General features: G+C 38.5%; 3 protein-coding genes across 3 annotated transcripts in view; 2 read left to right on the top strand and 1 right to left on the bottom strand.

The window, feature by feature from the left end:
• The first annotated feature begins 7,807 nt into the window (after positions 1 to 7,807).
• On the top strand, positions 7,808 to 71,586 carry LOC135706692 (zinc finger protein 62-like). Its single transcript, XM_065228342.1, has 3 exons — positions 7,808 to 8,440; positions 61,821 to 62,139; positions 70,091 to 71,586. Exons 1-3 carry the CDS (start codon positions 8,433 to 8,435, stop codon positions 71,309 to 71,311), a joined length of 1,548 nt encoding a protein of 515 aa, XP_065084414.1. The 5' UTR covers positions 7,808 to 8,432; the 3' UTR covers positions 71,312 to 71,586.
• Positions 71,587 to 124,488: 52,902 nt separating this feature from the next.
• Positions 124,489 to 124,863, bottom strand: LOC135706687 (histone H2A-like). Its single transcript, XM_065228333.1, has one exon. The coding sequence runs from the start codon at positions 124,861 to 124,863 to the stop codon at positions 124,489 to 124,491; it is 375 nt and encodes a 124-aa protein (XP_065084405.1).
• Positions 124,864 to 143,756: 18,893 nt separating this feature from the next.
• LOC135706695 (histone H2A-like) overlaps positions 143,757 to 144,179 on the top strand; it is a 435-nt gene continuing 12 nt past the window's right edge. Inside the window, exon 1 of the mRNA XM_065228347.1 lies at positions 143,757 to 144,179. This exon is cut by the window's right edge and continues 12 nt beyond it. Within this exon, the coding sequence (XP_065084419.1) occupies positions 143,757 to 144,131 (375 nt within the window). The 3' untranslated portion in view covers positions 144,132 to 144,179.

Raw genomic sequence — 144,179 nt, forward strand, 5'->3', positions numbered from 1 at the left:
AGATTGAATATTCAATTGCTGAGTGAAACACTTCATTTTTCCATAAAGGTGATAATGATGCATACACACATAAATCTTCACTACAATTTGTAAATAAAAGGTTTAAATATGCATTTTGCTGATTTTTAACGTAGTTAATTTGATGTAGACCTAAACATGAGATTTTGTCAAAGAAAAATTGTAATGTTTCGTCTTCACCTACGATTGGAAGTAGAAATGATTCATTTTCAATGTCTGATATAAAGTCTGCATTGCGTTAGTTGAAGTCGCAATAAATATGCAGTTTTACTTCTGGTTCCGTATTTGACATACCTAACAGTTTCGACAATTTGGAAAAAATAATTCAAAAGAATGTTTGTTCGCATGTTCAGGTGGGAAATACACAGAAGTAAACATGTGTGTTTCACCAGCAATAAGTGCTTTGGCCCATACATGTTCAAATGTTGTGTGGTTATTAGTTTGTTTTCTTCGGAAGTAAAGTCTACATTGATGGCTATGAGAACACCACCTCTAGACTTTTTCTTACAAAGGTAGATTTCGGTCGTGCCGGAATACATTAAAATTGTTTCCAAAAATTTCTTCGCGATGTTGTTTTTATTATTGCTGCTAATACTGCTGTTCCCACTGATTTGGATGCCACTTCCACAGCTGTGGAAGTGGTCGAAGGTGTGTCCAAATGTGATGAAATGCGGCGACGTTAGATATGCTGTACTTAATGTCATTTCACATTTTTCTATATGCTCAAGCACATCGTCGTGGGTCGCGCTAAGACTTTTGAAATTTTGTTGCAGTTTGTGGTTTGCTTCTAGTGAATTTCCAATGTTTTCCGCGATGTTATTTAGTGATTTAGTCAGTGCCTTCAGGTTAAATTCAGTTATGAACTGATCCTGACAGTCCTGACAGAGGGGTAACATGAAGGTCCGCAAATTTTTTTCATGATTCCTCTGTGCGCCTACGCAAGCTGCGTTGAATGTCCGGTTGCAGGTTCCATGGCAGCGCCATAGAAAGCGATTGTCGCTCTGCATACAGTTCATAATTCCGCACTTCATTACACTTGCGTCGAAAAAGATACTTAAAAGTGCTTACGCGGGGTTCACGCGCGGGTCAGTTAAGGATAATTGAAAAAAAAAATTAAAAAATATATAAGAGCGCTGCGACCACAAAGGTGGTTCGTAGTAGAATGTCACTATTAACTCATTTTTTCATCAACATGGCTCACCAGAAGAGGAATGTTCAAAACATTTTAACTATAATACTAACTTTTAAACTTCATGTTAGCAGATGCATTAATTTTACTAACAAGTTTGAATAATTGACAACATTCCTAATGCAGTATCATGGTTGGACCTAGTTGTTTCCTGCTGTTACCATTTTCCTTAGAGCGCAGTAGATTTGAATCGATGTTATCTCGTCGCGTTAGCAACAAACATAAACATAAACATGATTTTCTGTTTACTTTCCTAATCACAACTTTCATTAACATAGGGCATAGATGAAAAAACTACAAGGGACAGCCCTATGGGCAGGCATACCAAAAGTACCGCCTCATGACAGTATTCCAACGGCTGTCGCTTTCTTTTTCCTACGACAGCCTTGAGATTGAGCTATAAGCGACAGCCCACAGTGAGGCTGTTATACGACATGCAACGTTGCCGTCTTGTGCAGTACACGACAACTCGTTCTTAGTCATGTATTTTGTTCGTTCGTCTATGACCGCCTCAGATGGTCATTCGTAATGTTCCTCGTAAGGGAGAACAGCCCATAATGCACCCCTGGGGTAAAATGCCCACTTATAGAAAAACAGCGATAACTTTTCCTCAGATGCATTTTCCGGATAACGGTTTGTGATTGTTTTCAACTGGAGGTTTAACAAATAATTCTTGATCATAAAATCATGTATTGACCTACTGATTCCTTAAAAAAATTGCATTTTGTGCAAAACAGGACACAGTTGTTAAAATCATCGACTGTAAATTAAGCTTTTATCATCATGTATCACAAAAAAAAATTAAAAAATTTACGTTTCGTATATTTTTTAGATATTTTACTTGATGAATCACAGTTTAACATTCTATTGAGATTTTGAGACCTTATTTCTGATGTAACATAAAGAAATAATCATTTGAAATACCGCATCCCTCTGCATTATCTACTTGCAGGGGTTATGGTTTGTTTACCATGGGGTGCATTTTACCCCAATGTTGTGGTGCGTTTTAGCCATTGTTGTCGTGCGTCTTGTCCCAATGTTGTGGTGCATATTGCATCATGAATCAGGCGTTTTGCCCCGCTATCATTTTGGAAGCAATTTAAAAAATACCTTGAAAGTCATAGAAAATCATCCTTTTGTAGTTCTAAATCACTCGATCTTTGTAGAAAACATGGTAATGAACCAAACGCCATTACTTTCTTCTTGATTTTAGCTTCCATTCGCCAGCCATTGACGATTTTGCTTAAACGGTGCGTTTTGCACCATCCTACCCTAACATAAAGAAATAATCATTTGAAATACCGCATCCCTCTGCATTATCTACTTGCAGGGGTTATGGTTTGTTTATCATGGGGTGCATTTTACCCCAATGTTGTGGTGCGTTTTAGCCATTGTTGTCGTGCGTCTTGTCCCAATGTTGTGGTGCATATTGCATCATGAATCAGGCGTTTTGCCCCGCTATCATTTTGGAAGCAATTTAAAAAATACCTTGAAAGTCATAGAAAATCATCCTTTTGTAGTTCTAAATCACTCGATCTTTGTAGAAAACATGGTAATGAACCAAACGCCATTACTTTCTTCTTGATTTTAGCTTCCATTCGCCAGCCATTGACGATTTTGCTTAAACGGTGCGTTTTGCACCATCCTACCCTAACATAAAGAAATAATCATTTGAAATACCGCATCCCTCTGCATTATCTACTTGCAGGGGTTATGGTTTGTTTATCATGGGGTGCATTTTACCCCAATGTTGTGGTGCGTTTTAGCCATTGTTGTCGTGCGTCTTGTCCCAATGTTGTGGTGCATATTGCATCATGAATCAGGCGTTTTGCCCCGCTATCATTTTGGAAGCAATTTAAAAAATACCTTGAAAGTCATAGAAAATCATCCTTTTGTAGTTCTAAATCACTCGATCTTTGTAGAAAACATGGTAATGAACCAAACGCCATTACTTTCTTCTTGATTTTAGCTTCCATTCGCCAGCCATTGACGATTTTGCTTAAACGGTGCGTTTTGCACCATCCTACCCTAACATAAAGAAATAATCATTTGAAATACCGCATCCCTCTGCATTATCTACTTGCAGGGGTTATGGTTTGTTTATCATGGGGTGCATTTTACCCCAATGTTGTGGTGCGTTTTAGCCATTGTTGTCGTGCGTCTTGTCCCAATGTTGTGGTGCATATTGCATCATGAATCAGGCGTTTTGCCCCGCTATCATTTTGGAAGCAATTTAAAAAATACCTTGAAAGTCATAGAAAATCATCCTTTTGTAGTTCTAAATCACTCGATCTTTGTAGAAAACATGGTAATGAACCAAACGCCATTACTTTCTTCTTGATTTTAGCTTCCATTCGCCAGCCATTGACGATTTTGCTTAAACGGTGCGTTTTGCACCATCCTACCCTACATACAACAAGCAGTCCGTCAAACTGCCGATTCATTGCTGCTGGCTTTGAAATTTTGTTTGTATGTTGTAAGACTGCTACTACACTACCAGTGTGGCGCCGGAGCTCGTTCGGTTGATATCACGTTCGTGCTGCCCATTGCAAAATTTTCATCGAATAAATCTTATTTGTCAACTGCAGCAGGAGCTTGTGTTTTGTGTAGAAATAGGAATTTGAGTGGGGTTCTCTCTGCTTATACTACTTAAGTATGATGCGCATGGTCCACAGTGACTCACGAAGAGCTACTTATTCCGATCAATAGCTGTGCGACTTTTTCCTCCTTCTATACATGGCCATGTGGGCTGCAGCTCGCTGCTTACAGGCAGCCCTTTCGTTGTGTACTGGAGAACAGGGTTCAATGCCACGCGCTGAAAGCACTGCTGCTGCTGATTCCGACGACCTGACACCACCACACATGGTGATTGAAACTGAATCCGATCAGCGGTTGAGGGCAGCCTTGATAGATAGCTGCTTCCGGGAAGCCTTCCGTTGTGTTGTGTACATCACTCATCAAGCGGTGATTGAATAAACACCGTTTGGTTAGACCGGATGGAATCGGTGATGATTTTAATTATCATAGCAACAGTTGCACATTCGTGTAATTTTCAATAGTGACATTTGAAAGTATTCAATTTTACAGATGCGTAGAAATATTTCTGATCGATTGGTGATAAAATTATTGAAATGGGTTCATGGGCAGCCGAGTTATTAACGTTTAAAATCTTTCATAATTTGTTACATGTTCAATTTTTGGTTTTCACAAAGTGTACCCCCATATAGAAATCACAGGCGTAGTCCTACGTCAAAAAATGAATTCTCATGTGATTTAAGGCATCGTATGATGGGTTTTGATCCAAGTCTGAAAGTGGATACTTTGCTGGGAAAATTACTGGATGTGGCCAGCGAGCGTGATCCTGGCTATTACTAATAACTGCAATTGAAATGGTTGTCGAATTTTAATATGATTTAAGATATCACATTACTGCTTTTGACCATAGTCAGAAAGTGGCCACTTCTCCGGAGGATATCGAAACATGGTCAGGTGTGGCCAATGTGGCCTTGGTCCTCCAAATGACAAACATTGAGCTTGGTTTTGAACAATAATGTGATTTGAGATGTCATATGATGAGTTTTATTGTTTGAGGTCAGAATTAGCTTCATGCTTCATATAAACCGGAGAGTGGCTGATTCCAAAAAATTGTGCTCTATGGGATCATAGTTTTCATTTGGCGGCTGTTGCAACCAATTCGGATTAGTGTGGTTGCCGAGAAACATGTCTTAATAAATATTTCGTTACACACACACATACATACACATACAGACGGATACCCAGACATTTTCCAATGTCGTTAAACTGAGTCGATTGGTTTATAGCACTCGACCCTGTGGGCTTCCCAAGCGTACAAATGGTACTTTATATAATTGGTCCAACCATGATTCAAATTCATAAATACGCATCCTATTTTGAAAAAAATATTCTCTCTTGAGTAGGGGTTTCGATCTAATTTCCGTCGTACTAAGCACAACCCGCGCTTTACCTCCCTTTTCTGAACGAGTTTAAACAAAAAAAAAATGGAATAGTTCTGTCAAAGATAACTTCTAAATTTATTCATCCTTCCATACAAGTCATAAATTGTTGAGATATTGTTTAAAATTTAATACTGCTTCTTGATTCTAAATTCGTTCTACGAGTTTCAATTCCGTCCTAACGCATTGAAACGCCATTAGATTTTCTTCGTCTTACGGATAAACGTAGAAAAAGGGGATTCGCTAGGAGCGCTTCTTTTGTTTTGAGAACAATGAGCGTGTTCGACACTGGGGTGGACTGTATCACCGGACGGACAGTTTCTTCGGATTTCGGTACCTTGCACACGCGACGTTTGGTAAAACACAGAAAACACCTTTATTGCGGTCAAGAGGTATATCGGACACTGTTTATTCCCAATTTGTTTTTGGATTTTGAGTGTATCTTCTGCGCGCGCGGATGATTTATTACTATTGAATACTGATCGGTAATCTTCTCCTATATGTTGCTTGCGATCGTGTACATGGGATGCGAGAAATAGAGAGTGAGTGCCTATTGCTGTGGGAAGTGTGTGATAAGAGTGGTGATAACAGAGATAGTGTGTAGCTGTATAACAATTTAGTGTAGGGTGACCAACATCTTATTTTGTGCCAACAGAGCGTACATATTCATACAATGCGCTCTAACAGGATTTATGTTGTAGCTAATGAACTAACGCATCAGAACAAACCTATAATTGATTTGTGCACGGTGAAATCATTGATATTATTGATCTTTTCTGATCGATAGAACGGAAATAGGCGATTACGACGAAGTAGCGCTCTACCCTATGTCGGCAATTCTTTACTTTAAATTTTCTATGATTTCGATGTACACATTTAAAAATCTTTATTGATCGATACTTACATTTAAGATTATTTCTTGATCGGTCATATGATAGTAATCTATAAAGGTGCCATACTAAATTTCTTTAAATTTCGATGTGTCACATGGACTTTAGTATTCTTTACAAATATTCATCAATAAATATTTAAATACTGATATCATCGTAACTTTAAACTTTGACAAAGAACAACAAAGATTGCCATCGATGCACATTTATAATCTCTTTGTTATCGATTTGCATCGCTGGTCAAAGAGAGTTCGAAACACACCAGGTGACAGATGGCAATGTTTATATTATTTATCGACATATTCGGCATTTCATCGGAAGAAGCAATCTGCCGGTAAATGAACGAGAAGACCGATGGCCGCGACGCAGCAAATATTTACCATTGTGGTTCTTCAAGTTTATGTCTATATATTTAATAACCCGTGATAGCATGCGTGGTGGGATTCTCGGCATTTACACCTACATGGCTGACTGATTGATGGTTATGACAAATAAATTTATATAAATATTGAATTCTTGTATGAAAAGATTTACAGAAATTTCAATACACCACATACTAGACTGTGTTTGCCTGTCGTTGATAAGCTCATCAACAGAAGCCGTGGACCCGAGGATTAGCAACCAACAACGAAATCAGTACACCCCAGATGGCATGGGATCGAAACTAGAAATTATGCAGAAAAAAATCAGCAGTTGTGTATCAATATTTTGATTTTACAACAGAAATCGATATTTTGATCTGGCAACACAATCGATATTTTAACATTGGTAACGATTGGTAACAATATTTTGAGAATGATCTTTATAAACGATTCACGATTAGACTTTTAGCATCTTTACAATTATTCATGAAATGGTGACGATCGCTATCGATTTTTCTTATGAATGGCTTCGAAGATCGATGCATAGAAAATTAAAGAAAATTAACGAAATGATGAAAATAAGTCTTTCTTCAATAAAATATATCGACAAACAAATATGCATAAAGAAAGATAAAAAAAAACACAGTAATTATCAGCAATGAAAGATAGAATCTCGCCATAAAGTCTATTGATGCCGGAATTCAGTCTGAAAATAAGATTCCCAAACAGCATAAGATTTTTTCAACCTCACGTTTTGCCAAACGATCGATTTAAATTAACATCTCCACAATAGCGAGTGACCCAGCGCCAGCGTTTTGCTAACGTGTACACAAATGTGAAAGAATGCTTTCTTCCCCTCATTCATAGCACGTTTCTGATTGGTCACAGAGCAATGAAGGAATCTTGCCGAAAAAATAAACGACGATTGGCTGCAGATTCTCTATACGTCACTGCAACACACAAACACACCCTAGCACTGTTGCACAACATACTGCTGTTCGGATGAATTCGTTAAATGAACTAAAAGTTTCATTATTCTACAGTCTCATCAACATTTATTATTATTCTTATCACTTGCAACATAATTTGTGATCATGTTAGATACAAAATGCATGGAGCGATCATTTAAAGACTCCTTAGATACGCACGTGGTAAAATACCGGCACCATGTGAGAAAAAAAGTAAACAAATACCATACACATGCGCAACATCTCCCCACCCCAAAAAGGAGGCATTGCCTGGTTGAATGTAAACACTCGCGCACACACACATACAGGATCACGTCCAGTAGAATCGGATATGGCACGGACTCGCGTGTGCTGCATGGCCAATGAGGATTGTCGTTGCTTCTTCATTCTTCTGTCGGCTGTCGCAGCAGAAGCACGCATTTTTGGAGTACGTGTTTTTCGTTGTTCGTGATCCTATTCAAATTTGCAATATCTGGGATTGAGTTGCAAAACGAACCGCAAGATTTTGTGTGCATAAAGTGGCTTTAGTGATTCGGTAAATCTATTATCTGTAAGAATAAGTGCAACGGTGAATAGTTTCATGATTAGAATTCCGGCAAGTGTGGGTGTAGTCTGGTGAAGAAAGAAAATAATACTCATTCATATTCAGCTCGCTTATCCCGGTGACGTGACGGCACTACAAATCGGAAGAAATTTTCATTATATAGGTGTGCAATATCAGAAATATAAGCGAACAAGTGTATATACACGGTTTGTCCGGATTCATGATGGAAGCTCGTGCAGGGGCGTGATTTAATTCTGGCGACCATTACCGTACCAAACCGACATTGCCACCATCCAAGTTGCTACAGTTGAATGTGGAGAGACCCTACGGTCGAAGGTCGAAGGGAACCCAGACACGGATTTACGTTAAAGAAAGAGCGGTTCGAGTAACCTGTGATCAACGATTTTCAATTCAATTCGTGCGTATCAGGCGCGAAATTATACAGCTCACAGCCGTGCGGATCGTTGGATCTTTTCAAGAAATAGCCATGAACACGTAAGTTTAAAGTGGATGATTTTAGGTGTTCTGTTGAACACATCATTTGTATTTACTTTGAACCCACGAAGAAGAAAAAAATGATTAGGTCTCCGTACAATAACCCAGTCCTGTCTTTTATGAGCATTTTGGTTGAATAAATACAAATTGATGACTTCATGCATGTAAGTTTTACGAATATCCATTTTTGATATTGTTGTTCTGACTAATTAATTATTGATTGATTGTCACACATATTCTTCATCTACGATATTTTTGCTCCGCTTTGCTCGAGAGCGGTCATAATTAAAAAAAAACCCACCCAAAGCAAAGTAATGAAAATTTTGGTTTGCATTTTTTAAGGTTACATTACAAAAAAAAAACAATAATATACTTACAAAATTGGTTACGATCCTGTTCGTTTGTTCGTTAAAAAGTTCGTATATGCATTTAGTGGTGATCTTTATGAACAGTTTACAGTTTTAAGTTCATGGATTTATTTCAATAATATTTTGCCCCATATTACGGTGGGGCAAAAGTTCGTTTTGATGTTTTCGAAGCCAGTGCAAAATGAACCACAATGTTTTAAAACTTGTTTGAAAGGTATTTTAGAGTCAGGCTTTCACCAACAAATCACAAAAATTCTTAATGTTTTCGTAGAGGGCAAAGTTTGCTCCGAGATGAAAATTTATATGATTTGTACCGACTTTGTGCACATAAACCATGGAAAATCCAATAGTGAAAGGATGGGAAAATTTTATTTCAGGACATGATTGAGTTTCTCTTGAAGCTGATTTTAGGAGCATCAGACTTCTGATATGTCAATCAAGTTGGAAGTTGGAATTGCATATAGTGGGGCAAAAAGTCCGTTTTCTCCACTGTGATTTGGCTGAAAGTCTCGTTAATAAAGATAACTTATCAACCAGCCCACTTTACTCTTCAGGTACCTGGACCCTAACTATCGACCCATCAGCTCATGAACTGGGGACCAACGGCTTTAGTTCGTGATCAGAGATGCTATGCCTACAAAAAGCTTGTTTGTCGCATGTTGTTTTTGACAGTTTTATTGAACATTTTGTACAAAAGTAAACTCGTTCTCTAAAAATAATTCCTCGAAAGTTGATTCGCTCAGAACAGAAAAATAATTAATATTTTTCAAAGTTCTATCACCGCTAGTATGTCGATAAGATTTTAAATAGTAAAAATTGTTTGAGTTTGACGAGTTTGATCAGAAGTCAACTTTGATGCAATCCAAAAACTATTGGGGTGGGGGTGTGGCTAAAAGTATATCGCCCACTAAGTTGGCCCCTATAGGAACAACTGTACTACACATTTAAATGTCATATTCAGAGTACAGCCTTATAATATGATAAAATACTAATCTACATGCAGGCTTGCTTCTACTTACTTGCTATAAAACCATTAATTTCTTAATTTTAAAATCATTAGATGTTATAATCATATTTTATACTTGTTAGATACTGAGTGAACGCTCACGAATCATAAGATCGCTGATTGTAACACTCTGGTAGCGAAATTGGCAGATTTTATGTGTCAAACACTTGCCTTTCAACCTCTTCTTGTATCATTATAACATCTAATGATTTCAAAATGCAGGAAATCATTTTTTTTTATAGCAAGTGAGTAGAAGCAACCCTGTCTACATGAAAAATGTAATGAAGATAGCATTGGCTTAGCTAGAAAATTTTACTGGAGAAGGCCTAATGGAGGGGGAGGTGCTGTTAATTTTGTTTTGTTTTGTTAAACTATGCTTAAATAAAAACTCATGCTATTCAATCAAATTACGTCAAGGTGACTTGTTATTTCAAATTCCTGTTGGGTACATTTCTACTATAACCAAAATTATGAGCCTCCCAAATTACTGTTATTTAAATGGGGAAAAAATCAATTTGATTATATTTATTTTATAAAAACGCTTGGGATCTCGAATTTAAGGCTTAATGATTTTGAACAAGCAATGATCGTTTGTTCAAGCTTTTCGTAATGAAATCACATAGCGTCCGGAACTCATAATTTTATGGATTTCATACAAAATTCTCATGTTCAATAATTCCCCGAGTGAGATAATTCCATCAATTTTGTAATTCGTTTTTTTTTTTAGATCTTGAATATTTATTTATTTATTTAAAAAATGTTCCGCAATCATGAGCTATGACAAGTTTTGAATCCCGGATTGCGAATCGTAATTTGAGGTTTTGCAAATTTCAAGAAATCATGAAAAATCTGGAAATAATTAAATTTTGTCAGATTTTAAAGATAGCGGATTTTGAATTTCATGTTTGAATTCTTTTAAGAAATATTTGAAGAAAAAAGCATGTATCTAGTTAGGAAATACCTTGGGCTAACTTACTTTCAGGAACACGGAGTTAGATATAATATCAAATCGAAAATAATAACTCAAAAGTTTAAAAATAATTTACCAAGAGTTTATGATTTCTTTGATTCTAACTATCCTGAAATGCTAATTCTTGGCACTATATCTAAATCACCAGTATGTGCAAACATGTCCATAAAATCTACATTCGAGATTCCATCAGATTCGATTAGCTGGAGAACTTTTGATTACTTCCTGATCAACCTGCAGTCTTAAGAGCTGCCATTTGTGTTTTCTAACAGTTGGAGATTTTTAGAACTTGATCAACCTGAAGCCTTGAAAAAATATCCAGGAACTTTACTAATATCTTCGTCTAACTAGAGATCTTTTGAATATTCTTATGCAACTTTTCGTGAAGTTCTACCAAACTCCCTAAAGTTTTAAAAATTACTATATATTTTTATATCTCCTAATTCTTCGAAGATCTCTGAACATCTTTGAACTTCTGGAAAGACCCCTATCATCTACAAATATTCTAGAACATATGGAAAGTTCCTTGAAATTTAACGAAGTTACCAAAACTTCCAAGAAGTTCATTGAGATTTTTTGAAGTAAGATCTCTGACAAAGTGAAACGAAGCTCCCAAAACTGAAAAGAAGATCTTAAAAGATTGCTGAACTATTTTTAGAGCTCCTACAAAAATCCCTGCACATAAACGAAGTTTTACGCAGCTACTAAAAATGCTACGAAATTCTCAGAACTTCTACAAAGTTTGCTCCACACTGCAATCTTTAAGGCATACTTCGGCCTTCTGTGGCAACAAACCACGTTGTGATCTATGTGGGGAGAAACATACGGAGGGTTCTTTAGCACAAGACTCACATCGTTGGAATAAATTATGAAAATTAGTGGCCCGAGGTGACTTCCTTGAAGAATACCTGAAGTTGCGAGAAAAGTGATCGAATTGCAATCCTCACTACCCGAGCAGGAACGAATACCTCGATACCTTACATTGGTATTTATGAGCCTGACATAAGACAAGGTGGCAAGTGAATTTCCATTTTGAAATTCCTGGTTTTTTCCTGGTTTTCCTGGTCAATGATTCAAAAATTTCCTGGTTTTAAAAACCATGTATTTAAAAAACAATTTTTAATTAAAAAAAAATAAAGTGAATCCTTGTACCATCATTCTTTGCGCAATGCGGAATTTCACAAACCAAAATAGGTATTAAGGTTCTTGTGAATGTCCGTGAAATCTTTATCTGATTGTTTGCTGTAAAGAAGCTAGTAGGGAGCCGCGCTACTTCGTCGTATCATGGCGCCTAGTTCCGTTCTATGTGCTAAAACTATAGTAGCAAAGCGTTTTCACTCATGTTTTTGCAAAAACATCTTTGCTCACAAGATTGATTACGATTGACACTGAAACATTTGCGATAACCCGTAAAATGAGTGATTTTAGGGGTGTATGACAAAGAAAAGCTGAGATACGACGGACTAGCGCGGAGCCCTATCTAATATCTGAAATTTAGAGATCCATAAGCCCCTAAATCTTGAGATTTCTATTTTTGAAACTATGATTTTTTTAACTTTATTATTGAGATTTTTAGCCAACGGGCTAGTTTATCTCAAGGTGAAATTGCAAAGTGTGATATGAATGAGGACTCTTTAAATAAACCTTTGCTTCTAACAATTTTACGGATTTCCAGTCTGTTTAAATTTTCCGCAAATTGTCAACGATCTTATTTAGAGGAATTTTGATTACAACTTGATTTTAAAATCATATGATTTAAAGATTTCATAAACAACGCTTATTATTGAAAAGACTGACTGCTGAAGTTCATAGAAACTCCCTAAAGTTCGTAGAACTTCCCTGAAGCGTTAAAGTTTTTCCGGAAGGGTTCATTGAAGTTTGTATTGACTGAATTTCATGGGACTTCCCCGAAGTTCGAAGGACTTTTTTTAAGGTCTTAGGACTTCCCTGAAGTTCGGAGTTTTTTTTAAATTTATAGGAATTTCTTAAATATCGTAAAAGTACCACGAAGTTCGTAGAAATTCTCAGAAGTTCGTAAGACTTACTTCAAGTTCGAAGAACTTTCTCGAAGGTCCTCTGAGTTTCCCTGTAGTTTGAAGGAATATATGAGGACCCTAAATTTAGAAGAGCTTCCCTGAAGTTCATAAGGCTTTAAATATCGAAGGGTTTTCCAAAAGTTTGTGGGTCTTTCCTTGGAAATTCCCTGAAGTTTGGAGAGCTCCCATGAATTTCGTAGGACTACCTGTAAGTCAATCGACTTCTCGGAAGTTCTTGGAGCTTTTTTGAGCTTGGAGAACTATTTAAGTTCAGAGGACTTCCCAAGAGTATTGAAGACTTCTCTGAAGCTCGGAAAAAATCCATAAGTGTCATAGGATTATCCTTAAGTTTTAAGCAATAAAGTTACATTAAATCTGTAGAAAATTCTGTAAAACTCGTAGTTATTCCCCAAAGATTGAAGGACTTCCCTGAAGTTCGTAAGACTTCTCTGAAATTTGTAGAACTTCTCTGAAGGTTTGGAGAGATTTCCTGACCGTCGTAGGTCATCACAGTAGTTCACAGGATTTTCCTGAAACTTGTAAGACTTTCCCGAATTTTGTAGAACTTGCATGAATTTCGAAGGCCTTATCTGAAGTTTTTAGAAATAGAATTTTTTTTATTGAACATGTTGAACAGATACTTCAAAGTAGTTACGCGTCGGCCCTGCTTAAGTCTGCTATCAATTAAGCACAAATCATACATGCAATATATATACAAAATATATTTACTAAATTCTCGGGGTAAATTTTGTTCATTAATGTTTAGTAGTGTGAAAGATTAAGCTTGAACAAAATGGGTAGTTTTGACCTGATTATAAAAAGAAACTTTGACATACATAAAATTTAAAACGTATTTAAATTATCCAAACAAGATTATTTTCTTGGTGGACTTATGAAATTCCTGGTTTTTTCTGTTGAAAATGAATTCCCGACTTTTTCCCGGTTTTCCTGTTTCACTTGCCCTGGATGGGTAAAATACCATAAAAATAATACGAAAAAAATGTTCTTACAATACAATTCCAATACCAAATTATGATAATACGATACCAAAACAATACCACACAGTTATTATTTTGGTATCCAAATATCAATTTTGGTTATTGACAAAGTATTTTGCACGTATTTTTTTGGTATTATTCTTTAGTATTTTATCTCTTATGTTATGCTGGTCAATACCAAATTTTGGTATCAGGTCAGAATTAGGTATTCATTAGTTATTTTCTCCTGCTCGGGGACACACTGAGTTTTTGAGGCCTCCCTTAGCTTAGTCGGTAATAGAGTATGATTGTACTTCAGTATGCAAAAATGGTGGAGGCTTCGAAAGCCAGATGAAGAAGAAGATACACACTGAGTTGGCGCTCGATAAGATACGACTGCAGGCATGATAGTAGACAACCATTAATCCCTAGCCGTTCCAATTTAGCAATGGTGATAGCGTGATTGATCTTGTCAAATGCTGCTGATAGGTCGGTGTAGATTACATCGGTCTTATAAATATTATGCGAATAATTCAAGGATGAAAACGGATATTAAAAAAATTGATCACTGTTGACCAAAAATCAATTGGGAATCTCCTGAAAACTTAATATAAAAAATATTCAAAATATTTTGAAATTTTCGATTACTCTGAATCTGAAATTCAATGAAGTTGAACAAAGTTGAAATTAACACGTTCATGAAAATTTATTTCGTTGCTCGTTAAAAATAAAATCAATTTGAAATGCTTTAATGCTTTATTGCTGTATGTTTCAACCTAGGCCACACAAAAAACATCAATGTCACATGTAAATTTACAAAAAATTTGCTGTGTAAGTTATGCAAATTTACCATTGCACACATAGGATTTAATATGGGGATTTCAAGGAACCAGTGGAAATGTCGCTATAGAAAGATTTGTCGCTATAAAGATAGTCGCTATAGAGAGCTTCGACTGTTATTTTCTCATACAAGGTCACCCACAATTACTGATCATATTGATTTTTATTTTGATTATGGGGAACGTACCGGCGAATCCTAGTGACGCAAGCTAACAGATGCATTCACACAAATCGAAATATGCAGTCAGCAGTCCGTAATAATATGAACCTGTTTCGTTCTTGCCTTATTTCTCCATTTTCGTTTCCGTTTTGGGCGTCGCAGCTCGAAAACAGGGAACGTATCTTTTGCAATGTGAATTACAGTGTTCGATCGAATAATAGTGACATAATGATTTCCGATGATCGTCCCTTAGTAATCACATACCTTTGTGTTCAGCTGTGTGTAGCTTTATAGAATTTGGTTAAGTTCACTTTCAGAATTATAGAACTGGTTGATCTTAGTCCATTCAATCATCTAAAATGTGATTGGTCTGCTCATAAATGACCACTGGCGTACTAATGCTTAATAATCCTTTACTTGTGATTCAGAATCCACCACCCATGAGAAATCACAAATCTTTTTTTATTCGAACCGCAGAAACAAGGGGTTGATTTTGAGCCAACCGAAATACATACCCTTTCTCGGTCGTTTGCCTTTTTTTGTATGGAATCATGTGCACCAGATTACAAGCCTCTTGAAGCATATGTCCTTCCCAGGGGGAGGCATTTTAAGTTATTAAATTGCGGATTAAACTCATAAATAATTTTAAGTATGTGTTTGCTCAGAAGAAGAAAGAGAACAACGGGAAGGAAGGGGTGATGTATGAGCTTATTGTGGTCGAAAGCATCAAACGTTCATACACAGAGGATTGCCAATCTTCAATGGCATGTGTATTTTATGGTTAGTAATGGTGGCGTTATTGTTTCATTTTCACTAAGTCCAATTTATTTAAGTTGCTCGTATGTAACACTTTAACATTCGTACGAAAAATTCAACTGTAATCAGACATCCCGAAGCTTCGCTTCCGAAATGACTTCGACATGTGGTAATTTCAATTATCGTCCGTTTAATTTCAATTGCAAATACATTCAGTATACTTCCAGACGGGGCATCCCGCTCCCTTTGCCACTCACCATCGAAACCAGCGGCGTCGGCGGCGGCAAAAATACAATCATCAAATAAATCACCGCGGACCAGTTTTTGTGCCGTGAAACCGCTGTCGTTTGCTGTTATCATGTTCCACCTTTTCGATCTGAATCTGTTTCTTTTGCTAAGGAGCTTCTTTGACTCATGTTCCAACATCGCGTTGCTACTTCTGCAGTAGACTGCTGCCTGTTGATGGCTCCGTTTTTCATATCAATCACAAATGCCGGCTCTCGCGGTTCCGCCTGTAGGTTGGTGTATACAGTACAAATCTGGTGGCACAGTTGGTTCAGTTCACGGATCCTCCAACTGTATTCCATACAGTCATGCAAAGAGTTTCTTGCGGTCACATTACTTGTTCCTCGTAATTTCATAATTATTTTGCACAAAAACTTGCCTACGATCGCGAATGTTGGAATATTTATTTTCGCGCGTGAGCACAGTGCTGAAATTGAGGCTTCTTGAGAAAATTTGTTTTAGAATGGTGCACCCAAGAAACACATAGAGTAGAGCGCTACTTCAGCGTAATCGCATATTTCCGTTTTATCGAATAGAAAACATCAATAATAGCAATGAACAAATCAATAATACGTTTGATCCGATAAGCTAGTTCAGAAGCTATAACAAAAAGCCTATTAGAGCATAAATTAAAAACTGAATCGAAAATAAATGAATAAACAAAATGATGTTTCCAAATCCGTAAAAAGAACAACGCATCAATAAAAAAAATCGTTTATGTGTGTAATGTCCTTTTTTAAAACTTAACAAAGAAAAATAAACAAAATAAAATCTTTAAGGGACTGCTATTTATCATGTTAGATTTTGTTCCACCTATGAGGTTTCGGACAGTGCATCTTCTTGTTACAATATATGTTTGTCTATTTCAAGGTTTCAGGTCTCTTAATATCCTTTAGAAGATGCTCTTTACAATTGCCATTCAGCATAAGCAATCGGCATTCAATAGGTTGTAGTTGCGAACAAGTAAAATTGGGTCGCTTTAACCAAAAATCTAAATTTATAAAAAAAAATACAATTTTTCAGCCACAATGACGTACAACATTGATATCAAATTAGGCCTGGTCTGGACTGGTGTTTGCTTCACAGTCTTTTCTATTGACGAAAAAGATACTATGATCATTAAAGAACTTCAAAAAATATTGCACGATGTGTACAAAAAGTGCAAAAAATCTGTGTTATCCAATATTAATAAGAAGATTGTGAAGCTAACTTCTTAAAAAATACATGACATAAATAATTGAAGGACCTTTTTTTCATTTTAAGATATGTTTGGGAAAATAAAAACATTGTGATCAACTTATTTTCGATACAGCCGTTAAGAATATTGTTTGCACACTGTACAAAAAGGGCTATTTTTCGACACACTTTAGAATAACATAACGGCCTACAGAATATCATTGCCGAAAATTGCTACTTTTCGACACTCTTTCGAATGTGCAAATAGCTATTTATGCAACAAGAAGAAGATTTTTTCAGCACGAGTTGAAGTTTATACAACGAGGTTTGCCGAGTTGGATAATTACAACAAAAGCAGAACATATTGAATTTCGCAACGAGTTGCATACAAAAATTTTTGCACTCAAAAGAGTGTCAAAAAATAGAAGTTTTCGGCTTTGAATGCTGACAAGTAATACTTTTTGATACTGTTATTTTAGCTAGGAAAAGTATTAGTTACTATTTTCAGCACTGAGAGCCAACAACATGTGGTATGTAACTTGTTCGATTTTTGTCAGCACTCTTAATTATAAATGTTTTAATTACTAAAAATATACAACTCTTGCTGAAAAAAAAATATATTTTGGCAATTTGTTCCATTAAAAGTTTTTAACAAAATAATCAATTTTTGATTCTTTTACAACTCCATCGTATTGAAGGGGAAATGAATTTAGGAGTCACTTTTAATAGAAACATTCAATTTGTTTTGTTCAAATCCATTCAAAAAAGAAAGGAAAAGCGCACGCTTTGCTTAGAAGAACGTAAATTAGAGAATAAAACCCTTATTTAAATGAAAGCATCTATTTCATGCTTACTTTTATTACGGCTAATACAATTTTTCGTAGCAATGAGCAATCATAACTTACATAATAAATATTGTCCTACAAAACCTTTAAAGGATGATTTTCAAGTTTCAATTACCTGTGCTGGTAGAGAGCTGCTAAGTTCATAAAATGTGCTAACATATTTTTTTTATGAAAATCTTTAAAAACATGCATGACTACCTCATATGGAAACATTAACAAAAACTCTTTGCACATTTTGTTCAACACTGTTGAATTCAGAAATTATTTACTTGGTAAATACAAATTTTGAAAATCTGCTCAACTGAAAAGAAATGACAATTATAGACACTAATAACTACAGTTATCAGATGATTGAAATATGACCAATTTAAATTAAAGTTGTAAAAACTTCTCTACCTTATTAAAAAATACGAACTTACTCACATTTCTACACAGTGTCAATGCCTTCTCCCGGGAAAGTCAAGCCAAAAGAAACTGCATTCATTTCACTAATTTATTTTTAAGAGATTGTTTTTTCGGTCATTTAATTTCCAATTCTGCACATTTCTTGGCATCTTATTCTGGTGATCGCTTGGTTCGTATGTTCGAACGAGGAATGCAGTGTTACAGAAGCGGGAGGAAAAGAATTCCCGCTTTTCAGATCGATACTTTGTGCCGATTGATCAATGTGTGTATGATTTTTTGGTTGTATTCAGCCAAACCTGCTGTTGAAAGAGCGATCGACCGATCGATCACTTGGTCCTGGTTGATTGATTTTGTGAAATCAATTATATTCCACCAAATACATACCACGGTTGACCAGCAAAGCGACGACAATGCTCGGTTCTTGAAAGAATGTTACTGTGTGTATCGTGGTGTGATGAGAAGATGACCAGATATTTGTGCACATTTGTGGTTTTTACGGCGTATCTGGAAAGTCATTGGAATCTTCTCCAATCTGGTTTAGCTTGTCCGGGAGTAACCTTTATTTATAACTCATTCCATTCGATTTACGTGTGAATTACCTAACTAACCCAAGCATCGTTGATTAGACATCAACATTAGTAAACGTTTCCATGTAATTCAGTGGACGTGAAGTGAAAGTATTGATTTACCATAAAAATTATGTCTGAACTACTTGTGCACTTACACTTTTTTTTTTTCCTTTGGTTTGTTTTTTTCCGTCGATCTTGTTTTCCGTGCTGAGCACCAATGCTACCGACGTGCCAGGAAGGCAGCTCCCACACCTGGACCCTACCTATCGACCCATCAACTCATGAACCGGGGACCAACGGCTTTACTTCCCATCCGAAGGAAGGCGTGATCAGAGATGTTATGCCTCAGAACATCCCGGCGGCGCCGACTGGGATTGAACCCAGGCCTGTTGGGGTGAGAGGTAATCACGCTTACCACTACACCACCGGCGCCGTTATGCACTTACACTTGTGAAGAAAAGTAGTGAAACAAAAGTTTGGACAATGGACTGTAAAGGAGTGTGGATTATATTTTTATCATAGTCTTAATAGTCAAACACAATCCATCTGATTATATGCCTCTGTCGTACTTGGAATTTTGGCGAGCATCGTAAAGCGGGGTGAAGTTGATCACTACACCATTCAATTTTCGGTTCTCAACAATCCTTTTTCATGTTACCAGATAATTCTTTTAGTATTTCATTAGGTAGTTTTAAATAGTACTTTTGAAACATTTTCCTAAACAAACAATGTTTTCTAACGCTCTAAATATAACGTTTTGTGGGAGGGATACAATATGCAATTTTGTATTGTTTGTAAAAATCTTATCGGAATTAGCATTTATAATGGTGCAGTTTTCGACGAAATTATTTATTTTACTTAATGTTGGGTCGCTGAATCCGAAACGGAAATCAGAATACTTTAAAACGAACGATTTAATTATCATAAAAATGTTGTTAAATGATATATTGATGACAACTGCCTACATTTAGGCGAATTTTTAACTTGTTTTTTATTGTTGCAAAAATATGCAGTTTTTTTTTCGACAAACCACAACTTTCGTTGAAATTTTAACACCATATTCTTCTTCAAGAATATATGCTAACTTCTGCATATTGCATTGCATAACAACTTGCATGATCAACTATACCCAAAAATTGAAAATTTGCAATTTTTATCTAATTTAAATTCAAAAAATAAACCAAACCTGCAATTTACAAGCAAAAACTAAATTAGCACAACAGAAAAGCATTAGCTAGTACAGGTTTGAGAGGTATTTGTATACATACCAGAAATAGGCGAAATGGATGTAATGTCAGCCTAAAAGCCCCTAATTTGGACCCATACATAAATTCTGAAATCGACTATTTCCAATAGCGACCAAAAATATCCATTAGTACCGTCCCAATGACTAGATAAAATTGATAAATAGCAGATTTTTAGCGATGGGCCCAACATTAGAGCCATTTCCCCTATGCTTTGCAAAATATTCAGGGTTGTCGGTAACGAGTGACAAACTTGACCCCGTTTTACGGTATTTGTAGAGGCCCAAATTCTATTATAAAATGGGACAGGAAATCTGAAGTGTAGTACAATAGCTATTTATGCAACAAGTTGCAAAAAGGAGATTTTTTCAGCACGAGTCGTAGTTTATCCAGCGAGGCTTGCTCAGCAAAGTAGTTTCTAATAAATAGTTCTACAACTTTGTCAAAGATTGTGTTTTTTGTCTTGAAAATAGGGTGGGCCCCATGAAATTTTCTATCTTTTTCGATACACTGTTTATGATGATTTAAGTAACGTAGGATGACCCCCGAAAAAAAAACAGAGGAACAATGATTTCTCGCATATTATTAACAGAAACAGCCTTCTCTGAAAATCGCTAACTTCACGTATGAAGTAACATAAAAACACTTTGAATGTAACATCTCAAGGCGGGAGTAGCCGTCAACAATGCTGATGATGGTACAGCACGCAACAACCACCCTACTGCTTTCTCTCTGAGATGATCACGTTGGTCATTACGAGAGGAGCAACACAATAGTTGGGTAAAGAAGAATTGCATTATAACACACCATCGACTGGAAATGCTCTCGCAACGTGGGGCTTTAGGTAGTGATGAAAATGTCGCTAGAACTATTCCATAGCCGCAGTCAGTTTATGAGCAAAAGAGGGATGCACATTTTTGCCTGTGGACTTGGAGACATACTTCAAGTCCCCGCGTACATCGTACGGGTTAGGCAAAAGATGTGCGTCTATCTTTCAAAACTGTCGCATTAATGGCCCTTCGCTCATTTTCAACTTCTATTCAATTTTCATACTGCCGTACTCTAACGGAACTATCCATCTATCCTCTTCTTAATATCATTCTCTAGCTAATATTTATTTATTTTTTATTTATTTGTCGTCAATCAGTGTAGACCGTTTTACAATTGTTGTCTTAAGTGCTATTTTTACAATTTTGTCTTTGTTTATATTTATCACACTAAAGCTTCATGTTAGCATTTCCAACCAACTCTCAAAAAAAAATGCCATCAAAAACTTTCTAGAACAAACCAGCTGCGCGAAATCAATTCATCAAAAGTGATACAATGGAGTTAACTTTTTAGAAGTCACCCTAAGTTACCTTTTTTAAACCAGTATTAAACGAGAACCATTCGAGATAGGAAATAGCTATTTATGGATCAATTTGAAAATAAGAAGTTTTTTTTCAATACAAGTTGTAGTTTATCAAACGAGTTGGAGTTGCCGAGTTGGATAATTACGAGTGTTGAAAAAATCTTCTTTATGCCATTGCATACAATATTTTTGGCACTTAAAGAGTGTCAAAAAGCAGAACTTGGCACTGGATGCTGAAAAGTATTACTTTTAGACACTGTTATTTTAGAAGGCCATTATGTTATTGAAAACAGTGTCGAAAAGTTATACTTTTCAGTAAAAAAAAAGTTAAAATATATATTTCAGCAAAGTTGCTTCAAATAAACTGTTTTACGACTTTGAAAAACATTGCGATGAAATAACTACAAGTTAGTCAGCCCGCATCGTGCTCTCTTGCCGTGCGGATATATTTGCATTTTGCTGAAGGATGTGTTACTACTACCTAAAGCTACAACAAATTTAAACAGCACTTTTCAGTGCTCAACCTGTAAAATTTCTACCTTGTTCAACTCTTATTCCTCTTCGATCCTTGTTTGGACCCTATCCGTGGTAATCCTTCTTGGATATTGATTTGAAAAATTCCTCTTCGATCCTTCAGATTCTTACAGTAATCAGCTTGGAAGTCGATTTGGATAAAAATTTACTACCGCCTTGGCACCTAAACGCAAAAGAAGGGGCAAACTCTTGATCCCCCTTCTGATGAAATTAATTTGAGTAATCAATTTGATTTGCTCACGGATGATGAGAATGAGCCATCATCCAAGAAAAATTCTAGTAAACTTTCCCGGCTTACTGCCAAGAATGAAAAGATTTCCCCTATTGTGATAACCACTTCCGATTTCCATGCTTTTGAACTTTTGAACTTCGTGAAAGTTAAGTTTTCACTACAAATTGGACGTCGGATTTAAATGTCTTCTCAAGTATCTTACTGAGAAGCAGCACAATTTTTTTACTTACGACACCAAAACTGAACGTGTGTTCAAGGTTGTCATGAAAGGACTGCCCAGTGCTGAATCCCTGGATCAGATCAAAGATGAACTGGCAAAATTACTTGGAGTTGTGCCACTCCAAGTAATCAAAATGAAAATGAAATCCCGTCCTGGCGATTCGCGCAACGGGATTTCTAATGATTTTTACTTAGTTCACTTCAAGTCTAGTGAACTAAACAACCTTAAGGCCTTAGAAAAAAAAAGCTAGCCTTATGCTCCATGTCCGAGTGAAGTGGGAACACTTCAGGAAGACTGGAGGAAATTTCCAAAATCTCCAAACCTCAGTGCCGTAAGTGCCAGGGATGGGGTCACGGAACTAAAAATTGCTACATGCTAGCTAAATGCATGAATTGTGGTGATTCCTCTCACGCAAAGGACGACTGTCCTGTGAAGGAAGATCCTAAGAAATTTAAATGTTCAAATTGTGGTGAAAACCACAAATCCATTTTTTGGGAATGTAAGACTCGCAAAGCGATCCTACATTCTCGTTCTAACCGTCAGGTAGGAAACGCTCCACGTTTCCGACCAGGTACAAATTTCTCTGCTGTTAACAACGGTCAGCGAGGAACAAATTCTACATTCGTACCCGTAGGTACAAATATCACCACTGCTTCAAATGTTTCATCTATACCTCGCTGCTAACAATGTTCAGCGAGTTAATGCTATTGCAGCGGGTAGAAATCAAAATACTAACCAACGTAATTCTAACGGAAATTTTGACTTAGGAAGCATTACTGCCCCTAAAATGGAATTTTTACAGAAATTATTAATTGATATTTCTGATATGCTTAAATCTAACTTCATGTTTGATGCTATTCAAACTGTGTGTGTGTGTATTCAATCTAACCCCCACTGGCCGGCAGTGTTATTATGGAAGAACTCTTTCTACAATGTCGCATTTACGGCCATTTTAGACAGCTTTAGTCCGGGAGTTAGAAGGTGATAGCTCTATTGCAGATCCAGTAACCCATTTCAGAATGTCTGGAGAGTCACACCCATGCCGAGGTTACTTTCACTTACAATGTTTGCATCAAATGGATATTGGTACACGCTTTCAGGTTCGAAAATATATTTTTTTCAAACCTGGCATATATTTAGTTTAATTTTGATATATTTATTTATTTTAATAATTGGAAAGCTCTTACCATATTCTGCTTTTCCGCTATTCAAACTGGAGTAAAAATTGCAAACAATATTGTCATGACTTTAAAATTCAGTAATGGATTTAAAAGCATTAAATATTTTGAATCGGAATGCTCGGTCTCTTAAAGATAATGAAGACGAGCTATTTAACTTTTTGAGAGTTCATAACGTGCATATTGCCGTTATAACTGAAACGTTCCTTAAACCTGACCTGAAGAAGGACGCAAATTATTTCATTTATAGAAATGATCGTCTTGATGGACCCTGTGGTGGCGTTGCCATCATTATTCATAGACGAATCAAACATAAAATTCTTAAACCTTTAAATTTGTCAACCTCTTAACGGAATCCCTTTATGAAGAGCTTTGAATGGGCTGGTTTATTTCCTTTAATTTCCGTTATAATTGCTTATCTTTTGACAGATACGCGTATTTCGTCTACTACTTGCAGACTTCATCAGTGCCAAGTACTCAACACCACTGTAGAATCTATCTTTTATCTACGAGTTATATACTAATCAATAGGTACTAAAAATCAGCAGGTATCCACTGCCATGTCAAAATTTACCTAACCAGGTATTGAATTTAGGTACCTGGTTAGGTAAATTTTGACATGGCAGTGGATACCTGCTGATTTTTAGTACCTATTGATTAGTATATAACTCATAGATAATATTCTGTTTGATGATTGTTCCGCACGTTATTACACTATTCAATATCCAAACAGCCCAACATGCTTTTCTTCTGCAAGAAATCCCTCAACTATTGATTTGGTCTTAACTGATTCATGTCAACTTTGTAGATAATTGCTAACTTCGGTTCTGATCACCTTCCAGTAACTTTTGAAATATCCCAAGAAATAAGTTCTAATCCCAACAGCTCTACTTTCAATTACCATAGAGCGGGTTGGGAGCAATATCGAACATTTATGGAATATAACTTCGATCCAAACATCCGAACCAACGACGAAATTAATTATGCTCTTGAATCTCTGACTACTTCTATAGTTGAAGCAAGAGCTGCCTCAAACCAAAATGCGAGGTTAAATTCGATTCAATTATAATAGACGACGATCTTCAGCTCTTGATCCGTCTTAAAAATGTCCGTAGGAGACAATATCAAAGAACACGCGATCCTGCTATGAAAGTTATCTGGCGGAATTTGCAAAAACAAATTAAAAAGCGATTCTCTGTCCTGAGGAACAAAACTTTTGAAAATCATGTTTCTAAATTAGACCCGAGTTCCAAACCCTTTTGGAAACTCACAAAAATTTTGAAAAAACCTCGAAAGCCTATTCCAGCGCTTAAAGAAGGTGGTCAAATTTTGATCACAAATTTGGAAAAGCTCAGAAACTTGCTAAGCAATTCGAGAGTTCCCATAATTTCAGTTTGGGTCTTACTAGTCCTATTGAGAATCAGGTTGCTCGGGATTATCTGAATATTTTCTTTCGGGGGACTGATTTGGACGAAGCAAGGTCTATAACTAAAAAGTTTCATAATATGAAAGCTCCAGGTGATGATGGAATTTTCTATATCCTCATCAAAAAACTCCCAGAGAGTACCTTGTCTTTCTTGGTAAAATAATTTAACAGATGTTTCCATTTGGCATACTTTCCTGATAAATGGAAAAATGCAAAAGTTGTTCCAATTTTGAAGCCGGATAAAAATCCAGCTGAAGCTTCTAGCTACCGTCAAATAAGTTTGCTTTCTTCAATAAGTAAACTTCTTGAAAAGATAATTTTAAATAGAATGATGCTTCACATCAATACGAACTCAATTTTGGCAGATGAGCAGTTTAGATTTTGCCATGGGCATTCAACTACTCATCAACTCTTAAGAATTACTAATTTAATTCGTTCAAACAAATCTGAAGGCCACTCAACTGGAGTTGCTCTTCTAGACATAGAAAAAGCATTCGACAGTGTTTGGCATGAAGGTTTGATTGCTAAATTGAAAAAGTTTAATTTTCCACTTTATATTATGAAATTAGTTCAAAATTATTTAACTGACAGAACTCTGCAGGTAAATTATCAAAATTCCAAATCTAATCGACTACCTGTTAGAACAGCTTATAATATTTCCACATAAGCCTAGAGCTTCCTTTTTGAAACCTAGTAGTAGTCACATAGTCACTATGAACGGAGTTCCAATTTCCTGGTCAAACCAAGTGAAATATCTTGGATTAATACTTGATTTTTAAAGATCACATTGAGGGCATTCAAGCCAAATGTAACAAATGTAGAAAATGTTTGTATCCTATTATAAACAGGAAATCCAAACTTTGCCTGACGAATAAACTTCTAATATTTAAACAAGTTTTTAGACAGGCCATGCGTTACGCTATGCCAATATGGTCTAGTTGTTGCACTACCAGGAAAAAAAAACACTTCAAAGGATTCAGAACAAAGTTCTGAAGATGATTTTAAAGTTACCTCTCTGGTACAGTACTACCGAAGTACATAGAATTTCGAATGTTGAGACTTTAGAACAAATCTAAATAGAAAATAAATCTGGAATTAGGGCGTAACAGCTTTTGTAAACAATGACTTCTCTCGATAATTTCTAGAAAGCTCTGGTTGCTCTGGTTGCTCGAAATTTCAAGTGCACAAATATGAGCTCCCACTGAATATACCTACAACAATGAAACTGGGACTCCTAGTTAAACATTGCAGCAAACTAGGAGTTACAATTTCATTGGCGATGTCGCAACAGAGGCCGAAATTTATGTTCCAGAAAACATGAAACGATAGGAAATATCAATTATCTTGTCGGCCATCACTTCAATAGCGTTTTTGAATATTTAAGCCCATTTGGGTGTTTTAACGATCATTCAAGCTTAATTTTACATTATAAAGGTGATATTGGCAAAATTGAATCATTGTTGTTAATATGAAGGCCAATTCAGTTTTATTTTGACGATTGTAAGGCCATTTTGACGCTCTAAAGATGAGTCTTCTTCTTCTTCCTCGAATTTCAAGCTTATTGCGTATGGCATATTAGCTTATTGCGTGCTCTCAACTTAGTGTTCTAGATGCACTTTCACAGTTATTAATTGAGAGCTTTCGATGCCTGCACGATTTTTGCATTGGTATAATTGTTTGGAAAGTCCAATCATACTTATATGCCCAGGGAAACGGAGAAATTTTCCAACCCGAAAAATTCCTAGCCCGGACCGGAAATTGAACCCAGCTACCTCCAGCATGGTCTTGCTTTGTAGCTTTAATTTCAAAACGAAACAGAAGACTCAAACGGTACGATGGATCGAGATTCTCCACACATAGAGGTCGCTTCAATCGCGACGAGAGAATAGTTGATGCTACCGGTCGTTCTACCTAATCACGAAAAACAACACTCACCGGAGGAACTCACTGATTCAAAAATCCATGCCGATCGAGACACGTGAGTGGAGAGACTGATTTCCCAGGCAGTCTAACCTGGCGTACAAGAACACAAACACAAAAAGTAGAACGACGCGAAATGTGAGAATTCTCGAAACCAAAAATAAGCTACATGGAAAACTTTAACATTTAGCGGAGAACATTTATTGGGGTAAACTACTATAAAACATTTAAGTATAAGTTTATTTGATTTCATTACCTAGGTTTTCATTATTCGTGTTCCTTCCTCTCTACTGCACGGTAAGAAAAAAGTACCCAACGGCCAGTTCACTTTTACCTACTTTTGACTAGTTTATCTCCTTTTCTCCTACTAATGTTGTCAAAAACGAAGGAGCAAAACCACCCAACAGGGGTAGTAAAGTGTGGGAACCCAACGTTGAGTATAATCATATATACCTACTGTTGGGTACAACTAACTTGCTTTTGGTTAAAAAGCCAGTGGAAAATTCCATACGAACTACACACAAGTAAATAAAAATTACTTTGACCCGCTTTACCTACTTTTGGGTTCCTGCACTATAGTGCCGAGATGAGTGAAAAGAACTTAATTTTGGGTACTTTTTTCTAACTGTGTGTGTTTCCCTACTGTGTGCGGATTAATTCTAGTGTTTGCTAGCTAGTTTTACTCCTCAAGCTCTTCTTTCGTGCAGTGTATGTGTGGTGTCGTTAACGCATGCGCATGGTTAGGTTAATTGTTTGATCTACTCACGGTACCGAAATAGCTGCCTGATAAATTGGTCGGCAAAGCAGATACCGGCTGGTTTGCGGCGGTATTGTTGCTATCACCCGAAATGCGGCGATTGGCGATGCTGCCGCGGAAATTCCCAGTCGATGGATGGTCTCGAAGCTGGTACTGAACTCGCGCCAAAATGGATTGGCGCTGTAGACGACGTTGGGGACGTCGGTGTTTTTTTTAACGTGTTTACCACGTGTGGCGGAAATGGCGAAATAGCCGCTCTGTCGAAACGGTTTGTTTCCTTCCGGCTTTCCCCTCAAACCGGGACTTTTGACGCAGAAGCGTGGTTCGAGAGTCACGCTTTTGCTCGAGATGCGGTGTGCCGAGCTTTGGCCGTGTATCGCTAGAAGCGAATCCTATATAAAAAGCCGTCGAACGGCTGTTCGACGCGTTAACAAAAAATCTCCACACAAAACAATTATCCATGAATTACCTTTTTCTCTACACGAGCGCACACACACAAAATTGACCGCACGTCAACTTTGACCTAACTGCTGAACTTTAGGCTACACGAAGGAAACAAAAAGTAACATTAAATTCGATCACTAGACTTCTCACATTTTTACTAATTAAAAAACACACCGCGACACAAGAAAACTATTTCACGCACTCTCGCCTCTTCCACGGTCCAGGTCAAAATGGACGAGTGGACGTTCCGAAAACCCTCAGATCAAATCGTGATCATAGTCTTCGTGGCCAAAAGTACGTCAATTACCGAAATAATTAACGACCTTTTCAAACGGCAAATCTCATCAACTACGATCTTGAGCCGATTGAACACTCTATCTCTTTCTCGCTCATACCGTTTGATTAAACTGTCTCGCTTCAATCTATTTCTGGTTCGTTTGATTTTTTTTACGAGAGAGAATATTCGGATTCGAACCTTGGACTTTACGACGAGTCTCACAACCAGTGAACGTTTCCAGTGGTGGATAAAATGAATTTTGGAAGGCAGCTTGTATGCAAGCGTTTCGTTTTTATGCGGATTTACAATACGTTTCATTTGTAATGGGGACTTCAATTTAATTTAAATGATCGTATAATTATTCCACAAAATGAATAAATATAAATAATAAATAAATAACGTGAACGATTATTATTAATGGAATTCATAAATAGATGGCAAAACAAAATATGAATTCAAATAAATACGTGGCAATCCTTAAGTTATATTTACAAAAAAAGTGACCTTTTGTTACGCGGGTACATTTTTCCAATTTCCTTTTTCTGTAATTAGAAAAAAATCTACAGGTACCATATTTTTCTTTGTTTTTTTTTCTGATTATTTGCATCATGCTTGGTTTTAGTTGAACATCGGAAAAAAGGAAAACAAGACCGCTTACAAAAAGGGTTGGGTGTAGTTCAAGTTTATACCCACTCAGTGATGGAAAAGTTCGCAAAAAATCACTATGACTCGCGAACTTTTCCCTTGGAGAACTTCGTGAAATATCGCGAACTTTTCCAACACTGTACCCACTCAGGGTATGCTACTGTCACAGACAAACAGACATAACACTCGCAAGTTGTTTATCTAACAAGCTTTTAACGGTCAATTTAAAAGTATCGTAGTTGGTAGTACCGCCACATGTGGCGCGCATAGTCAATTCCCTTGCGTTTGATGTTTACACACTACCGCCATCTTTTCAGCGTACTACCCACCACAGTGTATTCAACAGATGGCGGTAATGTTTTAGCGACGATGTTTTACAGTGAGAAATATGCAATGTGTTATGTCTGTTTGTCTGTGCTACTGTGTTACCTTCAATATAGTCGGGTTACGCGTTGAGGATTTATTTAAATTTTCTCATATCTCTATATCAAAACTGTAAGAGACCCTTGCATTTTCCGGTAAGCTGCATGTAATATGTTGCTATATATCTCGGCAGTATATTTCCGAAACATCATCATATCAACCAATGAAAGAATTATGATATCATTACTATAACTACAGTCGTAATGTTGCTTATTCAAGTAAAATTCCATATTCATTATTTTCAATGACCTAAAAGAAACAAAACTGTTTTTGTTCCAAACGCTCAACACCTCTTCAATGACATCTACATTTGAACGTACGTTCTCTGACGGTTCTTCGAAACATTTACGTAATCAATTTTTAACGGACGTCGTCGAATACACCTGACTTTGATTTGAATCATTTTCAACTCCACCATATTCTGACACACATGGTGTAGAAAACAGACAAAAAAGACGGCAAAGTCACGCTATGTGCTACACAAAGCCCGACCGAGTGTTGCGTCGTTGAGCGGCCACGATCGATCGTTTTCTACTTCGGTATTCACAACACGCCCGCACGGACTCATCTTCTCCGTCGCGGTCGAAAACGGGGTGGGTATGGGCGTAAATACTGCAGCCAGCCATCCGATGACGGGTGGAGCATAATAATCATAAAAACGAATACGCATGCTTTCTCTCCTTCAGCTTTTTGTGCTGTGAGTGTTTGGGGGGCCTCTCACGGTACATACGAATGCATGTTTCTACATCACCACCCATGCCATACTCCCCAGTAGATACACATGGCATGAACTGACTGTTCTGAAAACGTGCCACAGTTGAAACGTGCTGTCACGTATCGGATCGGTCCTGCTCAAACTGACGGACCAGAGAGAACAGTGAGAGAGCCCGTTTTTATCAAAGCATAAAGTTCCCCGAATCGAACAGCTTGCTGAATAGATAGGACATCCGACGTCGACCAGAAGCTCTCCAGTGTTCGTAATGCAGCACGCACTTGACTTCTTTTACAGCCACTTACCCGCCAAGAGTCTCAACAATAAAAAAAAAGAGAATCGTTTGCATAGGAATTTTTCCTTTTCCATAGTAGTTGAGCGCATTTATTGCTTTATGTAAATTTCTATTTAAATTTATTGGCAGTGAATGGAGGAATGTTTTCTTCGTTTTCTAATGTGCTCCCTTTTTACGCCCTGCGAGGCCCGGAGTCAAGTGTTCGAAAATTCCAACTTATTGCTGCGAAATGACGCTAATGCAGATTTATTGGAAATACATTTAGAGAATGCTGTAGTCACCTTCGAATTTTCCACCGGCTGAAAATGCGAGGAGGGGATTTTTTCTGGTTTCGTTTTTCTTTTACTTCGATGCAGCATCTGGAGAATAACCGACGGCGAGCAATTTGGTCATGCAAATTTAAATTTTATTATTATGAACAGTGCTAATAGCCGAAGAGGGTACAGAACGGTTAGTTCATTGTGTTTCGCTATTTGACAATGCTATCCAAGGACATAATCGGTATTTTGAACGGATCGCTGACATACTTTCATTCGTGGAAGGTTTTCAGGCAAAAAAAAACATAATATTTTGTGAGTGAATTTTGAAAGTGAAAAGTCAACATCTGTCTGTCTGTTTTAATTCCCAAGTTTTGATCATTTAATTACATAAATTACCCAAGTATCAATGCGTTCTCAACAGTAAGATAATTTCAAGAATTGAAGGTTGATTTGAGGTGTAGACAAAAAGCTGAATATAAACACAGCAAAAAAATAATTTTGATATCACATCAAAGTGGATGTACTACAATCATGTCGAAAATTTCATGTAATTTTTATGACCACATAAATAAACAAATGCAGTAAAAGCAGCGTAATGTCAGTTCATGCATTGTATTAATGATAATTTTGTCCTTTTTAGCATGTAATATTACACCATATTTTCGACATGATTGTAGTGCATCCACTTTGACGTGATATCAAAATTATTTTTTTGCTGTGAAGCTTTGAAAAGTAGTCTGAGCCAACCTCCTCGCCATTGAAGCACGGCTCAGTTAGAATCTGGACTCAAGAAATCAGCTCAATCACGGGATTTGCTAGACGTATGAAAAGTGATAAGCCGTCAAATTATTGCTTTTTTTACTGTACTTTCATTAAAAATATCACAGTATTATTCCAATGAATTAACGAAAAATTCCCGAACTTTTCTTGAAATTCCCCTCATTTGTTTTTGCATACTCTGCGGTCAGTTTGTACCGGTTGTCTTCTTCAACTTCCTCTGGAATGTTTCGATTGGGCGGAATTGGACTTCAAAGGTCTCTTGTGTGCTTATTACCACACAGTTCGAAAAAGTAGTGTAAATTTCTGTTCAATATAATGCACATAAATGGAGCGTCACATATCATATACGTTTACATTATGTATCATGTAAAGTTCTGACACATTTCATGCAATGTAGCAAATATTGTATACAAAAGCCCATCTTTGTAAACAACATTGTTTACAAGCTGCTCGGTTGCGTGAAATGAAATACAAGTTTACGTGAATGAATGTTTACATCACAATTAAAATTCAGAATTTTTATCTGTGCAGTGACATCCGGGGAATCCATTTCGGTTAATTTCATCAATAATCACGATTCCCAATTCTGAGGATGTTCATTCAATATTCTGGGAAACAACAAGATAGATAGCCCACGCCTAACAAGAAACCATTCCCGGGAAATTTACACTGCACACCAAAAAAATATGAATTTTAATGTTGATGTAAATATCCATGCATGCTAAAATTGAAGCATGTAAACTTCCTTTTTACGTAAACTAGCAACTTGCAAGAAATATTGCTTACAAAGATGGATGGTTGCATACAATATTTAGAATATTTCATTAAATGACTCATAAATTTACACGATCTGTAATATGAATTTGTATGATATGTGACGCTCCATTTATGTGCATCATAGTGACACAAATTTACACTACTTTTTCGAACTGTATATATAGAACTATCAATAAATTAAGGGAAATTTCCAATGGAAACTTTTTAGGGAAATTTAAATTTCCAAACACTTAAAACACTTTCAGGGAAAATCTGTCTTAGATGCACCTTATACAAACAATTTTATATCGATGTTTTTCATACAAACGGATTGAGCGAAAACCACATAGCAAAAATTACTCAATTTGATTCACATTCTTGACACAGTTGACTGACATTTTGTATAAAATCCTGAATTTATATACTCCATACTCCATTTCTACCAGGATCTTGTTCTCGAATTCTTATGTAATTTTATGTGTTGAACGATGTTTTTTTCCTTCCTATTCAGGAGCCGGCCACTGCCTCGGGAGTACCCGAAACATAACCGGCTGCAGCCAATGTAGTCTAAGGCACTCGGCTTGACTGGCATTAATCTTGTTTTTGACCACCAAAATTGTTGTTGAATTCTCATGTGATTTTAGGTATCGCATGAAGCGTTTGGTAACTTTCACTCTCATATCCCATACTCGCCAGTTCCGGCTATATCTCCGATTACTAATTTTACACGTGACGGAATCCATCTTTGACATAAAGTATGAGAGGTAAACACACATATCATGTAAAATTAAGGGCTCCGAGAGTGAAAAGTTCGATACTCGACGAAAATTATGTTTGATTGAATTGTCAGTCTCAGAGCATCTAAATTTACATGATTTTTTCTAAGTGTGTAGGCTAGAGAACTACTTTGACCAAATCGCCCATTTTCGGCCTATCGAGCAGAAAACATCGCATATATCTATGGTTTCAGAATTAACGGGTCAATTATATCTTTAGTAAGAAACTTTAGTTCAAAAGCTACACAGCAAAAAAATAATTTTGATATCACATCAAAGTGGATGCACTACAATCATGTCGAAAATTTCATGTAATTTTTATGACCACATAAATAAACAAATGCAGTAAAAGCAGCGTAATGTCAGTTCATGCATTGTATTAATGATAATTTTGTCCTTTTTAGCAAGTAATATTACACCATATTTTCGACATGATTGTAGTGCATCCACTTTGACGTGATATCAAAATTATTTTTTTGCTGTGTAGCTACAACACAAAGTCTTTCAAATCACAAAGTATGAATATTTACACCCTTTTTTTCTCGAAAACGCGAAAGGATGCTTTTCGACCGAATCCAATTTAACTTCATCCGTAAGCTGAAGTGAATCAAATGGTGTTTCAATACGTTAGGACTGATTAAGAATCCGTAGGCCAAATTTGGAATCAAGAAGCAATGTAAGATGTTTACCAATGTGTGACTCTTTATTGAATTTTAAGGTACGTATGGAAAGGTAAATAAATTGAGAAGTCATCTATAGTAAAAACATTCCCATTTGTGTTAACATCCGCTCGAGATAAAGGTTGTGCTAAGTATGTATAGTATAACACAGACAAACAGACACAACACATAGAACATTTTTCGTTTTTTATTTACTCGTCGTCAATTAAATGTAGATCAAAAAACACTTAACATATATTTTAATTTTTAATGTCTGACTAAACTCGACAAGTAACGTTTATAAGAGCATTTTTGTTCATGTTCAAATCAATTGTTTCATAATGTTCATTATAACGAGACATCATTCTATTTAAAAGCGCGTTCCTGACATAGTTTGAATTTAGATTTTCTAAAATCTCTGTAGCATTCACTCTTTGTGCTACAACATCGTTTATAAAAGCTATCATTGCGAACTGCCTTCGCCTTTCAAGTGCATCCAAATTGATCAACATGCATCGAGACGCATAAGATGGTAAGGGTAAACTCGTCCAGCCTAACTTTCTTAGAGCAAATAATAGAAACTGTGTTTGCGGTCTATATAAGTATCTTGATATGGAGCCCAGACTACTACAGTACTCAAGGAGGGACCTAACATATGCTACGTATAATGTTTTGATTGTGTATGGATCATTGAAATGCAAACTAAATCTTTTAATAAACCCTAACATGTTGCTTGCATTATAGATAATATTATTAATTTAGAATCTTCACGAATTTCCAGGAAAAGTTTCATGTTGTCTGCATATATTGAAACATTCAGGATAAAGGGTGATACGGTCAAAATTTGGTCAAGGGAAAACGCGTGAACTTTTTCAAGTTCAATTAGTATAAAATTCTGGAAAAATATTCAGTTAGGCTTCCGCTTTTCCAAATCCGAATTGCCGGGCCTTACGCTTGACCCCTGCCATCAGATTTTGTACAGCCACCTTGTCCACCTTCTTCGCCGCAGAAAGCCAGTTTGCCTTGAACTGCTGCTCGCCCTTAGCAGTTTTTTTGGTCTTCTTTAGGTTCCGCTTGACAATAGCCCAGTATTTCTCAATTGGGCGGAGCTCTGGCGTGTTGGGAGGGTTCTTGTCCTTGGGAACCACCTGCACGTTGTTGGCGGCGTACCACTCCATGGCCTTTTTACCGTAATGGCAAGATGCCAAATCCGGCCAAAACAGTACGGAACAACCGTGTTTCTTCAGGAAAGGCAGCAGACGTTTATTCAAACACTCTTTCACGTAAATTTCTTGGTTGACAGTCCCGAAAGCTATGAAAATGCTGCTTTTCAAGCCACAGGTACAGATGGCTTGCCAAACCAGATATTTCTTTGCGAACTTTGACAGTTTAATGTGCTTGAAAACATCTGCTACCTTTCCCCTTCCTTTTGCCGTATAAAACTCCTGTCCCGGAAGCTGCTTGTAGTCGGCTTTGACGTAGGTTTCGTCTTCCATTACCACGCAGTCAAACTTCGTCAGCATCGTCGTGTACAGCCTCCGGGATCGCGCTTTGGCCGTCGTATTTTGTTTATCATCGCGATTTGGAGTCACTACCTTCTTGTAAGTCGATAGTCCGGCTCGTTTTTTGGCTCGATGCACGGTTGTAGACGATACACCCAGCTTATTTGCGGCATCTTGGAGAGAGAGGTTAGGGTTTCGCTTGAAACTACCGGCAACTCTCTTTGTCGTCTCAGCGGCTTCCGGTTTTCGATTTCCCCCCGATCCAGACTTCCTGGCTGTCGACAAACGTTCCCCAAACACTTTAATTACATTTGTAACGGTTGATTTGGCAACTTTTAGCGATTTTGCCAACTTTGCGTGCGAGTAGCTCGGATTTTCGCGATGCGCGAGCAAAATTTTGATACGCTGCTCTTCTTGCTTGGACGGCATTTTGACAACTGAAGAGTGAATTCCAAAATCAAAATAGGAGCAACATTCTACGCACACACACCTTCAAAATGAGGGGTGTTCAGGTTTTTTAAATGCAAAATTGAAAGAAATACGTCAAGTTGATATTGACCAAATTTTGACCGTATCACCCTTTATTCAATATGTGCTAGCAGATGTTACATTAACTACTGACTATAAATCTCCTTTAAATCTAACTCTTTGTGTCCTACCAGTCAAGTATGACTGAATCCATTTTAATAACTGTTGACTAAAACCTAACTTAGATAATTTGAATAGCAAAAGAGGGATATCAACTCTATCAAACGCTTTTGTAAACACTACCGCCATCTGTCGTAGAGATGACTGTAGTGTGTAAACGTCAAACACAAGGGAATTACTACCAACTAAGAAACATTTAAATTTACCGTTAAAACCAATTTCGATGAACACACAAATGTCATACACAGATAAAAATTCTGAATTTTAATTGTGATGTAAACATTCATTCACGTAAACTTGTATTTCATTTCACGCAACCGAGCAGCTTGTAAACAATGTTGTTTACAAAGATGGGCTTTTGTATACAATATTTGCTACATTGCATGAAATGTGTCAGAACTTTACATGATATATAATGTAAACGCATATGATATGTGATGCTCCATTTATGTGCATGATATTGAACAGAAATTTACACTACTTTTTCGAACGGTTTGGGACTGTAATATGGTTATCTTTCAGTTCAATATATTCTACGATTTCTTCTTTTCGATGCTGTTTGATCACCTGAAGCAAATATTGCTGTTGACCTTTGTCCCGGGTGTATTTCTTGTTGAAGTTGAGAATAAGCTTCACCTCTCGTTCAGCCACATCAGCAAGGAAGCAACTCTTTGTTTCGCATTGAAATAACTTGTATCACTCGTTTGCCAATTTTCGTATGAAATCGGTCGAAATTCAGATGCTACCAGCTCTAGTTGCTGTCGTATCAACTATCTTTGGCTTTATATTCCTAATTTGTTTGTTAGCAACAATTTTAGAAAGATAAGCTTATTTCATTGCATATTTATTTTCAGCTGTTACGGTATCATCAAAGAACGCCAAAGATTTGAAACTTTACTTTCATTGATATGAGTGAGGGGAACAATTCAGACCTGTATAAAGAAAGAGAGAAGTATAAGTGATTTCCATTTAATGGATCAACGAACAGAATGGATAGAACTATGCTGTGGCTACGTCCATATAGAGTAGCGCCAAAAGCATTATGTGATGGGTTTAAAACTTGACCATCTAAATTGATAAATTCCACTACCTTATTTGCTTATCCTTAACGCGTACTTCGTGTACAATGTACTCTACAACTAATACTCGACTGAAAAAACCATCGCAGCTTACCAAATATATAATAACATAGGTACATTTTCACTTAGGAGCTAGATAAACTTAAATCTAATCTCCTGTAGAAGCAGGTACTCCATTGCTTAATCGTTGATGTGTCCTAGGTATTAACTTGAAAAGCGATGTGTGTCCATTTCCTTGGTCCCAGTGGAGTACAGTTGAATCCCGTTGTTTGTTGATCTCGACGCTCTCTGCAACATCCAATTTCCATGGTTCGTAAAGTCGTGATGTCCTCCGTCGAAAGTTGGTGGTCCTCGGTGAAGATGTGTTCGGCAACCTTTGATTTGAAATCATATGTTAGGCCTTCCTCCTCTTGCTTTTTGTCCTAATTAAGCTCCGCTATATGTCCTTTAAATTTAAATGCTAAAGTTTTCTTGGTTTGTCCTAGATATACTTTGTTTTACAGCTTATACTACACAGCTAAAAAAAAGTAGTGTAAATTTCCGTTACTATGATGCACATAAATGGAGCGTCATATATCATACAAGTTTAGATTATAGATCGTGTAAATTTATGAGACATGTCATGTAATATCCCATATATTGTATGCAACTGTCCACTTTTGTTTGCAACATTTCTTGCAAGTTGCTAGTTTACGTGAAAAGGAAGTTTACATGTATCAATGTTTGCATGCATGGATGTTTACATCGCCAGTAAAATTCAGAATTTTTTGGTGTGTATATACACCTGCTTTACCTTAACCATTAACTGGGTCTTTAGTGAATCCTAACAATGATTTTAACTGGTTATTTCTACTAGTGAAAACTAAATTGTGTTATTTTTTTAACTGTTGTCTTAGCTCACAAGTAGTATATTGATCAAATGGAACGAAAATTCGTTTCAAGGGTTCAAATGCTGCGGTGAGGGTTATAAATAATCTTCTTTGTAGAATTTTCGCTTTTTATTGATGATTGCCTGGATTGTGATCTCCTTGTATCAGTTGGGTATCACTATTTCGAAGATGTATTGCAATTCCTTAACCTTTTTCTGTTTCGCTGAGTGGAAGAGTCTGCATCCGATGAATCATGTGATGGAAGGTGGCCATTTTTTGCTGAAACGAAAGGTTGGAAATACAGGGGTAACTCTTTTGGTGCTTGTTGGTTCGCTGTAAACTTCACACCAAAAAATTCTGAATTTTACTGGCGATGTAAACATCCATGCATGCAAACATTCATACATGTAAACTTCCTTTTCACGTAAACTAGCAACTTGCAAGAAATGTTGCAAACAAAAGTGGACAGTTGCATACAATATATGGGATATTACATGACATGTCTCATAAATTTACACGATCTATAATCTAAACTTGTATGATATATGACGCTCCATTTATGTGCATCATAGTAACGGAAATTTACACTACTTTTTTTTAGCTGTGTTCATATTCAAAAGAATAAGATGATGACGACTGCCCGATGACAAGAAGTTTTCCACCTTTTGACGTAGGACTATGTCTGTGATTTCTATATGGGGGTACACTTTGTGAAAACCAAAAATGGAACATGTAACAAAATTATGAAAGATTTTGAACGTTAATAACTCAGCTGCCCCTGGACCAATTTCAATAATTTTATCACCAATCGATCAGAAATATTTCTACGCATTAAAGACTTTATTATTACAATATCATTTTTCAAAATGTCATTTTCTAAAATTGCACGAATGTGCAACTGTTGCTATGATAGTTAAAATTATCACCGATTGCCTGCGAAAAGCAATTTCCCTAACACAGATTTCAAAAGTTGAAGTTGGCTCCCCGCAAGCAGCGAGGTGCAGCCCACATGAGCATCCATAGAAAGAGGAAGATGCCGCACCGCTATTGATCGGAATATATTATATTAGTAGCTCTTCGTGAGTCGCTATGGTCCATATATGTCAAGCGCGTCATACAAAGTATAGGTATAAAGAGTATAAACAGAGAGAACCCCGCTCAAATTTCTATTCATACACAAAAAAGGTTGCAGTTAACAAATAAATAACACAAACCAGCTGCAGTTAACAAATAAGATTTATTTTATAAGAACACGTAGTTCTACGTCCCCATTGCGAACAACCCCATAGAGCTATCCCTTGTAGTTTTTTTTACCTCAAGAGTAAACTCTATAACCTTGTGAATTATGTTGATCTCATCTAAAATTTGTGGAAGCGCTTCCCCGAAAAACCTCCACCAACGGCTTGGTAGCTGTCCTTTCTCCTTCAAAATTGTCTCCAAGTTAGTCATGAAAAGTTCACACAGGAAGGGGGATAGGGGATTTCCCTTTGGGCCTCCTTTCGTCTGCTTGTAGTCATATGAACAAACCAAATCGACAACTCCATTGGTAAACCGGCAGTGCTGACAGGAAACGTGATTTATGGCATTTAATTCAAAACATCTATCTTTGGACAGCTTTAAATTTTTTAGAGACATTCTAGCCTCGTACTTATTTGGGTTTTTCCAACCAATCGTCCCCAAGTTTTGCACAGTTTTTTGGGACTACAGATGGAACCAAAATATTGTTCAGAAAAAATGATCATGGTGACCCATTCTAAATAGACATATAAACACGCCACGTAGGAGGAAAAATTCATAAAAAGTTATAAAACACAAATATCTCAACAAGTCTATTTTTAATTTTGATAGTTTTTTAAGCTAATGAAAAACGAAAACTTTTGGAATACTTTAAACAATGGACACTTGAAAATTGACAAAAATCGTAAAACTACTATTTTTGCTCATATTTTTTAACCTTCTTGCTAGCAACAAACGAGTTAGAATGTCACAAATAGCGGCGCTGGTGGTGTAGTGGTAAGCATGATTACCTTTCACTCCAGCAGGCTTGGGTTCAATCCCAGTCGGCACCGCCGGGATGTTCTGAGGCATAACATCTCTGATCACGCCTTCCTTCGGAAAGGAAGTAAAGCCGTTGGTCCCCGGTTCATGAGTTGATGGGTCGATAGGTCCAAGTATGGGAGCTCTCTCCCCGGCGTCGGTAGCAAGATCAAGGAAAAAAAAGAATGTCATAAATATTACTTCCTGTACAAATACGTACTAGCAGAAAGTTCTAAAATTATACCAAAAGTTCTTGTTCTACAATTTTTGTAAATTTTTAAGTGTCCATGGATTTTAATATTCCAAAAGAAACCTTGAAGATATACTTTTTGATTTTGTTCTCAAAATTACAAAAAAAAATACCGGCTGTAATTTTTGTAAGAATACTTTACTTTTCTCTATAACGTCATTTCGATCAGAAGTTACGTTTATGTGCTACAATTTATTGAAAAATGTCAAAGACGCCATTTAAAAAAAAATGCAAGGTCCAAAATGGCACAATTTTTGCAAAAATGAGAATAATTGCTCACAACACACCATTATGAATATTGTTATGCAAATCGGAAAAGGACATTTTCCAATGCCTCGTTAGGTGTTGAACTGCTCATATACTAATACATGACCTGTAGAATAATGCAGAAAAAGTAAGAAAACCCACCTGCTTGTATTCTATAAAATAATAAAATAATAATAAATAATAAAATAATCTGTGCTTCCGGATTCTAACTGAAGCAGACATTATTGTAATCATTCTCGAATTTATACTACTGCGCATTTTGCCCCTGGTTAGACTCACAGCAGCATAATGTTATCACAATCACAAAATGTTCACTCCGTTTTCAACATTCATTGGTGCTACGGATTGCTATAGATGCTACAATTTAGGGTTGCGGGCAGTGATGCAAAATATCATGACACTCACTTGACACTCGTCTTCGCATCAACCGACTATCGCTGACAGAACGTTTTGTCACGCAGTAAGAGGTAGAGCCATGGCAAACAACAATCACCAGTTATGGTCGCTGCTCACAAGCAAAACGTTACGCTCGCTGCTGATGATGAAAAGCACAACGAAAACAGTGAAGACTTCTGCAGTACGATCATGAGAAAAAACGAAACGACAGAAGAAAATGAAAACAATGCCTACGCATTCCAAGTTCGTCTCGGCAGGCGCGACTGTGTGAGTTACAAACAAAGCAGGCAACATTAAACGGAAGCTGTTTGGCTCACTATCCAACACACTCAAATATGCAAGAAAAGCAGCAACTGCTTCAAAACGAGCACAGATGAGTGTCGTGATTGTCGGGAATGACCAGATCGGTGATGAATCACAACCGAAGACGACATTCACCGGTTGCTTTTTATTTCTTTCGTCAACTTGATGGATGGTCATGGAGAGAGCTTCGACCAGCACATTGATAGGAATGTACAAAGCGCAACTACCATCGTGATTGTGATAGGTCGCAACTCTGGTTGCGGGGATACAATTTAGGGTGGCGTATCGAATAATCAGTTTGTTTCCATAGTGTTCCCTTTGGCTCTAATGTCAAACATATGTTTTCCCTCACTGCATATTTTCATGTAAATCTATTTAATATTAATAAAACTTATTTTCAAACGTAAGTTTTAAAATCATGAGGAAACATGAGTACATCTTAAATATAACTTATTAATAAATTATATTTCAGTTCTACTTGTGCTTCCATAAATTACATTTAAAACATGTATTTTTTTTAAGCTAGGTATATTTCACTCATCAGAAGAACATTAGTTTACCCAGATTTTGACATATCCTTACTGTATACAAGAAAGGGTGCCTTCTATCCAGTCACTGGGTAGCTTCAGAATAGCGTGTACATTATTGTTGACGCACATTAGAAAATTAACAGCATATTCAGCCGACTTGCACACTTAGAAATAGCGATGCGAATCCAAACACATAAAGCAACCAACTATAAAGCCAAAACGCTTGCTACTACTACCACAATAAAAACTCTCTGTAATATAGCTTGCCCGGAGTTGTAGAAGGATAATAATACACTGGAGTCGCTTTTTACGCGGGGTATACGTGCCGCGTAAAAAAAAACCGCGTAAAAAAAACTACAGAGATTTTGATTTTTCACATGCTTAAATATTTTTTATTAATCGGATTTTGATGCCATTCGTTATTATAGCATGCTTTGGTCCATATAGACATATTTTAAAAATTGCTGTATTTACACCAAAAATTGTGGTTTTTTTTTTAAAGTATGCCATTCGATTACCTATAGCTTGAAACGGATAATGTGATTGGAATCAAGTCGATAGGTTGTATCGTTGTTGAGAAATCGTTAAAAACGTACCGCGTAAATTGCAACTCAGTGGCACTAACCGCGTAAAAAAACCGTGTAAAAAAAAACCGCGTAAAAAAAACCGCGTAAAAAGCGACTCCAGTGTATATTGCTTGCCTGGTTTGTTACAATATACATGGTTGAGGACATAGCTTGATCGGAATCGAGAAAAGACATAACAAAAAAATTCCCACTAAGACACGTGTATCATCTTCGGCTTTACTTACGGCTTATCAACAATTTGGTCGTTTCCAACTTCTGACCCGAGTGAGCTATACATATATTCCAGAGGCCGTTTGTCATGAAAAAAAGTATATCATTATTGCTTTCTATTACTGACATAGCGATATCAATCGGCTCGTTGATCGCTTTTTATTTTGTCTTTTTGATATGTTTTTGATTACTTGGAAATAACTAATTTTAAACGTTACGGAATCCATCTTTGATATACAGAATGAGACGTAAACAAATGTCTTGTAAAATTAAGTGCTCAGAGACTGGAAAAATCGCTGCTCGACGAGAATTATGTTTGATTGAGCTCAATTTAGCATCTGTTATGGCTCAATTTTACGTCAAAATTGACGCTCGTATATACCAGTCTCAGAGCACCTTCATTTACATAAATTTTTCTAAGTGTGTGGTTTTACACACAAATTGCTCATTTGTTGTTAACTTTTAACTCAATTGATGAAACAAGGTTTCTCTTGAAGCAATTGATAAAATATTCATTCAGGCAGAAAGCTACACACTTATAAATAACTAATTTTACACGTGGTGGAATCCGTCTTTGACATAAAATATGAGACGTAAACAAACATGTCATGTAATATTAAGTGCTCCGAGACTGAGTTCGTTGCTCGATGAAAAGTAAGTTTGATTGAGCTATATTTCGCATTTGCCATGACTTAAATTTAACTCAAAATTGACGCTCGTATATGTCACTCTCAGAACACCTAAATATACATGATTTTTTCTTAGTGTGTATTCTCTATTGTGTGCCGAAAAAACGAAAAAGTGAGAAAGGCTCGCTGTTCATCCCACAGTTCCAAAAAGTAGCGTAAATTTCTGTTCAATATGATGCACATAAATGGAGCGTCACATATCATATAGGTTTACAGTATATATCATGTAAAGTTCTGACACATTTCATACAATGTAGCAAATATTGTATACAAAAGCCCATCTTTGTGAACAACATTGTTTGCAAGTTGCTCGGTTGCGTGAAAAGAAATACAAGTCTACGTGATTGAATGTTTACATCACAATTAAAATTCCGAGTTTTTATCTGTGCCATTTCATTTTTACTGTAATCCTGGTCTATCATTGTTGTTGAGGCAATCCATGCGAAGTATCAAACGTTCCGTCAAACCGACAAATATTTTGGCGATTCAGTAAAACAATACTTAAAAAATGTTCAAATGTTTAAATGTTTTCAAAAGCATTCAATTTAATGGGGTAGCATTGTTTGACGTTCTTCTATAGTTTTATGATTTCAAATTCAAAATACACCTAAATTCCACATGTTTACATATAACTCAAATGTCCCCTCATAGGAAACCACTAACAGTCCCATTCTCGTCACCACCAATGCCAATTACATCTGCACCCTAAAATTTCATCACAAGTGAATTGAGTGACACAATAAAATTGTAAGCCAAAAACTTTTTAATTTTTCCATACTCGTAAAACGCTTCGTGCGAATTTCACATAATATGTATTTTCATCGGTTTTGTTTCACCCTCGATTTTTCCTGCGCACATCGTTGAATACGTAGGCACCTACCGACATCCGCATACAATTTGATGGCTGTCAATTTTCCTTGTCTCCTGCATCGCCATAATTTGATGCCTCCCTTCATCCTCTTTTCTCTTGGCAGCGTGCGAAAAACTTATTTTCATAAATACCCAATTTGTGTAATACTACGGTTTAATTACGTAATTATAGCCAACATGACTTTTCGCTGTCGTAACTTAAATTGAGCGCGTACAGAGTGAACGTTTCGTGGGGTGTGGAGTCATTAGGAAGTTCACGCTGAGGGGAGTTTGCTGGAGGATTTGCTAGATTCTATTTCTTTTATTAAATGAAGTAATATCCACCGTACTATAGGGAAACCGATCAATTGTTCAAGAATTAGTTGAAGATTTAGCCAAAGATAAATTTATATATTAGAACATGAATAACATTTACAAATTCAACCACATGCTTAAACTGCAAACAAACGAGTAAAGTTTGATTTCTTTCGCAAGTATCACCACAGCAGATTTCGTTCAACAACTGTGCCAAACAAGTTTTTCCCGACGGCAGTCTTTCGGCAAGAGACAATATCGAGAGGAATCAGACAGGAAATTTGTTTTCCTTCGCCGTGGCATGTGTGCCAACCTTTATTACCCTGCTGTTTCATCCGATGGAAACATCTCTCGAAGCCATCGACCCGTACAGAAATAATTGATGAGTTTTCCTACGGGCCACGGCAAAAGTCAACCATATATTGCCGACAATATGTATCTGTTACGTGATTTGAATGAATTTTGCACGCCCGAATCGAGATAACCCGTCGTGATAAATGAAGTTACCCATGCTATCGGTCAACTTCAACTTCGTTTGCAGAGTTTTCTTTTCTTATTGCCAGTGAAAGCCTTTTCATTTCAGTAAAAAATATTTGCAACTTAAGCGTTGACTATTTTTCTTCCCTCAAGTCTATTTACATCTAATTTCACGCTGTGACTAAGCAATTTAGATCTCTCGGGGAACCTGTTGAGGACTGATGATTATTGATGAATGTCCACACGATGGATGTGTACTAGAACACAATTCATGGACATAAAGTTGGAAGTAAGTGGCTCTATATAAATGTGATGATATTTTTCAGACCAGAGCCCAAAGGTATCGCTGCCAAACATAAAAAAAAATCGCTGGATACATTTCAAACCTTATTTAAATTTACATTTTATCACCACATTTTCCTCTACCATGGGCTCGATGATAATTTGATAATTTTTTTTCCCAGAAACTGTTTTATTTCCTGTAAAAAATTAGGTACTTTTTTTCCTTGCTTTCCTTGAGTGTTGAACCGGGGACCAACGGCTTCACTGCCCTTCCTACTTCCGGAAAGCGTTATCAGAGATGTTATGTGCCTCAGAATATCCCGGCGGCGCCGACTGGGATTGAATCCAGGCCTGCTGGGGTGAGAGGTAATCACGCTGACTCGTGGCACTTTTTTCAGAATGTTTAGAGGTAATAGTTATTCAGGTGTATGAAATATGATTTTGAATTGCACAATTTTCTGCATTCAGTATTGAAAACTGAGCTATGGATGAATCCATAATAAATGACAATATATTCTCACAGGTTAAGACTGTGAATTACTATTAAACAACATGGTATTGTTGAAGAACATTCAACAGCTACTAATTTGATACATTGTGCTCCATTTTCTTTAAATGTAATAGATAAAAAAAAATACGGAAGCGTTATAAACTGATTTGAAACTGTTGCTTTTTTAAGTTATCCAAGTTAGGTTTCAATCCTAGGTTACTTAAATGCATCGAACGAAACCGCAAAGAGTAAGATGTGAAGGAAATTGGTCTACAATAGATAATGTCGCATCCGGTGTGCCGCAAGGTTCACATCTTGGTTTTATTTGCCAAAGATATTGGACACAATATATAAACAGCCATTACCTCAGCACATGAAGAATAAAACCGTAAAATCGACCGCAACCGCAACTGCTTTGCATTCATCGCTGAATTTTTAAATGACATACCTGTCAACCAACTATCTCAACAAGAAATCCTCAAAGCACTGACAAACTTGAACGCATCTAAAGGACCAGGACCTGGTGGGATAGCACCTATATTCCTAAAGAATCTTTCAAAAGAACTCTACCTTTCTTTAGAACGCTTTTTAAACATGTCTTTGAAAAAATCAATATTTCCTGGATTTTGGAAAGCCTCTTTTTTGGTGCCTATTTTCAAATCTGACATTTAAAATTACCGTGGAATTTCCAGTATTTCTTGCAATCCAAAACTTTTTAAATCTATGATAAAGGACAAAATTTATCAACAAGTACAAAACCAACTAACAAGTCAACAGTCACTCTACTGCTTCTGATCTTCTGGAGTTTGTCTCTTTTACACTGAATGCCATGGATAATGGTAACCACGTAGAAGCTCTTTACACTGACTTCAGTAAAGCATTTGACAGAATCGACATATCATTATTAGTCTTCAAGCTGCAGAAAGTAGGAATGGAAGCCGGACTTTTGAACTGACTCCAGTGCTACTTAAAAAATCATAAGCAAATTGTACGTTTTCAAAATAAACTTTCAGAACCAATTCTAGTCACCTCTGGGGTCCTCCAGGGATCTCATTTGGGTCCTCTTCTTTTTATTTTGTATGTAAACGACACTTCCGACTAAATTGGACTGCATTTCCTCTGCCATCCTATGAAGCACGCTGCATGCTCATCAATTCAAAACACCAAAGGAATGCCGTGAATTTGCAATGCTTTTCTTTATCAATGACATTATTTCTCATCGGATAGAATCTGCAGCAATACTCTTACAACCAAATTTGTATGCGCCCTTTAGACCTCTTAGAACTCGAAAATTATTTTATGAAAACACACGCAGAACAAATTACGCACAAAATGGTCCCATCAATCGAATGATGTGCCTGTAAAAAAAATGCAATGTGTCCAATAACCAAATAAGTTGTATTCTGTTGATTACTATATTAACATTATACCTATATAAAGAAATCAACATGCTCGGGTTTATCAAAAGACTTATTTTGCACTTCAATCATCCTTACACAATCAAAATGTAAATGTAAATCGTATTTAATCAGTTCAAAAACACTTTTGTTTGCTGTACGAAAGTTAGGTTGAGTAGTATTTATGAGTCGCGATGTATGTTGATTAATTAAGCGAAGAGAATTCGCTAAAGCTAGACGGATTGGACTTGCCATCAACGTATCAAAGACAAAATACATGAAAGGAAGAGTTTCTAGGGAAGACAATGTTAGCCTCCCACTCCGAGTTCAGATTGACGGCGACGAAATCGAGGTGGTCGACGAGTTCGTGTATTTGGGCTCACTGGTGACCGCCGAAAATGATACCACCAGAGAAATTCAAAGACGCATTATGGCAGGGAATCGTGCCTACTTTGGACTCCGGAGGACGCTCCGGTGGAATAAAATTCGCCGCCGCACGAAGTTGACTGTCTAAAAGACGCTGGTGGTCCTCTACGGGCACGAGACCTGGACTATGCTCGTGGAGGACCAACGCGCCCTTGGTGTTTTTGAACGGAAGGTATTGCGTACCATCTACGGTGGAGTGCAGATGGATGACGGAACGTGGAGGAGGTGAATGAACCACGAATTGCACCAGCTGCTGGGAGAACCATCCATCGTCTACATTGCAAAAATTGGGCGATTACGGAGGGCTGGGAACGTCGTAAGAATGCCGCACGACGACCCAGTGAAAATGGTTCTAGAAAGCGACCCAACAGGAACAAGAAGAAGAGGCGCGCAGCGGGCAAGGTGGATCGACCAAGTAGAAGGTGAGCTGCGGACCCTTCGCAGACTACGAGGCTGGCGAACTGTGGCCATGGATCGAGTAGAGTGGAGACGACTTCTTCGGACAGCAGAGGACAACAAGGCCTTAGCCTGATTGGTAAGGTAAGTATGATGGTTCAGCAACAAAAAAAATCAGAAACGTATCTCTTTAAATTAGGCTTTTACAGCTATTTTTCTAAAATTTAAGGACATCTGTACGTTCAATTTTGAGTTACACTGTATGTTATGCAATTATTGTAACGAAATGGTCCACGATTGACTGACGACAGATAAATAGATATTTAAACTACCTGTGCGGCCATACTATGCTATGTTATGTTTTGTGAATTTTTAAGTTATTTATGAGTTTAAAATTGAACACGTTTTCCTAAAATGTATCGGTGCTCCGTAAAGATTTTAACTACATGTCTACTAAAGCTGAAATGATGTCTTGAACACAAAGATACTCTTTACCTAAATGTTTACTATAGCTCGTGTAAATTTACTCACAATATAGCATAAATTGACAATATTGTATGCAAACTTGTTTAAAAGTACGTTTTTAACGCTAAATTTAGCTCAATTAAGTTAGATTTTACGCGACGGATAAAATTCTTCTTTTTCTGATTACTGGACGGAATTACCGACGGAAAATAATCAAGAAAAAATAAAGTCACTGTGAATAACCATCTAGGAAAATTTCCCGAAGCCCTTGACGTGAAGATGTCATAAAAACTTACAGCAGCCTGAACTACCATTGTAAAAGTAGCTCTTAAAAGCACTCATCTCATACCGCTCGACGGTGGCTATTAATGCAAAATCCACTCAGAATGCCGGACTCATATTACACTTCCACCGACAACGCCACGCTCTGTTACTGGTCATTCAAGGATTCGAATTTACGCACATGGCACACTGCACGCGGTCATTCTTGGAAGCACACAATCGGAGGATTATCATCTAATGAATAATTTATTTCACTTATTTTGACATAACGAACAAAAGGTCCCGATCAATTCGGAACAATTTTCGTCAAATCAATAGGCCTTTGGATAAACATTTGTATTCAGCACAATTTCCTCACAATCAGTTTTGTCCCGGTTGCTGAATTAATTCCGTTTCTACTAGCAAGTCACCCCTCCGGGACATGTGAGTTTCCAAAGTCCAGCTCTTAGACCTGCTAGGGATTGAATTGTCTTCAGCCTGGGGCGACAAGCAGTCTACAAGTCACCTTCGACGAGTGTGTGAAGGGGTTGCTTGCTTGGGGATGCATTTTTTCAGCCTTCCAATCATCTTTCGAGGAAAAAGTATAGCAGAACAAGAGCAAGGTTAAACCCCTCTTGAACAGTTGTTAAAGCGACTCTCGAGTGCGGCTCATGTTTATTAGCACAACAGTTCATGATTTCCCCAACAGGGAAAAACTCACAGTTTCCTCTCTGATCAACGAAAAAGTTTCACACAAAATATCACAAAGAAGGGGTGATTGCGGAGGAAGATATCTTCTACGAAAGAACCGTAGGAAGAAAGGAAGAAATACCGATAGTCCCAATCCCGACAATTTTTCATATGCGATAAACATCTATATGTAAAATACGAGAGGCATATGTCACACGTGTCTCCGGTTTGGTAAAGCCACAAGAGCACAAGTGTTCCAGTCGGTGTTTTACATGTGAGGATATCGGCAATCGAAATCCCTTCAGCATTAGTAGCAGGCAGTAATAATAATAACCATAATAGTAGGTGGGTGATGCTTGTTGAATATCCCCCGAGTCGAATAATATTTCCAATTCCGTAGCATTTTTCTTGGATCGTTTTTTGCATGTTGGATTGAATCAATGACACCGACGGTCCGATATGGTTGGGAAGAGCAATAATCGCTTGGGTCCATTCATGGTCAGCCAACGGAAACGGCAATCTATTTTTATCGCATCCAATCATCTTAATCGATGCCGGACGATTAACTATCTAATGAGGGTCAATTGCGGACCATTCCATCGATTATGTGAAGGAATGCGTGCAAACTGAGATGTTCCGGTGAGCGCAATGGTGTGATCTTTAGAAAGGGTTTCCCCTTACTGAACCTACTGCACTTAGATGCAATAAAGGTTGATACTATTTAAAGCTATAGAAAAATCGCACGGTTTAAAGTAAAAATAGCGGCGCCGGTGGTAAGCGTGATTACCTCTCACCCCAGCAGGCCTGGGTTCAATCCCAATCGGCGCCGCCGGGTTGTTCTGAGGCATAACATCTCTGATCACGCCTTCCTTCGGGAAGGGAAGTAAAGCCGTTGGTCCCCGGCTCATGAGTTGATGGATCGATAGGTAGGGTCCAGGTGTGGGAGCTGCCTTCCTGGCGTCGGTAGCATCGGTGCTCAGCACGGAAAACAAGATCGACGGAAAACAAATCAAGGAAAAACAAGTAAAAACGTTCGGGCTAGACCAGTGGTGACCAAAGTGGAATGCCTATATAAAAAAGAGAGAAAGATTAGTAATTATTTCCACACACTTAGAAATTATTATTTTTACACGAGACGTATAATTCAGCTTTGACGTAAATCATGGAACGTAAACAAAAATGGCATGTAAAATTAAGTGTTCTGAAAGTGAAACAAAGACAAATTGACGAAAAGTGCGTTTGATTGAATTGATTTTCCCGTCCTTTTTAACTGATTCTTATGTCAAAAGGGCCGCTTGCATGTGTCGGTCTCAGGGCTCTTTTTCGTAGCGTGCACTACCTTATATGATTATCTTTGACAGATACACGCGATTAAGTCTACAATGTGCAGACTTCTACTTTGACTTTATTACGTCCCTACAGGGACTTAAGGCCGGCCCTAGACTTAGTGTTCTACGCAGTTCAAACAAAACCTGTTAATTTCCAATTAATTAAAAGTAACAAATTCACTGCATTATTAATAACGAAGTTTTACATGTGGTTTGAAATTTACACGATTTCGTTTCATCATAATGCAATTTTAAATGTGCTGTAAAATATAAACCTTATGTAATTTTCATAGAGCTCTACGCCCATAGTTGAGGTTCTGTATCAAAATCTAATTTTGTTTGTTTGTTTGTTTTTCAGAAGGCAATAAATAAAATAAACGCTCCTCTAATTCAATTTAAATTTTAGAACATACTTCGATTGACTCAGATTTGTTAATGATATAAATTGAACATCTTTTATGTTTCATTATTTTTGGAGCTTTGTCTCTTGAAAAGTGCATGTCGGAGTTTTAAGTTAATAGTAATAAGATTTTTATTTACGTTCAATTAAATGCAAAATTATATTAGATTAAGCATGATGTTAATATTTATTACGATACATTCAAATTACGTTGTCTTTACTTTTCAAATATTTTTACTGTATAGATGTACTTCTACAGTTTTGTTATAGCTTTCAGAACTTATACGATTTTTGCATTGGTATAATTGTGTGGCAAGTACAATCATATTCTATTCCCAGGGAAGTCGAGAAATGTTTCAGCCCGAAAAATTCCTAGACTGGACTGGGAACGGTGATGCCATAGCTTTAAATGTAATCATTCAGATTTTTCTCAATATTTTGATACAGATTACATATTTTCAGCGGTTGGTTTCTTCCAATTGAGCAGCTGCGAACCCAAACCACCATTTGCCACTAAATAAAATATTATTTAATTAATTTTGAACGGACTTTTGATGTTCAAATGATTTGATTTCTGATTTCTGATTGCTCGTTAAAAGGTATGTTAGTTTTTCTTTATCATTGTTTGATTATCCATATCACTTGGTGACATGGTTTATTCAATTTTTTTGATTTGTCGAACTGATAAACAAGCTGTTTCAACAACCCACAAACTGATTGATTACTGTTTGTGACTCGATGAGTCAACTGGATATTTAGACATTTGAATATCAGAGTATGCAATCCGACTAAACATCAGAATAAAAAAATTTGTTTTGACAAAATGCAAGAAAATTGATAAAACAGATGAACACGATTGCACATAGAAAAAATTACATGGAAAGTTTTTTTTTATTAGAATAATTTGAGAAAATTAAACATCGAACATTTCGAATTCCACGCCGAAGAAACGATTGTCTGGCGCTTGAACCCACCGAAAGCGCCTCATTTTGGTGGGCTCTGGGAGGCCGCCGCCAAGGTAGAAAACAAGCACCTTTATCGACAATTGGGCTGCTCTAGACTATCCTACGAAGAGCTGTCAACCTTCCTTGCTGAAATAAAAGCCGCAATGAACTCCCGGCCACTCGTCCTGATGACTGAGGACCCAGATGATATTGCTGTGCTCACTCCGGCACATTTCCTTATCGGTTCGACGATGCATTCAGTGCCAAGTCCCAACGTTGCCAACGTCCATCTTTCTCGTCTCAACCCCCACCAGAAACTACAACAACTTTCTCAGCGATTCTGGCGTCCAAGAGCATCTTCAAATGGCCAATATCGAAGATCTGCCTTTTGCAAACGGATTCATCGGAAACAATAAACACAATGAACCCATAGGAAACAACAATATCCACAAACCCAACGGACATACAACACCAACCAATAGACGATCACGAACTACATAACGAAGACGATCACGATCAGCCAAACAGTAGCCGAGCATACAGCTATAAGAGGCTCAACAACAGCTTTCCTACCGAACCAAGAAAAAATTTAAATTAATTGAATTGTTTTCTATTGTTGAGTTGCACTTTGTATTGATTTTGAAATTCGTAGATTTCAAAGGTGGCGCGATGTTGCAGTTCGATGTTTTCCCTTCTATAGAATATGGGACCGATACCGGCAACGTGTGGAGATTATTCTCATTCTCTCGTGCTCTCAGTAGATCGGCTGATCGGATGCTGGGCATCGCCCGATATAGTTTAGATTCACTCGTTAGTTGTACCGTCAGCCACCGACGAGGAAAGACTTGCATGGAAATAAAGGAGATCGCATGTAGCCAGGGTGCAATAGTAAATTTAAATAAAGTGAATCAGACTTAAATTATTTTTCCAATATTTAACATGTTTTAATAACAATTTTATGTGCACCGTAATCCAGGAGCAAATTGATCACAACTGCAACGTTGATGGTTTCATACAACTTTCAACACCGAAAAGAAGGACCTGAAGCTGGAAAGGCTAGATTAATCTTAAGAGACGAACCAGCTAAGGGCTGAAAGTCTCTATAATAAAGCAAAATAATATGAAGAAGAAGTTTGATCTTACAAGCCAAGAAATGAGCTTAAAAAAAATATCTGGTACAGCATTATTGTTAAGAAAGTAAGTGAGATTGGAGAAAAAATAGTGCTGATAACTTAATAGTAAAAAAAAAACAATTTAAGAACTTGTGTTTCGATTCCATATATAAGACAATTTTTAAATAACTGATTATAGAAAATATACGCAATCTATAACTAGCCAAATATGGAACTTAGAAAAGCAGAGATTTATTTTTATTAAAATTGCAATTTGTTACATTCAGGTGAATGTTACATAATCATCTAAAAAAATCATTTTTTGAATCCAAAATGTTGATTTCCAGTTCGCAATAAATTTTCAGATTTATCGAATGGCCTTAATTCGCGCAGTAGAGAGTTGCGTAACTGATTAAACCTTTAATTCTATTCTGAACTGACTCGAAATAACTCGAAATGAACTTTTGCCAAAAAGTCGATAACGTTTCTTTTAAAAACTCAGCTCAAATTGTTCGATGCCAACAACGATAGCAACTGAACATGCGAAAATGCTTTTTATTGAAATGATACGCTTCGAGAATGCGATAATAGAACACATTACAACACTTCAGCTGTCACTCCCAGTCCATAACGCAACACTTCGATGCCCTATTGCCATCGACATAGTAACTTTTGATGTTCATACAAGATTTAAAAGCCTTGATGCGACAGACCAACAACGACGACGGTACACACAATAAAACGGCATTACTTGGTAATCTTTTTATGGGACGATTATGAGGGAAGTAAAACGTGCCCTCTACGACACCTCTTAGACTGGCAGCAAAAAGAAAAAAAAGAAAAAGGCAAACGGCATCACCACCACCGGATTAGGTTTCCAAAAGTCAGTTGCCATTGGTTTGAACTTCTTGAGGAGGATATCGTTTGCACTTTTTATCCCGCAGTGCCAAGGTGAGATTCCGCTGGAGGTGATGGTGGCTGGTTTTCCTCCCAGGAGTATTGTCTGCGAACGAATCGCAGAAGATTGTTGAAAACGTTGCTTTGGGGAAAATTTGCGCCGTGGAAAAAAGAAGAAGAATGGTTCTCTAGAGGATAAGCCGGAAGAAAAATTGCAAATTTATGAAAAATCCAAACAATCACGGCGTCAATCGGTGTGCCGCTTGATGGATTTATTACTTCCTCGGGCTGCCATGTAGGGGGTATCAATTGGTATGCGATAAATATCTGATAACTGTGCTAAGGAATGCAAGATACATTAAAAAGGATAATATCTTAATTGATGTTCTCGAAGGATTCTTGATAGCCTATATGTCATTTCAATATCAAAGAAAATTACACATAGGTATGTGTCAATTAGACAAACGACGGAAATTACAACAATTCCTTCTCACTACCGACCACTGCTGTCAAACCAGAACAAATCCTCAACGCTTCGAAACCATAAATTCCGATAAGGGCTTCAAGCAGTGAAAATTTGTCTAGATTTATGCTGAAATATTGTCCTCATCTTGCGTGCATGCAGCACATGTACACCATTTGCACCCTCGGTCGCACCCCGCGCAATATGTTGAACATGCCATCCGCATTGAGCCCACCCTGTTCCAAAGTGCTATTAAATATTTAAAATAAATTCAATAGGGTTCCCGATTGCTGCCGGGCAAAGGACGTACGCACCTTCCGATTCCCGGAGGTTTGGCGTGTGAGCTGAATAAATCCAATTTAATGTGACTTGTTGCACCGTGCCCATCAAAGGAATACAACTTACTGCAGGCGCCGGACTGGGGTTTACAGATTTTCCATGTCCTCCGCTCAGGAAAGGTGACGGCTTTCACGATTCAAGAAGAATGCCCATCTCAAGGAGGGAAGAAAAAAATGAAGCATAACAGAATATGAACATTTGTCGATTGCAAAGTACCACAAGAGGCGCGAGATTTTTTTCCTGCAGTATCAGGACAACTGTAGGAGGAAAGAAAAAAAGTCTTTTATTTTTATCACCTTCACGGTTCTGCTGTTCAACATTATTAAAAGTCATTTAAACTGCGGAGAAAACGTTTCCTTAAGTGGGGTTGCAAATGGCAATGGGGAGGGATGTTTTGCGACATGAACATAATTTTCAAAAACTGTGCTTTTCATGTTTGGAACTGATGGTATGATGATTGATCGTACTGAAAAATAAATGTTACGTTATTAATTTATTGCTTTTAGCTGTGTGAATGAGTTTATGATTTTATTAATTCCTTTAGCATATTATGCATTTTGAAAATAGGATAGACTTTATTGATTATTGCTTTCTCATTTCTCTTACCTCAATGTTTCATATGAAGTCATGCAAGGTGCTTAATCTCAGATAATTCATCGATTTACCCGTGGTGCCAACATTAACACTTAATTTCTCCTTGGAATAATCTCCACCGTCTGGCGAATAATTTTGAGCTTCGATATTCTCACCACTGTCGTCGTTTCGTTTCTTACTTCCTCAAGTCCGGTTACCACATAGTCATCACGTTCAAAATTTGTCCTGTCTTCTATCTGGGAGTGTTGATTATGGCTAGCCACACCCAACTGGCAAATGCAAAATTCTAATAGAGACAAATTCTGATAATCGTTTACCGCATGAAGCCACTAATATTGTAATTTTTATGTTAGCGGATTTTTCTAATGACGTTTGTTCCTCCCAATACACTGGGACAAGGAATTCTTCTTATGAATGATGTATACACAAATATTCAGTTTGTAAAAAAAAAATGCTTGTACGCTACAGTCCATTACATTTGTTGTAAGATGTTTATGCATATTATGTAAGAAATCCACTCTTGCATTTGATGTTCATACCATTAGTTATGCGTGCAGTGTTGCTTGATAGGAATCATTTTTAAGAACACTATCCCTCATTGAAATTACTCCCGATCACACGCTAGTTTGTATAGCACTCGAGGCCACAAACGAAGTGACAGACGACTAACTGGCGAAGAAATCAATTAAAATAATGTGCTTCGCTGTAATAGAATTTTCTTAGAAGCTTGTGCTATCATCCACCAGATGGGATAGTATTTTTGTTTTGGTTTTGCACAAAGTTGATTTTGTGTACAATGATCCTTTGACAGTGTGCAAAGAGTGTATCATTTTGTCATTTTTTTATGCATTTCAGTTTTGAGTAGAGTGAAAGAGATAGAACCAAAACATTCTAGTACATTTGGTGATAATGCTAATTCAATCCAGTAGTAGTGTTGTCATGTGGTACAATCCAGTAGTAGTGGTGTGGCCATGTGGTACACTGAAAAATTGCAATAGCAGGTTAGTGACCAAAGTTTTCGAGCCGCTCCGTCTGTCACTTCGTTTGTGCTCGAGGCTGTATTATTCTTTAAAGAAGGTCCAATCAAAGTGGTGGAACTGGAACTTGTGTAATTGTCGATTTCTGTATAATTTAAATCTGGAAGAACGAGATTCCAGTTAGATTTCACTGGTTTGCTTTAATTGCATGGTACTGGGAACTTACCAAGCAACGACCCAAACTGCCCCAAACAGCTATCCCTAATTTCTAAAATGCTTTTAGATTACAATATAACTGTCATCGCAGTTAGTAATGTAGTATTGTATAATATGTAGTCTCTATAAGCAATGTTGGTTAATCTGCTACTTATTCCATCTAGAGCCTTACAAGGTGTGTAACGATCCCATAAAATTTCCGAGTTTTAGTTGCATCGATTTTTTTTATTCTTGAAGTCCCAGATGATTTGGGCATAAAAAAGTTTCGAAAATGATGAGACTTTTTAAGATATGATTTAAAGAAAATGCTAAACGTCAGCTCCAAGACAAATAGAATCAATAAACAAACTGAAATAAATAAGGACTAGCAATTCGAGTGAAAATAGCGTTTAAAAACTCCCTGATTAGTGGCAAAATGCCCTGATAATTCAAGGATTGTATCGTATGCGTGATAATGTTTGCACCATTGAGCGATGTCAAAATTAAAAAAAATTCTCAAAAATTTCGTTTTCGAGTTTTTTTTTTATTTATTCAAATTATAAACTATGTTAATCATCGATCGAGTTTCCACTTGCTGCAATTACGGCCTCCACACGCTTCCGGAATGCACGGCAGGTTCTAATAATGCAGTCTAGATCCATTTCTCTCCAGGTACGGGTCATTGTTTGTCTGAGGCTTGCTGTACTCGGGTGGCGTTTAGAGCAGGCCTTGACCTTCATGACGCGCCATATTGAGTAATCCAGCGGATTAAGATCGGTGGCCACATATCTTTCGCCCAGAACGGAAGATGTTCCTGCAACCACTTCTGAGTTCGGTTCGGGGTGTGGCACGGAGTCCCACCTAGTTGAAATACAACATTTGGCTTCGGACCGTACTGTTCTTTGGTCCACGGAAGAACATACTTATTTAAAATCCCGATGTAGACCTCCGTGTTGACCTTGTCGCCTTCTGGAATGAACACCGGATCCATTTTTTGCCATCGGAAGCCACCAATCCAAACACCATATTGCTAGCAGGATGCTTAGTCATATACACGTTTTTGTGCTCGTCGGCCACGTCTTTTACCAGAAGAGAACTAATATACCGGTCGGTTCTGGAATTTGATACGGGATCGACGGTAAACATGCTCTCGTCGGTGAACAGGATTACCGGATTTTTTCGCTTAAGGAAGTTCAAGATTTTCTTGCATCGTTTGACTCGTAGCTCCCGGATGCGGTTGGTAATCATGTTAGTTTTTTTTTTCGTGCCCTCGACTTCGCCCCGCAATCTTCCTTTACGATCTTCCGTACCGTAAAGTCACTGATCCCGTGTTCCTTTGTCATTTTCCTTATTGAACGCATTGGATTCACCCGAATCTTCCTTTTGATAGCAGCGATAACCCTCTGAACCCGATCTGACCTCGGATGACCTGTGGCCACCTTCGCGGATAGTTGTCCTTTCTTTTCTCGGTCTAAAACCCTTTTGACGGTCCACCGGGACAGTCCCACGGCGATTGAAATGTCTTTTTGTGACATTTGCGCGTGGGACAAATCACGAATACGCTGCCACTTCGTCATGGTGCAACTGTCAAACTAAGTAAATCATTTTCTTTTATACACAGCCTACTACGGTATGAGCTTTAGGTTACGTGCATGCAAAGAAAACCAAGGCATTGTATGCACAGGTGAAACGGGAACCTTATTTGTACGATGGTGCAAACATTATCACGCATAGGGTACAGGTATTTTGAAATTTCAGATAATTCCAGGTTTTACAGGTATGTCCAGCTAGTATCTGTCGTGACCGGACCGAGGTTTCCAGCTACACGAATCTCGGCTGCTAAGCTTCCACTGGTACTGCTGCTGTTCCTGTTGCTGCTGCTCGTCCGTCGCCTTCAACGTTCGTCACAAGAATGCCTTCTGCGAGTTAGTTTAAATGATCTTTATTTCAGTTCAACTTGGATGATTACCATATACATTTTTCTAAGTGATTTAATTGCTTTCTTCATCTTTAGGTATGGGCAAAATTCAAAATTTGTTTTACAGAATTAGTCCCTTGCGGAACACCTGCTGGGATCGGAAATTGTCCCGAATGGGAACTATTCAACGACACCCTGAACGACCTTTGCTAGAGGTAGTTACGGGTGATTTTCACAAGGTATGGTGGAAAGTTGGAGTTACAAAGCTTGTATATAAGTCCGTCGTGCCAGACATTGTCAAACGCCTTTTCGACGTCTAACAAGGCCATGGCTGTGGACTTGGATACAGCTTTGTTACTTCGGATGTTATTCATCACCCGCACTAGCTGATGATTGGTGGAATGCCCCTTTCGGAACCCGAACTGTTCCGGAAGAAGAATGTCATGTTCCTCCATAAACTTGTTCAGTCGGCTGAGGATCAATTTTTCGAACAGCTTGCTCAGCGCTGAGAGCAGGCTAATCGGTCTGTAGCTTGACAGTAGTGAAGTGTCTTTCCCAGGTTTGCGGATCGGGATGATTTTTGCCACCTTCCAGATGCTTGGAAAGTAGTGCAGCTCCAAGCATCTGTTGAGGATGGCAGCCAGCAGCGAGTGCACCCTCGGGCCGTGATTTTTCAACTCTAGGTTGAAAATTCCGTCAAACCCGGGAGCCTTCATGTTCTCACTGTATTTCAGCGCAGAGCAAATTTGTTCCTCTGTAATCCGTTCTTCTGTGCCTTCTGCGAGCTTAGTTTTTTTTTTTTTGTTCATTAATTTATTTGATAAGGCTCAACCGAATTAACTTAACAGAGCCGAGGATTCTTGGTCACTATACAATACATCTTAAAACTATAGTCAAAAGGTACAACACAATAAACACTTTATCTTCCGCTATCCAAAAAGCCTCCTCCATCAGAACTGGAGCCGCTTCCAGTGGTTTCATTGTATGGCAAATTGTTGTACGCCAACGAGGGTCAGAGCGCGTCCATTGCAGCAATGGACGCAAAACGTGGTCAGCACTCACACACTCATCACGAAACGGTTGCTTTCCAAAGTCGACGACGCATCGACCGAAAGAACTGCTGATGAAGAACAATGAGGAGGACCACACAATGGTTGCTGCCGAGTATACAGACGATCGCGTGGCACACATCGAGAGTGGTCTGCTTTTGTCGACAGCCGAGTGAACACTCTGCGAGCTTAGTTAGCCCATATTTATACCAAAAGAATGTTCCCTCTTTTACACAGCACTGCTAGCTGTCTCGGGATTTGCCCTCACAAAGCAATGATAGTTAGATTTTATTCACCTTCACGCTAATTTGGGTTTACTCAAATTACGCGTTTCATTACATGATTTAATTTTCATTTTTTTTAAATCATTATTATTTCACACCAACTCTATACACTACAGTATCCACCCCATAAAGCATCAAAACATTCAAATTTTCAAACATTCTAAATTAGTAACCTCCGCCATGCTAAATAGGGAGCTTACTTTTAAAGTTTTGAATTGTACCAAGGCAAATTTAGTGCACGAAAAAAAACGATTCTATCCCGTGCTGTATCAACATCCGCATCAAAAATTGATTTAGCATGATTTGCATGTGAAAAATGGTCCCATCGCTGGTGTGCTTTATTGACGTAGCAGTAGTAGACATTCCTCTTCCCGCTCGTTTGCTTCCACTTTTTCCCGGATAAAAGGGGAAAGGAAAAAAACCAACCGGGACCTGTTCTGCATCCCAAATTGCACCTCCGCGCGCCAGATGGAAAATTTATGGGTACATCTTTTTCAAATAAAACAAGTGAAATTTATTTCCCTCCTTTCTTCCGGCAAATAAGTAAAGTGCGCAGTACAAGATGATTACAGTGTTTATTATAATTGCTTGAGTTGTGTATTTTGCAGTTTATCCTACTACGACCGATGATGCCTGCCGTTTTGTCGCGAGGGAGCAATTTTTTCACGTAGCTTCACTCAGTTATTTATGAAGACTGTGCTTGTTTCTTGGGTTGACAGTTTTAGAAAATTAGCATCTCTTTGAGCATTGTGCAGAAGAATTTAAAGGGAATGCTTTTGATCTAGCTAGAACAGCTTTACCTTACATTGAAAATATCCACAGTAAAGGTTTGCAGTATTTTCTGAGGCCTCCTTTAGCCTAGCGAGTAAGCGTGCGCTGGTATAAAGCAATACCTTTCTGAAGCCAGCAAGTTCAATACACAGTCCGATCATGGAACTTTTCCTTTTTTACATTTTCTTGACTTCCCATAGCACAGAGTATCAGTTAAATTACCACCCAAATGGTACAGACTTAGCAAACTTTCAATTAACAACTATGCGAAAGTTCTCAAAATGCACTTGTCGAGAGCAGTCATGAAGTTCCATTTGGGACGAAAAGCCGGGAGAAAAAAGGTCAGTATTTTTATTGCCTTTGCTTAATCGAATTTACATTTTTACAACATTTATTTCAAGAAAAAAAATACAAATTCCTCACACTGGTACTTCGCATTTCATTAATTAACGAAAGGCTGGACTCTTAGCACCATCCCAAGGAGAGCGTCTTTAATTTAAAAAGCAAATGGCAAAAGGTTAAGGAAAAAAACCGTACGCTCCGTTGCAGTACGAATAAGAAGGCAGATCCTGCTTACTAAAACGACAAATTATTGGATTTGAACCCTCCTATGTGTCTAGAATAGTGAAAAAAATAGCACCCTTTTTGTAGCACGAAAGAAGAAAAAGAAAAAAAAATGAGATGAAAAATTCCTCCATAATTCAGGAGGCCAGCTAGTGTTGTAACGCACCGCCAGGAATGTAATATCGACAGCAGTAAATTATGTATCATTCTTGTCCCATTCACCCACTGGCACCAACCGCCTTCGATACAGGACTATAAATCATCGCTCAAGAAGGAAGAGGAATGCTGCTTTTGTGGAGGGAAAATGGGTCTATTTGCCGAATTGGGGGAATCGAATTTGCGATGTTAATTATGATGGGTGACAGAAGGTTAATTTGTACCAACAAATCTATTCGCCACTGAACTACAAAAAACAACAGCTCGAAGAGCCTCATATTGAGTATGACACTCAATGCCTCTCAAACATACTATCAGATTTTCCAGTTTAGAGAAAGGCGTTCGATTAATACTGACTTAATTTAGATTTGAACGAGCAGCATGTCTAGCGATTCATGAAATCAATTTATAATAAAATATTGCAGTGTGTCAAATGGGTTTATGTTTCCCCATGAAAGCAATAACACAATTTAGCAAACCCAACCGAAAATAGATGGCGAAATTATACGATTATTCCCAGAGCACAGGCAATTTCACCCACCTCGTGCTGGACTTTGGTCCATAATACGAAGCCAAGTCTAAAGTCACCGAAATGATATTAAACTTTTCCTTAAATGGTTTCTGATGGCCATTTATATGTATCATATTTCATATTTTTCCTCTTTTCTTCTTTTTTCTCCATCGAAACACAGGCTGTACCTCGTATACGTGCCCCATACGGTCGAATATACACCTGCTGTCCAGCTCTCTACGCTCGAGTATGCCACCGTAGAAATTGTCAACAACATCCGAGTTCCTTATGCTGGCGATGATGCTCCTGTTGCTCCCGATCGGCAGCAACCCTTGGAAGGGAATGTGGTCCAGCAGCAGCTGAAATTTTGCAGAAAAACCGAACGCATTCTCTCACAAACGGACTCGGTAGGCGTCGATCCAAATAAGGAATATCATCTAAAGGAGAGGCTGCTAAGGGAAAATTGGCTCATCAAAGATAGTTTTATCGCGGCAAGTGAGGTGAGTCATAAAACTAATGTTGATTCAATATTTCTTAATTACCGCAAACTGGGGGAAAGTTGGTAATTGATAACTTTTCTAAAATGGATACAATGGATTCTTCATAATTGACCAAAATCGTAGAACATAAACTTTGAGTAAAATGTTTGATCTTTTTTTCACGCAATGTTTATGTGACTTGTGCATACGAAACATTGTTCTACGCTAAGAAATATATTTCTGCATCAAGCACAATAAAAAATTATAAGTCGAAAGAAGTTCAAAATGTGTACTAATAGTTGATGTTCAACGATTTGACTCAATTTTGAAGTGTCAATTGTGGCCATTTTAGAAATTTTAGCATATTTGATAAACTTTCAGATTCATTGAAAGTCTAAAAATCTTTATTGTTTTTTTTTTTGTTATTGATGTTTTCAACAGTTTTTTTTTTGTTTTGTTTTCAAATGCAATCTAGTTTTCTACAACCCGAGCGAAAAATAAAATCGATTTATCAGCAGGCGTAGAACTGCTCTATATCGACAATCTAAATTCTACAAAATTGTTTATTTTACCAATCTGAACAACTTTCTAGACGCGTCATTGGGACGGTACTAATGGATATTTTTGGTGGCTATTGAAAATTTAGTCGATTGCTGAATTTATGTATGGGTCAAACAAGGGGCATTTAGGCCGACATACATCCATTTACCCTATCAAACTTTTTTGGAAACCACACAAAATCAAAAATATGTCCATGAAAATTTTGTGTTACTTACTTTAAAGTGCATATTAGGATAGGTTAACTTAATAACCCAATACTCCCCACAACGCTTTCGATTCATATTAAAGTCCATATTGGAACGAATTTGGTTCCCTTCCAAAGAAAGGTGTGATAAAAGATTTTATGCCTCAGAAAATCACGACGGCGCCGAGTGAGATTGAACACAGGTTGTAGTGAGAGTCAGTCACGTTTACCTTTACACCACCGGTCCCACTAAATAGCTCAATTTGTAACAAACCAAAAAAAAAAAATATTATACATTATTTATGGCCATGTACACCGAACATACCTACTGGGGTGCACGTAACCTTGTAGGTATGCGCGGAGCACCAGGGCGTCAGTGAAAAATAATAACTTTTTGCACAGAAGTCGAATCGATTTGTGGTCTTCAACGAAGTTGTGCTATATAATTTTCTCAAACTATGAAAATGGGGCAATTTTTGAAATTTTATTAAGCAAATACATAGATTTGATCCTTTCCCGTACATTTTCCCATACAAATTTTAAATCCCTTCCGCTAATCCAGATCGTAACCGAATTCATTCAAATTTGGCACAGTTGCTGGAGTTCAAAATACGAATCGACAGCGCAGTGGGAAGCCGGGGGTTGTGATCCGCCATATAAAGATGACCCACCCTAGTGCATATGCAAAGTTAGTGTCTTTGGTAAAACATGTTTTCCACATTTCTGAAGACACCGATATTATTGACTATTGACAAAAAATATTTTTTCATCTCACTTCTAGGGGGATTAATAAAAAAACGGAAACTTTAAAAGACAACTTTTTGACTTCCTAGAATCTTATGTTTACTAATAGTAGTTATTTTCAACATTGCTATTTATTAATCTATGTGGGGTAGTGTGAAAAGCATAAGGGAAACGAGGTTAAAAACTACCATGGCGGACGAAATTTACTTCCCTTATATCTCAGCTGCTAGTTGATCTGATGGCGAAAAATTGCTGCCATACGATGAACTTTAAGTGTACCATTTGAAGCAAAACGCTGTTTAATGAAAGTAATTTGAAATTTATAAAATCGAATAAAAAATATGACGTTGTTGATATAATATTTCTTGAAACAGCTGGTCTATGTAGATTACCAAAATTAACGAAATTATTGATGCAAGTTGTTAGGTACAGTACCGTAAAAAAACTATATAATATCGTAATTTGTTTTTTTTTTCTCTTAGGAAAAATTCAATAAGCTTAAACTTGTCACGATGTGCATCATATTTTGGCTGCTGGTTCATGAACTATTCCAGGTGGGCCTTCCTGTCTTAAGCGGGTCTCATCCGAACATACTAAATCGTGTACAATGGAACTTCCATTTGCGAACAAAACCGGAATTCGTAAATCGAATCAGTGCGAAAAAATATCTCGTTATTTGGGATTTACCTCGTAAATTAGTTTTTTGAAAATACTGTCAAATACCCCAAAATATGGTTATTTTTGGAATCGGGGTGACCGTAAGTCCATATCTCACGATATTTTTAAATCCAATATGGCGTCAGACATAGATTTTCCGTTCCTACACGTCATTTCGATTTCAAAAATACCCATGTTGTGGGGTATTTTACAGTATTTCCCAGTTTTATGTAACCGGAAGCAGCCATCTTGGATTTAAAAATGATGTCAGATAAGGATTTCCGGTAACTACACGTCACCCCCATGGGGTATTTTTCAGTATTTTTCAGTATTTATCAGTATTTTCTGTAATCGGAAGCCGCCATATTTGATTTGAAAATGGCGGAAGATATGTATTTTCGGTCCCTACACGTCAGTTCTACTCCAAAAATACCCATATTGCATCACAATATTTCCCAGTTTCCCATAATCTAAAAATAAAACTTGTGAATTTGTGACGGAAACTGAACACTGCGTAAAAAAGACTCCGCAAATGGACATTTCAGTGTAGGTTATAGTAGTTGCTCAGCTGTATATAGCCAAAAAGACGAAATGTAGTGCCAATGGCTACTTGAGTAGTTTTGGGTTTGATTAGATGAGTCTACATGAAGTTTAAGCAATTCTAGTAAAACGCTTCTCATTTGACTGCCCTTTCTCAAACTGTTATTTTTTAAGTCCCGTAAAACGGGGTAACATTGATAGTTTTTTAAAGTATATTCTAAATATTTTTTACAGCAATGACTGTTTTTCAAATTTTATATTTTTAAAACAAGTACTCAGGATCCAAGAGTTAATTCGTTAGTAATATGTTGAACGAAAATTAAAGCATTTGCAATATTTTTTTAGTTTTGTGACCGAACTTCAGTATTTTGATTTGGGGTTACTTTGATAATCGAGCATTATGTAGGAATGTAGAAAAAAATGACTGAAACTCAAACAATTTAGTTCTTTAAATATGAAACTTTGAATGAGTATATAATCAGAAAACTTCATAAGCAATAAGAATACAACATTGAATTTGTGATAGCTGTATCGGAAATACATTTCACAAGTGATGGTTTGAGTGCTTTTTCAAAAAGGCGAAAAACATGAAAATGGTTTATTAATATTTTTGTAAAATATGCAACACATACTATATAAAAACTATATACCATATCAATATGGAACCAATGTTTCTTATTTGGAAACAACACAGCGAGTAAATTTATTCTTTATATTATACTATCAAAGTTACCAGCATTATCAAAGATATAAGAGATGAACTAGCCTCAGGCTAAAAATCTCTAAAATAAAGAAAAAAAAAAAAAAAAAATTATCAAAGATACCCCGTTTTACGGTACAATGAATCGAATCGAACTCTGCATAACATTTGTAGTCAAAATCAGTGTTGGAAAGTTCATTTTCAAAAAAAGTTCTTTCGGTCTTCTTCAGAGGATCATTTCGCTGAAGAACTAGCTATGTGAAAATCGCGAACGAACTGAGAATAAAAGTTCCCGAACGAGATGTGCGAAACAGTACAGCAAATGATTCCGAAAGAGAATTCCGATTTCGCTCTCTACGTGGTCTTATATAATAAATGTTATTTGTTAACTGCAGCAGGAGCTTGTGTTTTGTGTAGGAATAGGAATTTGAGCGGGGTTCTCTCTGTTTATACTCTTTAGTTTGACGCGCTTGATATAGATGGCCCACAGCAATTCACGAAGAGCTACTGATTCTGGAGAACTCAACCACTCACCACGCGGTGATTGAATAGACACCGTTTGGGGATGATGATGATGATGGTCCCACCTCTTACCCCTACAAAGGTTTGAGCTGGACGATTTATCTTTAAGATAATTAAATATGACATTTAAACCAGGTTAGCAAACAGAACCGCACTGGTTTCAGTTACAGATATTAATTCCCTCTGGAGTTTACAGTTGCTTCACAGCGATATAAATGTGGAAAAGCTCAGGCGTCCACCTCTTAGCTCGCCTTTTTGTCCACCTAAAATATTCATAAGTATTAAGCAAACAAGAGTTAATGAACAATCAACAAAGCATCCTATTACACTAGCAACCCCGCAATCTGATGCTATCATAATTTTCGGAAATGTCACGAACCCCCAACATTTGCCAGAAAACATACTACTAACTCAAGGTATCTTCCAGATAAGCTTCAAATTGCATTTTTTTTATCAAATGTTAAATTCAGTCCTCTATATCCATAATAAGCGCGCGAGGCTCAAACCCTTGTAGACTACTATTTTTTTTTTTACTACTATTAATATATCAAATATCAAAAATCCATCATCACCATCGTGGCGAACAGAAATAGTTTTTGCAGTGATACAATAATTATTAAAAAATGTCATTATGACATTGACCCGTCCATCCGGGAAGACCGGATGGAATTCAACTTTGAACTCTGTGTTAGGGGAATCGCTTTTCGCAGGCAATCAGTGACAATTTTAATTATCATAGCAACAGTTGCACATTCGTGCAATTTTCAATAGTAATTTTTTCAAAAATGATAAAGTCTAAAATTTTGCAGATGCGTAGAAATATTTCTGATCGATTGGTGATAAAATTATTGAAATGGGTCCAGGGCAGCTGAGTTATTAACGTGCAAAATCTTTCATAATTTCGTTACATGTTCCATTTTCGGTTTTCACAAAGTGTACCCCCATATAGAAATCACAGACGTTGTCCTACGTCAAAAAACAGCAAAACTCTAGGAACAGTATCATGAATTAATCACTTTTACGGTTGTTCTGGGTCTGCCGGAGGATTACTGGAAGCTTGATTTTACCTAAAGGTAGTCATCCTACCTGCTCAACAACTTTCCCAAAGACACCACGATGATATATCGTTAAATTAGTGTTAGGGTTAGTGTTGGGCCCAATCAGCTCAAATCTGATACGGTACGTGTAGGGGAAATGCGCGGAAATACCCATAGCAGGCAAAATGCACCCCCTTCTATCTTTGCTGCCAGTTAGTATGACGGCGAAATGTTGCCAAAGTTTAATAAACGTACTATGGAAGCAAAAACTTTTAGAAGAATGTCATTTTAAATTAATAAAATTGAAAAACAATTTGACACTAACCACGCAAAAATAGTAATTTCTTGAAACAGTTGGTATCTCTGAATATTTACAAAAATAAAGATTTGATTGATGCAAGTTGTTATATACATCCCTTATCTTTCGGCTCAATAGGTCATATGGCATGTTTATTCGAAAAATAGTACACGGCCAACCATACCAACTCAGTGACTGAGAATAATTGACTTAGATAATTTTCTTTCCATACGAAATTTACTCAGATTTGGAAAAAAAACTGCAGTTACTCATAAGCTATGAGTAACTGCAGTTTTTTTTTCAAATCTTAGTAAATTTCGTATGGAAAGAAAATTCTCTGAGTCATTTATTCTCAGTCACTGAGTTGATATGGTTGACAGTGTAGTTATTTTCAACAAATTGTAGTGTGGAAAGCATAAGACGTCAACCATTGATATTCAATAGAAAAAGAGCAAAGATACAGCCTAAATATATGCTTGCGGAAATAAATCAGTATGTAAAATGTACCCCTCAGTGTCTAGAAAACAGGTGTGAACATCAATTTCATCAAGAATTTATCAACTTTCGTTAAGCATATCAATTCAAGAACAACATGTGAAAAGGGTATACAAGCTTTTTGTTAACAAACCTTCTTATACCCTTTTCTCACCACCCATATGACCAACGCAAACCGTCAACATTAGCGGTTAGGAGAAGCATTCCCCTTCCCGATGATATTGTTGGTTTGCGTGGGCGACCCTCGGTTGGCGAGAAAAGGGCCTACAAATGATTGTTTACAAAAAGCTTGAATGCCCTTTTAACATGTGGCTCTTGAATTGTAATATCTAGTCAATAGCCTTATCCATCAAATAGATGGTATATTGTACATACTTAAATATCGATTCACTTTTTGGATTATACGGGGATCTTCCATGCAATGGGCATTATACCCCATCTCCCCTATTAGTTAATGTCGATTTATATTGCGCGGTTCCATTTCCCATGTAAAATCGTGCACTGAATCCAAAAATGTAGGTCAAAAAAATCTCAGTAGGATAGTTTTCAAGATATAGCTAAAAAATTAAATTTCACTTTCGTAATGAAGTTAAAAAATGTTGTAATGAAGTTAAATTGAATATCTTAACGCCAAATTAAAGACGAAAAAATTGGCTTTCAATCGTTTGAAAATCATTTTTTAGTGAGATTAGTGGTACAACCACTACAAACATTTTTATTTACACTACTTAAAAACTTATCAGAAATTCAACATTTCTTAAACTATTAAATAACAACAATACCACTGATCTCACTGACAGTTGATGTTAAGCAGATCGGAACAAAATTTTCTTACCTTTAATTTGGCGTTAACACAATTGATATAGTCTCATTGCACCCGTAGATATTTGTAGATATTTTTTAACACTGTATCTCGAAAACTATCCTACTGAGATTTATTTATTTTTTTTTTTTGGTTCAGCGGACGATTTTACATAAGAATCATTGACCAAAGATGCAAGTTCATTTTTTTTTTTACTTTATTTGTAAACTAGTGTTATCACGCATACGGTAGAATTAATAAGCAAATGTGTAAGTCCGTCCCCAAATGAGTAAAAACATTGTTTAGTAGGGAATGGACCTAAATTATTGTGTGGGTCGGCTTCAGACTCTGAATTTGTTATGGTGGATACAAAACGTAATATCTAGTATGTTTTCTTCTAGATAAAAATCAATTTTATGAGGCAAAAATGGAGATACACGCCAATATATGAACCGTCCCGAAAAGGATATGAAAATGGCTTTTTCGCGGTTATTTTTCTTTTTTTTACATCTATGCGATTGGAATAAACACTAAATAGAAACCTTTAAAAGTTGGTCCTATGTTTACCGAGCAATTTTGTCGAAGACCCTAAATCTGTAGGAAGCATACCCACGGCGCTAGAGATTTTGGCCACCAAAATTTTAAGACACAACAATTACGCTTACAATACCAATTATTCAAATGGTTATTTCTCATAAACTTTAAACCAAACAAAATTCTGATTGCTGCTCCCAAAAGAACATTTCATTGTAAATAATTGGGTGAATCTGGCGATGAACTGATTTTATATGTATGAAACGAGTGAACAAAAATTACATTTCAATCAAAATTTCGCAGTTTTCAACATGCGCCCCTGAGTCACTTCAAACTCAAACAAAGTGGTCTAATTCGTGCTGGATAATATAGCGTTATCAAAATCAAAAATAGTGAAAATCGTTACATATTATGTTTAAAGCTAATCGGGAAATACAAACTCAACCTTTCCTTTGTCCTTGTATCACGTCTAATTCTCACACAACACATGATAATTATCCACATGAAAAATATTTTTTTTCACTTTAAATGATCTTTATTTCTTGTGTTTGTGTGGTTTACATGTATGCATTTTTCAAGTGACACAGATGCGTCTTTTCAACTTTAGTACATTTGAGATTTTAATTATTATTTACAGTTCCTAGTCCTATCAGGCCTATTTTAAAGTATGACCACCTTGGTGGGATTGGTTTGTTTGAAAAATATTATGAATATAGTATGAAACATGTAACAACCGTTACAACTACCTACTCTACACATTATATAAATGTCACAATGTTTTATAAATGATACTTAATGACTTATGACTTCGCCTATCGGTCTTTTTGAAAGTTCAATGCATGTTTATAATGTATTCAAACCGACTAACTGTATTGGAAATTTTCATTTTCTATTGCAGGATAATACGGACCTGGAGGAACACTTTTATCCACCGTTGGATTATTTCAGTTCAGATCGAGTGCCAAAAGTTAGGCAAGATACGATTATCGAAGACTCTACTTCTAGCATCGATGAAGGAATTGGCCTCAGTGCAACAGATGATTCCGGTGATGATCAAAGCCTTCCGGATGACAACAACAACAACAACAACGACAGCATAAATCTCAATCCTGATAGTAAAAACGACGAAGACGACGAAGACGATGACGATGGGAGGGACATTAATTCTGCGCTTATCAAAAGCAAGAAAAAGCGGAAGGCTAGCAGTAATAAATCATACAAATGCGAAATCTGTGAAGAACTGTTTCCGAAGAAAAAACTGCTCCGTGACCATCTCATCCTGCAACATCCGGGCCAGAATCTCAACCGATGTCACATCTGCGGCAAAACGTTCAAGTTACGGTCAAATTTACGCCAGCACTCGAGAATACACACCGGAGAGCGCCCCTTCCGATGTGACATTTGCGGAAAAACTTTCGTACAGGGAAGTGCGTTAACTGTCCACAAAGAGCTTCACAAGGACAAAAAAGAACACAAATGTGATGTGTGTAAAAAGGACTTCAAGTCAAAGTTCGCATTCAAGAAACACGAGAAAGTACACAAAGGGCTAAGACCTTTCATCTGTGATGTTTGTGGGAAATCTTTCACGCAATCCTGCAACTTAAAAGCTCACTTACAGCTGCACAATGGGAATCATGCATTCAAGTGCTCAACCTGTTTTAAAACGTTTCGATTTAAATCTCACTACGAAGACCATCTGATGACTCACACCAAGGACAAAAAATATTCATGCACCAAATGTGGTCGAAATTTTGCCTATAAAAATTCCTACCAAAGGCACATGCAGCATATCCACCGGGACGAAACGCTACACCGATGTGGTGTTTGTAGTAAAACTTTTGTAAAACTAAGCCACTTGACGTTCCACAAAAAGTCCCACCGAAAGAGTAGCTCGTTAATATGTGAAATTTGCGGTTTGGTGTTTGAGAAAGAAACTACCTTTGCGAAGCACAACGAATCCGTTCACCGAGATGAAGAGCGGCGGCTGTTCAAATGTGTCATATGTAGCAAATCCTTCGAGGAGGAATCCGAACTGACGACACACTTTATGCTGCACGAAGCAGATGACTGTCCCTTCCAGTGTGGGATGTGTGGGATTTTGAACCTGAGTCAGGCGTAATTAGCAACAGGGAAGGAACCTTTTGAACGCGCCCCGTCGTACTTTATGCATTCCTAGATAAGCGAAAGGAAAAGTGTTGTGATATGTGGAAATATATAGGACTCTCGTGTTGTACAACATTTAGATTAGGATAAGATTATTTTTAATTATGCACTCTCTTCCAGTTAGTGTGATCCCCAAGCAGGGCAAGATTAAGCCCATGGAAGCGAAAGGGTAAGAGAGTAGACTCTTTTGGGGCAATAATTTCATAAATTTAAATTACAATAAAGATCATATTAGTCATATCCTGGAACCGTACCTTTGCTCTGGTTTTATTTTAATTTAATAAAAGCGTACTTCTTCCGAAATTGTGAGATTAGAAATAGGTCCCCATCCCATTTGCTGTTTATTACCTTGGTGGCCGTCGGAGAAGGGACCACCGAAGAAACTACAGCGTTCTGTCCCTTAGGAATGCCTCCACTGACTCTTCGTCGTCTTAGAAATGTCTTTGGAGTTTCATATGCCAGTCGAGCACACGCGTCATAGGTCATAAAACGATAATGGCGTTTCATCCGGGTAAGTAAGACATACAGGGGCGAACACCAGGCCAACTAATGACCTATGCCTGTCTTATGATGAAGCCTAATAGAATAATCGCCGTATATGAGCGTCAGGGGGATGCCGCTGAGGCCGTTCGGGGAAGAAAAGTCATTCGAATTTGTGTCTGCATGGCAAAGAGGGTTAGAGAAGCTGCAAGCGAAATAAGAAACAGTGTCACCGTTAATTATTTCTGTCACGGAAAATTGAGGTGAAAATATGACAAACGTTTCCCATGATATTTGGGACATAGAGCTGCTAACTACATTACATTAGACTTTCATTGCATGGACTGTACGATTAGTAAAATAAGTTATCATATTCTCCTCCTCTCCTCGGAATTCAAGCACCATACAGCATCTTGCATCGCGGCGGACAGCACAATATAGACATTCGGCCTCTATGATGTAACTTTGATGTAACATGCACTATCAAACACATTCCGTGTGGTAAAATTTAGTTAAATTTACATTATCACCGATCTCGTTAACGTATCACGGCCCAAAATGCACTAGCTTACATTTTAAATCCTATTTATTCCTACCAGACCGACCTACCAAGTTCTATTAAGCTGCAGAACTCCAAAATCCTGTATTCTGTCCAATGTTATCTCTCATATTATTAACGAGAACATCTATTGATCTGTAATCGTTTGAAACCTCCTTTCAGTGCACAATACACCAGAAATGCAATCTAGCTGGACAAAATTAATAACGTCAAAAATATAAACAATACCAGAAACAAAATCACATCTTGCACTCAAAATGATCATAATTACCAATAAACCAGCTTGGTCAGGAGCAATAAACTACTTGAAATGAGAAATAGAAAATATGCTGTTCACCGGTAAAACTGCTCAAATAAGCAATAATATATTGAAAAGTTGCAACAGAAAATTCAAAAATTGCAATAGAAACTATCTGTTTGACCAATAAAAAACAAAATTGATGATTTTCCAATTAAAAATCTAGAAGAAGCAATAAAAACTGAACATGAGCATTAAACACTTAAGAAGTGAGCAATAAAACAATTAAAATGTACCGATAAAACCGTACTAAATTTCCAACAAAAAACTTATTTTTTTATGAGGTTTTCCTGGTTTCTTTTTAAATTTATTATTGCTCGCTTTTCATTTTATAATGTCATTTTGATTTTCTTTTTTTTTTGCACTTTTATTCAGATAATCCCGATCAATCTGATTCTCAATAGGACTAGTAAGACCCAAACTGAAATTATGGGAACTCTCGAATTGCTTAGCAAGTTTCTGAGCTTTTTCCGAATTTGTGATCAAAATAATACCACCTTCTTTAAGCGCTGGAATAGGCTTTTGAGGTTTTTTCAAAAAATTTGTGAGTTTCCAAAAGGGTTTGGAACTCGGGTCTAATTTAGAAACATTTATTTCAAAAGTTTTGTTCCTCAGGGCAGATAATCACTTTTTAATTTGTTTTGCAAATCCCGCCAGATAACTTTCATGGCAGGATCGCGCATTCTTTGATATTGCCTCCTACGGACATTTTTCAGACGCATCAAGAGCTGAAGATCGTCGTCTATTATAATTGAATCGAATTTAACCTCGCATTTTGGTACTGAGGCAGCTCTTGCTTCAACTATAGAAGTAGTCAGAGATTCAAGAGCATAATTAATTTCATCTTTGGTTTACAAAGGAATATTTGAATCAACGCTATATTCCATAACTGTTCGATATTGCTCCCAATCAGCTCTATGGTAATTGAAAGTAGAGCTGTTGGGATTAGAAATTATTTCTTGGGATATTTCAAAAGTTACTGGAAGGTGATCAGAACCGAAGTTAGCATGGATAACCAATTGTCTACAAAGTTGACATGAATATCACCAATTATGAAGAATTTAGGCCTATGACTGGTATGTTTGCATTAAACTATGGATGTTTTCCCTTCTCTTAGTGATCGTAGTGCTTTCAGCAAAGTTTATTATTATAATGAAGACCATCTATGGACATATTGTGGTCTTCAGCAAAGATGTTTATCTTAACAAAATTAACAAGGCGTCAAAAATTGCTGATATCTCTGTAAAATGTCTGGTTCATAGCTGAGTTCTCAGTATAATTATTATTTTTTAGCAGAGTCCTAAACTATTTCCAATTAGTGCAGTATCACTCAGGAGTGCTTTTGTGATTACGAACCCGCGTTCTACAAATAAACAACTATTGAGAAACTGTGCAACAGTGAAAATCAGTGTTATGTCTCAAGGAAGGATCGTGAAGGATCGTTAGGCAGGCGATTTTCCGAAACGAGAGAGCTTGGACTTATCGGGCCATCATGAAAGCTGTCAGAGGTAAAGCGGTACTGGTAAAGGTACTGGTAAAGGTACTGGAGAAGGTCCTTCACCTCGAGGTAGAAAATTCAAATGAATTTGCCTTTGGAGCTGCATACGTTCGATACGTAACTATGATGCTTATTATCAAAACATACAACAGGTGGATAACCTGTATACGAGCTTTGCTCTGATTTGGAAATCCAGTAACTGAATTCCCCTTATTTTCAATTAATGTTGAGAAAATTCAGCAGGAACAGAATCAGCACCCTTTTCCATTTCCATTGACCTGCACTCGCGAACACATCGCCCTTTAATGCTACAACTAGGTAACTCAAAATTTGAAGTTTCGAGAAAAACAAGTTTGAAAATACCACTTGTTTTCAAGGCGAAGGCATAAGGTTGAAAATAGCTTTTCACGCTGCATTGATATGATATAACTATCCTATTTATCCTATCCTATTTATTATGGTTTACAAATGTATCTCCAAAATGAACAATTCATTAATATATACATATTTTTAAATTAGGTGGTTGTTCAAATAAATCATAAAATTACGATTCAATTTTGACATAGGACTACGTCTTTGATTTCTATATGGGGGTACACTTTGTGAAAACCAAAAATGGAACATGTAACAAAATTATGAAAGATTTTGAACGCTAATAACTCAACTGCCCCTGGATCAATTTCAATAAATTTATCACCAATCGATGAGATATATTTCTACGCATCTGTTTAAATTTAAGACTTCATCATTTTTCATAGTTTCACCATTGAAAATTGCACGAATGTGCAACTGTTGCTCTGATAATTAAAATTATCACCCATTACCTGCGAAAAGCGATTTCCCTAACACAGAGTTCAAAGTTGAATCTCACCAAACCGTGTTTTGTTTATTCCATCACCGCGTGGTGAGTGCTTGTGTTCTCCAGTATACAACGAAAGGCTGCCTGCAAGCAACGAGCTGAAGCCCACATGAGTATCCATAGAAGGAGGAAGAAGCCGCACCGCTATTGATCGGAATCAGTAGCTCTTCTTGAGTTGCTGTGGGCCATCTATGTCAAGCGCGTCATACTAAAGAGTATAAACAGAGAGAAATTAATGTTCCTACACAAAGCAGAAGCTCCTGCAGCAGTTAACAAATAATATTTATTGTATAAGACCACGTAGTCCTGCGTCACCATTGCGTACAACCCCATAGGGCTGTCCCTTGTAGTTTTTTTTTAATTTGCATCCAGGTACGGTAGTGGTACGTAAAAAAATCGCGAAGTGATATACTTTTGTCCGGTACTATATCCGACGTTAGGTATCATCTACCATTAGTATATGTATGCTTTTATTTATTTCCATTTAGGATAAGCAGATAAATCAGGACTACACTTGTAAAATTAGCTGTGATGAAATTACATGGAACGGGAAAATAAATTATAAATGTAATGGCAAAAATAATGCTTACCGCACCATCGATCAAAGGATTAAGTTTTCCCCAAAATAATTAAAAGATCATTGTGAAGCGAGTGAATATGTCACGTTGCAATTAGTCAATGGCTACGGCAGTCTAATCACCAGTAAAATGAGAGTTAGTGGCTGTGATGTGGCAGTTAATCAGAATAAATATTTGGTTACAACCGATTGCTTCCGTGTATCTGCCGATTGCCTTCGTGTAATTTGTTTCTTATAGATTATTATCGTTTCGATAAGGCAGCAAACAAAATAGATGGATCGAGAGAGTTCGCTATACGCACCACATGTAAAAAAGTCAGACACTTCCCAACGAAGAACAGAGTTCCTCACGTAATAGGGCACATGAGGAATAACATGAAAGAAGATCTTAAGCCCCCTATGCCCAGTACTCAAATGAACTACTCGTCAATAGGAATGGGCGATGTCGATGCGATTTTTACAGAATCGGTTTTTTTGCCTCGAAAAATCGATTTTTTTCATCCGATCTTTTTCTGTTCGATGTTTGACGGAATCGATTTTTCAAAGTTGATATCGATTTTTTACTCATTTAAATTTTTTTTTATAAAGCATTTAAAAAAACAAAACGCCTAAATTACCAAAGAGAAAATAAAATCGCCGAACTCTTTTTATGTTGTTGTTGATTATGTTGAATCAAATGTTATCATTGAATTCTTGAAAAAAATGATAAGCAAAATGGTATTTCACTATCCCAAAAATATTTTTTTATTTAAAATCAAGCGATTTTAATTTCATCGTCCTCAAATTTTGCAAAACACCCTTTCAATCTTGGGCTTTATTTATTTGTTACTTTTTATGTTGTGTGTACTTTGGACCCATTCTTTCTAATTCATCCAGCTGATTTTGTTTGCAAAAAAAAACACGCACTCCTTGATGCAAAAAAACATTGGAAAGGTGAGTTTTAATACCTACACGCTAAGCTTATTTAACAGATTTCTGTAAAATTTTACCAAAATCTCAACAGCTGAACGTTGGGTAAACAATTTTACAGTTTTCCTGTAATTATTTACAGATATCTGTGAAAAATTCACAGATAATTGTGAAACATTACAGGAAATCTGCGAAACTGTTTACCGAACGTTCAGCTGTTGAGATTTCGGTAAAATTTTACAGATTTCTTTAAAAATTTCTAGGTGTGTACAGAAGATTTTGAAAGCTCAGATATAGAGTTGAAGTTAAATAACACACTTAGAAAAAATCATGTAAATTTAGGTGCTCTGAGCCTGACATATACGAGCGTCAATTTTGACATAAAATTGTGTCATAGTAGACGTGAAATTCAACTCAATAAAACGTATTTTTTGTCGAGTAACGAACTTTTCTGTCTCGGAGCATTTAATTTTACATTACATGTTTGTTTACGTCTCATCTTTTATGTCAAAGTTGGATTCCGTCACATGTAAAATTAGGTATTTCTAACTGTGAAGCTAAATATTCGCAATATTTCTTAATAATTCGGTTTCAATATTTAAATAGAGTGCAATTGCTTTTGTGAATTGGTTTTATACAAATAAATGCTCACACACATACACTAAAACAACTGGCTGGTGAAATGGACGCAACAGGAGGATTTTTGGACGACAAAGGCAATATGTGTATGCAATTGTAGTTCCGGAAGAACGGTCTGTAAATTTTTTTTTTTTTTTCCTTTGGTTTGTTTTTTCCGTCGATCTTGTTTTCCGTGCTGAGCACCAATGCTACCGACGTGCCAGGAAGGCAGCTCCCACACCTGGACCCTACGTATCAACCCATCAACTCTTGAACCGGGGACCAACGGCTTTACTTCCCATCCGAAGGAAGGCGTGATCAGAGATGTTATACCTCAGAACATCCCGGCGGCGCCGACTGGGATTGAACCCAGGCCTGCTGGGGTGAGAGGTAATCACGCTTACCACTACACCACCGGCGCCGTTGGTCTGTAAAAATGATTTTTGCTATATTAGTAATAATAGCAAATGTTCACAGTGCGAAAAAGTAAGAGGTTGTATTCAATACACGACCGTTGAATTGACATTGGATTACGTGCTCCGTATCAATATTTGGCGACTGTGTTCGGGAAACCACTTTTTTTTACAGGCAATCGGTGATACTTTTGATCACCACTGCAAAAGTTGGACACTTGTGTAATTTTCAATAGTGACTTTTTGAAAATTGATAAGGTGTTTATTTTAGCAGATTCGTAGATAAATTTCCAATCGATTGGTTTGCTTAGAAGTAAAATCCATCCGTTAATGACAGAAATATGAGTGGTCAGACCTGATCACTTTTCGTAACGCGGTCGATTTTGGTTTTTTTTTTAATTGCACCCCCAATATGTGCCGAAAGGCGAAATCCTACGTCAAAAAATTTCTTTATTTCTGCAACATTGGAATTAGGAGTTCACTGGCCCCCTATTCAAGTTATAGTAAATATAACGAATAATTATTATACACATGTTCTTTATATACACAGTTCGAAAAAGTAGTGTAAATTTCTGTTCAATATGATGCACATAAATGGAGCGTCAGATATCATATACGTTTACATTATACAGGGTGTTCGGTTCCTTAGTGCAAATAATTTTAGGGAATCATATTTGAAGTAAAAAATTGTTCCACGTGTATGTTTTGGTCTATGCTTGCCATAAATTGGCTCTAACTCGAAAACTATGTTATTAAGCACAAAACTCTTGCCTCCATTGGATAGTTTGGTAAATTTCCTTCTTAAATTGAACAACTTATAAACAGGGAATCCAAACTTTGTCTGACGAATAAACTTCTAATATTTAAACAAGTTTTTATACAGGCCATGCTTTACGCTGTACCAATATGGTTTAGTTGTTGCACTACCAGGAAAAAAGCACTTCAAAGGATTCAGAACAAAGTTCTGAAGATGATTTTGAAGTTGCCTCCCTGTACATAGAACTTCGATAGGTGAACATTTTGGTGAAGGTCGATGGTATAGTAGTCCTCAATTGATGTTTTTTTTACGAATTAGTACGTTACAAACAATGTACATCGATTTGGTTGTTCTACTGGTTGTATGGAGATTTCGTTTTTGTGACTTTCTCAGTCTAGGGTAATTCAAACAGTTAGTTGTACATTGCCCGACGTTTCGGCCGTTTATTGTGGCCTTTTTCAAGGGTAAAGCAGTCTACTGTTTGACCCTTGAAAAAGACCACAATAAACGGCCGAAACGTCGGGCAATGCACAACTAACTGTTTGAATTACCCTAGACTGTGAAAGCCATAAAAACAATGTACATCTTTATTTCAAAGGGATATGGTCAAATTTTCTACCTTGTCTTGAAAACCCTTCTCCAGCATCCCAACCAGTAAATTAAGCAATGCTGTCTTGTAGCCTGTCTCGGTAACATCGATTTCTTTCAGCATCAGTTTTCGGCTGCTTCTTCGTCGGAGGTTTATCCGCTTGCAGTTCCTTTACGCGCTTACATGATCCACGCTTGTATTGTGTAGCCAAATGCTGCGAAATAGCTATATCGATAAACTCGCAAACATTTTCTCGAATATCAGTTAGTTTGCACTACAATTGTAGAAATTTGAAGAGACTGAACTGCCCATTAATTTTGGAATTTGTAAATTAAATCTGTGTTAGGGAAAACACATCAATTACAGAATCTGAGCATACCGGACGGTACCTACGTTTATGCTTTTTGATGCAAATTTTAAGCCCACTTATTAAGATAATCCGGGAAGAATTGTATTGCACCAAAAAGGCAATCGATGATAATTTTAATTATCCTAGTAACAGTTGCACATCCGTGCAAATTGATAGTCTTAATTTTATCAGATTCGTAGGAAAATTTCCTATCTATTGGCGCATTAAGAATTAAAATCTATCACCTCTGGATCAAAATCAGACCACTTTCATGCCCCGACCGACTTTGTTTTTTTTTTAATTGCACCCCCAAAGTTAGATTTATACTTATGGGAATTGACATCCGATTGATTGATTAGTAGATTGGTCTATTTGAAAGATAACGCGAGATGTGTCCAGAAAAAAACTATTTAACAAAATTATGGTTTTCCTGAAAAGGACCGTTTTGTCGTGATGCTGAGTTATTAAGGTGTTTTACATAGATAAGGCTGGAACAGTGACGCGCTTGGCATAGATGGCCAAAACGGCTCACGACGAGCAACTGAAATCTAATCAGTAGCTGCGCAACTTCTTGGTCCTTCTTCGGCGAATGGACCGCTCAGTGGACTGTAGCTCGCGCTTGCGGGCAGCCTTTCGTCGTGTACTGGAAAACAATCTACAAAGCCACGCGCCGAAAGTACTGCTGCTGGTGCTGATGATGACCACTGGACACCACCACTCACCATGCGCGGTGATTGAATAAACGGTGGGAAATGCACTTTTTCACGTTGGGAAGGCGGAAATGCACAAAGCTCTTGAGATATATCGCAATTATACGATGCAACCCGTCAAACGCCCAGTAATTTCCACCTTCGTGCCGTCATCTCAGGCCCACTCATCACACTATTCGCAGGGAATCAAGAAAATGCTATCTTCCGATGCTTACCGACGATAAAAATACTAGCTAACGGAATCATGATCAGTGTACAGTAAGATCATGGATTATCATTTGTGTTACACATCATGATCAGCAACAAAAACGAAAATCTACTGATATGATAACAATCACTTTGTAATGTATCTCAAAATCTAGGAACTTGCTGTCTTCGGAAAAGTTGTTCTAGAGGTCAAATACCCTACAATACGGATATTTTTGGAATCGGGATGACACATATATTTTGAAAATCAATGTAGGTCGCTATTTTGAAATCCGTCATCTTGGCCGTTGGTTTCGGAAAAAAAAACTGTCAAATACCGTACAATATGGATATTTCTGGAACTGGAATAATGTATAGATGTCGAAAATCGATGTCAACCGCCATTTTGGAATCCAATTTGGCGGCCTTTGGATTTAGATAGAACTGACAAATAAACTATTCAACATGGCGGCCGACATCAATTTTTGACATCTACACGTCATCCCGTTTTCTAAAATGCCCACATTGTAGGGAAAAGTTGTTTCTAAAATCAATAGCCGCCATCTTGGATTTACAAATAGCGGCAGATATTAATTTTCTACATCTGCATGCCATCCCTGTTCCGAAAATACCCACATTGCAGGGTAATCTTGCACAGCAAAAAAATAATTTTGATATCACATCAAAGTGGATGCACTACAATCATGTCGAAAATTTCATGTAATTTTTATGACCACATAAATAAACAAATGCAGTAAAAGCAGCGTAATGTCAGTTCATGCATTGTATTAATGATAATTTTGTCCTTTTTAGCAAGTAATATTACACCATATTTTCGACATGATTGTAGTGCATCCACTTTGACGTGATATCAAAATTATTTTTTTGCTGTGTGGGTTTTCAAATGGTGGCGGACATCAATTTTCGACAGTTTTTCTTAAATCGATGGCTACCATCTTGGATTTCATAATGGCGGCAAACATCGATTTTTGATCTCTATACGTCATCCTTATTCCGAAAATTCACATATTATAGGGTAGTTGATTAGCCTTGTATTAAATGGGGAGTTTTCTGTGACGACAGCTGATGATGATGATCTGAGATTATCACTATTTCATATGATCATGATCTGTTACACAAATGATAATCGCATTATCGTTTCCAGAACTGTGGATTTGTACTAATCATGAATGTAACCAAAATGAGAATGCCATTATCTTTGTCTGAATCTTTCATTTTGATTCCCTGACTATTCGAGAACCTCGGACTAACGCACCCAACATACACCCTGGACACCACCGTTGTCCCGTTCATCCCAGAGCAACTTGGTCTCAAAATCGCCAGCTCCGCCTACATTGGTCGATTAATCTTTTCCATTTATAAAGTATTAAAACATGTCTACAAAGCTTATATGGCGCCGGTGGTGTAGTGGTAAGTGTGATTGCCTCTCACCTAAAATGGCCTGGGTTCAATCCCAGTTGGGGCCCCTGGGATTTTCTGAGGCATAACATCTCTCATCACGCCTTCCTTCGAAAGGAAAGTAAAGTTGTTGGTCCCCGGTCCATGAGTTGATGGGTCGATGTGGGAGCTCTGCCTTCCTGCCGTCGGTAGCGTTGGTAATCAGTACGGAAAAAAAGATACACGGAAAACAGATCAAGGAAAAAAAAAATATTTATTTATTCATCGATCAATCAAATCGAAGACTACATATTAACATAAGGCCTTATGTTGTATGACTTCGCAGGGTTCTGAAATATATTTTTAATTCTGTTGAGGGCATATTTAGGTCAATCATTTCACAATGATGGTTATAAACAGTCATCATCTGATTTACAGGTCCAAATTTAGCGTAATTGGTCCGATGGCGATCTACTGCGAACAACTGTCGATTGCGTAATTGTCGGGAAGGTGCATGCAAATTTAACCTTGACAATAGATCAGCTGAGTCAATGCGTTGTGAAATGATATTGTTTAATAAAGAAATCTTTGCGTAATCCCGACGTTTTTTCAATGTTTGAATGCTGATCAGCAACCAACGTGCTTCATATGACGGGAGAGGAAAAGCCGTCCAACCTAACTTACGTAGTGCATATAATAAAAATTACTTTTGGAATGACTCTATTCGTTCTTCATGCTTTTTCATATAGGGTGACCAAACAACGCTACAATATTCTAAAATTGACCTCACATAAGCAACGTAAAGTGATTTTATTGTATAAGGATCTTTAAAGTGGATACTGAAACATTTTATGAAATTAAGCATATTGCCTACACGATGTATTATTGTGTTATAATGATCCACAAATGTCAATTTAGAATCTAGAATAACACCTAAATCTCTTACATTTTCACATTTTTGAACATTTTCATTACCTAATGTAATACAAAGATTTTGTTTGCTTAGTTTTCTACTGTACGTTATAAGATTACATTTTTTAATATTTAGTTTCAATAAACTTTTACTACACCATCTGTAAAAAAAAACATGTATTTCATTCTGAAACACATACACATTCCAAAATCCAACCGCAGGCAAGTATGATCGCTTTCTAAATAATTCCGTCCCTGAAACGATTACTTCTAGTCGAACTTCAACAACGAACTCCTTCGTGATTGACCCGCGTTGGACACCAGGACGCACGCCTGCCATATGTGTTATGGAAGCCCCTAATTCATCCATCACAGTCGAGTTATTCCTGCCAGCGACCTCCAGCCGTCCCTGTCCTGTGTTAGGATTTGATGAAGGGGTCTTCCAAAACCCTATCTCAGGCAAGTACGACATTATTTCGAACAATCCACTTCCTGAAATGTATTATGCCTACAGCCGATCATTTCCGATAAAAGCACAACCTGCTTTATTCAACTCGACACTCGGACGCACACTTGTAACTAGCCTTGTGGAAGCCCCTGATCCTATCATCGCAGTCGAGCCTATGCTGCCAGCGTTCAACAGTCGTCCCAGCCCTGCGTTTGAGTTAGGAGAGGGGGTCTTCCAAACTCCAACTGTAGGCAAGTATAATCAGCAAGCAACAACTGCTCTGTCTGAAAAATTCTTGGTTTCCAGAGTGCCATTGTATATGTCTGCTCCTCGACAATTGTGGTCTGAAGATAACATTAACAGTATACCAGCCCCACCATACCAGAAGCCGAGACGCTCCACAGAAAATTCACTGGAAGAAGCATTCAGATCTGATCTCTGATCTAGTCCTGCCGAAGATTGACGACTTACACTATTATGATGAATCAACTTCTGTTTGTTTACTGGAACGCACTGCCGTTGGCATCATGGAAGCCCCCGAGTCCCCCGCCACAGTCGAGCCATTCCCGCCAGCGACCTGCAGCCGTCCCGGCCCTGTGTGCGGGCCTGGTGAAGGGGTCTTCCAACCACTCGTTTACGGCAAGTATGAACTCGTCCATGTAAATTCAACTGTTGATCCGCCACTTCGTTTCAGTTCATCTTCGCTTATGGCCACCACTTCGAGCCTTTCTACGTCAGGTGATCTTTCGCTGCCTGATAGTTCACCGTTCTCTCGTGTGGATCCTGGACAAGTTATCATTGACACGGCTCGCACCGAATCCTCTAGCGGTTTACGTGTCTACTATCAGAACACCAGGGGGCTCATGACTAAATTGGACGATGTTTATCTGGCTGCGCTTGACGGGGAATATGACGTTTATGTATTCACGGAAACTTGGCTCGATGGGAGGATCAATTCAGTGCAACTGTTTGGTGACTCTTTTACTGTCTACAGATTAGACCATAATTCATCCAACAGCATTCGTACTCGCGGTGGTGGTGTGCTCATCGCTGTTTCCAACGAATTCGCCTCCTGCGTAATCTCCAACGAACTATTTACTACAATTGAAGCGGTTTGGGTTAAGGTCAGCCTCACTTCGCAGAACATCCTCATTGGAGCGGTGTATATTCCCCCTGAACGTCGACATGACTGCACCACAATGCAGCTTCATCTGGATGCTACAGAATTTGCATCGTCCATGGCTGATATAACGGATGTGCTTCTTCTGCTTGGTGATTTTAATCAGCCTGGGCTTAGCTGGTCACCCTCAGGACAGGGTTATGCGTTTCCAGATCCGATTGCATCTTAAACTACTCCTGCCAGCCGCTTGCTTGCATGGACTGAGCCAGATAAACCTTGTTTCCAATTTCCAGTCTCGTTTTCTTGACTTGGTTTTTGTTAGCGAAAGTGCACTTCTGGACTGTGTCGTCGCTGAAACACCTGATGTCATCATTCCTCTTGACAATTTCCACCCTGCTTTGGATATATCTATCGCGAACGGATCTCAAATTCGTTTTGATGAAACCATGACTGCCACTCGGCTCAATTTCCGGAAGACCGATTTCCGTTTGTTGAGACGTTCCTTGTCCCGGATCAACTGGAACGTGTTGAATGACCTTGATATCGATACAGCAGCCGCTCGCTATAATAGCCTTTTGCGCGACTGTGTTTGTGCTTCAGTACCGAAGTGCCAACCCCCAAGAAAACCGCCTTGGTCTAACGCTACTCTCCGCAACCTGAAACGAGTGCGATCTAGAGCTCTCCGTGCTCTCACTCATCGACGATGTACCCTTACCAAGCGAAATTTTTCAATTGCCAGCAATGTTTATCGCCACTACAACAAGCTTCTTTACAAGAGGTATGTAATTCGTACTCAACATAATCTGCAATGCCACCCCAAGGGATTCTGGTCGTTTGTGAATACTAAGAGGAAGGAAACTGGACTGCCGTCAAAAATGTTTCTCGGCAATGACGTAGCATTGACAACTGAGGACAAATGCAGCCTATTTGCTAGGCACTTCTTAAGCGTCTTCTCGAATGACTCCCCATCGCAAGCAGAAATTGAGCGAGCCGTCCGTGATGTGCCAACCGACGTCGTAAACATGGATGTTTTTGCCATAGATGTACAAATGGTTCTGTCTGTGATGAGTAAAACCAAATCATCATTTTCACCAGGTCCGACTGTTATTCCATCTGCAGTCCTAAAAAAATTCTCCGATATCTTAGCTGCTCCGTTGTCCTTGCTCTTCAACCTGTCACTTCGTCAACAGAAATTTCCCGCACTATGGAAACGGTCAACTATGTTCCCTGTTTTCAAGAAAGGAGACAAACGCAATGTGGAAAACTACCGTGGGATTACCTCGCTTGGGGTTGAATCTAAGGTGTTTGAGTCGCTGATAAATGAGAGATTGTTTGCTTCCTGCAAGCATTACATAAGTACATGTCAACATGGTTTCTTTCCTGGCCGCTCCGTGGAAACTAATCTCGTCAGCTTTACGTCGTTCTGAATGGAAAATGTATGCAAGAAACTTCAAGTGGATGCCATCTACACTTATCTTAAAGCTGCGTTTGCTAGAGTTGTGCACGACGTTCTGCTAGCAAAGCTTGAAAAAATTGGATGTTCTGTTTCCTTCTGCAGCTGGCTTAGATCGTACCTCGTGCAACGTGAAGTTACTGTATGCATTGGAAACTTCTCATCGTACTGTTTCTCGAACAGATCAGGAGTTCCACAGGGTAGCACTTTAGGACCAATGCTCTTCTCTTTATTTGTGAACGATGTAATGTTTATTCTACTACGTGGAGGTAAATTGTTTTTTGCCGATGACTTGAAGATTTATCTAGTCGTTCGAGGCTATGCCGACTGTTTAGAACTACAAAACCTTCTTGAAATCTTTAATGATTGGTGTAAACGTAATTTTATGGTCCTGTGCGTCTCAAAGTGCTGCGTAATTAGTTTCCGTCGAACTAGGACTGCCATTTTGTTTGATTAAAGGGCGTCCACGATGAAATTGCCACACTATGAAATGCTCTAAATTTTTAACCGTTGGGTAGAATTTAATGAAAATTTGGGTGGATTTAGTTCATAGTGCATTATTTACATCCTGCAAGTTTAAAAGTCCTGTGATCAAAACTCGCGGAAATGGAGTCGAAAGAACAGCTCGTGCGTGATAAAATCTTGCGCATTCATCACGAGAACAAGGATCTCTCGCATCGTTCCATCGCTAAAACGTTGGGAATCGCGAATTCCACGGTGTCGCGAGTGAATAAGCGGTTCGAGGAACGGTTTACCACCGATCGGAAGCCCAGAAGTGAAGGAAAAAGTATTCCGTACAACACCAAAAATCACAACCGCGTAGTTGGGGCCTTCAACCGAAATTCGAACGCCTCCGTTAGGGATGTGGCTAAGAAGCTGCACCTAAGCCGAAGTTTTGTCCAGAAGGCCAAAACTAAGGCTGGGCTTCGAACGTTCAAGGTACAAAAGGCCCCTAATCGCGACGAGAAGCAGAACAAGTCCGCCAAAACCCGTGCCAGGAAGTTGTACCTCAACATGCTGACGAAAGTTGAATGCTGCATCATGGACGACGAAACATATGTGAAGGCCGACTTCAAACAGATCCCCGGCAACCTGTTTTTCACGGCCAAGGATAAGTTCAGCGTTACGGAGCATGTCCGCACTCAGAAGATGTCCAAATTTGCGAAGAAATTCCTGGTTTGGCAAGCAATCTGCACGTGCGGGAAGCGGAGTGCACCTTTCGTGACCCAGGACACGATGAACGGACAGGTGTACATAAAAGAGTGCCTCCAGAAGCGGCTGCTTCCTCTCCTGAAGGCCCACAACGTCCCAACAATCTTCTGGCCGGATTTGGCCTCATGCCACTACTCCAAGGACGTGCTGAAGTGGTATGCGGACAATAAGGTCAATTTCGTGCCGAAAATGTTCAACCCTCCCAACACTCCGCAGCTCCGCCCCATCGAGAAGTACTGGGCGATTATGAAGCAGCACCTTCTTAAACGACCTAAGGTAGTGAAGACAGTCGAGGAACTGAAGAAAGTATGGGTTTACATGCAAAAAACGGTTGATTCACAGGTTGTGCAGAATCTTATGGCCGGGGTTAAGGCCAAGGTGCTGGCATTTGCGTATGGACTGTAAATAAAATACGAGTAAAATGGTAAAATGAAGTTTAATAGTTATTTCTCAATCCCTGAAAATTTGATGGCAATCGGATGAAAACTCGAATTTTGCGAATCAATTTTGTGTGTGGCAATTTCATCGTGGACACCCTTTATAACGTTGCTGGAACTGCAGTTCAACGTGTCGATCACGTTAAAGACCTCGGTGTCATGTTGGATGAAAAGCTCACATACACTCGCCGCTTCTCAACCACGATCGACAAAGCTAATCGACAGCTTGGATTCATGTTCAAGATATCTAAGGAATTTCGTGATCCTCTGTGTTTTAAAGCCCTTTACTGTTCATTGGTACGCTCACTACTGGAATTCGCGTGTGTTGTCTGGAATCCCTACCAAGCTGTATGGAGTGGACGATTCGAAGCTGTTCAACGCAAATTCGTCAGATACGCACTGCGCTATCTTCCATGGAGTGACCCGCTGAATTTACCACCGTATGCTGACCGCTGTCGTTTACTGGGCTTGGATACTCTTGCTAAACGACGAAACATATCGCAGGTCGTCTTCGTTGCTAAAGTTTTACTCGCAGAATATGATGTTCCTGAGTTACTGGCCAAAATTAATCTGTATGCTCCTGCCCGAACACTCCGTCCGAGAACCTTGCTACATGAAGTAGTACATGCAACCAACTATGCTGCAAACAGTTCCTTTGTCGCCATGATTCATCAATTCAACGAAGCCTCTGACCTATTTGACTTTGACATCAATGCCTCCAGGTTTCGTCATCGTTTGCTGTCGGCCGATTTTTAATTTTTAATTAGTGACTACATTTAGATTTAAGTGTTTCATTGAGAATATCAAGTCAGATGGACTATAATAATAATAAATAATAATAAATAAATAAATATCGTTATCGCTTTCTAAAAATAGCTCCATGTCATCAGCGTATATAAGCACCCTGATATTTTTTTTAAATTTTATATATGCCTACAAAGCTTGGACACACTTTAAACTTCAATAAAAAAAAAACATCACACTAGCTCCCAAGATCCAAATTCAAAATAACAGCCAGACAATGAAAATGCTGTTTAATGCTTGTTTGATGCAAATAGAGCATTTCCAGCCCAAAACGCAAACCGGTTGGTCATGAGTGTTTCCGATTTGAATGAAACATTTCTCACGTGTTCGCTGCTACTAATGGTTGCATTTCTCATTTAAATATGATTTTTTCCTCCAGAGTAACTTTTGAAAAGGGCGTATAAAAAAATGGATTATTTTTTTTTCAAAAAATCATAACTTGAAAACTATTGATCTGATCAAAATGGCATATGAGAAGAAGTTTTAGGTAGTTAAATTATCTTTGCGGAAAAAAATACACTGAAAGAAAAACTTAGTAAATTAGTATTTAAAAAATGTAAAACGATGATTATCTCAAAACACCCCCCCTTCGATCTTTATAAATTTTTTTTTCAAGAAAACTGAAAAAATGCCCTAATATTTGGTGAAGAGTGTATACTGGTAACTTTCTTAAAAAAAAAATTATGATTTTTGAAATTTTTGTTGGTTTTTACAAGTTGGTGAAATTGCATATTTTTTAGTAAAATAGTAATTTATTTGGATTTTACGCATAATTTTCAAAAACATTGCATATAAAAATATTTTTCCTAAGTCCAGCCGTTCTCAAGTTAATGCAATTTAAAAAAAATAATTATAATAATTTTCTACATTTTGGGCCATTTTCAAATGTTAGTCGTGATGTCCAGCAACGAAATGTTTTTCCATGAATATATATTAAAAAACAGACAATTTATTCTCAAATATGGTAGCTGTCAGACTTACCCGTTTCTATTTAGACGCAGCGGAAAAGAAACAAGTTTATAAATAAATACTCTCAAATATACCCAAATAATCAACAAACCCACTCATGTGCCTTTTTTCTGTCCTCTATTAGTTGTATACTTGGATAGAATTGTGTATGTCATAACATAGGCTCAAAACATAACCAGGTAAACAAATATGTTATTAAACCTGTAATTGAGATAAATTCTCTAGGTACTTCTCTGACGTATACCATATTGTGCCTTAAGAGCTCATCCCGCGATATCACAACTACATAAAAAGGCACCCCGTGGAGGCTTCTTACACTCACACTTAAAAAAGTTTGCTATAATCAATTGTACCTAATGAAGATAGGTATAATGTCAACATTGTAATTATTCTGCTACAAACATATATATATATATATATATATATATTGGGACGATCTTCACCTGTTCCATTCAGTTCATCTCTCTTCGTGTTTCAAGTTAAAAAGCAAGTAGTTTTTTACGATGGATAACAATTTCAAGTGTTGTAAACCTCCACCTAAATCAATTTCAAAGCATGACACAGTAGCAGTTCAGTTGTTTATCTCAAAATGATTAGAATTTTTAAAGTTGCAAATAACAGTCCAAAAGTGTATTTTTATGTCAGATGGAGCAGCATCACAGTACAAAAACATAAAATTTTTTGCTAGCATTTGTGATAAGCAAGATAAGCATAATGTAGAAATTGAATGGCATTTTTTTGCAACTTCACACGGCAAAGGTCATTGTGATGCGATTGGCGGTACCCTTAAGAGAATGGCAACCAGAGCAAGTTTAGCTAAGCAACACGAGCACCCTATAACGAACCCTTAACAACTGTACGACTGGGCAAATAGTCGTAAAGAAGATCTTCAAACAAAAATGTCATTTTGTTATGTTTCTACGGAAGAATACAAAAAGGCTGACACGGAATTTGATCCAATTTTTAAGAAAGTGAAACCAATTCCTGGAACTCGAAAATATCATTGCTATATTCAGGGTGCCTTCCATTCATTTTGACTAAAAAAATGTTTTAAGAAATTATGGAATAATAAGACATAATGAAAATATTTTGATTATGTAAACAACAAGAAAAGATTGTTAAGTTTGTGTTTGACACATAATACCTGCCAATTTTGCCACATGAGAGTCGCAATAAGCGATTTTGTAATTTATCTCACCCACTCTTCGCTCTTCACTCTTCGCGAAGAGGCGATCAGAAAAACGCTCATTGTGACTCTGTAAAAGCTAAATTTGCTGGTTTGATGTGTGAAACACAAACTTTACAATCTTTTCTTATTACTTACACATACAAAATATCATCATGATATCCTATTATTCTATAATTTCATAAAACATTTTTTTAGTCAAAATGAATGGAAGGCACCCTGGCTATATTCCAGTTTCAAACAACCAAATTGCATTAAAAATATTCTCTAATTCAAACGATACACCCAAATTATTCAATGTATTCAAATAATATGAGTTGTAAAATAAAATAATAAATATATACTGTTTTTTATCTCAACAAATCTTTCATTTGACCACATCAACGTGCTTCTCTGATAGAAACGGGTAAGTCTGACAGCTACCATATCTGAGAATGAATTGTTTGTTTTTTAATATACAATCATGAAATAAAATCTCGTTGCTGGACATCTCGACGAACATTTGAAAATGGCCTAAAATGTTGAAAATTGTTATAATTATATTTTTTTAATTTGCATTAACTTGAGAACGGCTGGACTTAGGAAAAAAGTTCCTATATGCAAAGTTATCGAAAATTATGCGTAGAATCCAAATAAATTGTTATTTTTCAAAAAAATATGCATTTTCATCAACTTGTAAAAATCAACAAAAATTAAAAAAATTATAGATTTCTTTTTAAGGAAGTTACCAGCATACACTTTTCACCAAATTCAAGGGTATTCCATCAATTTTCTTGAAAAAAAAAATTATAAAGATCGAAGGGGGGGTGTTTTGAGATAATCATCGTTTTACGTTTTTTAAATACTAATTTACGAATTTTTTTCTTTCAGTGTATTTTTTTCGCAAAGATAATTTAATTACCTAAAACTTCTTCTCATATGCCGTTTTGATCAGATCAATAGTTTTCAAGTTATGATTTTTTGAATAAAAAATAATCAATTTTTTTATACGCCCTTTTCAAAAGTTACTCTGGAGGAAAAAATCATATTTAAATGAAAAATGCAACCATTAGTAGCAGCGAACACGTGAGCAATGTTTCATTCAAATCAGAAGGGGTCGAGACAAAATTGACATTTTTTTTAACGATTTGAGCTAGAAATGCTCAATAGCGATTTAATTTTAATGGTCCTACAAATCCTCTAAAACCGCCGACAGGCAAAATTACAGATCTCGTGGAAAATCCTCCATAAAAAATCCTTCTTTCTTGCACTTTTATCCAAACACGAGAACGACATTACACTTGTCCCCATCCACCAGCTAAAGGAAGTGGCAAAGGTGAGACACGCTTTGGGGCTTATTTTGAATAGATTAAACAATTTGGGTGTTTGTAATCAGATTAGCCAACCAGACTTCTTGGTGGCACTCCCCAAGAGAGAAAAGACACTTCTTGTTGCAATAATGAACTTGTGTTCAAATCTTATTATCTATGCTATTCATCTTGTTTTCCCCTCTTGACTTGACTTGCTGGCTCACAAAGCACCTCTCTAGCCGACACCACCGTCGTTCGGAAATGAGTATGCAAATTTTAAATTTGCTTCCTTACGGCAAGGATTTTCTTTCGATTTTTGATCAAACTCTAGATTTATGAATACATTTCCATCGATTTAGCTTCTAGCAGACACTTTCAGGGAACGATTTCATGTTCGTTGAAATAAGCAACCTTCCAAGTTAACAATGTCATATGTGTGATTGTAGCATGTTCATTCCATTTTCATACTGATTAAAATTTCTCCAAAATGACAACGCAAAAGTCATCCTGAAGCACTTGAATTTGCATTTATGCTCGAGATAATACTTATACTAGCTATGTTCTTTCGATATTCTGTTGAATGACACTCATCTATAAATTATCAGCGAAGGAAAATATGCATATCCTCTCTCCCTAGCTCGCGTTAAATGATTGAGCTTATTCTTGCGGCAAAGAGCTGTAACGGAAAAAGAAAACAGAATTTAAATATTTGATCAGAACAATACCAGCAGACGACCTTCGACATGCAGACTTTCCAGATGATTAGGGGGTTATGCGTTTCCTCTTTTGGGGTGTTTCCCTTCTGTTCGTCATCACGGAGTGGCAGTGGCAGCTTTAATAAGCGTCTATTTATACGGCGAACCCCTAATTTTGGATTCTGAGCGAATTTCGATTTCTAATCATCTGTTATTGTTAGATTTTGCGACAGTTTCCGGCTACGGTTCACCGATTATTCTATTTGCTCAGCTATCGGTTCCGTTGCGGAGTGATGTTGACATTTCAATCAAAGTTTTTTCTGCATGGGTGATGGATTTACAATGTTGTGATTCTACCATATTGATTTCTATCATAGACATAGTGAGTGCCTAGTGACAGTCTATAACTATTTTGCATTACAAGACTAACTTTCTTTGCTGGTTGGGATGTAACCGCATAGTTTTACCATAGTAATTCCTTTATAAACTACAAAGGGTCAGATATGTTTCTGGCTGCAACCAAATAAATTTAAGTTTTGGGAGGATGGTCAGGATCTTAATTGAAAACGATTACGTTGTTTGGAGCAAAATTTATTAGTTGAATCACTCTATTAATGGACGTTCAAACCCAGTTTCACTAAATTAGGGAACAATGTTAAAATAAGACCAACAAGAATGTCTTTATTAGATGTGTATCTTTCGCATTGAATTAATTCGTTTTTAAACAAATATTGAGGATGACCATGCGCACGATTGACCCCCACGGATGATACTCTATTATTTCCAGATCAGCTGTAATTACATAGAGAACCAATAGCCGATGATTGGGGCTAGCATTCTTTGTCAATTTGTCTACGCAGGGGGAGGGGGGGTCAAGAATCCCACAAAAAAACTGTCTACGTAGTTAATGAACAGCCCCTAAAGCGATTAACGAATCTGAAAAGTGGAGGGGCTTGAGATCAAACTCATGATGTTCTGCTCAGTAAGCAAAAACGGTCGCTCTAAGGCCACCGACCCCTCTTATCACATCATACAATTTACGATCGTGTTGTTGTTGCAACGGTTATGTCGATGGCGATGACAATTAAAAAACAAGCCTGAATTAATTCGATTTTATATACCGAAAAGAAATATATTGCATGCAACGTGGCAGCTCAAATAGATTCAAATTTTGAAATTTTCTAGAACACATAAAAAACGTTCCGTAAAACGTGTTATCTTGATAATGCGGGAAACTTTGATAATAGAATATAATGATTAAATTTACTCTCTGCACTATTTTCGAATTGGAAACATATCTGAATAAAAAAAATCTTATTTCTCGCCTGATTGAAAAAGCCCTCAAAAATCACTTATTAAATGTATTTCCGATACAGCCGTCACAAATTCAATGTTGTCTTCTTTTTGCTTATGATGTGTCTGATTATATACTCATACAAAGTTTATATTTCTTTGGCTAAACTGTTTGAGATTCAGTTTCTTGCTTTTGTAAAAAAAAATATTCAAACGGCAATTTGTAGAAACTCTTAGCTCGCCCTGACACACTGGTGTTTGTGGGTGAGGTAAGAGCTCCGTCAAATTGTGGTCTAATTTTTTTTTACAAAAGTAGATACCTACGTCCTTCTGAAAATTCGTCACGCGAAGTTGTATGTTATTGGAATTTAGGAACTATTCATTAAGTACGTTACGCTTGAAAAGATTCGGTTAAAACCAAAATTAATTTATCCACATATGGTGAAATCTGACCCCTCTTCAAATCTGCAAATTCAGACACTTGCAACGTCTCTGGGGGCACCAGCAATGTATCCGGTTGATATGGCCACAATTGATTTTTTTAAATTTCCATGTGAGTTAAAGTTTCACATAGTGGGTTTTGACTCACCGGCGAATGAATTCGAATTCTCATGTGAGTTGAAGTGTCACATAATGGTCACTGGTCACTTCCTCGAGGGCACCCGGAACATGTTCGACTGGTCAATGTGGTCTTGGGCACTCGATACGACTACTATTTAACTTATCTTCGAACCTTCATGTGATTGTATGTGTCACATAATGGGTTTGACACGTTTCAGACTCATGATCCGTATTCACCAGAGCTTGCTCCGGTAATATCTCTGGACCCAGTTAACCGGTTCAAAAATGTTTAAGGCGTTCAATTGGACCACGGTATACATGTGGTATTTTGTTTTGTCCAATTCGGTGCAGTGGTCATTATGAAATGATTGACCTAAATATGCCCTCAACAGAATTAAAAATATATTTCAGAACCCTGCGAAGTCATAGAATATAAGTCCTAATGTTAATATGTAGTCTACGATTTGATTGATTGACGAATAAATAAATAAAATAAAATGAGAAACACACCTTCTTTTATTTAGTTACACCGTCTGTTCTCCGTTCCCGGGAATATCCGGAATGCCTGGTGGCTGGAACACGCCCTAACGTAGAAAATGATGCTTGTGAAGCTAGTCTACAGTATTGTTGGCCCGTACACGTTTTTTACTTTATTGTGTGATGTTTTGTTATACGTGGCAGGTGGACAGGGTTACCACATCTACAGATTATTCTTTATTTTACAGATTTTCTTGATCATTTCTTGAAAAATACAGATTATACAGATTATATTGCAAATACAATTTTCTTTTGGCATGAATTTTGCTAGTGTGTAAATCAACAATTGCTTTATTTTTATCCTGATTTTTCTCATGTTCTTCATCTATGTTCAGCGTTCACCAGGTATCAGTTTTTTTAAATAAATATCCAGCTATTAATTAAAATTTAACTAATTATTTATCAAAATTATCTATTAAAATTTTCAGTAACTGTGTTTGAGTATTGCGTGTTTGTAAAATATTATCAATTCAACGAAAAATGTACGTGCTGCATTGAATAGTTAGACAAACGCTGCAAAAATAGCATTATTTCTTATTATAAATATAAGGGAAATTCCATCAAAATATTGAATTAAGCTATTGACAAAGTATTAATCATATGTCGAGCGAAAATTGCATAATTCTTATTCAGATTGGTAAAATTAACAAAGACAACTGAAACCAGTTTTCCACATGGCCGTTCAATCTCTCTCAGAAATAGTAACTTCTACTAAGAGGAAAGAGACAGTTTTAAAAACGTAGGTTACTCAGCGCTGAGTAACCTACGTTTTTAGAAATGTCTCTTTCATTTTATTAAAAGTTTCGGCTACACTCTCTGAGCGTGTTTGAACGGCCGGGCAAATATTTCATCCCAGAAAGCATACATTTGGGCTCTATCTATATTTGTTTTCTATTGAATTTCAAAGGTTCACACCTGATGCATAGCGCATTATGCCGCACATAAAGAAACAAATAGTAAAATAGATATCGTAATCCGGGTTCAAATTGATTACCGGGGTGAAATTGATCAAAATGCCATGCGTTTTCAGCTGACCCATAACATGTGTTCGGTAATATATATCAGGCTTTCGCAAGAAAAAAATTGTTCATGGTAAGGCCGGATGTGATTGCGTAGTGGTAGGAAGAGATCAAAAATGCGACCGTGGAAGATGAGGAATTACAGAGAGTGAAAGAAGCTGCCTAAGGATTGGGAAGCCACAACCAAATATAAGACCGCAACCGTTCGTAATTAATTGAGCCTGGATGGTGAGGTAGTACTGCGTGGATACCAAATCCCTAAGGAATTACGGGAAAAAGTTATTCAAATTGCACATATGGGACACCAATGAATGCTCAGCTTTGGTTTTCTCAAATGGATAGAGCAGTAGATGCAGTACTTCGAAACTGCAAACCTTGTTAATACCTTTAATTATGTTTTTTTAAGGCGAATTGTGAATTCCTTATCTTTATTTGATTTTTTCTGATTTTTTAAAACAAATTTATTGTTTTCCATATAAAGATTGTAAGAGAAAAACTACGATTGCGCATTTGAAATTCGAACTTCGATAGCACATAATATTGTTCCCTCCTAAGGATAGCAGCCTTGGGCCCCCCGTATCCTAACTCAGCACTGCGGCTAGCTACTGGGTAATCTAAGGGTTTCGCGATCCAGTGATGGAAACATGAAATATTATTTCCCGAGTGAACTTGTTTGATATTGAGAGGAACTTATAACACTCCCGCGTTTATTCCCCAGCGAGTATGGGAAAACAGCGTGCCTTCCATTAATTTTGGCTAAAAAAATGTTTTAATTTTAATTTGTTTATCGTGTTGCAACTTCTTATGTATATCTTCGATTATTGTAATAGTGTAAAGTTCAAATGTTAGATAGTTTAATGTAATTTGTTCTTTAACATAAACTGTAACAATCGTTTAACTATTTATCACTGACTACAAATTTTCCATACTTCATTTTCCTTTGGCGCCCGAATAGGCACACGACAATCATATTCCCACAAAAAAAAAACTTGGTTTGCTAAAAAAACGTCCGAAGGTCTATGATTGTCGTGTGTCGCAACTAAATGTTTCATTAAATTATGGAATAATAAAATATCATGATATTTTGTTTGTGCAAGAATCAAGAAAATATTGTGTTTGACACATAATATCTGCCAATTTTGCTACATTAGAGTCGCAATAAGCGATTTTGTCATTTATCTCACCCACTCTTCGTGACGATGCGATCAGAAAATTGTGACTCTGTCAAAGCTAAATTTTCAGGTTTTATGTGTCAAACAATGCTACAATATTTTCATGCTACTTACAAAATATGATCAGAATATCTTTTTCCATAATTTCATAAAACATTTTTCATAGCCAAAATGAACGGAAGGCACCCTGCGTGAAAAGATATTTTTTGTTCTGAGTAAGGAACTTGTTGATTCCGATATGTGATGAAATAAATCGTGGACTGTGACTCGTGAACTTTTTTATTGGTAACTCCTAAAAAGCCGGTGAAATTTAAATTGTTATTATGATTAACTTAAAACAAGGGATATAGAAAGTGAAACTTATATAGGGGGAATGGATGTAAAGTCGGCCTAAATGCCCCTAATTTGGGCCCATACATAAATTCAGCAATAGACTAAATTTTCAATAGCGACCAAAAATATTCATAAGTACCGTCCCAATGACGCGTTCATTTAGATAAAATTGATAAATAGCAGATTTTTAGCGATGGGCTCAATCTTAGATATTAGAGCCATTTCCCCTATGTGTATTAAATTCATCCTAAACGTATAAAACTTATACGAATAATAATGCCCGACTTACTCCTAAATGTATGCAAATTAAATATCATCATGCGATAGCATAACACCTATTCAAGAAAAAGAAAACATGTGGACTGTGAAATAGGTTAAGAGAGCGAAAACGAAACTCTCTTTCGGAATCGTTGATTCTGATGCATGGTCATTATCGGTGTTATTGCTTGATTTGTTGCGAAGTAGTCCATTTTGACTGACAAAGGGGCGCGCCCAAACCTTCAAAAAGGCCATCATACAGCTTGACGACCAGACGCATGGCCTAGGCCATTTATAAATTTAATTTAATCCCATCGCCCATTCCTAGGCGCGCCTTTGGAGGGTTTTCTAACACTTCGAAGGTTATAAAGAGTAGTAGGACCTTACAATTTGAGTCGGATCCTTGCGATAAAGACAAGAACTACAATAGTATTCAAACCATACTTCACAATTTCTCAATAGTGATGAAGTAATACGGCATGCTCTAAACTAAGGACACGGGGTATGCCACAATAGATCAAATAACTGGTCGCAGTGGATTTATGTCCCGAACAGAGAAAAAATAAAAAAATATCTTAGGAAAAATATTTAATTTATACAAAAACGTTCCCATATGTTCAGTGTGAGTTTTCCCTTGCCTGGTATTCACCATAAATGTAAAAAATATAAAACAGGTAGGGGAAATGGGGGTAAAATGTCAATGACGGGGAAAATGCGTCCCCTTCTATCTCAGCTGATAGTTGATATTATGGCGAAAAGCTGCTTTCATAAGTTGAATTTTTTAATATACTGTTCAAATGGAAGCAAACTTTAAGAAAAAAGTCATTTTATGTAATCAATTGAAAAACAATTTTGGTAAAAAAAACCACGCCAAAATAGTAATTTATTGAAACTGCTGGTATCTCTGAATATAACAAAAAATGATATTTGATTGATGCAAGCTGATAGATGTAACTTTCATCTTTCGGATCGACAAGTCGCTTATTTGAGAAATAGTAGTTATTTGGTTACTCCACGTGGGATATGATGTGCTTCGCGAATTGTAGTGTAGTAAGCATAACCATCAGGCGTGAACCTTTGAGATTCAATAAAGAAAGAACATAGATAAAGCCTAAATGTATGCTTCCTTGGAATGATATGATTATGCCATTTTTTTTTTTTTTTTTTTTTTTTTTTTTTTTTTTTTTTTTTTTTTTTTTTTTTTTTGGGTCTTTAACCGCTGTTACGGTCATTCATCCCATATAATTATGCCATTTTGTATTAATTTATTTGTACAGGCTCTATCGAAAAAAAAAAATTACAGAGCCAAGTTATCATTTGCGTTATACATAATTAATGTCTTAAATCTAGAGTTAAAGGAATTGAACCGATTACTCGCGGTCGTCTCGAGGTTAGACGAGATTTACAGTTTTATGGATGGGGAGAGGGAGAATGGAACGATGATGTTCTGGGATCCCACTAATCTCTTGCATCATAGATAAATCAAAACTAACTGAATTGCCGAAGTCGGAAAGCATACACGATGAGGATTATGCTGTGAAGGGCTGACATACAGTGTTATGTACACGTAGTACAATGATATAAAACGAGTTTGAGGGTTCAGCTCAAGAAGCTTTTCAAAGTTTTCGATTACCAGTGGGTTCATAACTTCACAACGGAAACGAACCAGCCCAGGGCTGAAAGTCTCATTAATAAAGATATGAAAAATAAAATAACTTCACAACGGGTGAGGAGCCTGAGGGACAATTCCGAAAACCAATCCAATAGTGGCAACATGCCCACCAACACTTCTAGACTCATCGTATGAGTCGAGTGCATGCATCCTAACGCGAACGAAGGCAACGATACTGGATACGTTCCAGTTTGATGATGTAAGTTTTAGCCACCGACTGGAAACAAAATCTACCGTATTCTAAAACCGATAAAATCGTTGTCCGGTACAACGTAAGAAGATCTTGTGGATAAGCTCCCAACCACGTTCCGGTAATTGTTCGGAGAAAATTGATCCTTTGTTGGCATTTTCGTCTCAGACACTCAATGTGGGAGCGCCAGGTGCATTTGGATTCGAACCAGACCCCAAGCTATTTGAAAGATATACACACTAAGTTTTTTTCGCCGGATCTCGACAAAACAATTGCTGAGATGGGCACCACTGAGTGCTCGGTAACCATCCCGGCAAACAGCAAAATTACCGAGGATCTCGGTAATCATCAAATGCACGGTTGTCAATTTTTGCCGAAAATATCAGTAAAAAAACACTGATTGCTCGGCAAAGCATCCCTACGGTAAAAAAAACTGAATCTCGGCATTTTTTCCAATTTTGTGAAATGAAAGATTGTCATGTGGAAAATAGTTGCAAATAAGAAACACTGGAATGGGATTATCATTTTGTATATTTATTAAAGTCCATAAAAATGCATCACAGGAAGTAGATGAAGTTGTTGCCGGCAGTGCTCATTTGGCTAATTTTATAGCAACATACATAAAAAAGCAAAAAAATAGCTAGTCAGACGGCGAACATGCTACTCTGTAAACCGTAAACGCTATACAGAGCAGCACGAACGCCTGCAATACATCCGGTCCTGTTCCAACGACCACGTTATCCCAAATAACGTAGCACTCTGCTACCTCGAATTCCTCCCCAACAACTATTATTTGGGGAATTGCTGACGTCGGCATACTCTTGTCGGACTGAAAGTTTTCACTCAAACAAAACAGAACAATCTTGATCTTACATTAATCCATTGGATTATACCATGGAGCGTTTTAGTCCACGTGTTGGGTTAAAAAAAAAATCGATGCAAAAGACACAGACAACAATTTACTTCTGATCTTCTAAAAAATGGCGGGTGGAAAAAAGTGACAGCTGTATTACCGAAATTCGGCAATGGATGAGGCCAATACCGAAATCTCAGTAAACGCGATTACTGATTTCGGTATTATTTATATTTCCTGATGTGCTCAGCGAATTACTTTGTGAATTTCGGCATATGTTTTTGGTCAATCTCGGAAAAAAATATTTTTGTTGCCGAAATATCAGTAAAATTATGAATTGCCGTGTCAGCCCAGTATTTTTTCTGCCGACCTCGCGAATCTGTTTGAAGTGTGTAGAATGAGTGATCGGCATACCCAAAAGTTGAAGCTTAGGTTGTGCTGGGCTATGCTTCCTAGAAAAAACGACCAAATCAATTTTCTCCGAGGAGAATTCGATACCTAGCTCGATAGCCCAAGTAGACGAATTATCTATAGATATATAAGGTATCCTGTAAGGGTCATTGCAGGTCGACCCCTTTGGACCCTGTCATAGACACTACGCCGTCATGTGCTAGTTGTCCCAACGTGCAGTTGTCAATTAGACAATTGTCAATTTCTCTGACGTAGAAATTATACAAAAGGAGACTTAAACATGAGCCCTGGGAGAGACCCATGTAACTAAATCATATATTTCTCTGACAGCAAATTGTACAAAAAGTTATTAATTAATGGAGAAAGGCCACAAGCGTGGAGTTTGTCTGAAAGGACTTCAACCGATACTGAATCAAAAGCCCCCTTAATATCCAAGAAGACAGAAGCCATTTGCTCTTTATTAGCAAAAGCCAACTGAATTTCTGTGGAAAGCAACGCGAGACAGTCGTTCGTTCCCTTGCCCCTAGGGAAACCAAATTGAGTATCTGAGAGTAGGTGGTTCGTCTCAACCCATTTGTCCAAGCGAAAAAGGATCATTTTCTCCAACAATTTTCTAATGCACGATAACATCGCGATGGGACGATACGAGTTATGATATGACGCGGGCTTTTCAGGCTTCTTAATGGCTGTAACTCTCACTTGCCTCCAATCATCCGGAACAATATTGAGCTCTAGGAACTGACAAAACAAGTTCAACATGCGCCTCTTAGCGACGTCTGGGAGGTTCTTCAACAAGTTGAACTTGATTCTATCAGCGCCCGGAGCCGAATTGCCACACGAAAGGAGCGCGAGTGAGAGCTCCAGCATTGAAAAAAAGGCTGGCTGATCTCGTCTACCGAATTCGTCGTTTCGCGAGGAATCATCCGTGCCGGCACGGAATTAGGACATACTTTTCGCGCGAACTTGAGAATCCAACGATCTGAGTACTGCTCGCTCTCGTTGTTCGAAGACCGGTTACGCATCCTTCGTGCCGCGTTCCAAAGCGTATTCATCGACGTTTCGCGCGATAATCCGTCCACGAATTGCCGCCAGTATCCGCGTTTCTTAGCTTTGATGAGGCTCTTGAGTTCACGTTCAAGAGCCGAGTACGCTTCGAAATGCACGGGTGTTTCACGTTTCCGGAAACGCTTAAACGCGTCGGACTTTTTACGATAAAGTTCAGTGCATTGCTGGTCCCACCAAGGGGAAGGAGGTTTCCTACGGAAAGACGTTCCAGGAACCGGCCGAGTTTGAGCTCGAAGCGCGGTGTCTAAGATCAGATTGGAGAGGAAGTTATATTCCTCCAACGGTGGAAGCCCTTCTACCGACGACACGGCTTCCTCTATTGCGGTCTTGAACGTTGTCCAATCGATATTACGAGTGAGGTCGTACGCGACGTTAATGGATTCCGACGGATTGAACCCACTGTCAATTGAAATTTTGATCGGCAAGTGATCACTACCGTGGGATCCTGGATCACATTCCACGTCCAGTCCAACGATAATGAGTTAGAGCAAAGTGTGAGGTCTAATTTAATTCCATTTGAGGATGGACCAGCCAAACGTGTTACTTCTCCATTGTTAAGAATTGTCATATTGAAGTTGTCACAGAGGTCATAAATCATAGTAGAACGGTTGTCATCATACAGTTCCCCCTAATTTGTAACGTGAGAATTAAAATCTCCCATAATCAACCGTGGAGTCGGAAGAACTGAACAGATATCTGAAAGTTGTTTTTGATTAGTTGAAACTCGGGGAGGAATATGCACAGAAGCTGGCAACATTTTCAATACCTGGGAATTGTGGAAGATTCACTCTATAGAAGAAATGGCACTTTTTGATCCCCAAAAGTACCCCTTCTCCACGCGAATCCTCACGATCCAGTCGAATAATGTTAAAATCATAAAAAGGAAGATCGATATCTGAAGAGAGCCAAGTTTCACAAAGAGCAAATGCATCACAATCATTATTGTGAACTAAAAACTTAAAAGAGTCTAATTTAGGAATAAGACTTCGGCAATTCCACTGTAGGACAGTGATCAAATCCCCGACCTCGTTTGGAAAATTATCCTTCAAAGGAAATGATTGCTGCAAGGAGGGGCCACTTCAATGTCAATTGCTTCAAAAGGGTCTTCACAGAAGGAAGCATTGCCAGAACAATGCTTTTGAGAGGATCAGAAATATTGAGGTACTTGAAGATATCGTCCACAATGTTATCAAATGAGAACAACCCAGATGAAGAAGGGGGGTCTGTTCTTACAAATGGGACACCAGGGGTTTTGGATGTCCCCGGGAGAGGTGGAAAATCCTGGGTATAGTCAGTTCTGCGGAATCCAGGTGGAGTAGAAGTCTCATTTTTTCCACCACTCCTTGATTTGGGCAAGCTGATTTGGGGTTCTTGATTGTCAACTTTCCACGCACGGATGCGTTTTCGTTTCCGCGCAGAAAAACTGGTTGATGGCGTGGCCGTCTTAAGTATTTCTGCAAAATACTGCCGGGAACGTTCCTTAAGGGAGCGTTATAATTTCTCCCCGCGTTGTTTGTACACCGGGCACGACAAGAGACCATGAGGATTTCCCTTACAGTACACGCATTTTGATGCAGTGACTGTGCAGGCGCCGTCCTCGTGCTTCTCCCCGCATTTGGAACAGCGTGCCTTACTGCCACAGTGGGACGCCGTATGTCTCAACTGATTACAGTTTTGGCAGTTCATGACCCGGGGAACGAACAAGCGCACAGGTAGTCGAAGTTTTCCCAGCTCGATGTAGTGAGGAAGGGCTGAACCAGAAAAGGTCACACGGAACGAGTCTTTGAGGGTTAAACTCTTTTTACCCTCGCTGACAGATACTGAGCCCAGTTTTTGTACATCCAGTATCTTCACCGGGGAAGCAAAGGGTTCTTGAAACGGCCAACCGCCTGCTTCTCCAAGATCTTCACATCACGAGCTGGGATGTAAACTCTATACTTGAGCGAAAAGAGCTGGGAGAACGCAATCTCATTAGCTTGCTTCAGGTTAGAGACGGACACATGAAGTTTATTATATCGTCAGATCATTTGAGATTTGAACAACGTTCAAAGGTTTGTTTTTGGGCTGAAAGTAGACAACCCATGGGCCAGTCGAGTCATCTGGATAGGCTCGCGATCGTGAGTTTTTCTGAGCCTGTCCTTTGCCAGACTGAGACGACGAACCAGGGATGGCATTATTTGTCTTCTGAGATGACGTACGTTTTCGACCCTTCTTGCCATAGCGTGGCAAAGTAGTGCCATCTTCCGACAAAATGTCCATTTTCCCGTACTAGTGGGAGCGTAAAACACTCTACCACTACCAAAATTTCTCGAACACAATACACGAAAAAACAACTTCAAACACAGAAACATAAATTTAAAATTTAACTGATGGGCGAAAGAAAGAAACAAGAACAAAAACTTATCCTCTTAACTTATAATCCTATACTACTAGGGTAGGTGTTCCAGTAATAGAGGTGTACCTATAGTTGCGGTATGGAGGTTGTACCGGAATAGTGAGGAGGATCCGGATAAGATTATTTTTCATCGGTAGCTCTCCTAAAATAAAGCATATTTGCTTAAAATATGCCCAAAAATGACGGAAAATAAATAATTTCCTTAAAATTTTCACTCCTTTGCACCTATAGTTGCGGTCAGGGTTGCTTCCACTCACTTGCTATAAAAACATAGTTTTCGGAATTATGCGATCATTAGATGCTATAATGATATGTTGTACTTGTAAGTATCGAGAAGAGGGTGTAAAGTATGTGTTTGACTCATAAAACCTGTCAATTTCGCTTTCAGAGTGTCACAATAAGCGATCTTATGATTCGTGAGCGTTCACTCAGAGTGAGCGCTCACGAATCGTAAAATTGCTGATTGTGGAGCACTGAAAGCAATATTGACAGATTTTGTTTGTCAAACACATACTTCACAACCTCTTCTTTTAGCTTACATGTTCTAATTATCACTATACCATCTCATGGTTTCATAATTCTGAAAAACATTTTTTATAGCAAGTGAGTGGAAGTAACCCTGGTTGCGGTAGTGTTCCTATAATAGTGGAACCCATAAGAAACCAACGCATTCCACTATTATAGGAACCAAAGTTAGCAACTACAGAATTAATAATTCAGTACTTTTTTCTACAGGGTGCGTAACGAATTTTTGCAGTAAATTTTAAATAGTAATTTCACATGCTTGCGGATCATGATTTAGATATATTTGGCAGCACTGAATTGCTCATAAAGGGCGAACACGAAATTATTGCGACACCGAAAATGTCATGCCAATTTTCTTATAATGTTTAGAATCAAACAAAATTTTAGAGTAGTTTTATACATATATTTACTTCAAAAATCAAAAGAAAAGTTAATCGATGGTGCCTTGAGTGTAAAATTGAACGCATTTTCGCTTGATGCCCTCCATCAAAGTCTTTACAGTGTCATCCGGAACCAGTTTCTCAGTTTTTTTTTTTTCCATTTTCTTAACATGTCCTTCTCGTCTTCTGTCTTCTTGCTCTTCCGAAGTTCCCGCTTCATTATTGCCCAGTACTGCTCCACCGGGCGCAGCTCCGGACAGTTTGGTGGATTCATGTCCTTTGGAACAAAATGGACAGAATAGGCCTCCTACCACTCCAGGACACTTTTAGAATAGTGGCATGATGCCAAATCTGGCGTAGCTTCGTTGTGCTGCTGCAAGAACGGCAAAAGGCGCTTCTCGAGGCACTCAGATTTGTATATCTCGCCATTTACTGTGCCCTTTGTCACGAAAGGCTCACTCCTCAGTCCGCAAGAGCAGATGGCCTGCCAAATGAGATATTTGGAGGCGAACTTCGACATTTTCTTCTTCTTAAATTTGTCGTCCACATCGAGCTTGCTCTTGCCGGTGAAAAACTCCAACCCCGGAATTTGCTTAAAATCGGCTTTTATATACGTTTCGTCGTCCATCACACAGCAGCCATATTTTGTCAGCATCTTCTCGTAGAGCTTCCGTGCCCGAGTTTTAGCCGTCGATTGTTGCCGCTCATCGCGGTTTGGGAAGTTCTGTACCTTGTATGTATGTAGTCCAGCTCTCTTCTTTGCATTCTGGACGTAGCTCTGCGACATGCCGATCTTTTTAGCCAAATCACGGCTTGAGACGTTGGGATTTGCTTTAATCATCCGCTTCACCTTTCCCTCCGTCTTTTTGTTCTCCGGTCCCGGTTTTCTTCCAGCTCCTTTGCCGTGGTCCAACGTCAACCGCTCCTGGAACCGCTTCAACACTCTGGAGACGGTTGAATGGTGAATGTTCAACATTTTTCCCAACTGCCGGTGCGACAGGTCAGGAAATTCCAGGTGTTTGGAAAGAATTTGTTCTCTCAACTCGCGTTGGTTCACCTCCATTTTCGTTGAATCGAAAAACACGACTTCGAGTTTGACAGCATGTACACAATACACATCAATGAGAAAGTGTGCAAAATTTGGTTGATTTTTACCCAATGGTAAAAAAGTTATGCCCTGTTGAATGTGTCGCAATAATTTCGTGTTCGCCCTTTACTGTTAGGTGTAAAATGTAAACAAACAGTGTTGAGTAAACGTAAAGATGTCGAAACAAAAGAGCAATCGGTCAGCCGCTGTCGCTTTGTTGCGCGCCGGTGTAAGCGTAATAGTAATAATTCGGTGGATAAATGTGTCTGAAAGAACAGTGTATAATATAAAAAAGGCCTGGGAAAGTGATAAAACGGAGAACCTGCTAATAATGCTAATAAAACACAGAAATGGCTTGCCGAAAATATTTCGGAATTTTGGGTATCAATCCGTTGGATTATTTTGTACGGGGCATCGTCGAACGGAATACCAATAGAACCCCTAACACCACACTTAAGTCCCTAAAAGCTAAAATCAAGGTAGTGATGACATCTTTGGATTAAAACATTGTCAAACGTGCATATGGCAGTTTCCGGAAGCGTCTAGTTACAGTAGTCGAAAGGGAAGGTGATTTTTTTTCAATAAAATTAGTTACAACTTCCATATTTTGCGAAAGAAAATAAATCACATAACATTCATTGCTAGAATAGCTAACTGGTGTAATTTTTCTCAAATATGTCATTTACTGCAAAAATTCGTCACGCACCCTGTATGTACAAATGAGATGAAAGAAACCGTCGTGAACTGAAATTCATTAAAATACAGGCAGAAAGAAAATGGTTTCATTCGGAAAAATCAATAATCTAAATTTTAGCCACGTCGATTTCACTAAGATGGTAGGAGGGAAGCGTGAATTTCGGTAGAACCTTTTCCGAAGCCAATCATTTGCGAGATTTTGTTCACTCCAATCACGTAGATGAAGGAAATATGATGGCACGTACATACAGTTGTTCTGAAAGGGCGGCAGCGGCTCGCTTTTGGATTTAAGAGCAAGCAGTAGCCAATATAGATGGGGAATAAGGGAATAATTGGGTCGGCGATGACGGTGTGCTAAAAAGCCTTTCCTGCATGGTTTGGCTGCGGTCCTTTTCCAAGGGACCTCCAACAAAACCGCGTGAAATATGCGACCAGACGCATCACGTACAATAAGGCCTGTAACAACAGTGAAACAGGTTCAGTACTGGTAGGGCTTTCCAGGGTACGTGCCGGAATCATTGGGCCCGACCGTGCGTTCCGAAATTGACTTGATGCATAATGAATTCAAGTCACATGTGTTGTTATAACAATGAGAAGTAATGAAATTCTCAACTACGCTTCAATTGATTAACAGTTTCGAAATCGGTGGCGGTGATGAGACGAAAATCAATACGAATTTTTTTGTAAATGTGCCAATTTCAAGGAGAAACTAGCAGTGTGAAAAGGTTGCATCAATATTTTTCTAATTCCCTACAGGTCAATAATTCCATCGCCTTCAGGTTTGACCGATTAAATCCAAATCTCTTCATCGTTTTCCTGAAATGAAACGGTACTACACAGGCGCCTCCCGTTTGCCAGGTAAAGTTATTGCCATGAAAAGACGGGAGACGGGCGTAAAATGACCACCAAGATAAGATGAAAAGGCGAGAAATAAAAGATGGAGAAAAAGGGAAACAAAATAAACACATTTGATCGAAATACGACAATGAGACAAATAATACGAACAGCACACATGATACCAACACGACGCAAAAGAGAGAAAAAAAACTAACCAACAGGAAAAGTTAAACCGCTGATGCTTATCTTAAGAACCTCTCGTCAAGCTATCAATTGTCGTCTACCGTTTCACATAAAAAGGAGTGTAAAAAGAAAGTAAAAATAAATTTCTTTATTAATAATGCATGCGTTTCTCTGAAGATTGGAATCAGAGTGTGCTACGAGTGAATTATATGATTGTTTTCCGAATTTGTTTGATGCTATTTCAGTATGATGTTTTAGATCAGGTATACATTATATTAATTTACAGCAAGCAAAGTTTATTTTGCAAAGCTGATGGATAATTTTGAACGTGTTTGCAAATAGATTATCATCCATTTTTTGATGTTTCAACAGATAATATGGGAAACATGAGTGTACCCAATTGTGTTTTCGAATTTGTACAAAATTGATCATTAGCTCTAAAACCTGAAGGAATTTCAACAGCAATAATGGAAATAAAGATAGGGTAAGTGTGCCAGTTATGGCACTAGTGCTCCAGTTTTTTGCCATAGACCATATGGTCTAACTTAAATTTTAAATAAATTTTCATGGAATTAACGGATTTGAAAACGGTTTTCACTCAGCTGCATACTATTCGTTATATTTAAAAAAAAAATGCGAAACGAATTATTTGTGGCGGTTTCGAACGAATTCACCAACTTATTCCTTAATATTACCCATCAAGCGGCGCACAACGGTCTCGTCCACTGTTTGGCGATATTATCCCTCCAATTTTTCATCTGAGCTGCCGTTTGGATGCCTATTCCTTTTACCTTCAGTTTTCTCTTCATACATGCCCAGTAGTTTTCAAATGGCCTGAACAGGAGATAATTGGACATATTGAGGGTTTGACAACTCGCAAGATCCGGCCAAAATGTCACCGGACCAACATGGGACTGGATGAAGGGCAGAATTCGCTTCTGGAGGCATTCGGTTTTGTAAACCTCCGAGTTCATCATTTTCTCAGTGACGAAAACCTTTGTCTTCTGGCTGCAGCTGCTAATTCTTTGCCAGATCATATATTTGCGAGCGAATTTATCCGCAAAACAAATTTGAATCTTCCAGGGACACCTCCATGAGCCTTCGCCTTGTAAAATCTTGGTGTTAAAAGCTGTCCGAAGTCGGCCTTTACATAGGTTGTCATACAGCTTTCGAGCACGGGTTCTAGCTATGGTATTTTGCTTGAGTGATCGATTTGATTGCCTACTGGCGCGGTTTTGTTGTAAGCCTTCGCAGTAGCGAATTCGCTGCTCTGTACTACGGGTGGCATCATACTTTTTACCCAACTCGCCCAACCCAAATCGAACCTATCTAGGTTGCTTCTGATGGACCTCACGACCTTTCCATGGAGCTGACGGTTGGAAGTTCCCCTCCGGCTTCCGATTCGTCATCATGTTTTTCCCTGTACGTTTTGATTACGGTGTTTCTAAGAAAATTCAACACTTTAGCCACCTTGGACGCGAACCACGATGGGGTTTTGACTGCGCACGTTTTTTTTTCTACGCTCCTCTTGCATGGTGACTGTCCCCAAAACAAGAGTTGATGCATATATTATGTCACGCTCGAGGGGGGGGGGGGGTTCAAAGATTTTGTAACAAGCAATGCATTAGGTATAGGAAAAACGTCACTATAGAGGGGGGGGGGTAAATTTCTCCTCGATTTAGCGTGACATAATTAATGCATGGGCCCCAAGGGCGTTTTATGAACTGTAAAAATACACTGTTATTGTAACAAGTAGACGACAAAAGCTTCCGAAAACGTCCACTAGGAGAACTGTAATAAGCAAAAGAGTTTGTTCCATTACTAAGTAGTCCATGGTTTAAACTTGAAGCGAAAAAAATTTGGAAAAGTATAAATAGGATTAAAAAATAAAATAGGGCCAATTAGATGACCACTAGGGTCAAAAAATTGGCTCACTTACCCTAACTATTAAGTAAAAAAGATATTAAAATTTTTTGTTCCGCGAGATAGGCCTATTTGCTTATTCTTCCTGGTTTTGATACACTTAAACCAACTCTCAACCAGGGTTAATTTACTATAAAAAATGTGTTTGGGAACTATGAAACCATTACCACATAATGGTGTTTTAAAATTTTAAGTTACAAGAAGAGGTGGTAAAGTAAGTGTCGATATCATATTCAGAATCACAATGATCGATTATATGATCGGTGAATATTCACTCTTCATGAAGAGTGAATTGTAACTGATCATAAAATTGTGACTCTCTGATAGAAAAAATCACATGTTTCATGAATCGAAGACATTCTTGTAACTTAAATGGTCAAAACATCATCATAACATCGAATGATTTCATAAATATGAAAAACATTTTTTATAGCAAATTAATGGTAGGAGCCTTGCATCTCAATGTATTGTTCTTTGAAGCATTTCCACAGCTAATAATTGAGAGATTTCTATGCCAACCTATGCATGAAAATTTGTATATTGTGTGGCTAACACAATGTTGGTCTATGCTCAGGAAAACAACAAACAAATTCCAACCCGGAATGATTTTCTCAATTGAACCAGGAATCCAACCCACCGTATTTAGCTAACTGACTAGCCTATCTGAAGCCCCAAGCGGAATAAATCTAAAAACGAAAAAAAGTGAATCACCTGTAATGAATAAATTATTTCTCGCCTTTTTATTATCCACCCACCAATAATTAACAACAGGATAATTCCAAACTTGTAATGGGAAAACTTTGCTGAACAAAAGACAATAAAAACGAATCAATCCAAACCCAATAATGAAACAAAGATACGCCTCATTCTTTTATGGATGCGACGCTTTCCGCGTCACAGAGATCTTACAACCATCACAAGGTAGATGAATACGAGATGAACGTTCTTTTTTTTTTTTGGCTACAATAATCCATGTCCCTTTTTTCTAGAACTGTTGCGTCCGAGTGACTGGAATCACCAGAAGCAGCAAAAGCCAACAGCAAGGTGCAAAATAAAAGTTAAATGAATTTTTGCTTACGTCAAGGGTAATAAAAAAGTCACACTCAAGCATTAAAAGAAAAGCGATGGAAGTGGGTACAGGCGTGTTTTTTTTTCTACTTGTCGTTTTACTTTAGTGATGTATATATTTAAGAAAGATATTGAACTTAGGAAATTTTCATACTATACTGTGAAATCGAGTAGGAAAACGTTTTTGGTAACTAATTGTTCTTCCTCCGGTGTGATTCTGGAACAGTAATCTCTGTGAATGTGGACAAGGTTACCAGGACGCAGATCACATTATTTGGTCATGTGCTGAGCACCGTGGAGTCAGATCCGAGTTGTACAATTCCCTTCGGGCTCGAGGTAGGCAACCTAATGTCCCAGTTCGGGATATTTTAGCTAGACACGATCTGGAGTTTATGCAACTCATAAATGTTTTCTTTTAGAATATTAACCATAGATTGTAAGTTTGATTAACCTTGTGTTTAGTTTGAGTTTGATGATATTGCTCACGACGCCGATGATGGTGATGCTGTAACGCGCAACGCACTTAACGATGGTGGCCCGCAGCGGTGGATCTCATGACACATCTGTTGCCGATCAGAAGTGATGCAACGTTTTTACTACGGGCTGGAGCGTTCCTGGTTGCAAGTATATGGTAGCATTCGCACCAGACCAAGACGTGCTCCGGCCAGCAATGAATTGGATTGTTGTGAAAGAAGAACTAGCGCTACTTGACTCTTGTGATTTGAGAAACGCTTGATATCATTCAATTGAGTGTAAGCTACACACAAACGGAGCTCTAGTCGACATTCCGACGAAAAAGCTATGCCAACCTGACTTCTATCAGACCCCAACCCGATGTTTACTTGGCATAAACCCAAATTACCCAGATATCAACTCAAAAAAGGAACAACATCAGCCTTGAATTGGCCTTTCCGACATCGAGTTCGCATGTATGTTCGACACAATTTTCTGGGTTTCTTCCATAATCCACTGCCATATAGCAATTGATAGCGAGTGGCTCTTCCAATGATGGGCATGAGAAAATTCGTTGCGCCGAATTGATTGAATGGTTCATCTTCAATCGAATTAGGGGAAACGCTCCTATAGTTGCGGTACGTTAGAAACGTTAGGTTCCTATAGATGTGCATGGAGACTTAATACATAACTATAGGAACCTAACGCTTCTAACGTACCGCAACTATAGGAGCGTTTACCCTATATGAAAATTAACAGCACTGCGTACATGTACACAAGATCATTATAAAATCAATTGATTTCATAATTCTAAAAAAAAAAAAATTTTTATAGCAAAGTGAGTGGGAAGAACCCTGGCTAAAACCCTGACCTATGCATAGCTATGGTGTGAACTCAACCCGGCTTGACCCGGCTCAAATGATATGCGACTAATTCTAAGAATATTCAATAGTGTTCTATAGGATGCATGGAAGTGTTAGTTTGTTTACTAAAATGAACTATGACGGTTGTATGTGGCAAGTTTTGCTATAATCAACCCTCCTTCTTTTTTTTTTGACGTAGGACTACGTCTTTGATTTCTATATGGGGGTACACTTTGTGAAAACCTAAAATGGAACATGTAACAAATTAAGAAAGATTTTGAACGTTAATAACTCAGCTGCCCCTGGTCCAATTTCAATAATTTTATCACCAATCGATCAGAAATATGGCTACACATCGATAACAATGCTTCCGAATATTGATTCAACAAGAAACTATTGAAAAAACTATTAAATGTCCAGCATTGTCCAAGAGCGTCGAATTAACTAACAAATCCACCAATTACCTACATGCATATGCTGCTTCCCCAGCACAGTCGTCAGAGAGTAGTAAGTAGATGAAACAAGTCGAAGTGGCATTCACCTCCGATCCTCGGGTGCGTGTGAATAGGGAGGATAGAATTGCATAATATTTTGCACACTCATCGCCATATTCAGAACCAAACGCAAATTCTTCGAGATAACTACCATCCGTCGTCTGGCTCGCCGTGGCGGTGTCGGTCTGATTTACGAGGTGTTCTGAAGGTGTTCCTGAAAAATGAGATCCGTGATGCTGTCACCTACACTAAACACGCGAAGCGTAAGCGGCCATGGATGTCATCTACGTTTTTGAAGTGACAGAGACGCACTCTGTTTGGTTTCAGAGGTTAAATCATCACCAACTTTGGTAACAAAACGGCTCTTTTCAGGGCCACCAAGCTTATGACAGTAATCTAGCATTTAATTCGACGAAGACGGCAGGAAACATTTGTGAAGCCGAGTTATTTACAAAAGAGAGTCTCGATGAAGAGAATCGATCAATGTACATAGGACCTATTGAAAAGTGACGCGATATTTGTTTTCCGTACTAAGCTCCAATGCTACCAACGCCAGGGAGGCAGCTCCCACACCTGGACCCTACCAATCGACCCATCGACTCAACCGGGGACCAACGGCTTTACTTCCCGAAGGAAGGCGTGATCAGAGATGTTATACCTCAGAACATGCCGGTGGCGCCGACTGAGATTGGACCCAGGCCTGCTGGGGTGAGAGGTAATCACACTAACCACCGGCGCCGATATCTTTCAAGGTGATATCACGGCGAATGAGAACGACCCAAATTTGAGTTTAGTTATCTCAGAAATAAGAAATAAAGTGCAAGAACCCAGCGATGAGTAAATTTGCCTCATGTTTTCCCATGTTTTTCCAGAATTTTCCAGGGAAAAAATCCCGAATTTGAGAAAAGTAAAGATTGGATTCGCTCAGTCTATTGGTACTACTCCGAGGCTGAATCAAATTTTCGACAATTTCCTCATTTTCTGGCAGATTTTGTAGGTTTTCCACAAGAAACCATGAGACAAATTTACTCATCACTGAGTTCCTGCACTTTTGGCGATTATGAGGGAACTAAACTCAAATTTGGGTCGTTCTCATTCGTCGTGTACGTAAAAGGAAAAGAGCCAGTGTCGCTACTTGATAGCAAACTACTCATAATGGGAGGAGTCTGTGTAGCTTTTATACCACTTGGTTGCACATCATTTTGCTTTAACCTGAAAAGATATAAAAGAGCGCTGCTGTATGGCATTAGCTCATTTTCGCTTCGGACGGCGTGGTGAACAGCAATGGCAACAGTAGGAAGGTGGTGGCTCGTCCACTCCTTCACACCTAACAAGCAACAATTGACTGGTCGTGGCAAAGGAGGAAAAGGTCTGGTAAAGGTGGTGCCAAGCGTCATCGCAAAGTTCTTCAAGATAACCGCCATCGGTCGTCTGGCTCGCCGTGGTGGTGTCAAACGTATCTCCGGTCTGTTCTACGAGGCGTGCTGAAGGTGTTCCTGGAAAATTAGGTCCGTGATGCTTCACCAACACTAAACACGCCAAGCGTAAATGGCCATGGATGTCCTCTTTAATAAAACAGCCCTTTTCAGGGCCATCAAGCTTACATCAGTAAAGATTTGGAATAGAATTTATCTGTGCTTGTTTGTCCATATTCAGAACCACAAGCCCCCAACGACTACACAAAATACTCTCCAGAGTTGTAATCTTGTAATCAAACTTGGAAGCAGGGTTGCAAGTGATTTTGATTGATTCTCTTATTCAACTTTCTCTTTGAAAAAAATTACTACAAATTTGGTACGCCTACAATCCAAATACGGAAAGAGTTGAGATAATAGATAATTGATCAATTAAAAGAACTAAATGCTCTTCACATTTATTCCGTCCACTAGCGGTCCTACGTCAAGTTTCCGTTCGTGTCCCTAGGCATAGACCCTTCTACTACGAAATTCACATATAAGATTGATCACTTGCGTAGTAAATCAATTTGGCAAGGCATTTGTGACCACACACTTAGAAATACCTAATATTACAGGTGACGGAATCCATATTTGACATAAAGGATAAGACATAAACAAACATATCATGTAAAATTCAAAGCTCCAAGACTGAAAAGTTCGGAAGTACGTTTGATTGAGCTGAATTTCGCGTCTATTATGACTCAATTTTATGTTTAAATTGACGCTCGTATATGTCAGTCTCAGAGCACCTAAATTCAAGGTTGCAAAGACTCATTTCAGCTAAAATAATGTTTTTCGGAATAATAAAACCAAAAGATGGTATGATGGCATGTTTTACTTGTAACTTACAAGAAGAGGTTACAAAGTATGCGTTGGAAACATAAAACCTGTAAATTTTGCTTTCTATGAGTCACAATCAGCGATTTGCTGATCGCTGAGTGAGTGAGTGAGTTTGTGAAAAATCGCTGATTGTGACTCTCATGAAGTGAAATAAACAGGTTTAATATGTCAAACACATTCTTTGCAACTTCTTCTTGTATCCTACCAATTCAAAATTTGATCATGGCATCTAATTATTTCATAATTTAGAAAAACATTGTTTTAGCTGAAATGAGTCTTTGCAACCTTGCCTAAATTTACATTAATTTTTCTAAGTGTGCAGAATACACCTTCCGGTCGTATGAAACAGGTCCAAATCTGCCCAAATCCGCCGTATTTTGTTTTGTGTTGGCACCGTTTATGAAAATACATCCTTCCATTTTGGGACTATACTACCTTCCGTATGGCGGTTATTGCATCTAATTTGGTTTGGTGGTTGCCAAGACAAACGTCTCTCTAAATTCATCCACATATTTACATAAAGTCATTTTCCGTCTCGTCGAGCTAGCCAAATGGTCAGTTTTCCAAGCGATATGTATACCCTTCTTTTTTAAGAATGGTAAACCATTCTTTTTCTTTTTTCTTCTTAATCTTCTTTGCATTTACCTATTACGTCCGTGAACAACCGTGCCTAATGAAAGGGATCAATAGTACTCCCTTTGGGGTCTTTTACTCGTAAATTTTTAAGAAAACATCCCAATAATGGATGACAGTAAGGTGTCAGTATTGATCTCATCACTACTGACAACATGGCACCACCACTATGGGCAAAAATTTATTAAAAAAAAAACAAATGGTTGGAGAATAGAACATTTCTGCAAACACATTTTAGAAGCGAAAACACAAAAAAATATTTAGTTGCCAGTTCGGAAAAAATAGAAGCTATCGAAAAACGTTCTATTACTCACATTATACGTGCGGAAACGCAAATAAAAGTGCGTTTTGACGTTGTGTCGTCTAGATGTATTAGGCGCACTTCATAAGGAATACGAGCGTAGAGACACCAAGATGATTCCGCACTTTTGAGGAGTCCAATTTCAATGAATTTCCAGCAATAGATGTTAAAAAGTACCTGCGATTTATGTTGCATGTAGAAAACCAAAAAAAGGACAATTTTCACAAAATTTTAACCTTTTTTGAAAAAAATATTTGGTACACTTAAAAACTTTTAGTTTTACTGAACTGGCATACCAAATTTTTTTTTCTGTTTTCGCTTCTAAAATCGATATTTTTGTCATAATGATTAATTAATAATAATAATTTACCCAATAGGAACCATGCTGTCAGTAGTTGTGAGATCAAAACTGACAGCTTACGGTATTCCATTGCAAATTGCAATAATTTCGTAAAAAATAATATTTTCCGTCTACATACAAAATAAAATGCCGTAACTTTTGTTTTATTAGCGACATCTGCTGAAGAAATCAATCATGCTGGTATTCCATTAAGAACCTCACTGCAAAAAATTCTGAATTTTAATTGTGATGTAAATATTCATTCACGTAAACTTGTGTTTCATTTCACGCAAACGAGCAACTTGATGGGCTTTTGTATACAATATTTGCAACATTTAATGAAAAGTCTCAGAATTTTACACGGTTTAAAATGTAAACTTATATGACGTTCTATTAATGTGCATCATAGTAACGGAAATTTACACTACTTTTTTTAGCTGTGCTTTTTAACTTGCCACATTTTTACATTCGCATATTGTGTTGCAACTTGTTACAAGCACAATTATTTCCTATACGCAGGGAAGTTGGGAAGTTATCCAATTTTGAAAAATGACAAGATAGGACCGGGATACGAATACGTTGCCTCCACCACGTTATACCGGATCTTTACTGACGCATGAAGGGACACATGTAACAAAAATCGGACCGCAGTTTCTGAAACGAAGCCACTGATAGATGCTTTACTCTAGATTTGTTTTATCAACTCTCAAGAACGTGCCACAATAGTAATAACAATAAAAACAGCAAGACAGGCTCAGGAATCACCATCAGCATTCGGCAGTAATTCGGCATACGCTTGAATGGTAAACAAATAAATTGACCATGCTCTAATTCAACCACTTTTCCGCCCGTGCACCATCCGTTCGTGGAACCAACGAAAACGCTGCATTTGGCGGGTGATGCTTGAACTGATGCGACCAACCGAGAGGAGGAAAACACTCCGGTCTCTTCGCTCCCCTCTCATACACGATTGGCTTTTTCCTACATGTCTACGTTCTCCGCAGGGGATTGGCAACTGGTCCAAGAACCGGCGCTGGTCATCCGGTTGGAATAACTTTGGGATTAATATGAGGCCAGAGAAAATTCCCAGAGGTAAATAAAACGACCCATAAATGCTTATACCACGGTATGATGTATCGAAATGGACCAAAAGTGCTACCGAGTACATACTGCCACAAGTTCTCGACCCATCAAGCCAGGGGATCACCGGGAAAAGTCATAATATGTGCTATCGAAACGAATGGAATCGATAATCTTTATGATATTGGATAGAAGCGTGAAAGTGGAAAAGCAGATGAGTCCGAGTGGATGAAGATATAAAAAGGAAACATTTTTTTTTTCGAAAATTTGACCGCAATGGGTAAACGCCTAAAACCACAGGAATGTTTGTTTACCGCGGTGAATCCAGGCAGAAAGAGAAGTTCATTTCATTACGTTTGAAATATTGATAGGATTATGTCTGATTAAACAAAGTTCTGAGGTGCTTAACGAATCCGCTTTCTGTATCACATTACACAATTTGAATTTGATTGTCTAATCAAGTTGTTCTTCTGCTTTCGACCCTCAATTTATACAGAAGGACGGGCTAAATTAGATTTTCTGGGTGAAAATTTGTGTGAATTAAATTTAATTTGGTTTGCATAGAACTTTGGCCTGCCTGTCACCAATAAGGAGGTGGTCGGAGAACGAGCAAACGGCGGTGACATTTTTCATCACTCTCGTTATTCAAACGTCCCCCTCTACATTTACTTCAAGAAATCTCCCCTTTTATTTGCACTGCGACAAATCTAGAATAATAATTACTTAGAATCGTACGATGATTAATTAACCGAGTTTGCGAATAAATAAAAATATCACTAACAAGCTTGAACAATCTTGAAGCACCGCACAGCGGGGATTTTTGCAACAAAAAGGCTTGAAATTGTCTTTCTTTGGGAAAAATGTCAACAAATTTATTTTGCATATTTTGAATTGGCGCACGCTGTGATAAGTGCATGTTTGGAGCCTATTTTGCCACAAAATCCCATATTTTCTGTAGTTTTTTTTCCCATTATGATACTTTATTGATTCAAATTTTCAGTACCTTTTATCAGAAGTAGCCAATATATCTTTTAGTAGTCAGCTTGTGCCTTTTAAAAACTATTGAAAACATATATAGGAGAGCATGGGGTCAAATAAACCAGATGTTTTAATAAAATATAAAAGTTTAAAAATTTAAAATTTAAATATGAGAAGCACAAAACACTCAGAAAGTGGATTAAAATAGTCTAAAGGACAAAACTGATTCAAGTGCATGTTTTGAGCGTATTTTTCCCCGGTATCTCATATCAAAACAATTCACTTTATTTGAAAGATTTCTACCGTTAAAATACTAACACGAGATTTAGGTTTTCTTGAAGTAAAAAGGAATCTAAGCATCCAATGTGCTTGTTTGCAAACTGTGTACGAACAAATAAATATAGGTTTAGAACCTCTATCAATTGAAAGCATTTGAACTGGTTTATTTGCACAAATAGACAATATTTCTCTTTTAAAATTTCCAAATATACAATTTAGAAACCAGAAAGTGAGCTTTGATTAACTATTGGAAAAATGTATAGGAAAATGAAGCGTCAAATAAGCCATGTGTCAAATATACAAGTTTGCTCATTTTGATTGCATATTAAAAAATAAATATGTACGCTGAACAAAATACTCAGTAAATAGGTTGCAACAGTCTGAAGGACCAAAATTAACCAAGTTTAAGTATAAACTTTGTTTTGCACCGGTACCCTTGTTACTTGCTTTTCCGTTTTGTCCTTTAGACTATTGTAATTGTTTTGGGCATCTCATATTTAAATTTTTAATATTAAATTTAAACTCAGAATTTTTTTTAATTTTTGTTTTAATCTGGTTTATTTGACCCCATGCTTCTCTATAAATGTTTTCAATAGTTTTTAAAAGGCACAAGCTGACTACTAGAAGACATATTGGCAACTTCTGATAAAAAGTACTGAAAATTTGAATCAATAAAGTATCATAATGGGAAAAAACTACAGAAAATATGGGATTTTGGGGCAAAATATGAAGAATAAATTTCTTGTTATTTTTCCCAAAGAAAGTCATATGCTACAATGTGTGGTTTCAGCGGCAGACAATTTCAAGCCTTTTTGTTGCAAAAATCCCCACTGTGCACCGTTTGCTTGTATGGCATATATCAAAATGTAACAGTTACTCAATTAAAAGTTGCGAGCAGGTTTCAAGTTCCAGTTGGAACGTATCAAGATGAGGCATTGATGATATATTTGATATTGTAAGTTGGAAGTTAATGAATCGATGATCTATTTCCTAACTATCTCAACACGGTTGGTATTTTATGGCAATTTGATAATAATGTTTATATCTTCGTCTTGTTTGCCTTCATAAAGGCTCCACTTGGAAGCCGGCTCTTAACTTGCCCAAGTAACGACCAAGCACGATAACAGCCCGTTAAGGACCATTTTTTGCAAAATAAGGCTTGTATTAGTGGGCTTGATGGTTACTAGGGTAGTGTCCATTGAGTACTTTCACAGTCACAGTAAAAAAATGAAATTTAAAGATGACGTCATTTGTAATGTATCGTGATAAATATTAACGTAATGCTTGATCTAACTCCATCCATTATCATTTAATTTCACTGTTGCTGTTTCTGCTTAAATCTAATTCATACGACACATAATTTTACGTTACACATTAACTTTCCAGTTAAATACGCTATAAATTTACATGCATTACCTGAAAAGTATCGTGGTATGGTGCGTGTTGAGTTGCCTAAAAAATATTTGAAATTACAAAAGTAGTGTATTTTTTGTAGTAAACTGAGTTTCTTGGGAAATATTCGGGTACACCACGATTTAAAACTATGCCTGGTCGAAAATTGTGAAATAGTGTTTAAGTATAAGCCTTTCCGAAAACATCTGATATAACGATATTTAGAAGTAACGCAGGGCCCTCTGCGGAAAACTGCAAAAAATAATGAAACAGAAATGTTTAATTTATATCATTAAAATATCAGAGTCAATTTTCTAAAAAAAACAGTGGTGCAAATAAATTGCAATATCGGAAAAACAATGCAGCGTTTATTATATTTATTGCCATCTGAAGAAAAAAACAAACCAAATCACATGTTGATACAAAAGCTCAATTATGGGTGTAGAGCAGTATGAAAATTACATGAGATTTAAATTTTACATTACGTGTAAAATTACATTATGACGAAACGAAAAACGTGTGAATTTCAAACCACTTGTAAAAATACGTCATTTATGCTAATTCCCTTGCTTTTAGTTAAGGGACATTAAAATCAAAAACACTGAGCTAAAACTTCCTCCAGATATTGCATGAAATATCATTCAGCCGATCTTAATATTAAGTTTTGTGCTATGTGTGTTTCTCAATGAGTCTTTCAATTAATGATTGAGTATTCATATAGTATCTGTATGCACGTCAAATTCAATACAGATGCTTGAAGTACTGTATAGCTTTCAGGTCGTAAACGGAAAGAATATCTTTTGAGACTGTGTTGCAAGTTACTACTCCTATCTTTTACTCGAAATTAAATTAATTCAACTTCCAAAATCATTTGCGCGTAAAAAAAAAGGCCACACATCCCAGGAGAAGTTTGCGGGAAGAATTCGCGCAGTTAAGCACGCAGTATTTGTTATTCCGGAAGAAAAAGATGTTCAGTGGAACGTTTATCCATAAAATTGCTACCACATGTGATGACTGAATAATAACATGAACCACAGATCTCTGGAAATATCAATTCCTTCTAATTTGAACATCACACCCCACCAACTTTCGAAGCAGTAAAAGAAGATAAGTTTATATGTAGGGCAAATGGCTCTAATGTTGGCCTATGGATCTAAGATTGGGCCCATCGCTAAAAATCTGCTATTTATCAATTTTATCTAGATGAACGCGTCATTGGGACGGTACTGCTGGATATTTTTGGTCGCTATTGAAAATTTAGTCGGTTGCTGAATTTATGTATGGGCCCAAATTAAGGGCATTCAGGCTGACATTACATCCATTTCCCTTATTTGAGTTTTCCACTTTTTTGTTTGTTTAATTTTTGCTTCTGAAAATTTTACAAGTTTCATACAAATCGGAGAAAATGGGTTAAAAAAAATTATGACACCTAATATTATGTAGTTTTTTTAAGCTTCGTACGATAGTATAATATCTTTTTTCCTTTATTTAACGTCGGTCTCTGATCCGCAATCTAGTGCCAATCACCGACGGACATCGATTGCCATCCATTGACGGCAATCGAATGTGCAGGAAGGCAGCTTCCACACCTGCGTAGGATATCGCACCCAATCAACAACACACATGGGCCGGATAGTATAATATCTGTATACCTGTATACTTAACTGCACACTTAGAAATACCTAATCTTAAACGTGACGGAATCCATCTTTGACATAAAGGATGAGACGTAAACAAACATGTCATGTAAAATTAAGTGCTCCGAGACTGAAAAGTTCGAAAGTACGTTTGATTGAGCTGAATTTTGCGTATATTATGACTCAATTTAATGTCAAAATTGACGCTCGTATATGTCAGTCTCAGAGCACCTAAATTTACATCAATTATTCTAAGTGTGTGTATAATCTCATTTCATTGGTTTATTATACCTATGATGTATTTGAATCCATGTTTAATATCGTTAAATCTTGTGAATTATTAAACAAATGAATACAACTGTTTTATCCGAAATATCAATCACATTTTTTCACAGTGAAAAAATGTGATTCATGTTACGGACACTTTTTTTATGTTGAAAACGCATTCATATTTTCGCCAGCAATGTTATCATTGAGGAGTGATAACTTACAAAAAAGGTTATGAAACGGCGGGCTGACTAATGCTACAAGCATGATATATCAAGAGCAAATTTTCATTATGTCGTAAGTAACATTCGCACCAATCCGAGAAAAATAAAGGTTTTGTTTTGATGACCGAAAAGTTATTCCTATTTCCAATTAAACACATATAATCTCATAGTGATAGTAATGTTTAACATATTAAGCAGGGTTTTAATCATACAAATGCAAATCGCTAGCTTTCATGCTAAAAAATACTGGTTTTTGAGTCAAAAGTTATTATACGTCGTTTGGTGGCCCCTATTGTTACTTAAGTCAAAGTGTATTTACCAGGATATTCGGGAGAATTATCAATAACGTCTCCTTACGTGCAGCCCATTCATCATTTTAGGACCACCGAAATCATCTTAGCAACAAACAGTTCGATTTATTCACTTTAATCATGAGAAAGCGAAACGACGAACGTACACTTTTCACGGGTTTCTCAGCGCTGTTACTTAAGTCAAACGGCATCTCCATAGAAATCGGGTGACTTAAGTAACATTGAAAACTATTTTGATCGGAAGGTGATTACGTCAAAAAGCAATTTGACTGGTAAATAAATTTAAAAATGGGATGTGATCCTATATTCGGACAGTATATAGTGTAATAGCAGGAGAATCGATTGACACTGATAGCTCGACTTTTTTTTACCTTTGTTACTTTCGACGTAATGAAAATTTGCTCTTGAATATAAGGTATTTCAAGATATAATTATAATGTGTCCGAAATATGAATCAGAACGAAATTCTAATTTACGTTCAAACCGTATTTTTCATACACGCTTTTCAAAAAGGCCGCGAAAGGCCAAGTTTTTGACGTTGGATAACGTCTTTCGGCAACATACGGGGGTACAAAATTGAAAACAGTCATTTTGGATGAGTTACGAAAAATTAAAAGATTTTGAACGATAATAACTCAACCATCTCTCGATAGATTTACGAGATAATGGCATCAATCGATTGGAAATATTTCTAGCAATTTACTGAATGTTTCAAAACAATTGATTTCATTCTGTAAACTATTGAAAAATGGTTAAAAGTAAACCATTGTCTAAAGATGGTGAAAATCGATTGATTTTTTTATATTCTTATACTTTCTCCAACTGAGACATCAGATGCGAGTATCTGACACCTCTGATATTTTCTGTTCTACTATATAAGCGTCCAACAAGGTCGCCCGTTCCATCATTGTCTATCCGATCGTTGACCCAGCAGCAGAGCAGCAGAGCAGCGGAAGCAGAGCAACGGCAGCAGAGCCTGGGGGCGAAAGGGCAACTACGCCGAGTGTTGGTGCCAGTGCTCCGGTATACTGGGCCGCCGTCATGGAATGCCCAGCTGCTGCAGTTCTCAATCGGTCGTATTCACCGGGCAACTACGCCGAGCTCGTTGGAAAATGGCCCTTTTCAGGGCCACAACATTATCAAGAAAGAGTTTAACGATTAATTTTCTAATGCCTTTCCGACACTTTTTTCATGACTTTCATCGGCCTCCTGATATTCATGTGATTTTGTGGTGGGATTTTTAGCTATGTGAAATTCACATGGTTTTCATCCATTAGATACCTATGTGGTAAATTTTTTGAGTGTGCTTCGGCAATCAAAATAAAGTTTGCACGATGGAAGCGCACATCGTAAATTTCGTTCATTTTAGTAATAATTAAATTGCCCCTCTCCCCCTACCCTCTGGCAGTACATGAAAAGCCTTTTTGTGAGGGGAATTTTTCAAAAGGATGCCGATTAAAATAATGGGTACCATTTTCTGAGGAGATGAGGACGATTCGTCATCCATATGAAGCGTGTCAGGATCATTCCCAAGGATTCGTGGTTAACGCGTCTTATTTCTCTGTTAATACCGGTTAAACTCAATAAGAGGATTGTGATCGACTGGTTCCTCTCAAAATATCTGTTTGGATTTCATCCGAAGTTTCGGTCGCATATATTGTGCCTTTTTGAAGGAATCTCTTGGACTCTATATGTTGGTAGAATGTTCTACTTTAGTATTTTGTGTTCACCTACTAACCAGGCTCGGTTTTATTGTTCTATGAGCCCACAGTATAGGCGTAATAATAATCTAGAAGTATCGCTTCAATACGATTAACCGGTTGACTAAACAAAGAAGACCGGAAGTCCCAACGGTAACGGTAAATGTTGAGCAATGAAGGAACAATACGCACACCACGATCATTTCTGAAATCTCAACCGTAATTTGCTAATGAATTTCATTCCGCTGCATCAATATAGGCCATAAGTCCAGGGCCACCGCAGCTCTGCAAGGTAGGGGAAATGGATCTAAGATTGGGCCCATCGCTAAAAATCTGCTATTTACCAATCTTATCTATATGAACGCGTCGTTGGGACGGTACTGATGGATATTTTAGGGCGCTATTGAAAATTTAGTCGTTAGTTTAATTTTAGATATGGATGGAATGATAACACTGCACTGGATAATTTCTTGGAATTCAAGACACGCCTACACTAATCAACCATCATCGAACTTACTCGATGAGGATTCAATTAACTAGGGAGAGCATGACAGAAAGATTCAACCATGTTTTTAATGGATTCATTTTATCACTCCTTGCGCACCACGAAGGAAACTGTTTTGAAAACGCAACTCTTTACCATCAAATTGGTCGTCCTGAAAAGGACGGATTTTGTTAAAGGGTGGGAACTTCGATCGAATTTAGGCCTTCTTTTCGGTCTTCTTGGGCAACAGGACGGCCTGGATGTTTGGCAGGACACCACCCTGAGCGATGGTCACTCCGGAAAGAAGTTTGTTCAGCTCTTCGTCGTTGCGGATGGCCAACTGCAGGTGACGTGGGATAATTCGGGTTTTCTTGTTGTCACGAGCGGCATTTCCTGCCAACTCGAGAACTTCAGCGGCCAGATACTCTATCACGGCAGCCAGGTAGACGGGAGCACCGGCTCCAACACGCTCGGCATAGTTGCCCTTTCGGAGTAGACGGTGAATACGACCGACTGGAAACTGCAATCCAGCGCGGCTCGAACGGGACATTGCCTTTCCCTTGCCTTGGCCTCCTTTTCCACGTCCAGACATACTGCGAACGACACGAACAGTTCGATGCTGAAACTGTAATGATGACATTTCGTTTTTTTTGTTTGTTGTTTAAATGATCTTTATTTTAGTTTAAATTGGACGATTACCATATAAATTTTTACTAAGTGATTTAATTGCTTTCTTCATCTTTAGGTATGGGCAAAATTTAAAATTTGTTTTACAGGATTAGTCCTAGACTTAGTACACGGTCGACCACCTTGGTGGGATTGGTTTGTTTTGTTTTTAGAATTTGAAGAGAAACTACTTAATACTACTATTCACAGCTTAAAACTAACCTACTCTACTATATACACTTAACCTACTATGTACAAATTGCTTATCAAAGCATGTTCAGAAAGATTGCATTTTTGAATAAATTTAGTTGTCATATCATCAATTTTGGAATCTACTTTGGGAACTTCTGCCTCTTGATGGAGGTCTGCTATTCTTGTGTCGAATGGACGATCTAGGATCATCCTCAACACTCTATTCTGTGCAACCTGGATTTTGTTCCTGTGGGTCTGAGCGCACGATTCCCACACCGGGGCGGCATATAAGATCGCGGGGGCTATGATCTGTTTGTAAACAGCCAGTTTGTTTTGCCTTGAGAGGCGGGATCTGCGGCAAATGAGCGGATACAAACACCTAACCAAGGCGGAGCACTTAACTAGGGTTTTCTCTATGTGCGAGCGGAACAGGAGCTTCTCATCGAACAACATCCCGAGATAAGTAACATCAGTGGACCACTCGACCCTTGTACCATCCATTACTACGGTACAGGAGGGAGACGGTTTAAGTTTTGGTGATTGTCTGTGAAGGAACATGATCGCTTGGGTTTTCGAGGCGTTGATTTTGATTTTCCACGAGGTGGCATAATCAGTAAAGGTGTCAAGGCATCGTTGCAGCTTGTTCGTAATTTCACGAGGCATCCTACCCTTGACGGCTATCGCGGTGTCATCTGCGAACAGAAAGAACACGCAACCGTCTCCTAGAGGAGGGATGTCCGACGTGTAGATGCTGTAAAGCAGTGGTCCCAGCAGACTCCCTTGCGGAACACCTGCTGGGATCGGAAATTGTCCCGAAAGGGAACTATTCAACGACACCCTGAACGACCTTTGCTGGAGATAGTTACGGGTGATTTTCACAAGGTATGGTGGAAAGTTGGAGTTACAAAGCTTGTATATAAGTCCGTCGTGCCAGACATTGTCAAACGCCTTTTCGACGTCTAACAAGGCCATGGCTGTGGACTTGGATACAGCTTTGTTACTTCGGATGTTATTCATCACCCGCACTAGCTGATGATTGGTGGAATGCCCCTTGCGGAACCCGAACTGTTCCGGAAGAAGAATGTCATGTTCCTCCACAAACTTGTTTAGTCGGCTGAGGATCAATTTTTCGAACAGCTTGCTCAGCGCTGAGAGCAGGCTAATCGGTCTGTAGCTTGACGGTAGTGAAGGGTCTTTCCCAGGTTTGCGGATCGGGATGATTTTTGCCACCTTCCAGATGCTTGGAAAGTAGTGCAGCTCCAAGCATCTGTTGAGGATGGCAGCCAGCAGCGAGTGGACCCTCGGGCTGATATTTTTCAACGCTAGGTTGAATATTCCGTCAAACCCGGGAGCCTTCATGTTTTTACTATATTTCAGCGCTGAGCAAATTTGTTCCTCTGTAATCCGTTCTTCTGGAGGGACGGCACAAGGGGAGGTATCTAACGTCTGGACGCACTGCACAACCTGGTTCTCGAGTGGACTTGGGATTGTAGAGCCAAGCAAATGCGATTGGGCAATGTGCTCCCCAATTGCATTGGCCTTCTCTTCGTTGGTGATAAGCCGTTCGTCATTGACTCTAAGTGGTGGAATGGGCTTGGGGTGAGACTTCAGCACCTTGGCAACCTTCCAGAATGGTCTGGAACGGTCGTCCAGGTTCTGAACGAGCCGCCCGAAACTCTCGTTCCGGATTGAGACCATTCTGGAAGCGATCTGCCGATTCAGATCGACCATTTCGTATTTACGCTGCAGATCCCCAGTCCGCTGAAACTGGCGTCTACGAACATTTCTAAGCCGAATCAAGAGTTTGGTGTGGGAATCAATTGCTTGAAACTTACCCCTCACAGGAACTCGTCGAACGCACTCTTCGTCAGCCACGGATATGGCTTGATGGAGACCCTCCAGAGCCCGGTCGATGTCCTCCACTGTGTCGAGTGGTGGGTTGTCGTCGATGTGGCGGTCGACCACGCGTCGAAACTGGACCCAGTTGACTCGATGGTAGTCCTTCCGCTGGCACGGTGCAGGGGCCACGTTGTAGCCCAGCTCGGTCAGCACCGGTTGGTGGTCCGAACTCAGGTCGTTGACGGCAACCGGCTTGGCTAATCTGGTGTTTGCCAAGAACAGGTCCAGCGTCGATGGGTTGCCCGCCGGTGATGTGAAGGTTGGTTCGTCCGGAAACCAGACGGAATAGAGACCATGCTGGGAATGGTCGAATAGCAGGCGGCCGTTTTGGTTCTGCTGGTAGTTCCGCCAGGCCTCGTGCCCGGCGTTCAGGTCCCCTCCGATTACGAAGCGGGCATTGGTGCGGGTTATGATGGCAAGGTCGTTCTTGAACTGCTGTGCTGTACCATTGCTAACGGTACATTGCCGGGGGCAGTAGACAACGATGAACCGGACGTTTCCGGTCGATGTTTCCACCTCAACGCCGACGGCCTCGATGATGGAAGTGCGGTAGTGGGGTAGGGTGCAGTACTTGATGCCTTTCTTGATGATGACCGCGACACCGCCCCCCCCTGGAGCTGGTGCGATCAAGCCGGACAATGCTGTGGTCGGGCAGCCAGAAGCTGTCACCGGTCTTGAGGTGGGTCTCGGTGAGAAGGCCCACGTCGATGTCGTGCTTGCGGAGGAAGTCTGCAAGCTCAATGTTTTTCGCCCCTACGGAGCGAGCGTTCCAGTTGGCGATCTTTATGGGTTCACGGTCCATAATTAGCGACGAAGGAGATGATAGCTTGGAGCTGTTGTGTTCTTGTTGCGCAGGTGCGCTTGATGATGATGGCCTGGGCCAACAGTGTGACGATCTCATCCGTTGACAGCGGAGAATCGTCTGTAGCTTCACCGGTTGTACCGGCCAATCCCGGAGCAGGGGGATCCGTCGATGGCCCGGAAGCTTGACCGGGTACTGCAGCGGCAGCCAACTGTTGGTTGAGCGGGAGCGGCGGCAACACTGGAATTGGCCGTGATTGGACCGGTGATAACGGAGGAAAGTTCTGCGCATTGTTTTCTGGAACCTTCTTGCGACCGGGCTGGCTGTTGGACGAGGCCTTCTTCCGGATCTCGGCGTATTCGGCCCGCTTCGGACAGGCCTTACTCGTGGCCTTGTGGGCGGCACCGCAGTTGGCGCATGTGGGAGTGGCTTCCTCGATGCTGTCGCAGTTGTCGATCTTGTGATTTTTGCCGCATTTGATGCAGCGGCTGGCCATGCGGCAATTCCTGGTGCCGTGCCCGAACAATAGGCAGTTCGAGCACTGAGTGACGCCACGGTGGGTTGGCTTATACCGCTCCCACTTCACTACGATGTGGAACAGTGTGCGTGTCGTATGGAGATCCTTCACGGTTGTGGAGTTCTTCTTCAGATGGACCAAGTAGAGCTGGTCACGATACTTGATGGCCTTGCTGCGGGTCATCTTGTGGATTTCGACCGGCTTGAGGCCGTTCGCCTTAATCTCGTCCATTAAGGTGGTGGTGTCCATGTCGTGGAGCCCGCGCAGCACCACTTTCAGCGGCTTGGTGGCCTCGACGTCGTGGGAGAAGTACTCCAGCTTCATCCTGTCCAAGAGAGCCTGGACTGCGTTGTAGTGATTTTCGGCCGAGACCATCAGTTTGTAGCCTTCCGTGCACCGTTGAATGGTGCAGCGAAGGCCCTGCTTAATGTAGAAATCCAGCTGCTCCCATAGCCCGGGAGGGAAGCCCTTCACATAGAAGGGTGGCAACTTAACTTTTTTAGGCACCGTCTCAGGGTCCGACTGCGGCTGGGCTCCGTTCTGCAGGGCGGAGAACGGATTGTTGCTCAGCAATTTTTTTTTTGCTGCCGATGCGGTGGCGCTGATGTTTTCAGGTCTGGGTCGTTTAGTTCCGGGAGGCCCCGGCTGCGGGTCCGCAACGCCTGTCGGGACGGGCAATGGGGTTTTCTTCTGCTTCTTCTGAGCTGGCTCGGTGGTCGCGCCGTCTCCTGGGAGAGTCTGTTTTCCCGGTAAGCCGGCACTCGCGTTACCGCGCGATTTCTTACCCATGGCTGGGTCAGCGAGAGCGTCACTATACAACGCGGAGCTAATTCGACTTGCGAACGAACGAACGAAACTAGAGAGAATTCAAATCGACTGAACTGCTCAACAGTCTGGCAGCGAATGCGTGATGACATTTCGACCGTCGAGGGTGGTTTTATACCTGCGTCGAGTAGCATATTATGAATACAGGGACGGTACAATAAACACTGTGGGTAGCAAAATACTGAAAATGGGATGAGTGTCGGTTGTCTCTATGGGCATGAAACGAGACAGCGTTCCCAGTATTCCTGATTTATTTGATTTTCCAGATTTTCAATCGTCTTGCCAGATACTTACCCAGATATCACTTATATGTTATTACGTTTATTTCAAGAATTTTTAATTATGTTCCGGATTTTCCCAGATTTTTAAAATATGTTGCTTTAGAGAATTTCCAGCCCAAAACGAAAACCGGTTGGACATGAGCGTTTCCGAATTCAGTCCAATAGAGGCGATGGGGGCAAGAAGACCATACGGGGCGAGATGGGCCACCGTTCGTTTGGGCATAATACCTATTAACTCAATCTATTTTTTTTACAAACTTGTTGAAAATGCTTCTAATATGCATCTCCATGAAAACCGTATCAAAATTCAATTACATGTCTAAGATAATAATGGAAATGTAACATTAGCTCAAAATCTCTAGAATATTATAAGATATGCAGTCAAGAAAACAAGCATCGCATTCACTATATTACATTTTACTGATCCGCTGGTTCTACAGCGAGCAATACACGTAACTGTTGCTAAAAGAACTTATGTTTCTATTTCACTTGATTCCTGCATGTTATTTTCTAGTGAAAACCTGTCAAAACCTTAATTTTTACTAGGGTGCTCATATTGCCCCGTATGGTTGTTGATCGAAGCAAAAACTGAAATTTTTCAAACATAATCATTTATTCAGTCTATCATTCCAAAACCACAACCAAAACGGCCCTTTTCAGGGCCACCAATAATTCGACAAAGAGTTAGTTTTGAAGACAATTTCTATCCAGAATATCACAGTTACACTTAAATTTGGGGACTATACTGGGGTGTGGGAACGCTGGAAGGGGAGATGCTGTCTCTCTTCGAACTACCAACATCATTCCAAAGCTCCTCCAGGGCGACAGAGTAGAGCAAACCCAACAACATCAGCCCAACAAAACGGCCCTTTTCAGGGCCACCAAACTTTCGCAAAAGAGTTATTAAGGAATATTCCTAAAATCTAATATACACAATTAAATACAACACATAACAGACGTTATCCAACGCCAACCCTGCGGTCGTATCTAGTATACAACCCTTACAACTTTTTTCATCACTAGCCCATCAGATATGGCATTCTCTTCCAGGAACGGAACTAAATGCCTACCACCCTCGCTCCCTTCGGGCGCTAGTGGTAAATTTTTACCGCGAGCGGACTGAGTCGCTGGGAGAGCAGCTGTTGGCACAAGCTCAAATAATATTCCCGGAACTAGTAAACACAACGCCGGCACAGCAGCTAATTGGACACTATCTAGATAGACTCCCAACTCCTGGATTCTGGGGCGGCGAAGAGAGCATTCGAGTAGTGGCTAGGACCTTCGGGTACAACATAATAGTATATTCGGAAACACAGTGACATCCAAAGCACAGCAGAGCACTTAATCAACGTGACATACGCCATTAATGTCGGGACATGGAACGTATCAGGATGCACACAAGAACAAGATCGAGAACTAGTGGATCAATTGCTGCGATCAAATAACGTCGCGGTAGCATGCTTGCAAGAAACGAGAATGATCTCTAAATAATCTTCTCTAAAAATTTTATGTTATTTGCTATAATAGTCAGAAAGTTACAGCAATTTTTAACGAATGCACCCTTTAATAATATCAAATCGGCATTTAAGGCCAAAAACCGATTGGTGTGATAGTTGGTGGATTTATTAAACTACATATAAGTGAGTTTAACTTATTAAGTTAATGACGTATCTCTGTGTTTCCTGATACTGAATAAACCACCAGAAATACTCCTTTTGAATTATCATGACGAGTTATGTCAAGTTTTGGCTTCCTCAAAGATATCCAGAGCATTGGTGTTGCTTAAAAGATTTGAGTTCAAGCCAGAAACTGGCTACAAATTGGGCCTTAAATAACCTAGTCAGCAAATACCAAGTTGGAGGGTTGATTCCCAGCCGGTCTGGAAATAGAGCATCATTGTGATTGTCACACAATATGTAAATTCAGGCCTTGGGTGGAATATGCTTCATATTAATGATTGTGGAAGTATTTAAAAGATAACATAAATGTAGTGTGCTCCTGGATCGCGATATGGCTTCAATTAATCTTGTTTTTGAATTCTCATGTGATTTGATACGTCACTTGGACTTTGGTCCGAATCAGAAATTGATAACTACCCCGGAGGCATCCGGATCATGTCCAGGTGAGGCCAATGTGGTCCTTGGTACTCTATATGATGACCATGGGAAATGGTTTTTGATTTCTCATGTGATTTATTATGCCGCATGGAGATTTTTGGTCCAATACATAAACTGATCACTTCAACAGGGGTATTCAGGGCATTTCTAGTAAATGTTCTCTGAATCCCAATCAGATGCTGACATTCTAGTGTGTTGTCTGCAGAAAAATGTCAATCAAGATTTCTTTATATGTAAAATGTAGAACATTTATTTAAAAATCACTGGAAATTTCGCGGAAAGCCCTTGACTTATTGATATAGGAAACATTCTACCATAATGTAGCATATATTTCTGATTAATTGATACTTGCTCGTTTGTTTGAATGCTGATATTGTATGAACGTCAGCTAAATAAAATTTACATTTATGCAATACCGTAATCCGGGGGAAAATTGATCAGTATTTAACGTAAATATCTAAATAAATTTCTACAATAAACTAAATTGAAAAAAAAGGTATTCGAATCAGAAGCTATGAGAGCTGTTGCAGCTTTCAGTGCGTCCTGCATGATTTCTTATAATATTGGATGTTTTGTTAAATTTAAGGAAATTTTTGAAATTTAAAATTTGAAAATTTCGATATAGTGTGAAATTGATCAATCTCTCAAATGACTTCCCATTGCATTTCTAGTAATTGTTTTTTTTATTAAATGTGGGCTCCCTGAAGCCTATTCAGATGCTTAAACCGTTGTGTGAAAAGTATTTTCAGCTGAAACGCTAAAACATGGTCTTAAATGTACAGTTGTGCCTAAATGTAGGCAATTTCATTTAAAATCACTGGTAGTTTTGCTATAAAACCTAGGATTTCTTGATATTTGAAACATTCTACCGTAATTTATCAAATAATTCGGATTCATTGACACTTAGTTTAGTAAAAATGGCTACTTTAATGGTAATGACATTAATCGTTGCAGTCTTATGATCGTTTGTTTGGATGTTAATATTGTATGCTACGTAACGTTAACTCTATAACATTGAAATTTATGCAATAACATACATTTTTGTAATGAAAAACATATCAAGGTAATCGTTGGTGTCTCATGATGATATACTTTTAAGATTTCTCTTGATGTCTAGCACCAAAAACTGTTATACGTGACAATTAAAAGTGCAAGGCATCAATTTCACCCCGGTGATCAATTTGCCCTCGGATTACGATACTTTTCTTTTTGTTCTGAAAAACTCATCTAGTCAATCATTGGAGTCTTATGATGAAATGCTAGGTCAAGAATTCTATCACCAACATTTGTATACGTAACACACAGCATTGTGATCAATTTCACGCAGTTGGTCCCAATTTACCCCCGCAATCATCAAGGGAAAAAACACTCAAAGCTGACAATTATTTTCATCCATTTAGTAATATTCTTCTATGGAATTTATAAGCCTCAGCTCTGGGATTACTACAATACATTCAAAAATTGAGGCACTCATCAAAGCACTAATACTTTTTGTTAGTAAACAAGCATCATCCCATAAAAAATAGGATAATATTTAGGGGAAATGAGTGTAAACTGCCCATAGCGAAAAAATGCGCCCCCATCTATCTCAGCTGATTGTTAATATGATGGAAAACAAATTGCAAAAAACTTGTAGAAGAAAGTTATTTTTAATTGTTAAACTTGAAAAACCATGCAAAAATAGTAATTTCTTGAAACAGTTGGTTTCTCTAAATATTTCCCAAATTTTAGATTTGATTGATGCATGTTACATCTTTCATTTTTCGGCTCAGTTTATTTGAAAAATAATACCGTAAAACGGGGTAGCTTTGATAGTTTTTTGAAGTGTATTCTAAATATTTTTTAAAACAAATTTTATTTGTTTTAAAAAAAGTACTGGGGATCCTAAAGTCAATTCGTTAGTAATATGTTTACCAGGGATTATTGCATTTGTACTATTTTTAATGTCTTGTGACTGAACATCAGTTTTTTTGTTTTGGGGTTACTTTGATAATACTCGATGAATAGATAGAAAACCAGGAGAGAATCTCAAACAATTTTGATCAAGAAATAATCATATATATTATAAATATATAATCAGAAACATCATAAGCAATAAAAAATAACATAAAATTTGTGATGACTTTATAGGAAATACATTTAATAGTGATTGTTTGAGTGCCTTTTCAAACAGGCAAAATACAATTTGTGTTACGGGTATTTGGAAAATATGTAAAACGTACTACAAAAAAACTCTATACGATATTAAAGGTAATACCCTAAGCTACAAAATGGAACAAATGTTTCTAATTCGGAAATAGTGTAGAGTGTTACTTTAATCATTATATTCTACTATCAAAGTTACCCGCATTATCAAAGATACCCCGTTTTACGGTAGTTATTTTCAACGTTACAGTTTGGTACTCCAGGTATAATGAGCTCTCCGAATTGTTGTGTGGAAAGCATAACCATCAGGCGGGAACCTTTGATATTCAATAGAGGAAGAAGAAAGATAAATGTATGTTTCCGTTGCATGAAATCAGTATGTGCATTTTGCCCTTTAGTGCTTGAAAACAGGCTATTTTAGGCCTTTCAATTTCACCAATTTAAACAAAAATTTATAAATTTTTGTTAAGCATATTAATTGTAATAGACCCCCATTTTTCCTATGCAATATGACATTTCGGTGCCATTCAATTTTAGATCGAATGATATTTCTGATATACTTCAATATACACTAAAGCTGATACTATTTACGTGTTTTTTTTCTTCGAAATGTCACTTAACACAATCGATACCTGAATCTCTTACAATCCAATTGCTGCAAGTTGTGCTTGCCACACGAATATAAAAATGGTACAGGCTTAGAAATTTCTCAGTAAACAACGGTGCAAGTGGCCAATACTAAATTGAGGGTAGACGCAATGCTCCATTTGAGACGTAGTAGGTAAACAAGATGAAGAAGATGAAGATATTGTCCAATTGTCTAACGAATGCACAACACTACATAGTGCAACGGGTTTCTAGCATCAACTATCATGTCGAACTTCACATAGCCTGGCACATCACTCTGTAGTACATTACGGAGACACCTTGTTAAAATCCCAACAATGAAAAGAAAACCTACAGGAAAGCTTACACGAAATGAATAATTTATTTTCGACACAGACTCCGTCAAGAGACTGAACGGTCTCGTGTTTGTCTCTCGCAAGAAATCGGGCACCATTTCTTCCATATCTGGTGAGGCTGGCTGGCGACGAACGTCTTTCGCAGCAGTACGGAAATCAACAAAGGCCACGAAACAAACTGATTATGTTGATGATGATCAATCTATTATTAATTGTGGTATTTTCCTTACAAAGACCGGCGGCAGAAAAGTGGTCCATCCTGCCGTAACTGTGGAATGCTGTGATGACACCCGGTGTAGATGACATTCTGAACAAGCAACTGGAACAGAACAGAGAAGTGCACGGTACGTTATGAATAAAGAAAAGCGCTCGTAACAGTGACACGTGCCCCAGTCATAAGTCATAAAAGCATTTTTGGGTTTACTTGGTCCATTCAACATAGGTACTTCTCTAGATTGCTCATCTAAGCGAGTTCCTAAATGCGGCTAAGATGTTTAGCTGATGAGGATGAGTCAAACATTGATTTTCTACCAGCCCTGCACATAAATGAAAACATATTTTTATTAATTTTGATATCTGAATGAACCATCTTTTGTTTTATTTTTTAGCGAATGTCCTCTAGAAGCCACCTTATTCCTCAAACCATCCCTACGCAAATTTTCTTAGAATTTGATGTAAACTGACTAAACACACTGGCTGCTGCAGGTAAATGAAAATCAAGCTTGAGAATCAGAATCAGCTAGAAGATCTTTCTTGAGCCACTACTGACGACTCATGTAACTACATGTGTGTGAAAAAATAGATTGAATCTGTGCTAGCAACTATGTAGGTAGGTATGTATAATGTTTTAAACTATGAATGAGTCATTCATAAATAGAAATCAAAGTTCCGCGCATCTGACATAATTTATATTGTAGGAAAAGGCCGTCTGCATTTAATTTATGCATATAATATAAAGAAAACCTGTCCAGCACACTTTTTGTGTATATATGTTTCGTGAGCGGAAGATCTCTTCTCCGAATTACACGCTGTCTTTATCTAGATGGATATCTGTTTCCAAGTATGACACATACTCGACATCACCAGGCCCCATGGTTTATCTTGATCGGCTCCTTGTGTTTTACAAATAATAAAAAAATCCTCTTCGAGGATGTTCCTGAGTCGAATATCATTTAACAATTTTTGTTATATTCCAATTATAGTGGTAAACTAATTGCATCCACAGTGGATACGAAGAAAATATCATCGAAATAATTTCTTTATTCCGCAGCAACAATTTGTCATACCTGTCCTGCGTCTGTCCAAAGGGTACCTCATAAATTAGGTTGCAAAGCAGACAGCGAACGTAAAAAAAGAGACAAAACAAAAACAAACGGACTTGACTTGAAATCCCTACCAAATCATAAAAATGTCAAAATATGATGAAAACGTAATGATAGCGAGACACGTGAAGAGAGCAGAGCCCGGGTGTAGTGAAAGAAGAATAAAACACCAGAAGTTCGTAATTCATTGGACACTGGATTTATTTTATGGTGACTCGCAGTGACACTGCTGTGTTGAGTGCGTATCGCAGCGCAGAGCGTAGGATTTTGGATGTGGATGTTTTTTTTTTGTTGTTGCTTATATTTTGGATGTTCATAAATTTTCCTAAGGACTTGCTGTTCCAAGAAAAGAAAGCATCTTTCGTCAATTGATGAACGAATAGGAAAATTTAATAAGTCCGTTCCCTTACTTTCTGCTTTTCTTCCGTTCTGCAGAAAAAGAGCAAGCAGGGGAAGACAGTTCAAGATGCACCCTTGGGGTAAAATGGAATGAAGCGGATTTTTAAAAATTGTTTCACAAGAAAAGAATACAGTGGTGGCCATTAAAATAGGACAATAGGCCGATTTTCATACAAATTAGCCAACTTTGGCATATTGCAACTATGTTTTGTTATGATCAATTGTGTTGAAATTTTGTCGCAGAACTACAAATATGCTGAATTTTGCGTGTATATAATATCCAATTATTGGAAGTGTTTTCCGGAAATTGACGGGCTGGTTGAAAATGGCCAACTAATTAGCACATTTAGAATTCGAAATTTCCGAAGTCTAGTATTTTGGAAATTTTTCTGACCATATCTTAAATAACACGTCGTCGTTTATTGGCAATATGGTTAAAAAAAATTAAGACTATGGAATTTCGAATTATAAATGTGCTATTTTATTGGGCATTTTCAACCAACCCGTCAATTTCCGGCAAGTGCTTCTAATAATTTGATATAATGTACACGCAAAATTCAGCATATTTGTAGTTCTGTGCCAAAATTTTAACTCAATTGATCATAACAAAACATAGTTGCAACATGCCAAAGATGGCTAGTTTGTATGAAAATCGGCCTATTGTCCTATTTTAATGTCCACTACTGTATTTCCTGCTCGTCATGATATGAGTGAAACTCTTGAATTTACCAATTTTGAAGAGTTTTTCGAAATAAGGTCGTAAGGTGGTCAGAAATGTGTCCTTGATTTGGTAAATCAAATGAACACTTTTTATACAGTTAAAGTATTTTTATGAGTTTCAAGTGTACGGTTTTGTACACTATTGTTTCAATGTATATTAATTTTAAATTTAAAGTTAATTTAAGCGTTTATACTAAATTTTTCAACAATGAGCTTCCTTTAACATATCCTGAAATCTTTTAGATTTCCAAAGTTGGCTTTTCACCTTGACTCCCTTAACCAAATTTTTAGCAAAATGTTCTAAAGGATATTCTATTTTATTTGTTTAGGTTCTAGCTTCGCATTTCTGCGCCCAAGATTGTCGTGATCGCTTGTGTCTTATATGTTTTAAAGAAAATAGTTTATAACTTTCCATAAAAAAGAGTTTGCAAGTTAGTCACAACAGCAACAATAAGTGCCATCAAAAGTTCTGAAAGTGTTTATAAAATGTGCAATAGAATAAATCTTTTGCGAGAAATCAATCATAAGTAAAACCGATTTTTTAAGATTCACCCTAAGATGCTTTTTACTAACCAGTATAAAACCTGAATCATTTGAGATAGACAATTGGTGTCTTGAATGTTGCTTAAATTAAATTATTCTACAACTATGTTGAACACTATGCCGGTCTATCTCAAGTAACTAAAAAAGCTGATATTTACAACTCACAATCCATTAATTACTTCACATTAAAAGATTGGCTAAAACAAATGGAAAAACTTTCTTGATGACACCTAAAACTTACGGTTCAGACGTTTCCTCTTATTGGATACTGTGGAGCGACTCTTTTTTTTTTTAATATTTAACTTGTTCACCTCTATAAAGGTTGATCAGGTTGTTAGAAACAATAGTGCATGAGTTTGTATCACCCATAAAATCATCGAAAAAAATAACAAAAGATTGTTTTGAGCAATCAAAGCATTTGAAGATTTCACTCCCATACAACATTTTGAAATCTGCATGATTATGATGCAAAAGGCCAAGTATTTGTGGCATAAAAAGTTGTAAGGGTTGTATACTAGATACGACCGCAGGGTTGGCGTTGGATAACGTCTGTTATGTGTTGTATTTAATTGTGTATATTAGATTTTAGGAATATTCCTTAATAACTCTTTTGCGAAAGTTTGGTGGCCCTGAAAAGGGCCGTTTTGTTGGGCTGATGTTGTTGGGTTTGCTCTACTCTGTCGCCCTGGAGGAGCTTTGGAATGATGTTGGTAGTTCGAAGAGAGACAGCATCTCCCCTTCCAGCGTTCCCACACCCCAGTATAGTCCCCAAATTTAAGTGTAACTGTGATATTCTGGATAGAAATTGTCTTCAAAACTAACTCTTTGTCGAATTATTGGTGGCCCTGAAAAGGGCCGTTTTGGTTGTGGTTTTGGAATGATAGACTGAATAAATGATTATGTTTGAAAAATTTCAGTTTTTGCTTCGATCAACAACCATACGGGGCAATATGAGCACCCTAGTAAAAATTAAGGTTTTGACAGGTTTTCACTAGAAAATAACATGCAGGAATCAAGTGAAATAGAAACATAAGTTCTTTTAGCAACAGTTACGTGTATTGCTCGCTGTAGAACCAGCGGATCAGTAAAATGTAATATAGTGAATGCGATGCTTGTTTTCTTGACTGCATATCTTATAATATTCTAGAGATTTTGAGCTAATGTTACATTTCCATTATTATCTTAGACATGTAATTGAATTTTGATACGGTTTTCATGGAGATGCATATTAGAAGCATTTTCAACAAGTTTGTAAAAAAAATAGATTGAGTTAATAGGTATTATGCCCAAACGAACGGTGGCCCATCTCGCCCCGTATGGTCTTCTTGCCCCCATCGCCTCTATTGGACTGAATTCGGAAACGCTCATGTCCAACCGGTTTTCGTTTTGGGCTGGAAATTCTCTAAAGCAACATATTTTAAAAATCTGGGAAAATCCGGAACATAATTAAAAATTCTTGAAATAAACGTAATAACATATAAGTGATATCTGGGTAAGTATCTGGCAAGACGATTGAAAATCTGGAAAATCAAATAAATCAGGAATACTGGGAACGCTGTCTCGTTTCATGCCCATAGAGACAACCGACACTCATCCCATTTTCAGTATTTTGCTACCCACAGTGTTTATTGTACCGTCCCTGTATTCATAATATGCTACTCGACGCAGGTATAAAACCACCCTCGACGGTCGAAATGTCATCACGCATTCGCTGCCAGACTGTTGAGCAGTTCAGTCGATTTGAATTCTCTCTAGTTTCGTTCGTTCGTTCGCAAGTCGAATTAGCTCCGCGTTGTATAGTGACGCTCTCGCTGACCCAGCCATGGGTAAGAAATCGCGCGGTAACGCGAGTGCCGGCTTACCGGGAAAACAGACTCTCCCAGGAGACGGCGCGACCACCGAGCCAGCTCAGAAGAAGCAGAAGAAAACCCCATTGCCCGTCCCGACAGGCGTTGCGGACCCGCAGCCGGGGCCTCCCGGAACTAAACGACCCAGACCTGAAGACATCAGCGCCACCGCATCGGCAGCAAAAAAAAAATTGCTGAGCAACAATCCGTTCTCCGCCCTGCAGAACGGAGCCCAGCCGCAGTCGGACCCTGAGACGGTGCCTAAAAAAGTTAAGTTGCCACCCTTCTATGTGAAGGGCTTCCCTCCCGGGCTATGGGAGCAGCTGGATTTCTACATTAAGCAGGGCCTTCGCTGCACCATTCAACGGTGCACGGAAGGCTACAAACTGATGGTCTCGGCCGAAAATCACTACAACGCAGTCCAGGCCCTCTTGGACAGGATGAAGCTGGAGTACTTCTCCCACGACGTCGAGGCCACCAAGCCGCTGAAAGTGGTGCTGCGCGGGCTCCACGACATGGACACCACCACCTTAATGGACGAGATTAAGGCGAACGGCCTTAAGCCGGTCGAAATCCACAAGATGACCCGCAGCAAGGCCATCAAGTATCGTGACCAGCTCTACTTGGTCCATCTGAAGAAGAACTCCACAACCGTGAAGGATCTCCATACGACACGCACACTGTTCCACATCGTAGTGAAGTGGGAGCGGTATAAGCCAACCCACCGTGGCGTCACTCAGTGCTCGAACTGCCTATTGTTCGGGCACGGCACCAGGAATTGCCGCATGGCCAGCCGCTGCATCAAATGCGGCAAAAACCACAAGATCGACAACTGCGACAGCATCGAGGAAGCCACTCCCACATGCGCCAACTGCGGTGCCGCCCACAAGGCCACGAGTAAGGCCTGTCCGAAGCGGGCCGAATACGCCGAGATCCGGAAGAAGGCCTCGTCCAACAGCCAGCCCGGTCGCAAGAAGGTTCCAGAAAACAATGCGCAGAACTTTCCTCCGTTATCACCGGTCCAATCACGGCCAATTCCAGTGTTGCCGCCGCTCCCGCTCAACCAACAGTTGGCTGCCGCTGCAGTACCCGGTCAAGCTTCCGGGCCATCGACGGATCCCCCTGCTCCGGGATTGGCCGGTACAACCGGTGAAGCTACAGACGATTCTCCGCTGTCAACGGATGAGATCGTCACACTGTTGGCCCAGGCCATCATCATCAAGCGCACCTGCGCAACAAGAACACAACAGCTCCAAGCTATCATCTCCTTCGTCGCTAATTATGGACCGTGAACCCATAAAGATCGCCAACTGGAACGCTCGCTCCGTAGGGGCGAAAAACATTGAGCTTGCAGACTTCCTCCGCAAGCACGACATCGACGTGGGCCTTCTCACCGAGACCCACCTCAAGACCGGTGACAGCTTCTGGCTGCCCGACCACAGCATTGTCCGGCTTGATCGCACCAGCTCCAGGGGGGGGCGGTGTCGCGGTCATCATCAAGAAAGGCATCAAGTACTGCACCCTACCCCACTACCGCACTTCCATCATCGAGGCCGTCGGCGTTGAGGTGGAAACATCGACCGGAAACGTCCGGTTCATCGTTGTCTACTGCCCCCGGCAATGTACCGTTAGCAATGGTACAGCACAGCAGTTCAAGAACGACCTTGCCATCATAACCCGCACCAATGCCCGCTTCGTAATCGGAGGGGACCTGAACGCCCGGCACGAGGCCTGGCGGAACTACCAGCAGAACCAAAACGGCCGCCTGCTATTCGACCATTCCCAGCATGGTCTCTATTCCGTCTGGTTTCCGGACGAACCAACCTTCACATCACCGGCGGGCAACCCATCGACGCTGGACCTGTTCTTGGCAAACACCAGATTAGCCAAGCCGGTTGCCGTCAACGACCTGAGTTCGGACCACCAACCGGTGCTGACCGAGCTGGGCTACAACGTGGCCCCTGCACCGTGCCAGCGGAAGGACTACCATCGAGTCAACTGGGTCCAGTTTCGACGCGTGGTCGACCGCCACATCGACGACAACCCACCACTCGACACAGTGGAGGACATCGACCGGGCTCTGGAGGGTCTCCATCAAGCCATATCCGTGGCTGACGAAGAGTGCGTTCGACAAGTTCCTGTGAGGGGTAAGTTTCAAGCAATTGATTCCCACACCAAACTCTTGATTCGGCTTAGAAATGTTCGTAGACGCCAGTTTCAGCGGACTGGGGATCTGCAGCGTAAATACGAAATGGTCGATCTGAATCGGCAGATCGCTTCCAGAATGGTCTCAATCCGGAACGAGAGTTTCGGGCGGCTCGTTCAGAACCTGGACGACCGTTCCAGACCATTCTGGAAGGTTGCCAAGGTGCTGAAGTCTCACCCCAAGCCCATTCCACCACTTAGAGTCAATGACGAACGGCTTATCACCAACGAAGAGAAGGCCAATGCAATTGGGGAGCACATTGCCCAATCGCATTTGCTTGGCTCTACAATCCCAAGTCCACTCGAGAACCAGGTTGTGCAGTGCGTCCAGACGTTAGATACCTCCCCTTGTGCCGTCCCTCCAGAAGAACGGATTACAGAGGAACAAATTTGCTCAGCGCTGAAATATAGTAAAAACATGAAGGCTCCCGGGTTTGACGGAATATTCAACCTAGCGTTGAAAAATATCAGCCCGAGGGTCCACTCGCTGCTGGCTGCCATCCTCAACAGATGCTTGGAGCTGCACTACTTTCCAAGCATCTGGAAGGTGGCAAAAATCATCCCGATCCGCAAACCTGGGAAAGACCCTTCACTACCGTCAAGCTACAGACCGATTAGCCTGCTCTCAGCGCTGAGCAAGCTGTTCGAAAAATTGATCCTCAGCCGACTAAACAAGTTTGTGGAGGAACATGACATTCTTCTTCCGGAACAGTTCGGGTTCCGCAAGGGGCATTCCACCAATCATCAGCTAGTGCGGGTGATGAATAACATCCGAAGTAACAAAGCTGTATCCAAGTCCACAGCCATGGCCTTGTTAGACGTCGAAAAGGCGTTTGACAATGTCTGGCACGACGGACTTATATACAAGCTTTGTAACTCCAACTTTCCACCATACCTTGTGAAAATCACCCGTAACTATCTCCAGCAAAGGTCGTTCAGGGTGTCGTTGAATAGTTCCCTTTCGGGACAATTTCCGATCCCAGCAGGTGTTCCGCAAGGGAGTCTGCTGGGACCACTGCTTTACAGCATCTACACGTCGGACATCCCTCCTCTAGGAGACGGTTGCGTGTTCTTTCTGTTCGCAGATGACACCGCGATAGCCGTCAAGGGTAGGATGCCTCGTGAAATTACGAACAAGCTGCAACGATGCCTTGACACCTTTACTGATTATGCCACCTCGTGGAAAATCAAAATCAACGCCTCGAAAACCCAAGCGATCATGTTCCTTCACAGACAATCACCAAAACTTAAACCGTCTCCCTCCTGTACCGTAGTAATGGATGGTACAAGGGTCGAGTGGTCCACTGATGTTACTTATCTCGGGATGTTGTTCGATGAGAAGCTCCTGTTCCGCTCGCACATAGAGAAAACCCTAGTTAAGTGCTCCGCCTTGGTTAGGTGTTTGTATCCGCTCATTTGCCGCAGATCCCGCCTCTCAAGGCAAAACAAACTGGCTGTTTACAAACAGATCATAGCCCCCGCGATCTTATATGCCGCCCCGGTGTGGGAATCGTGCGCTCAGACCCACAGGAACAAAATCCAGGTTGCACAGAATAGAGTGTTGAGGATGATCCTAGATCGTCCATTCGACACAAGAATAGCAGACCTCCATCAAGAGGCAGAAGTTCCCAAAGTAGATTCCAAAATTGATGATATGACAACTAAATTTATTCAAAAATGCAATCTTTCTGAACATGCTTTGATAAGCAATTTGTACATAGTAGGTTAAGTGTATATAGTAGAGTAGGTTAGTTTTAAGCTGTGAATAGTAGTATTAAGTAGTTTCTCTTCAAATTCTAAAAACAAAACAAACCAATCCCACCAAGGTGGTCGACCGTGTACTAAGTCTAGGACTAATCCTGTAAAACAAATTTTAAATTTTGCCCATACCTAAAGATGAAGAAAGCAATTAAATCACTTAGTAAAAATTTATATGGTAATCGTCCAATTTAAACTAAAATAAAGATCATTTAAACAACAAACAAAAAAAACGAAATGTCATCATTACAGTTTCAGCATCGAACTGTTCGTGTCGTTCGCAGTATGTCTGGACGTGGAAAAGGAGGCCAAGGCAAGGGAAAGGCAATGTCCCGTTCGAGCCGCGCTGGATTGCAGTTTCCAGTCGGTCGTATTCACCGTCTACTCCGAAAGGGCAACTATGCCGAGCGTGTTGGAGCCGGTGCTCCCGTCTACCTGGCTGCCGTGATAGAGTATCTGGCCGCTGAAGTTCTCGAGTTGGCAGGAAATGCCGCTCGTGACAACAAGAAAACCCGAATTATCCCACGTCACCTGCAGTTGGCCATCCGCAACGACGAAGAGCTGAACAAACTTCTTTCCGGAGTGACCATCGCTCAGGGTGGTGTCCTGCCAAACATCCAGGCCGTCCTGTTGCCCAAGAAGACCGAAAAGAAGGCCTAAATTCGATCGAAGTTCCCACCCTTTAACAAAATCCGTCCTTTTCAGGAC

Source organism: Ochlerotatus camptorhynchus, unplaced genomic scaffold (genome assembly GCF_037179485.1).
Source record: "Ochlerotatus camptorhynchus isolate MF236.1 unplaced genomic scaffold, CSIRO-AGI_Acam_v1.1 ptg000286l, whole genome shotgun sequence".
Taxonomy (NCBI): domain Eukaryota; kingdom Metazoa; phylum Arthropoda; class Insecta; order Diptera; family Culicidae; genus Ochlerotatus; species Ochlerotatus camptorhynchus.

What these genes read in the sequence shown, in the direction of transcription:
- LOC135706692 (XM_065228342.1), top strand. An exon ending in GTTTTATCGCGGCAAGTGAG is followed by an intron (nt 62,140 to 70,090) that starts GTGAGTCATAAA and finishes TTTCTATTGCAG; the next exon opens with GATAATACGGACCTGGAGGA.
- LOC135706687 (XM_065228333.1), bottom strand. Translation starts at nt 124,863, where the DNA reads ATGTCTGGACGTGGAAAAGGAGGCCAAGGCAAGGGAAAGGCAATGTCC.